Source organism: Eschrichtius robustus, chromosome 11 (genome assembly GCF_028021215.1).
Source record: "Eschrichtius robustus isolate mEscRob2 chromosome 11, mEscRob2.pri, whole genome shotgun sequence".
NCBI lineage: Eukaryota > Metazoa > Chordata > Mammalia > Artiodactyla > Eschrichtiidae > Eschrichtius > Eschrichtius robustus.
The window spans coordinates 11,803,271-11,943,074 of NC_090834.1; the positions used below are offsets into that span (position 1 = coordinate 11,803,271).

The following is a 139,804-nucleotide window of genomic DNA, read 5'->3' on the forward strand; positions in this document are numbered from 1 at the left end:
AGGGGGCTACGTGCAGAAACAGCACAGTCAGCTCTGACAGTCATCATGAAATTGATCATGGGGTGGTCTGATCGCATCATCTTGATTGTTTTAAGTACAGTTAGTCCTTAGTTCCAGGATCGGTTTGTTCCCATTTCTTTGAGGCCAGTTCTTGGAATTGTGGCAGCTTATGTCATGGCTACAGTCTGGTCATCATGTAGTAACTTCTTCCACCTGATGGGGGTTTCAGTATCTATAAGACAGCTCACAGGATGTGGCTCAGAATATTATCTATAGCCCTTGAGGAGGAACCAAAGGTCCTTGACTTTGCTTAATGACTAAAGTATTATGATTTGGTCTCGTTTGACTGTTTTCCTTTGTTTCTGCATTTTCTCACTTCTCTGATTCAACTTATTCTTTGGCTAAAGTTTTTCTGCAGACAAAAGCCCGGCTAAGGACATGGGGGCCAAGGACCGTAGGGTCCTGCTCCGTTTCAAGAGACAGACAAACCCTGAAATAGTAATCGTGGTCATCGCAGGCTGGTGATAAGGTTTTCTTTTTTGTGTTTGTGTTTTCCAAAATGTTTATAATGCCCATGAATAGGAAATATTTTTTATTAAAATTATTATCAGATCTCAAATACTTTGAAACCTGTGTGGTATTATGGTGAACTGGCAAACTTCACCTTATTTACAAGAGTCCCTTTCATCAGCTGGAACCACCTTATTTATGTGCCCTCTTTTCTTCCCAGGGCTGTAATTTTTGTTTTAACTTGAAGAACTGGGGTGGAGAGGAGAAAGAAAAACTTACAAAGCTCCTAGCAATCTAGAGGCTGATTTTCTCCAAGCCAGCAAATCTCTTCAGGGAGGTGAGGAATGATCTTACTGAATGAAGAGGTGATCTAAGGTCAGCATTAAATAGATGTGTTGCTTTTCCCAGAGTTGGCTGAAAATATCAAGTGACTTCCTCTACTGAGAAGTTACAGTTTGATGATTAACAGAATTTCCTCACAGCTTTACAGGCTTCAATTTTTATTCCCCCAAGTGCTGTCCTCATTGCCTTCTCTCCTCTTCAGGGACCAGCTCTTAGAGATCCCAGTCCCCAGGGAGGAATGGCAGAGTCACACTTTCCAAGGCGAGATTGGGTACTAAGGGGAAGCATGGGAGGGGAGGTGGGGGGAGGGAAAAACCACAGTCTCTGACCCTGAGGGGCTTATAATTTATCTGATATGTCTTTTAGTGCTTGAAAATTTCCCTCCTCCCAGCGTCACTCCCACCAACCACCAGTGATTGTAGGATCCTATGGCTATAAATACATAGTCCCTAGAAATACATACTCCCTGAATTTTCTGAAATCATATAAAAGAAAATGTATAACTCTTTTCATCAGACACGAGTTAGAACATGTGTTTCTCTTTTTGCCTTAATTTCCAGGCTTTGTGAATTAAACTCATTGCTTCAGTGCAGTGACTCTCTAATCCCCAGTTCTTTTGCATACTACTCCTGCTGCTGGTGTATAATGTCTTATTTACTTGGTCCATCTTTATGTGGACTTGTATTAATTCACCTCATAAATTATTCTAATCCACCTTAGATGCCCTTTTGTACTAAAGTGTGATATATATACTCATCCATTCATTTATTTATTCTATGGGTTGGGTAAAGGGTAAGCTGCTGTAACAAAAAGTGACACCCCCTTCTTTCTTATATACCCACTCCCAATGTGAGTAGCCCAGGCTGGCAGGTGAGCAGGGGGCTCTGCCCCATGAGTTCTTTTGAAGAGCCAGGTTCCCAAGTCTCGTTGACCTGCCGTATAGTGGGGTGATGTCATTGCGTGATCAAGGGTGAGCCATAATCACGTCTGTATTTCGGCTTGTGGGAAATTGAGAGACAAGAACTTCAGGGCAAACTGCTTATCATTTTTTAAAAATTAATAACTTTATTTTTTTAGAGTTATTTTAGGTTCACAGCAAAATTGATCAGAGTACAGAAAGCTCCCATATCCCCCCTGTCTCCACACATGCACATACTTCCCACTATCAACATCCCTCACCAGATTAATACATTTGTTACAATCTATGTACCTACATGGACACATCATTATCAACCAAAGACCATAGTTTAAGTTAGGGTTCACTCACATTGTTGTGCATTCTATGGGTTTGGACAAATGTGTAATGACATATATCCACCATCGTAGAATCAAACAGAATAGGTGCACTGACCTAATCATCATCTGTGCCCCACCTATTCATTCCTTCCCCCACCCTCTGGCAACCACTGATCTTTTTACTGTCTCCATAGTTTTCCTTTCCTTTCCCAGGACATCAAATAGTTGAAATCTACAGTATGTAGCCTTTCATATTTTTCAGTATTCAGCCTTTTCAGATTGGCTTTTTTCACTTAATAATATGCATTTAGGCTTCCTCCATGTTTTTTCTTGGTTTTTTAGCATTGAGTAATATTCCATTGTCTGACACAACACAGTTATTCCTTTCAACTACTGAAGGACATGGTCATTGATTTCAAGTTTTGGCAATTATTAATAAAGCTGCTATAAACATTAGTGTGCAGGTTTTTGTCTGGACATAGGTTTTTCTATTTTGTTTATCTTCAAAAAAATAGCTCAATTTCATTGATCTTTTCTATTGTCTTCTTAGTCTCTATTTTATTTATTTCCACTCTGATCTTTGTAATTTCCTTCCTTCTAACTTTGGGCTTATTTAGTTCTTCTTTTTCTAGTTCCTTGAGATGTAAAATTAGGTTGTTTATTGGAGATCTTTCTTTTTTCTTAATGTACGCATGTATCTCTATGAACTTCCCTTTTAAAATTGCTTTTGCTGCATCCCATAGGTTTTGGTATGTTGTATTTCTGTTTTCACTTCTCTCAAGATATTTTTTGATTTATCTTTTGATTTCTTCTTTGATCCATTGGTTTTTCAGTAGCATGTTGATTAATATTTGTGAATTTTCCAGTTTTCTTCCTGTCTTTGATGTCTAGTTTAATACCATTGTGGTCAGAAAAGATGCTTGATATAATTTCAGTCTTCTTAAATGTACTAAGACGTGTTTTGTGGCCTCACATATGATCTATCCTGGAGAATGTTTCATGTGCTCTTGAGAAGAATGTGTATTCTGTTGCTATTGGATGGGAAGTTGTGGTTCTCTGTATCTGCCCATTTTTCTCTCTAATTTTAGGGGCAGTGGTTTGCCTTGTGATCTAACTTTTTTGACAGACCTAAGAAAAGTTGTTGATTTTCCAGTTTGTTCAGTTTTTTACTTGTTGGATAGAGTGGTGACTTCCAAGCTCCTTACATGCTGGAGCAGACAGTTGCTTATTTTTTTTTTTTTTTTTAAGTCTTTATTGAATTTGTTACCATATTGCTTCTTCTTCTTTTTTTTTTTTTTTTTAATTTTTTGTTTTTTGGCCAGGAGGCATGTGGGAGCTTAGGTCCCCGACCAGGGATCAAACCCACACTCCCTGCATTGGAGGGTGAAGTCCCAACCACTGGACCACCAGGGAAGTCCCTGCTTATCTTTTAAATTAGAAATAAACTGGAAGTTGTGCTCATCACTTCTGCTTACACCCATGGCCCAGTCACAGAGCCAAATCAGCTGCAAGGGAGACTGGGAAATGTAATCTCCATCACATTCATTTATAAAATATTTTTGGTTGCCTACTATATGCTAGACATTGTTCTAGGCACTGGGGATGCAGCAGTGAACAAAATAGACAAGGTTTTTTTCTGTGTAGGGTAGAGAGGGGTAAACATATGAATGAATGAATGAATGCTAAATAAATAAATTAATTAAATAGATGATTTCTCAGATGCTGATATATGTGACAGAAGGAAACCAAAGGCAGGGCAGGGGGGTAGGGAGTGTGGAGAGTAGAAATTTCCATTTAAAATAGAACAGTTGGGGATGGCTCACTTAAAAGGTGACCTTTCAGCACAGGCCTGATGGAGGTGTGGGAGTGATTCAGGGCTATCCTTGAGGTGAAGAATGTTCCAAGCAGAGGGAGTAGCTGAGTCCAGAGGCTCTGAGCAGGGGTGCGGGGCTGCTGGCATAAGTGAGAAGCAGCAAGAGGGCCATGTGGAGCAGAGTGGATGGTGGGGCTGAGGGTGAGCACTCATAAGAAATGAGGTGAGTCCTTGGTCTACACTGTGAAGATAATGATCAAAATCGTATCAATTTGTTTCGAAAGTAGTTATCGAAGACCTATTTTTCATTCATTTATTTATTCATTAAATAAATGCATTGTGCCTCTCTTACCTGCCAGGCCCTATTATATACATGGGCAGTATAATAATGGGTTAGATAAAGACTTGCTGTAAATCAATAAAGAGGGATAAGGCCTTGCAGTGGTTAAGATTCCACACTCCCAGAAAAGGGAACCCTCTTGCACTGTTGGTGGGAATGTAAATTGATACAGCCACTATGGAGAACAGTATGGAGGTTCCTTAAAAAACTAAAAATAGAACTACAATATGACCCACCAATCCCACTACTGGGCATATACCCTGAGAAAACCATAATTCAGAAAGAGTCATGTACCACAATGTTCATTGCAGCTCTATTTACAATAGCCAGGACACGGAAGCAACCTAAGTGTCCATCGACAGATGAATGGATAAAGAAGATGTGGCACATATATACAATGGAATATTACTCAGCCATAAAAGAAACAACACTGAGTTATTTGTAGTGAGGGGGATGGACCTAGAGTCCGTCATACAGAGTGAAGTAAGTCAAAAAGAGAAAAACAAATACCATAGGCTAACACATATATATGTAATCTAAAAAAAAAATTGGTTCTGATGAACCTAGGGGCAGGACAGGAATAAAGACGCAGACGTAGAGAATGGACTTGAGGACACAGGGAGGGGGAAGGGTAAGCTGGGATGAAGTGAGAGAGTAACATTGACATATATACACTACCAAATGTAAAATAGATAGCTAGTGGGAAGCAGCTGCATAGCACAGGGAGATCAGCTCAGTGCTTTGTGACCACCTAGAGGGGTGGGATAGGGATGGTGGGAGGGAGATGCAAGAGGGAGGGGATATGGGGATATATGTATACATATAGCTGATTCACTTTGTTATACAGCAGAAACTAACATTGTAAAGCACTTATACTCCAATAAAGATGTTAAAAAGAAAAAAGAAAAAAAAAAGACTTCACACTCCCAATGCAGGGGGCCTGGGTTCAATCCCTGGTCAGGGAACTAGATCCCACATGCATGCTGCAACCAAGAGTTCACATGCCACAACTAAGGACCCCACCAGCTACAATTAAGACCCAGTGCAACCAAATAAGTAATATAAATCAGATTCTCTCAGGTGATAAAGTTTATCTTTTAAAACTACAAAAGTTTATCCAGTGTGATGGGTAATCTTATGTGTCAATTTGACTGGGGCATGGGGTGCCCAGATTTCTGGTTAAACGTTATTTCTGGATGTGTCTGTGAGGGTGTTTCTCGGAGACATAAGCATTTGGATCTGATTGAGTAAAGCCAATTGCCCCGCTCAATATGAAATGGCATCCTCCAAGCCCTGAGGCCTGGACACAGCAAAAATGTGGAAGAAGGGAGATTCCCTTTCTTTGCCTGACTGCTTATCTGGAACATCTGTCTTTTCCTGCTCTTGGACTGGGACTTACACTGTGGGCACTCCTAGTTCTCATGCCTTCCAATTTGGGCTAGAATCAAACCACCAGTTTTCCTGGGCCTCCAGCTTGCAGACAATAGATCATGATACTTCTCAGCCTCCAAAACTGTATGAGCTAATTCTTCATAATAAATCTCTTTATATAGATCCTATCTATTCTGTTTTTCTGGAGAACGCTGACTCATAAATCTGGAAATACAAAATCATCTGCAGAGTTCTACAGAATTCTGTAGAAATACAGAATCCCCATTGCGAGCACTTTCTCTAGACTCTTAGTTCCTTGAGGGTGGGAATTGTACCTTTATTGCTAAATTCATTCAACTAAATTTTTTTTTCAAATAAGACACAATTTACTAATGAAAGTAGCAATACAAGAATGCAGTTATTGTTTCTTTAGTGTGTAAGCGATGCCAAGCGCTAGTGAGCTGATGATTGATTTATCTTAACGTATTTAATTATCATACCAACCTGGTAAGGAAGGTAGTATTATCCTTATTTCCAGATTAGAAAACTGGGATTTAGAAAGGACAAGTAATTGGTATAAGGGTACACAGCTAATAAGTGGTAGGTCTAGCATTGGAAACTGAATCTACCTGACTCCAAGTCTTATCTTTTTTGCTACCGATACCCTCAATATACAACATGGAGCTTTTCAAGGTCACTTATCAAATGAAGAGGTTTGTCTAGATGATCTTGGCCCAGTCCGTGGAGCACTTGTTGAGTACTTACTATATACCAGCGCTGAGCCCTAGGAATACAAGGTTGAAAGGCATGATGTTTCCCATAAGGAAAACAGGCAACGTAATAGACATTCCCTGCACTAAGATGAGTGCTCTGAAAGACATGTGAGCCCAGAGGAGATGCGGCACATCCTGGGGATTCACAGAGGGTTTCTGAAGGAGGTCAAATCTGACCTGAGTCTTGGAGGATGAGTATAAGGCGGGCAGGTGAAAAATGGGGACAGTATTCTAGGGAGTCAAAACAGAATGAGAAAAGGCACACAATGTGAGGTGACAGGAAGGGGACACTCCTTCTCCATTCCAGTGGCTTGTTCCCATATGGAGGGCACTCCCCTATCCCTTCCTGCCCACTCTCTCACCCTTTACTTCTCCTCAGGGAGAACTGGAGAGTTCTGAAATTGGAGTGAATGCTGATGAGTAAATCTGAGAAGAACTGACAAAAAAGACTGGAACCTACCAAAAAAGATATTCTACATCCAAAGACATAATGAAGAAACCACGAGACAGTAGAAGGGGTGCACTCACAATACAATCAAATCCCATACCCCCTGGATGGGTGACCCACAAACTGGAGAATAATTGTACCACGGAAGTTCTCCCACAGGAGTGAGAGTTCTGAGCCCCACGTCAGGCTGGGGATCTGGCATCAGGAGGAGGAACCCCCAGAACATTTGGCTCTGAAGGCCAGCGGGGCTTGATTGCAGGAGCTCCACAGGACTGGGGGAAACAGAGACTCCACTCTTGGAGGGTGCACACAAGGTCTCATGTGCACTGGGACCCAGAGCAAAAGCAGTGACTTCATAGGAGCCTGGGCCAGACCTACCTGCTGGTCTTGGAGGGTCTCCTGGGGGGGGGGGCGTGGCAGTGGCTCTCTCTGGGGTCATAAAAGCTGGTGGCAGACATATTGGGGAGTATTCACCTATACCTGGCGGCAGACAAATTGCTTGGGTCATTAGCACCAGACCTGGTCCCACCCAACATCCTGTGAGCTCCAGTGCTGGGACACCTCAGGCCAAACAACCAACAGGGCAGGAACACAGCGCCACCCATCAGCAGGCAGGTTGCCTAAAACTTCCTGAGCCCACAGCCCCTCTACACACCCCCCCTAGACATGGCCCTGCCCACCAGAGGGCCAAAATCCAGCTCCACACACCAGTGGGCAGGCACCGGCCCCTCCTACCAGGAAGCCTTGCACAAGACTCTAGACCAGCCTCACCCACCAGGGGGCAGACACCAGAAGCAAGAAAACTACCATCTTGCAGCCTGGGGAACTGAGTCTGCAAACACAGGTCAGAACCTACCCTGGGACCAACTGGTCCCTGGCCCTTGGGTGACAAGAGGGGCGTGTACTGCTGGGACACATAGGACATCCCCTACAGAGGGCCACTTCTTCAAGGTCAAGAAAAGTAACTAAGCTACTACATACATGAAAGTACAAATAGAAATTTAAACAAAATGAGACAGCAAAGAAGTGTGTTCCAGATGAAGGAACAAGATAAAACCCAGAAGAACATCTAAGTGAAGTGGAGATAGGCAATCTACCCGAGAAAGGTGAGTCCTGAGCTACTTCAGGGGAGAAGATCCAGCACACGTGGGATAGTGTAGGAAGATGAAAGAGTGGGGCAGAAAGCAACCCTTTGGGGGGGTTCAAATATTTAAGAAGTTGGCAGATGAGGAAGACTCTGCGAAATAGGACAAAAAGCAATCATGAGAGATGTAGAAGGAGACTCGTAAGAGATGTCAAAGAAGTAGAGAATTTCAAGAAGAACTGAATGAGAAATAGTGTCAAACACAGTAGAAAGGCCCAAGTAGACTTAGACTGGAGTGTCCAGTGGCTTTGGCAATTTGGAGGTGACGTTCTTGAAAGCAGTTTGAGTTGAGTGGTCTGATCAGAAGCCAGGTGGCAGTGGGTTGAAGATGTGAAGACCCCAATTATTGGGGCTATTTTCAAGATGCTTGGCTGAGAGGTCAAGGGGAGGTCAAGAGAGACTTGCTCCTCAAAAGGTGAATCTTGATGTATTTATAGGCTGAGGGCAATGAGCTAATAGAAAGCAAGAGAGTAGATTTATAGAAGAAAGGGGAGTATGGATGGAACGAGATCTATCTCAGGGTGAAGGAGATCATGAATAAAAAGCTGAGATGGGGGTAGGGAGGAGGGTGTGTGTGTGTGTGCAGAGGGGGGTGGGGATTATCTTGAACAGGAGAAGAGATACCTTCTTCCCTGAGACCTGAAAAAGGGTGAAGCGTGTTTATAAATGAGATAAACGTTGTGTTGATGTTTTGGGTGGAGACTGGAGGAGACGGAGGAAGCAGAAGTTCATGCTGGTGGCCTTCGCTTTCTTGATGAAATAGGAGGCAAGGTCATGTGCTGAGAAAATGTTGGGGCTTGAGAATGGAGTGAAGGTTTGGCATGAACACCAGGCAGAATGGGAGAGGACACAATAACTACGGAAATGGTGACCTACCCTGGAATTGGCGGGGTTAGAGAAGAAAGAGAAGACCAGAGGCTCCTGCAAACTGGGTGAAAATGGAAAGAGCAAGGAACTCAGTGGTCTATGAAATACTAGTGGTGGCAATGAGGGCATGAAAGAGAAGTGGGCATCAGCAGATAGCGGTAGTTTTCAGTTACTCAGTTCTAACACAGTAACTAATATTTGAACAGCTCTCTACATTTCAGGAAATGTTTTTGCAGACCTATTTCATTTGTTTTCACAGCAGCACTATGAGGCATATGTTATTGCTTTCCTATTCTGCAGAAATGTAGAGTCACAGAAATAGTGACTTACTCAAGGTCAGACGAGTAGTAAAGGCAGGACTTGAAACTAGATATTTGGTGTCCAGGCTTCACACAGATAGGATTTGATATTTAAAGACATTGGTGATCCAAGTCAGGGATAAAATATATGCCTTGGGTTGCTTTTTCTAGGAGGAACGGTGAATCTTTTCTCCTCTACTTGTGATCCTAAGAACAGGGCAGCCAAATGGCTCACTATCAAGGTGAGTCTTGGCTTTACCGGGCTAATTGACCCACACAGCCTACCGAGGTCCACGCATGCCTTGTCCTAGTTCACATCTCCGTGCTTCTGTACTTGCTGCCCTTCTGCCTAACATATCCTCCCCGTGGTTGTCTCCTGGCTAACTCCTACATCTTGCAAAACCCCCCAACCACCTTTCTCCCTGAAGGCTGAGCCAAATGCCCTATTTTGTGCACTTAATTGTACCCTGGGCTCTTCCTTTATTCCATCACATTGAAATTGTTGCCTGTACACCTGTCTCCCTCACTAGACTAAGAGCACCTTGAAACCAAGAACTGTGTCTCATGTCTCTTTGCAGCTCCATACAAAGTGCCCAGCACAGCCCTTGGTGCAAATAAGGGTCAGTCACCTGCAAATATGGAAAATATGACCCTTTGGCACAACTCTCAGTGGAAACCAACTAAGAGCATGAGTTAGGCCATCACATGGTCAGTCTGAACACAGCCTCACCCTTCTTTGGCTGAGATGACAAGATGTGACAGAGGTATTGAGGGGCAGATCATTAGCAAGAGATTTCCTTCCTTCCACTGAGACTTGTCTTCCTTTTCTCCTCTAATGGTCTAGCATTTCAACAGATCCAGAAATTGACTACTTTCCCCCACCTCTACTACTACTACTGCTGGTCCCAGCCAACATCATCTCTTGCCTGGATTATTGCAACAGCGTCCTAACTGGTCTCCCTGCTTTACCCTTCACGGGGTGCAGCCCATTTCCAGCACAGCGCCAGAGGGATCCTGTTACCGTGTAGGTCAGGTCATGTCCCTCCTCTGCTCAGCAGCCTCCAGTGGCTCTCAGTTCACCAAACGGGAAAGCCCAAGTCTTTTCAAATTCGTTCAGTGTCCCACGTGATCTGGCCCCTGTGAATGTTTTTCTTTTAAAATTTATTTATTTATTTAGGCTGCACCGGGTCTTCGTTGTGGCACGCGGGATCTTCCTTGTGGCATGTGAGATCCTTTGTTGCAGGCATGCAGGATCTTCGTTGCAGCATGGGGGATATTTTATTTTATTTTATTTTATTTTTGGCTGCGTTGGGTCTTCGTTGCTGCGCATGAGCTTTCTCTAGTTGCAGAAGGGTGGGTGCGTGGGCTTCTTATTGAAGTGGCTTCTCTTGTTGCGGAGCACAGGCTCTAGGCGCACAGCCTTCAGTAGTCATGGCACTTGGGCTCAGTAGCTGTGGCTCACAGGCTCTAGAGCACAGGCTCAGTAGTTGTGGTGCATGGGCTTAGTTGCTCCTCAGCATGCGGGATCTTCCTGGACCAGGGCTTGAACCCGTGTCCCCTGCATTGGCAGGCGGATTCTTAACCACTGTGCCACCAGAGAAGTCCCAGGGGATCTTTTAGTTGCAGCATGTGGGCTTCTTAATTGCAGCATATGGACTTCTTAGTTGCAGCATGTGGGATCTGGTTCCCCGACCAGGGAATCGAATCCTGGCCCGCTGCGTTGGGAGCATGGAGTCTTACCCACTGGACCACCAGGGAAGTCCCTAGCCACTGAACTTTTTGACTCCACCTTCTACTTAGCTACCTTGGTGTCCTCACTGTTTCTTATCCACCAGGTCCACTCACCCCAGGACCTTGCGTTGCCATTCCCTTGCCTGGAGTCCTCCACCAGATTTCATCATCACCCTCTCCTTTCCGCCCTTAGCTCTCTTACTCAGCTACATCCCTCTTCATAAAACTTTTTATAAAGCTTTTATTTTTATTTTTGGCATCACCACGCGGCTTGCAGGATTTTAGCTCCCCGACCAGGGATCGATGCGGCCCCCGGCAGTGGAAGCATGGAGTCCTAACCACTGAACCTCCAGGGAAGTCCCTCCCTGCTTTATTTTTTACTTAGCACTAACACTGACTAGAATAATACGTGTCTTACTTACTGATCTTGTTTATTTTCTGTCTCCCCCAGTAGGATAGTGAATTAGGACCGCTTGGGTCATTTCTGTATCCCCTGTACCCCAAACGGTGTCTGGCACAGAGGAGGCAAGGAATATTTGTTGAATGAATGAGTTCTGATTCAAGGCTGACCTCTTATCTCCTGGTTAAAAATGGATGATTCTCAAATTGTTTCATATGCATTAATTTGGTTTGTTTAACTAGAGTATATTCTTTCCAAAAGTAGAGACCTGGTTTACACTTTATGCCTGTTGATTAATGCAAAGTCATGGCCCTCATAACTCAACTGCATCTGTCCTTTGTCCCATCCTCCCACTCTATGCCTGGGCCCATCCTCCTGCTCTGTGCCTGGATCCATCCTTTCACCCAGCTGAGGCCTGGCTCAGCTCGTCCCTCCCAGACCACTATGCTTTTCTTTTAACTCCCTCTACTCCTCCTGTTGCCTTGTCTCAGGAAAACCTCATCACTCCTGGAGAAAATCTTCCTTTCCATCGCTTCTGCTGATTTAATCTTTGCTTTTTAATCAGATATGAGGAGGTGGGGGTGGGAGTGGGGAAGGTGCTCAGACCATCATACATCATTTTATGGAAGAAAAAGCCTGACATTTTCATTGGCAAATAAATTCTGGAGCTCCGGGACTGGAAAGGACCTAAGAGGTCAGCTCATTCATCTTCACACCTCTGTGTCGTTCTGTATTGAAAAACCATCCCCCAAATGCAACTGTCTAATTTTTCTCTGACTGCACTCTGAGGAAGCTACTTCCCTGACCTCCTTCAATAAGATGTTTTAGTGTCTTAGTGGAAAACATGAAATTATTATTAAAGCACTTGCAGTGCAATAGAGTTATGGAATTGGAGCACAATAAATGTAAATGTACAAATATACACTCAGTTAATGATTCTTTTCTTCTTCCTTTCTTCTATTCCTCTCCCCACCCCACCCAGATGCATTCCATGTTTAATGAATCATCTAAGTCTTCATTATAAAATTTTCAAATCCAAGAGAACCTTTCAGCCTGATGATCCCCCTAAACTTTTTCAAAGACTGTCCCTAAATCATTCCCACCTGAACATAACTACAGTCGACTTAGAGGATAGACATCACAGTCTATGGAGACTGGCTTTGACTCCAGCTCCAAAATGAATCAGCAGTGTGAATTTGGGCACTTGACTTCTTACCATCTTTGTTTCCTCATCTGTAAAACAGGTGTAAAATTGCCAAGGTATGGAAGTGACCTAAGTGTCCATTAATGATAAATGGATAAAAAAAGATGTGAGATTATATATATATATATATATATATATATATATATATATAATGGAATACTACTCAGCCATAAAAAAGAATGAAATTTTGTGATTTGCAACAACATGGATGGACTTGGAGGGCATTATGCTAAGTGAAATAAGTCAGACAGAGAAAGACAAATACTGTATGATATCATTTATATGTGGAACCTTAAAAATACAACGAACTAGTGAATATAACAAAAAAGAAACAGACTCACATATATAGAGAACAAAGTAATGGTTACCAGTGGGGAGAAGGAAAGGGGGAGGGACAATATAGGGTTAGAGGATTAAGAGGTACAAACTATTAGGTATAAAATAAACTACAAAGATATATTGTAAACACAGGGAATATAGTAAATATTTTATAATAACTATAAATGGAGTATAACCTTTAAAAATTGTGACTCACTATATTGTATACCTGTAATTTATATAATATTAGACATTATTCATTTATTTTGGCTGTGCTGGGTCTTAGTGGCGGCATGCGGAATCTTCATTGCCATGTGCGGGATCTTTTAGTTGCAGCATGCCGACTCTTAGTTGCGGCATGCATGCGGGATGTAGTTCCCCGACCTGGGAATCAAACCCCAGCCCCCTGCATTGGGAGCGTGGAGTCTTACCCACTGGACCTCCAGGGAAGTCCCCTGAAACTTAGTATATTAATCCATGAAAATGATAATAATGATAATAGCTAATATTTAATTTGTATTGCTCATTGAATATATGTCAGGCATTAAGAAGTACTTTACGTATGTTAGTTCATTTAATAGTAAATCATGGAGTTGTTGCTTTCGTTATCGTTATGATGATTGTTTTATTTTTATTTTTTATTTATTTATTTATTTATATTTTTTGGCCCCATGGCATGCAGGATCTTAGTTCTCGGACCAGGGATCGAACCCATGCCCCTTGCAGTGGAAGCACGGAGTCCCAACCACTGGACCACCAGGGAAGTCCCACGATGATCGTTTTAAAGACCCATGAAGGAAGGTGACTGGTTTCTTTCTTCTTGAAGGATCTATTATTTGTTGTGAAAGTCAGTGAGATGCTTCTAAGACAGTGCGAGTGGCTGAAGTTCACGCAGCTAAAGAGGAAGGAGAAATGGGCTGAGAGAGGAATGACGGGAGGGGCGGTGAGTGAGTGGGGCCATTCTTGCTGCCTCAGTGCTGGGCCCTGGGTCCCGGCTCAGGCCTGAGCGGAACAGGGCGGTGGCACCGGCTGGGGAGGTGTGGCATGGGAGGCGTGCAACTTTGGGGCAATGTCTCTCAGTTTCTGTGATTTGTGAGAACACATCTCTCCAGAAGTGAAAGTGGGAGAGAGGAGGGGTTGTGGACTTTCAATCTGCAAAAACCCCACAGCAGGTCAAACTGACCCAACCAAGAAGAAGCTTGATGAGAGCCTAACGATGGTGTTAAAAGTCTTGTAAGAGTGCTCCCAAAACGTTTTCATTTAGCTCTCAGACAGTTTTATTTAATTGGAAGAAAAAGAAATGTAGAATGATTGTTTTCAAAAACATTAAAAAAACTGAACAGGAGAAAATTTTGGAGTCACAAGTGTATTGCAATTCATCATAAAACAGAAAGCCTGTTACACATGATAGGTGTCTCTAGCAGCTAAATATCCAGATGATCCCTGACACAGAAGGATCTGAGGCGTAATCATTTCTTATACTAAAAGGTGGAGATGGACCATTTAAAAATAATAATGCAATTCCTGTTACCAGTTCAGGTTCCCCAGCCTGAAACGTCTTTCCATAAATTGTGACGCTCTATTGAAACTTTCAATTTGTTTTAATAACATATTTTTAACTTGGAAATATGTAGGTAGGTGCTTTCTGAGAGCATTTTTTTTTCTTTTTATTGAAGTATAGTTGATTTACAATATTGTGCTAGCTTCAGGTGTACAGCAAAGTGATTTTGTTACACCTATATATGTATATATCTATATTCTTTTAAAAATTCTATTCCATTTTAGTTTATTACAAGATATTAAATATAGTTCCCTGTGTTATACAGTAAATCCTTGTTGTTTATCTATTTTATATATAATATAATAGTGTGTATCTGTTAAAGTTCGCTTTCTGTCAGTCTGTTTCTGTTTTGTAAATAAGTTCATTTGTACTATTTTTTAGACTCCACATATAAGTGATATCATGTAATATTTGTCTTTGTCTGGCTTACTTCACTTAGTATGATCATCTCTAGGTCCATCCATGTTGCTGCAAATGGCGTTATTTCATTCTTTTTTATGGCTCAGTAATATTCCATTGTATATGTATATACCACATCTTTTTATCCATTCCTCTGCAGGTAAACATTTAGGTTGCTTCCATGTCTTGGCTATAGTAAATAGTACCTCTATGAACTTTGGGGGGGCATGTATCTTTTCAAATTAGAGTTTTCAGCTTTTCCAGATATATGCCCAAGAATGGGATTGCTGGGTCATATGGTAGCTCTATTTTTAGTTTTTTAAGCAACCTCCGTACTGTTCTCCATAGTGGCTGCACCAATTTACATTCCCACCAACAGTCCAGGAGGGTTCCCTTTTCTCTACACCCTCTCCAACATTATTTGTAGACTTTTTGATGACGGCCATTCTGACCAAAGTGAGGTGGTATCTCATTATAGTTTTGATTTGCATTTCACTGAGGACATTTTTGAATGGGTTCCTGAAATACTCAGAGAGGCAGCAGGGGGAACAGGATCAGTTCTGAGAAAGTCCCCTCCCACCTCAAGCTCCTGACTCTTTTATACCTTTGGCTCCTAAAGCCACAGCCAGGATTTTCTAACCTTAGACTCTCCCACCTGTTGTTTCCTCTTCCCCATTCTCTTGGTTGTTGGCTTCTTATCCTTTAAGTTCAGGATTAATTATCACCCCTCTATAGGCCTTTACTGACCAGTGTGGAGCCCCTGCTATGACTCCAGCTTACAGTGGGCTGGTTGTTCCATGGCCACATTAGCTTCTTTTATTTGTTCGTTTTCTTGTCAGTGGGATCACCTATGACCCTAAGGCCCACAAGGGCAGGTGGACAGGGTCATCCTGGCGCTAGCATCTAAATATTTATTTATTTCTTTATTTTGGCTGCACCATGTCTTAGTTGCGGCATGCAGGATCTTCCTTGTGCCATGTGCCTTGTGGCACGCGGGATCTTTAGTTGCGGCATGTGGGCTTGTTTAGTTGCGGCATGCAGACCTCTTAGTTGCAGCATGCATGTGGGATCTAGTTCCCCGACCAGGGATTGAACCCAGGCCCTCTGCATTGGGAGCGTGGAGTCTTACCCACTGAACCACCAGGGAAGTCCCCTGGCACTAGCGTCTAGCACAGTTACTCTCACCTAACACGAAGAAGCCCAATAAACATTGGTTACGTGAGAGGAATGAAAGTTACTATTTCCTTTTCATTTATCACACACTCATGGAAAATGTACTAAAGCACGAGTCCTGTCTCAGCTGTGTCGTAAGATCTCTGTAGGAAATTCATGCAGCTTATTTAGCTGAGGCTGGGTGCCATTCGACCTTGGGTTACTCGAGACCCAGAATAAGATTGTCATAATGTATTATTCAGGTTAATACAGTTTGATTTAAGGCTCATCTCCATTTGAGTAGTTGGTGACGGTTCTTCTTACTATTTAAAAGAGAAATGAAAATGCCTTCACCTTGGGCCCCTAGTATCTACAAAAGCAATATCTTATCCAGCATGGGAACCAAAAAACTACAGTCTCTTTCCTTTCCTTACAAAACTGTGAATAGTAAAGGTCAAATCTCAGACTCTTAATAACAGCTGGATTAAAACCCACTGTCTGCTGGATACTGATAATACTACAGTAGTACTTGCCATAATGATTCTCATTTTACTAATGATGAAAATGGGGCCCAGAGAAGTTAAATAACTTTCCCCAGGCTCCAAACTTAGCAAGTGGCAAGAGGCAGGATCCAAAGCCAGGTCTGTTCAATGCCAGAACTCATATACTCAACCCTGCTACAAATGAAGAGTCCAATTGTGAATAGCATTGTCTGAGCCTGCACCACGAAGAACCTGGAATAAGCATCCTAGGAAACAAGAAGAGAAGGAGAGTTTCCCAGGATCCCTTCCTTGGGACACATCATCACAACACATACAAAACAATCTCTAAAATGCAACAAGCAAAGGCAAGCCTGACATTTCCAAATAATTTAATATATGGAGGAGAGAAGAATAAGATGACAGGGGTAGGCAGGGCTGATTGGAAAGCCTTTCAAGAAGATGCATGTAGTTCAGTAGATTTTAACTAGAGAGAGAGGCATGGAGGAAGGAAGCATATGAGCGGGGCTTCCCTGGTGGTCACTCCTGGCCCCTTCAACACCATTAGCTGCATGGCCTTTGGGTTCCGGCTTGAAATAGAGCCAGGAAGGATGAGAAGGATGGCCAAGATATCGCATGTCTTAGCATAGCCACTATTGGCCTAGGAATTTGAGGCACATACAAGTTTCTTTGAGATTCTTGAGGAACCGGGGTGGTGACTTTCAGGAAATGAGTTAATCTTTGTTTCCTCTCTGCTGTTGTGAATAAACAGTGTGACAAACGGACATGGGGCTGACATCAATAGTTCCTGGCACTTTCGCTGGAGTAGGACCCATGAGAGTACGGCTTCCAGTATGGCTGCACCAAATCTGAAGTCATTATAATTTACTTAGAATGGGACAGACAGCTTCTGTGCTCTTGTACAACTGGGTTTCAAGTTAACCTTCCCACCTTGTTATAGAGGACAATTAATATAAGGTTACTTTTTGCAGAGAAGAAGCCCAAGGAGCTCAGATCGGAAGTATCATAATGATTACTTCCTGTAATCATTATGGGGAATCTTCCTGACTATGTACCTGGGTTGAAAATAGAGAAAATTGGGAGTTCCCTGGTGGTGCAATGGTTAAGAATCTGCCTGCCAATACAGGGGACATGGGTTCGAGCCCTGGTCCGGGAAGATCCCACATGCTGCAGAGCAACTAAGCCCATGCGTCACAACTACTGAGCCTGTGCTCTAGAGCCCACGAGCCACAACTACTCAGCCCACATGCCACAACTACTGAAGCCCGTGCGCCTAGAGCCCGTGCTCTGCAACAAGAGAAGCCACCGCAGTGAGAAGCCCGTGCCCCGCAATGAAGAGTAGCCCCCGCTCTCCAGAACTAGAGGAAGCCCACGCGCAGCAACGAAGACCTAACGCAGCCAAAAATTAATTAATTAATTAATTAATTAAAAAAAAAGAAAATAGAGAAAATTATAGGTTGAGTTATAACAAAAGGAACATTGGTTCCTGCTGTTCAGGAGACCTCCTAATGCTCTATAGGTCCTTTCTAGAGGACAAAGCCTTCCTCCTCTCAAAAATGATACCACAAAGAAGATCTCAGCTTCATTTAGGAGGATTAACTCTTTAAAGGTTTGGAACAGTGGATTCTGCGTAATGATAAGACAAGGGAACAAAAAATTTTTGAGGCCTCCCTACAGCCTCTCCCCCCTCCCCCAGGGTGGGCTCCCTGTGGATAAAAGTATGATTCATTTATTCTAATTTCTTCAAACTTCAGTGACTCGTTTGTGTTTATTCTTCTTGGACCATGCTGTGCTATTTAGTATGCATTTAAAGTGCATTTTAGTGGCTATTAAAGGAGGCACAGGGGCTTTCCCGGTGGTGCAGTGGTTAAGAACCCACCTGCCAATGCAGGGGACATGGGTTCAAGCCCTGGTCTAGGAAGATCCCACATGCCGCAGAGCAACTAAGCCCGTGCACCACAACTACTGAGCCCGTGTGCCACAACTACTGAAGCCCATGCGCCTAGAGCCCGTGCTCTGCAACAAGAGAAGCCACTGCAATGAGAAGCCCGCGCACTGCAACGAAGAGTAGCCCCTGCTCGCCGCAACAAGAGAAAAGCTCATGCACAGTAACGAAGACCCAACGCAGCCAAAAAATAAAATAAATAAAAATAAATAAATAAAATAAAATATTTTAAAAAATTTATAAAGGAGGCACTTGCTTATCACCAGCATTTTATACACATATCTAATTAAGTTCAGGTTCTTGTGTTATCATCCAGTTCTATAAAGTTTATCCAGCTATCTGATTTTAATGCAATCCTACTGCAACTAGTGATTATGTATTTGTTCAACTGATCCAAAAAAACACATTAAATACAGACATGTAAGGTGAATTTCTTGAATTCATCTAACCATTAGGTTTGATCATAAAATGTTTATTAGAGTAAGATATACAATTTTAGTTGGACTTCATATTTTTAGGGCACCCGACATCAACTGTTATAAGCAGAATTTCACAATGTTTCTTAGTTTCAAACTCTGTCTTGACTGTGAATTACGTGTGTCTAAATTTGTTTTTAAAAATACAATACTAAATAAATAATACTAAGTTTGTTTTTTAGGAATTCTCTCTCTCTCTCAACATCAAGAATACTTTTTAAAAATGTCCTCTTCAGCTAGGATTTTAAACAACTATGTCAAAAAAGATACTCTTATTCCTTTTTTCCCTCACTGAGCAGATGAATCATCAGACCTGAACACTCTCAAATTCTTGCCATGAAACCCACAAACGTCCCAGGGTCCCTGCCCATTCTGTCCCCTTCCCTCCTGTGACAGCAGAGGGTCCTTCCTCCTCCCATCCTCAGCTACTGCCTTACTCGTCCCCCGAATCTCAGCCTCTCCAGCCTTCTCAATAACCTCCATCTGCTCAGTCTTTCGCTTCCTTTGGTACTTAAATATCCTCCAAATTACTCATACTTATAAAACACCCTCCACCTGACCCAATCCCCTACCATCCACTACGGGCTCTATTTTATCCCCAGATTTGGAACTTTACTTCGTGAAGTGCGTGTCCTCACCAACCATTCGTTTTGTACCCACTGTAGTCGAGCTCCCGCCCCCACCATCCTCCAGAGACTGGCGCCACGAGCTTACCTACGACCTCCCTGTTCTAGATGCTTATCGGGCCTTACTTCGCTTGGCTGCTGGGCAGCATTGTCACCACCGACTGTTCCCTCCTTTTTTTTTGAGTTTTATTTTTTTAACATCTTTATTACAGTATAATTGCTTTACAGTGGTGTGTCAGTTTCTGCTTTATAACAAAGTGAATCAGTTATACATATACATATGTCCCCATATCTCTTCCCTCTTGCATCTCCCTCCCTCTTACCCTCCCTATCCCACCTGTGTAAGTGGCCACAAAGCACCGAGCTGATCTCCCTGTGCTATACGGCTGCTTCCCACTAGCTATCTATTTTACGCTTGGTAGTGTATATATGTCCATGCCACTCTCTCACTTTGTCCCAGCTTACCCTTCCCCCTCCCCGTATCCTCAAGTCCATTCTCTAGTAGGTCTGCATCTTTATTCCCGTCTTGCCCCTAGGTTCTTCTGATGATTTTTTTCTTTCTTTTTTTTTTTTTTTTTTAGATTCCATATATATGTGTTAGCATACGGTATTAGACATTTCTCCAAAGAAGATATACAGATTACCAACAAACACATGATAGCATGCTCAACACTAATCATTATGCTCTCAATTAATCATTAGAGAAATGCTCTCAATTAATTATTAGAGCAATGCAAATCAAAACTACAATGAGATATCATCTCACACCGGTCAGAATGGCCATCATCAAAAAATCTACAAACAATAAATGCTGGAGAGTGTGTGGAGAAAAGGGAACCCTCTTGCACTCTTGGTGGGAATGTAAATTGATACAGCCACTATGGAGAACAGTATAGAGGTTCCTTAAAAAACTAAAAATAGAACTACCATATGACCCAGCAATCCCACTACTGGGCATATACCCTGAGAAAACCATAATTCAAAAAGAGTCATGTACCACAGTGTTCATTGCAGCTCTGTTTACAATAGCCAGGACACGGAAGCAACCTAAGTGTCCATTAACAGATGAATGGATAAAGAAGATGTGGTACATATATACAATGGAATATCACTCAGCCATAAAAAGGAACAAAACTGAGTTATTTGTAGTGAAGTGGAAGGACCTAGAGACTGTCATACAGAGTGAAGTAAGTCAGAATGTTCCCTCCTTTTTGAAGCAGTCTCTTACCTTGGCTCCTACAAAGCAACATTCTCCTGGATAACCTCAGGTCTCTGGCTCTTTCCAAGTTCCTTTATTGGTTGCTCCCCTCCTCCTCCTCCTCCTCCCCCTCCTCCTCCCCCTCCCCCCCTCCTCCCCCTCCTCCTCCCCCTCCTCCTCCCCTCCCCTCCCCCCTCCTCCTCCTCCCCCTCCTTCTCCTCTTTCTCCTCCCCCTCCCCCTCCTCCCCCTCCTTCTCCTCTTTCTCCTCCCCTCCCCCTCCCCTCCCCTCCCCCTCCCCTCCCCTCCCCCTCCCTCTCCTCCTCTTTCTCCTCCTCCTCCCCCTCCTTCTCCTCTTTCTCCTCCCCTCCCCCTCCCCCTCTTTCTCCTCCCCCTCCTTCTCCTCCCCCTCCCCCTCCTTCTCCTCCTTCTCCTCCTCCCCCTCCTCCCCCTCCCCCCTCTTTCTCCTCCCCCTCCTTCTTCTCCTCCTCCCCCTCCTCCTCCCCCTTCTCCTCTTTCCCCTCCTCCGCCCCCTGCTCCCACTCCCGTTCCTGCTTCTGCTTCTGCTTCTTCTTCTGCTTGTCCTTCAAATATCCTTTAGGATCCCGTCCTTGGCCCTTTTCTCACTCAGCACCCACTCTCTGGGCCATCTCTCTCATGGCTTTTATTAACATCTCTATGCTGTTTTCAAATCTATATCCCCCTGTCACTCTTTCATTCACACAGCAGGCAGCATATTTGTCATACACAGATCTTACCCTATCACTTCACTGAATACACTCATCAATGTGTTCCATTGCTTTTAGGATAAAATCAAAACTCTTTGCTGGTCAGAAAAGCCCCCCAGGATTTGGTCTTACCTTATACTCCAGCCTCAGTCTCTTTCCAGTGTCCTCCTGGAATTCTACATTCTGGCTGTGCTAGACCACCTTCACAGTTTCTAATGGTCCATGCTCTTTCAACTCTCAACCTTCCTCCATCCAGTTCTTTCTACCTGGAGCCCTCCTCTAATGGCCCACCCACCTGTCACCTTCAGGTCTCTGGTTAAGTGTGGCATCCTTTTGGGAGACCTATCCTCACCTCCAGGCTAGGTTAGGTCCTGCTGACTTCTGTACCTTTCCTATAAAAATATGCATTATATCTTTATGACGTTCATGTTTAATTGTTCACTGCTCTATCCCACCTCCTAGCCCAATGCCCAATATACATTAGGTGCTCACAACTATGTTCTAGTTGAATGAACAAATTTACCTAAATGATAATAGCATTATCTGAACATATTTGAGACTTTTCACATCCCTTCAGGAAGATGGGCCTTGTGTTCTCCCATCTGCAAATCAACTGTGCTCCTAAGGCAATCTGTTCATGCAAAACAATTAAGCACTTGAATAAAACTGGGGAGGAAAAGGTGGCAACACCAAAGGCAGCTGTGCTACTCTCCTGCTGTAGAAGACTTGGTGAGAGTTTAAGTGAGAAGGTGTCTAACATCTGATTTAAATAACTCCTGGCTTTCTTTCCCTTTAGTCTTGCTGGGTGGTTTGCACATATTCTCTGTAACCTACTTGGAGTATTATGATTAATAGCTGATCATGAAAACATTATCCCTTAAATATTTAAAAAATATTTAAGATACCCTTAAATGTGGTTATATTAACTCTTAGACCTAGATTTTTTCAAAAGAGGGAGAAACCCTGTGATTTCTAATGGAGAAACAGGATTAGATATGCAGACATTAACTTCATAGAAACACTTCTAGGACCACAGTAGTTTCACAGAGTTGAAAAAAAATCTTTTCATATACCTGCTTCTGGGTGAGTGATGGGGTCTTCCTGGGGCCCTGTGGGGATGTTGCTTCTGTCCAGATCTTGCCCTACTGATTTTCAGATTTTACCATTTTGTAAATATATTTGCCTGAATTTTTCCCTTTCTATAGCAGGACCCAAAATACTGGGAAATCTCAATCTAAGATAAACAAAATGTTTCATGAGAATCCAGAGATGACATTTAGTAAACCATCAGAATGGAGAGAGCCACCCTGATCTCCAGCAGCACCAAGAGGGGTACGTAGTCCCACTGGGAAGGGACGTGTGCACAGGTACACGCTGGATTTTTTTTTTTTTTTAATAATTTTTTTAAAAATTTATTTATTTATTTATGGCTGTGTTGGGTCTTCGTTTCTGTGCGAGGGCTTCCTCTAGTTGCGGTGAGCGGGGGCCACTCTTCATCGCGGCGCGCGGGCCTCTCACTATCGCGGCCTCTCTTGTTGCGGAGCACAGGCTCCAGACGCGCAGGCTCAGTAATTGTGGCTCACGGGCCCAGCTGCTCCACGGCATGTGGGATCTTCCCAGACCAGGGCTCGAACCCGTCTCCCCTGCATTGGCAGGCGGATTCTCAACCGCTGCGCCACCAGGGAAGCCCTACACGCTGGATTTTAATTGGAGGGTTTTTTTGGTGTATTTTGTTGTTGATCCTAAAATACATGGCTGGGAATGGGACAGTGGAGCTTTAAATGCAGTTAAACGGAACACAGCAGGGAGGGTGCATCAACACCTGGCTGGTTGAGCAGCAGGATTTTCTAAAGACATGAGGGAGTAGATGACCTTTCAAGAGCCCTCTTGTCCAGAGATTTCATGATTCCATGCACGTCCTCTGTCTAGACACGAAGGGTGGGTGCTCCTGCCTGCTTTGCCTGCTGTAACGTGGGGAGAAGTATAACTGCTCCACCTACAGTCAGATCCCAGCAACTGTTCAGCCTCAGCCAGAAAAAACAACAGAACAAAATAGGGGAGAAAAAACCCACTGGAAAGAACATAATTGCAGAGTCTGTGACAAAGAAAATTCTCCCCAAATTATATTTACATTTAGTCCAGCCTTTCAAAGCAACTGTAACTTTCATATCTGTGTTTTGCACGGTTATCAACATTCATTCATATATTTAATGTCTATTAGGTAAGACCATTTCATGAGAAAAGGAAGAGATTGAAGGTTTGACCCTTCCTTTGACAAGTGAGGAACAAAGACCTGGACTGGTGAGTTAGCTGACCATGGTTATTCAGTGACCCAAGCCCAGACCAAGGTGTTTGACTACCGATAAGACAGAGGTGTGAAGATTTCTCTACTTCTGAGACTGATCCAACCCTGCAGTGCTGTCATCAAACATTATACCTCAAATTCTTTCTCCTTTCGCTCACAGGCCCTGGTCCTCACTCCTATGTATTACAGACAACCTGGATGCACCTTGTCCCTCTTCTGGCCTCCTCACTTCCTTACCTCTGCCCTTATAAACTTCTTCCCAGTTCTGTAAACTTGCCACCTCTTACCAGGCTCAGGTCACACCAAAGACCTGCCCTGAAGGCTCTTCTCCAGACACCACATGGCTTTGCTTGCTCTCTCTCTACATCCAGGTCTCTGCTCAAATGTCATCTCCTCAGAGAGGGCTTCCTCGACCACCTTCTCTAAAACAACACCCCGTGAGTTCTTCATTCACTATTTTTATTAAAAAAACATCAATCAAATATCTTCTGAAACCTTATTTTGAAGTGTAATGCATATACTGAACCACACAGGGACCACAAAGCACTCCTCAACCTTCTGGAACTCCAGTGCCTGCAACCAGACTGTCCCCGACATGGGGTCTTCCCTCCTCGACCCTACCTGACCTGCAGGACTGAATTGCTGAGAAACAGGAGGAGGAAGAGAGAAAACATTTCCTTAACCCTTTGAATCCTCATCCTTCATCCTGACCAAGTTCTAAGGTTGGCCCCATAGACCTTTCTCTATCAAGAAGCACCTAATTTCTTTTTTTTTCTATTCCTCATTTTGTTTTATTTTTTAGTTTTTATTTACTTATTTTTTAATTGAAGTATAGTTGATTTACATTGTGTTAATTTCTGCTGTACAAGAAGGTGATTCAGTTATACATATATATACATTCTTTTTTATATTCTCTTCCATTATGGTTTATCACAGGCTATTGAATATATTTCCCTGTGCTATACAGTAAGACCTTGTTTATCCATTCTATATATACTAGTTTGCATCTGTCAACCCCAAACTCCCAATCCATCCTTCTTCTACCCCGTCCCCCCACTGGCAACCATATGTCTGTTCTCCAAGTCTGTGAGTCTGCCTCTGTTTCATACATAAGTTCATTTGTGTCATATTTTAGATTCCACATATAAGTGACATCACACGGTACTTGTCTTTTTCTCTCTGACTTACTTAATTTAGTATGATCATCTCTAGGTCCATCCAGGTTGCTGCAAATGGCATTATTTCATTCCTTTTTATGGCTGAGTAGTATTCCATTGTGTATATGTACCACATCTTCTTTATCCATTCATCTGTCAATGAACATTTAGGTTGTTTCCATGTCCTGGCTATTGTGAATAGTGCTACTATGGGTACAGGAGAAGAAGCACCTAATTTCTAATTGCTACTCAAGCAGCTGGAAGCTTGGCACCCCTAAGGGGGTGGAAACTTCCCAGGTCAGCTCTTAATCCAGAAGTCTGATGAGCAAATGCCTTAATTTCCTGTAGAATGGGACTTCGAACAATAGAATTTTGTAAGAACTACCCATAACAGCCCAATAAATAAATCAAGGCATTACTTTTCCCACAACTGCAGCACCTCAAAAAAAGTTTACAATTGGAGTTGCCCTACATGATATCATTAGCATAGTTGCTTTAGAGGGAATTTGAACACCCAATTTATGATATTTTGTCTTTCTCTTAACCTTCTCACCAGAGTTATCATTCCAGCCTACAAACTCTCAATGTGACATTGAATAATTTATCTTATCTCTTTGTATTTTTCATATTTCTAGGTGTGGCCTTTTATTTTCCGCTTCGGTAAGTCCCTTTAACATTTCTTGTAGAGCTGGTTTGGTGGTGCTGAACTCTTTTAGCTTTTGCTTATCAGTAAAACTTTTGATCTCTCCTTCAAATCTGATTGAAAGCCTTGCCATGTATTCTTAGTTGTAGCTTTTTCCTTTTTATCACTTTAAATATATCATGCCACTCCCTTGTGGCCTGCACAGTTTCTGCTGAAAAGTCAGCTGATAGCCCTATGGGTGTTCCCTTGTATATAACTCATTGCTTTCCTCTTGCTGCTTTTAATATTCTCTCTTTAGCTTTAATTTTTGCTATTTTAATTACAATGTGTCTTGGTGTGTTCCTCTTGGAGGTGATCTTGTTTGGGTCACTTTGTGCTTCCTGGACCTGGATGTTTCCTTTCCCGGGTGAGGGAAGTCTTCAATATATGTTCTCTGCCCCTTTCTCTCTCTCTTCTCCTTCTGGGACCTCACATAATGTGAATGTTCATACTCTTGATGTTGTCCTAGTCTCTTTAATTAGACTGTCCTCAAGTTTTTTTATTCTTTTTTCTTTTTTATGTTTAGCTTCAGTGATTTTCACTATTCTGTCTTCCAGTTCACTGATCCATTCCTCTGTATCATCTAATCTACTGTTGATTCCTTCTAGTGTATTTTTAATTTCAGTTATTGTATTGTTCAGTTCTGTTTGGGTCTTCTTTATATTTTCTAACTCTTTGTTAAAAACTTCTAACTTCTCATTCTGTTCATGCATTCATCTCCCGATTCTTTGAGCATCTTTTTCATCATTACCTTAAACTCTTTGTCAGGTAGATTGCTTATCTCTACTTCACGTAGTTCTTCTTCTGTGGCTTTATCTTGTTCCTTTGTTTGGAACATATTCATCTGTCATCATATTTTGCCTAATTCACTGTCTTTGTTTCTATGTATGTGGTAGGTGGGTTGCATTTCCCTAGTCTTGGAGAAGTCACCTCTGTAGGAAACGTCCTATGAGGCCCAGCAGTACACTCCCCTCTGGTTACCAGAGCCATATGCTTTAGAGGTGCCATCTATGAGGGCTGCTTGGGTCCTGCTGTTGTGACTGGCTGACTACTATGGCCACAGTGGCAGGTGTTGCTGGCCCCTGGTCTGGTTGGTTTCCAGGCTTTCCCTTGTGTGGAGGCTGCTGGTCTCTGTGGGGTGTGGCCAGATCCTAACCCCAACCCTGCACAGCCAAAGGAGTCCCACTTTTGTTGCTGGTCTGCTGCTGGATGGGCCTGATTCTTAATGTGGCTGGCTGCAGTGCCATGATGGTCCTGGGTCGAGTGTCAGCCCACTGGTGGGTAGGGCCAGAGCCCCATGCTCCTGAGGCTGGTGCCCACCAGGCTGGTGCTCACCTCACTCAGTGGGTGCGGCTAGGTCCAGAGGCTAGTGCTTGCCTACTGATGGGTGGAGTTGGGTCCTGGGGTCTTTGGCTGCTGGGTGGGGGACCCAGAGCTGATGTCCACCCACTGGGGCCCAGGGGGACACAGGGTTAGTGCTGACCCTGTGGTGGGTGGAACCAGATTCCACTGTCTCTGGCTGCAGGGCCCTGGGGGAGTCCCAGGGTTGAAGTTGGCTGCAAGTGGGTGGGGCTAAGACCAGGGAGTCCTGGGGCTAGTGACAGCCCATTAGTGAGTACATTAGGTCCTGACAAAGCTGGCAGAGCCACGGTGGTCCCAGAGCTAGTGTTGGCCTGCTGGTGGTTGGGGCCAGGTCCTGGGCCCCATGGAGCCCTGGGCTGGCTCCCAGGGCAGCTGGCGGCTCAAGGGATTCTAAGGCAGCTGGCCTGCTGGTAGGTGGGGTCGTGTCCCCACCCAGCTAGCTGCCTGGCCTGTGGCATTCCAGAACTGGTGCCAATCTGGCGAAAATTAAATGAGATAATGCATGTAAAGGGCTGTGCACAGGTATTGCACAAAGCAGTTACTCAATCTCATTGAAAATAGAAAATACTTTGAACTGAGTAATAATGAAAACACAACATATCGAAATTTGTGGGATACAGTCACAGCAGTCTTTAGAGGGAATTTTGTGAATTTAAATGTTTATGTTCATAAAGGGTAAAAATGAACCAATGATGTCAGTTTCTACATTAAGAAGTTAGGGATTTTTTTTTTTTTTTAATTCAGACAGAAAGTCACAAAAATTATACTCATCCTCATCAGTTTAAAAAAAAAAAAAATCCCACAAGGACTCAGAGGCAAAGAATATACAAATCAATTTTCACTGCAAAGTAAAGGAGCTGTTACAGTGGAGGATTACTGGACTGAAAGTCAATATTATGACATAGTATGAGTGTGTTTCATGTTTGGTAATTGCAATCATTGTTGCTTTTGTTGTGGTCATCCATGTACAATGCTTGGTGTCAGTCTATTTATCTCTTGTAAAAATAAAATACAGTGTGTGTGTGTGGAAAAAAAAAAAAAGAAGTTAGGGGATGGGACTTCCCTGGCAGTCCAGTGGTTAAGACTTCTCCTTCCAACACGGGGTGTGGGTTCAATCCCTGGCCGGGGAGTTGAGATCCCATATGCCTCGTGGCCAAAAAACCGAAACATAAAACAGAAGCAATATTGTAACAAATTCAATATAGACTTTAAAAATGGTCCACATCAAAAAATCTTAAAAGAAGAAAGAAGCTGGGGGTAAAAAAGAGATAAACTCAAAATAAAGAAAAGGAAATAAAAAGATAGAGGCAGAAATTAATGAAATTGAAGACAAGCAATGGAGAAAAATCAGCGAAGTCAGAAGTTGGTTCTTTAAAGGAGATCGATAAGATTCTTATTCCCTCAGCAATACTGATTAAGACAAATTGTCAATATCAGGAATTAAAAAAGAAACATCACTACCCATCCTATTGGCAATGAAAGGGTAATAGGGGACCGTCACAAACAACGTTTATGGCAATAAATTTGATAAATGAAATGAACAAATTTCTTGAAAAGCAGTGTATCAAAACAGAAGAGGAAGAATGAAAAGCCTATGCCTATTAAGAATTTGAATTTATTATCAAAAATACCCCCCCCCAAATTCCAGTCTTGCATTGGGATAGGCAAAGACTTCTTAGATAGGACATAAAATGTAATATTGTGAAAGACAAAAACTGAAAAATTGGTCTTAATCAAAATTAAATAATTTTCCTTATCAAAACACAATTAAGGAAATGAAAAGGGAAGCCACAGATGGGAATTAACATCATATCTATATATCTATATATCTATATATCTCTGACAAAGGATTTGTGCCAATATATTAAGAATTCTTAAAAATCAATAATACAAACAAAAATAGCTTCGTCCCAGCTTACCCTTCCCACTCCCCCTGTCTTCAAGTCCATTCTCTACATCTGTGTCTTTATTCCTGTCCTGCCCCTAGGTTCATCAGGACCATTTTTTTTTTAGATTCCATATATATGTGTTAGCATACGGTATTTGTTTTTCTCTTTTGGACTTACTTCACTCTGTAAGACAGGCTCTAGGTCCATCCACCTTACTACAAATAACTCAGTTTCGTTTCTTTTTATGCCTGAGTAATATTCCATTGTATATATGTGCCACATCTTCTTTATCCATTCATCTGTTGGTGGACACTTAGGTTGCTTCCATGTCCTGGCTATTGTAAATGGAGCTGCAATGAACATTGTGGTACATGTCTCTTTTTGAATCATGGTTTTCTCTGGGTATATGCCCAGTAGTGGTATTGCTGGGTCATATGGTAGTTCTTTTTTTAGTTTTTTAAGGAACCTCCATACCGTTCTCCATAGCGACTGTACCAATTTACATTCCCACCAACACTCCAGGAGGGTTACCTTTTCTCCATACCCTCTCCAGCATTTATTGCTTGGAGATTTTTTGATGATGGCCATTCTGACCAGTGTGAGGTGATATCTCATTGTGGTTTTGATTTGCATTTCTCTAAAGATTAGTGATGTTGAGCATCATTTCATGTGTTTGTTGGCAATCTGTATATCTTCTTTGGAGAAATGTCTATTTAGGTCTTCTGCCCATTTTTGGACTGGATTGTTTGTTTTTTTGATATTGAGCTGCATGAGCTGCTTATAAATTTTGGAGATTAATCCTTTGTCAGTTTCTTCATTTGCAAATATTTTCTCCCATTCTGAGGGCTGTCTTTTCGTCTTGTTTATGGTTTCCTTTGTTGTGCAAAATCTTTTAAGTTTCATTAGGTCCCATTTGTTTATTTTTGTTTTTATTTCCATTTCTCTAGGAGGTAGGTCAAAAAGGATCTTGCTGTGATTTATGTCATAGAGTGTTCTGCCTATTTTTTCCTCTAAGAGTTTTATAGTGTCTGGCCTTACATTTAGGTCTTTAATCCATTTTGAGTTTATTTTTTTGTATGGTGTTAGGGAGTATTCCAATTTCATTCTTTTACATGTAGCTGTCCAGTTTTCCCAGCACCACTTATTGAAGGGGCTGTCTTTTCTCCATTGTATATTCTTGTCTACTTTATCAAAGATAAGGTGACCATATGTGCATGGGTTTATCTCTGGGCTTTCTATCCTGTTCCATTAATCTATCTTTCTGTTTTTGTGCCAGTACCATATTGTCTTGATTACTGTAGCTTCGTAGTATAGTCTGAAGTCAGGGAACTTGATTCCTCCAGCTCCGTTTTTCTTTCTCAAGATTGCTTTGGCTATTCAGGGTCTTCTGTGTTTCCATACAAATTGTGAAATTTTTTGTTCTAGTTCTGTGAAAAATGCCATTGGTAGTTTGATAGGGATTGCACTGAATCTGTAGATTGCTTTGGGCAGTATAGTCATTTTCACAATGTTGATTGTTCCAAACCAAGAACATAGTATATCTCTCCATCTGTTTGTATGATCTTTAATTTCTTTCATCAGTGTCTTATAGTTTTCTGCATACAGGTCTTTTGTCTCCTTAAGTAGGTTTATTCCTAGGTATTTTATTCTTTTTGTTGCAATGGTAAATGGAAGTGTTTCCTTAATTTTTCTTTGAGATTTTTCATCATTAGTGTATAGGAAAGCAAGAGATTTCTGTGCATAAATTTTGTATCCTGCTACTTTACCAAATTCATTGATTAGCTCAAGTAGTTTTCTGGTAGCATCTTTAGGATTCTCTATGTATAGTATCATGTCATCTGCAAACAGTGACAGTTTTACTTCTTTTCTTATTTGGATTCCTTTTATTTTTCTTCTCTGATTGCTGTGGCTAAAACTTCCAGTGGTGAGAGTGGGCAACCTTGTCTTGTACCTGATCTTAGAGGAAATGGTTTCAGTTTTTCAGCTTTGAGAATGATGTTTGCTGTGGGTTTGTCTTATATGGCCTTTATTACGTTGAGGTAGGTTCCCTCTATGCCTACTTTCTGGAGAGTTTTTTTTATCATAAATGGGTGTTGAATTTTGTCAAAAGCTTTTTCTGCATCTACTGAGATTATCATACAGTTTTTATCCTTCAATTTGTTAATATGGGGTAGCACACTGATTGATTTGCATATATTGAAGAATCCTTACATTCCTGGGATAAACCCCACTTGATCATGGTGTACAATCCTCTTAATGTGCTGTTGGATTCTGTTTGCAAGTATTTCGTTGAGGATTTTTGCATCTATGTTCATCAGTGATATTGGCCTGTAGATTTCTTTTTTTGTGACCTCTTTGTCTGGTTTTGGTATGAGGGTGATGGTGGCCTCGTAGAATGAGTTTGGGAGTGTTCCTCCCTCTGCTACATTTTGGAAGAGTTTGAGAAGGGTAGGTGTTAGCTCTTCTCTACTTGTTTGATAGAATTTGCCTGTGAAGCCATCTGGTCCTGGGCTTTTGTTTGTTGGAAGATTTTTAATCACAGTTTCAATTTCAATGCTTGTGATTGGTCTGTTCATATTTCTATTTTTTCCTGATATCTAGTCTCATAGCATTGTGGTCAGAAAAGATACTTGATATTTCAATTTTCTTAAATTTACCGAGGCTTGATTTGTGACCCAAGATATGATCTATCCTGGAGCATGTTCCCTGAGCACTTGAGAAGGAAGTGTATTCTGCTGTTTTGGGACAGAATGTCCTATAAATATCAATTAAGTCCATCTTATCTAATGTGTCATTTAAAGCTTGTGTTTCCTTATTTATTTTCATTTTGGATGATCTGTCCATTGGTGAAAGTGGGGTGTTAAAGTCCCCTACTATGATTGTGTTACTGTCGATTTCCCCTTTTATGGCTGTTAGCATTTGCCTCATATATTGAGGTGCTCCTATGCTGGATGCATAGATATTTAAAATTGTTATATCTTCTTCTTGGATTGATCCCTTGATCATTATGTAGTGTCCTTCTTTGTCACTTGTAATAGTCTTTATTTTAAAGTCTGTTTTGTCTGATATGAGAATTGCTACTCCAGCTTTCTTTTGATTTCCACTTGCATGGAATATCTTTTTCCATCCCCGCACTTTGTCTGTATGCGTCCCTAGGTCTGAAGTGGGTCTCTTGTAGACAGCATATATATGGGTCTTGTTTTTGTATCCATTCAGCCAGTCTATGTCTTTTGGTTGGAGCACTTAATCCATTTACATTTAAGAGAGTTATCGATATGTAGGTTCCTATGACCATTTTCTTAATTGTTCTGTGTTTGTTATTGTAGGTCGTTTCCTTCTCTTGTGTTTCCCGCCTAGAGAAGTTCCTTTAGCATTTGTTGTAAAGCTGGTTTGGTGGTGCTGAATTCTCTTAGCTTTTGCTTGTCTGTAAAGGTTTTAATTTCTCCGTCAAATCTGAATGAGATCCTTGCTGGGGAGAGTAGTCTTGGTTGTAGGTTTTTCCTTTTCATCACTTTAAATATGTCCTGCCACCATCTTCTGGCTTGCAGAGTTTCTGCTGAAAGATCAGCTGTTAACCTTATGGGGATTCCCTTGTATGTTATTTGTTGCTTTCCCCTTGCTGCTTTTAATAATTTTTTCTTTGTATTTAATTTTTGATAGTTTGATATGTGTCTTGGCATGTTTCTCCTTGGATTTATGCTGTATGGAACTCTCTGTGCTTCCTGGACTTGATTGACTATTTCCTTTCCCATGTCAGGGAAGTTTTCAACTATAGTCTCTTCAAATATTTTCTCAGACACTTTCTTTTTTTCTTCTTCTCTGGGACCCCTATAATTTGAATGTTGGTGCGTTTAATGTTGTCCCAGAGGTCTCTGAGACTGTCCTCAATTCTTTTCATTCTTTTTTCTTTATTCTGCTGTGTGGCAGTTATTTCCACTATTATATCTTTCAGATCACTTATCCTTTCTTCTGCCTCAGTTATTCTGCTATTGATTCCTTCTAGAAAAATTTTAATTTCACTTATTGTGTTGTTCATCACTGTTTGCTCTTTAGTTCTTCTAGGTCCTTGTTAAACGTTTCTTGTATTTTCTGTATTCTATTTCCAAGATTTTGGATCATCTTTACTAACATTATTCTGAATTCTTTTTCAGGTAGACTGCTTATTACCTCTTCATTTGTTTAGTCTGGTGGGTTTTTACCTTGCTCATTCATCTACTGCATATTTCTCTGTCTTCTCATTTTGTTTAACTTACTGTGTTTGGGGTCACCTTTTCGCAGGCTGCAAGTTCGTAGTTCCCATTGTTTTTGGTGTCTGCCCCCAGTGGTTGAGGTTGGTTCAGTGGCTTGTGTAGGCTTTCTGGTGGAGGGTACTGGTGCTTGTGTTCTGCTGGGTGAGACTGGACCTTGTCTTTCTGGTTGGCAGGGCCACGTCCAGTGGTGTGTTTTGGGGTGTTTGTGAACTTAGTATGATTTTAGGCAGCCTCTCTGCTAATGGGTGCAGTTGTGTTCCTGCCTTGCTAGCTGTTTGGCATGGGGCGTCCAGCACTGGAGCTTGCTGGCCATCGGGTGGAGGTGAGTCTTAGTTTTGAGACGGAGATCTCTGGGAGAGCTCTTGTTGATTGATATTACGTGGGGCTGGGGGGTCTCTGGTGGTCCAATGTCCTGGACTCGGCTCTCCCACCTCGGAGGCTCAGGCCTGACACCGGGCCAGAGCACCAAGACCCTGTCAGCCACACAGCTCAGAAGAAAAATAATAATAAAATAAAGTAAATAAAATAAAATATTTTTTAAATTAAAGAAGAGAGCAGCCAAACCGATAAACAAATCCACCAATGCTAACAAGCATTAAAAACAAAGATAAACATAAAAATCAGAAACAAATTAGTTGCAGACAGCAAACCCCAAGTCTACAGTTGCTCCCAAAACCCACTGCCTCAAATTTGGGAACATTCGTTGTCTATTCAGGTATTCCACAGATGCAGGGTTTATCTAGTTGATTGTGGGGATGTAATCCACTGCTACTGTGGCTGCTGGGAGAAATTTCCCTTTCTCTTCTTTGTTCACACAGCTCCTGGGGTTTAGCTTTTGTTTTGGCCCCACCTCTGCGTGTAGGTCACCTCCAGGCATCTGTTCCCTGCCCAGACAGGAGGGGGTTAAAGCAGTGGCTGATCAGGGGGCTCTTGCCCTCTCAGGCCAGAGAGAGGGAGGGGTACAGTAGTCATAATTGGAACGCAGCGCAAGCCTGCAGTGGCAGAGGCCAGCGTGACTGTGCAACAGCCTGAGGCGCGCCGTGTGTTCTCCTGGGGAAGTTGTCCCTGGATCTTGGGACCCTGGCAGTGGCATGCTTCACAGGCTCCTGGGGGGGCGTGTGCGTCTGTGTGTGTGTGTGTAGTGACCTGTACTTGCACACAGCATTCTTTGTGGCAGCAGCAGCAGCATTAGTGGTTCATGCCTGTCTCTGGGGTCTGAGCTGATAGCCATGGCTCACACCCCTCTCTGGAGCTTGCTTAGGCAGTGCTCTGCCTTCTGTGGGCACACAGTGCAGGAACCCCCTCTCCTCACGCACCCCGGAACAATGGTCTCTTGCCTCTTCAGCAGGTCCAGACTTTTTCCCAGACTCCCTCCCGGGTAGCTGTGGTACACTAGCCCCCTTCAGGCTGTCTTCACACAGCCAACCCCAGTCCTTTCCCTGGGATCTGACCTCCAAAGCCTGAGCCTCAGCTCCCAGCCCCCACCTGCCCCGGTGGGTGAGCAGACAAGCCTCTTGGGCTGGTGAGTGCTGGTCAGCACTGATCCTCTGTGTGGGCATCTCTCTGCTTTGCCCTCTGCACCCCTGTTGCTGCGCTCTCCTCTGTGGCTCTGAAGCTTCCCCCCCTCGCCTCCCCCCATCTCTGCCAGTGAAGGGGCTTCCTAGTGTGTGGAAAATTTTCCTCCTTCACAGTTCCCTCCCAGAGGTGCAGGTCCCATCCCTATTCTTTTGTCTGTTTTTTTTTCTTTTGCCCTACTCAGGTATGTGGGGATTTTCTTGCCTTCTGGGAAGTCTGAGGTCTTCTGCCAGCATTCAGCAGGTGTTCTGTAGGAGTTGTTCCACATGTAGATGTAGTTTTGATGCATTTGTGGGGAGGAAGATGATCTCCATGTCTTACTCCTCCGCCATCTTGAAGGTCCCAAGTCTTTGGGTTTTTCAAATGTGCTCTGTACTGCCTCCATCCATTTCCCAATTCCTACCATAACAGTGGAAAATGTAATCTTGATTTTCTCTTTCTATAACTATAGGAGGTCTGAATGTCGAGGGGGATCGTCTTTCACTTGATATTCCCGTGGGAAGGAATTTAGGTCCTCACTTCCATAAGCGCTGTGAATTCCTCTAATGGAGAACAGGACGATGTGGTGGTACCAAAAAGATGGTCAGACTACTTAACATAATACTGCTTAATAAGATTAGCACTTAAAAAAGGAGGGAGGACAGAGACTAGTTTGATTACTACTAAGACCTCTGAGGAAGCTTCCCTCACCCCAATTATATCCTTTCTTTTCTATTAGCTACACAGTATTAAGAATCTAAGGAAACTTTAACACTCATAATCGACGTTATGGAATTAAGAGCACTAAGACATCCAGTGCATGGGTAACTTGAAATACTTTTGAGCTCATTCATCCCTTCAATACCTTTACTGGGACCCTCAAAAAGAGGGAAATAAATTATACAGTAATGGCAAAATGGCTAGCTGGTCAAGCAACTGGTTACCCTGTCCTCCCAGGGACATAGTTGGACACATTTCCCAGAATCTATTCCAGTTAGATAGGCCATACAACTAAGTTTTGTCCAAAGGAACATGGGCGAGGGATATGTACAACTATCCTGGCCTGACCCATACAAATTTTCCACATGCACCTTCCCCTCTTCCCCTACAGGCTCCTTCAACAGAGAAGATGCTGTAAACTGCGAGAACGGCAGAGCTCTCAGGTGGAAGGAGCTTGGGTCTCAGATGACTGTGGAAAACTGTCGACTGACCTGAAACATCCACACTGGACTTTACATGAGAGAGAAATAACCTCGGAAAAGTTACACAACTGGGTCCCATTGCCCTTATGTCAAGGACTTTCAACAATGCCTGATCAAGAGTAAAAGCTCAATAAATATTAGCTTTCATTTTTATGGGAAACAAAGTTTACTTCTTCTTAATTTCCTTCTTTCTCTTGGGCAGAGTGGAGCACAGGGACCACGGGGGATTAGTGAAAAGCACTTAGCTGCACTGAACCAGTTACAAAATACTAACTGGTATACTGGTATGTTTAAGTAAAGCACTTAAACACTGTAACAGGAACTCAAACAGAAACAACATTTTCTTCTGGATTCCAAGCATTAACTTTTATGACTGGTCTCTTGCTAAAACACTCAAATCTAATAAAAGATGTGAAATATAAAAAGACAGTGATACTCCCTTCTCTCTTTCTCCCCTTGATATCAAACATTTGGAGATATTCTAAAAGTTTTGACAACCCACATCATTTCTGTGGTTTCAGATTGACATAAAATTTGTAAAGAATACTTTGTGCTATTACATTATTTAACTGATACACTTTAATAATAGTCATAATCAACTTTTATTGATTTTACATAAACAGCTTAGAGAATGCTTTTGGAAACCATGTTTTCCCAACATATTTATGTTACAACACATGACATTTCTTTATGAAAGTATTTGTTAAATCTTTTTGCAGAGGGAGTGGGGAAAAATGAAGAAAGAGGAGGGGAAATAAGATTTCAAAACTAATCTTCAGTGATAGGCCTAAATATTTGGCAATTATTTCCTTTTATAGAAAATCACAGGATTGTAACTTTGAAACATACCAAAAGTGCAGTGCATCAATTTAATTAAAAAACCAGTGGTGTCTAATATATTATTTGGGCATCAAATTTCCCTTTCTAAATATAATCAGGGTCATATAATTTTACACTTATTAAATAATGGTTGAAAACAATAACCATCAAAATCTTTAAATAATCCCAGATCTGTATTAAATCATGGTAGTATGAATATTTTCTAAAATTCCAATTTATTTGTTCATCAGTAAAACGCAACAGTTGACAATGTCTCCAGAGAATAAGTTTTCTATGTGTAGGAAGACAATAATCTTATAACACCTGCTATTAATCAGGTCACTGAGCTACTAATACATTATATCACGATTTTTTTTCACACTGATTTTTCCACTTCCACAAAGTACAAGTAGATGTTACCATACCAATTCTGAGTACTTAATCATTCCTGAAACAAGGAACCATCTTCATATTAGTACTTCTTTGTTATGGTGTTTAGTCTTGATATCATTAAGCACAATGAATTTTACTTAATGAATATGGATGAATTAAGGCAAAAGGACATAACCTAGTCCCCTCAATAATTTATCCACTACCTTTTAAAAAACTGTTGTTGAGGCTATACAAATTACAGATCTACTGGCTGGAAAGACACAACTTCTCCCTTAGACCAACATTCAGTATTTTGAGCACGAGGTTAAAGTCATGGTGCTCAAGGCATGTTCCCTTGTTCTACCATTATGGTCGTTCCTCACCTGTACCCATAATACTGATTTTCACTTGCTATGCGTCCTGGCTGTAGATTATTTTCCTTGGTTAAAAATATTTAATAATTGGGCAATAATCTACTCAGCCTTTGTAAAGTCTCCATTGAATAATTTTTCATTGTTACAACCACTTACTGTATGGCTGTTGCGCTTTTCTTCTGTCATCTTCTTCACATAATTAAGTGGTCCGTTCCCTTCAAAGGAGGAGGGATTTTTGAATGAGCCTCCAATTCTATCCCACAATGTGAAATACTGTCCATAGTTATAGTCAAAGAGCATGTGGTGGTCTGTATGATGAGCTGAGCCATTAATAAATGGCCTGAAGATATGAGGAACACGAAAATCACCATCATGAATAGAAATTGTCCAGATATTGACCAGGACGTACAAACCTAAATAAACTACCTTGTGTAATGGGAAGATAAATGGGTATATGTGGTAAGGTAGACCCTGAAGGAAACCATCCAGAGGATGAAAAGCATGACTTGCAAATGGAGTTGGAATCTTCCAGATATGATGAGGTTTGTGTAAGTGCTACAGAAGAAAAGAAGACCACATTAATGCCACAGGCTTTACCCAGTGCAACAACTGACTTAGCTTTTCATGCTCATGGTGTGAGAAATGACCTAACTAAAAAAATCCCTTTGAATTTAGCCAATTACTTTATAAAAACCCCTCCCCTTCTTTACCCCAAGACAGTAAGATTTTAACACAGCCCCTCCAGACCCATAAAGAAGGATACAAACAAAATGTACCTTGTACCTGTCATGACTAAGGCTACTTAGGTATTTAATAAGTTAGAAGAAATTCTTGAAAACAGAGACAGGATTTATAATTATACATTGCTGAAATGTGTATTTTCTCTCTTCCCCTACAAATGACTCTACCTTATTACCTTATATACAAGTCTATGATGAAGGCCTCTGTGAATCCAGTAGATCAGCATGTCAGTGAAAAAGAGAAAGGACAGTACACTAGCAATTAACCGAAACCAGCCTACAAGAGACAACAGGATATGGCAGAATCAAGATTCAGCTCCAAGGATCAGAGTTTACTTTTGACATGTCCATCTAAGAAGACAAAATTTGATCCTAGACCTAAACCCTGTTAACTATCTGCTTTGGTTAATTCAGTTCATCATAACCTCCATCTCCCTTGACTCTCTGGGATCTGCTCATTTCCCTCTCATAAAAACTTGAAGCATCCCACCTACAATATTTCTTCATTAAACTATGAGGATATTTATGAAACAGAAAGAGTAAACCCCTATGGCATCTTTATCATTTAAATGCTGGAGAATAATGTTATTTATTTTTTCTTCATATTAATCTTCATAAAACATATCTTTACATATTACCTCCCCTGCTTAGAATTTTATTTTCCCTTGAAATACTGTAAGCCTAGCATTTACTCCATAACCCAACCCCTTCTGATCTTTCCAACCTCATATGCTCGTGTACTAACCAGGCTGGTTCACTCAATATCCTCCCAACATCTTCAAAGTCTTACCTCTGTACTTTTACTCAAACTATCTAGAATGCCCTCTCTCCTTTTATTTTTATTCATATTTTGATCCACTTTCCAACGCTGAGCCAATTCAGCACCCTGGTGTGTAATTTTTGTTCCCTCCTTTAAATAGCTAACCTCTTACTTAGAGAGCAGGGGTGCTGACACCAGCAAGCTTGGATTCCAGTCCCAGATCCACCACTTATTTGTTAAGTGAGCTTGGCAAGTTACTGAAATTCTCTGTACACTTAATTTACTCACCTATAAAAGGAGCATCGTAATAGTGCCTACCTCATAGAATTAATAGAATAAAACGGATTGGTAACACGTGAAAAGCTTAGAACTGAAGCTGGTACATATCAACAATAAATGTTAACTATGATTCTTACTTTCTAATACTAGATACTAGAAATGTATCTTGATGAAATAATTCCAGAATTTCACAAAATTTTAGTTTAGTCACTGTAGTACTGTTTATAATAGAAAACCAAGAACAATCTAAAGGTCTAAAAATTATGGATCATTTAAATAAACTATGGATAGCTATACAATGCAATAGTATAAACATATACTGTATAATGTCAATATTTATTGACATGAAAATATGGGCATAAACACTGCTAAGAGAAAAAAATCAGAGTTCAAACCAGTATGCATAGTAAGGGTTTCAATTTTGTAATGTAAATAACGAAGTATTACAGGCATAGAAAAGTGAAAGAATATACATCAAAAGAGTTACAGTTTCCAGGTAGCAGAATGATGGATTTATTTTTAAAAAATCGGTGTTTTCTGATTTTTTATAAATATCATGTACTACTTGAGCTTTTTTGTCAGATGTTTGAATTCAATAAAGATAATAGGAAACAAATTCAAGGCTCTAGCTCTGATCATGCCAATCTTCCCCTGGGCACAATTTCATCTACAACAAAGACTTTAAAGAAGCAGATTTGGTTCTTTAGAGAAACCCATCTGTTCCCGACATTTACACTATATACTCACCGTATGGAAACTCCTCTATGCTGTCATATAGTTTGCTGTAACCTCTCACCTCTAGCAGGAACACTGAGACCGTGGGGATGCTTATCCATGGCACTGACTGGACAGAATGCATAATCTCTCGATAGACTTGGTTCTGAAAATGAAGTTTCCAATACTTACAAACCATAAAATCTATGGTAAACAAAACTAGCATAAAATTGTTCTGGATTGGATTTTTAAAATCTCTTTTATATGAAGGAGCTTACCTCCAAATTGCTTCTACTGAAGTGTTACTATGTGGGCGTGGGTGGGTAAGAAAAACATTTCTTTTGTATGAAGCAAATGCAACAAATATTTTGAATTCTGAAACTTTTTTTCCTTCCCACAAAATCTCTATTCCAAAGTTCTATTTAGAGAATAATCATTTCTTTCATAATTAACTTTCACACCCAACCCTCTCTATTTTTTTTCAGTCCTTGTAGTGACTGACAAATACAAATAACTGAAATAGAAAAGTGATTGTACACAAGTCTGAATCTACTGAGTTTGGATTATCTGGTCAAAAAATATATACATAGTAAAAGCAAATTTCAGTTTGTGAAAGTCAAATATCAAAACAATTACACAAATGTATACATTTATTTACTCATCACTATCAGCAAAGAAATTCTTGTCTATGTATCTAGCAAGACCAGGCTTACAATTAAAAAAAAAAAAAAGTAGGGGCTTCCCTGGTGGCACAGTGGTTAAGAATCCGCCTGCCAATGCAGGGGACACGGGTTAGAGCCCTGGTCCGGGAAGATCCCACACGCCGCAGAGCAACTAAGCCCGTGCGCCACAACTACTGAGCCTGAGCTCTAGAGCCCGCAAGCCACAACTACTGAGCCCGTGTGCCACAACTACTGAAGCCCACGTGCCTAGAGCCCGTGCTCTGCAACAAGAGAAGCCACCACAATGCGAAGCCAGCGCACCACAACTAACAGCAGCCCCCGCTCGCCGCAACTAGAGAAAGCCCGCGCGCAGCAACGAAGACCCAATGCAGCCAAAAATAAATAAATTAAAAAAAAAACCCTCAAAAAAAACTTAAAAAAAAAAAGTACAGCTTACTTATCCGTTTAAATTAAAGAAAAGAGAGAGGGGATTAGCCTTTCCAAAAATATATAACCCATCGGGGGCTGTTTTCAGAAACTCTAAAAAGATTAAAACCAGTTTAATCTGAAAATCTCACAAATACACAGTTATTTTTACTGTAATAATTAAAAAATAGGTAAGAAAATCACTTACCTTTAAAAATTGTGGGTGTTTCATTAATGAATGATCATAGACAAAATAATAACTCAGCGTTGCGAATAAGAAATAAAGGATATAAGCACCGAGATTCGTTATAATCAGGAGACTGACAGCTTGTCGGAAGATGCTGTCCTCTGGCCATGTGGCTGGATATATGTATGGTGTAAAAAAATAATAATCTGCAGCATTGAGTACAAGATCCATCTTAGCCCCTAAAGGATAAACATGTACAACAATTATTTACCCATGTTGACATTTCTCAAAGCAAAAAATTTTCAGAAAAACTATATATGAAGTTCCTGCTTTCATAAGTATATGTAGTACAAGTCTGCTGCTACCAGAATTCACTAAATGCCATCTCTAGAGCCAGAAGGATCTTCAATGTCATCTCTAGTTCAGTCTCTTGATATAATACATAGCGACACTGAAGTTCAGTTAGAGAAACTGAGGCCCAGGAAGTATCTTCTCCAAGGACAAGCTGAAAGGTGGCATAAGTCCAGATCTAATTGCACCTTAGTGTCTCTTCCACCATGTCCTATTGCCATAGGACATGGCAAGAGTAAACATGGCAAATAGTAAAGATGTGGAACACAGGGCACTAGGTACTCAGGCAAATGGTTTACTCCTTCAGCCGCAAGTTTCAGCAGCATCTTTCTCCTAAAAGGACTCATATTTCAGAGATTTTTGCTTCAACGCTGAGACTTAAGATGAATTCCCTAAAACGTATCTATTCTGTGACTGTAACCAAAGAAGTCAGGGGCTATCTATTCTCGTGACTAACCCTAACTCTCAATGACAGAACAAAGGGAGATGTATTCTTGGCAGTGACAACTAGAATACATTTATTCCTCACCTCCCCCTCCTCCCCACCCCAGTCAGGGGCTGGCAAACTGTGGCCCACGGGCCGAACCCAGGGCCTGTTTCTGTAAAGAAGCTTTGTTGGAACACAGCTATGTCCAGATGTGTCTATGTTGTCTATGGCTGCTTCTCTGTACTACAAAGTCAAGGCTGAGTCACAGCAATAGACAGCATGGCTCACAAAGCCTAAAACGTTTATTATCTAGCCCTTTAAAAGGAAAGTTTGCCAACTCCTGTTCCAGATGCCTAAACTCTGAAAAACTTTATTCATGATCCTGAATCTAGTTCAACAACTTCATGGTCAGCTTCTGTGAGCTGACCACTGACTCTATCATTTATGATCTACTTCCTCCTTCTTCACTGCACTGTTTGTAGTGGGAAATGTGTCCTGTATTCCAAACACCTCTCATCTATAATTAAAACTTTTGAACAACAACAATAACAAAAAACCAGTCTGAAAATTGCCACTGGGTTTTTAGTCTCTTAAAATCAAATTCGAGAAGCTCTTTATTAATTAGGGTGTTTAGCCCCTTGTTTGTGATATGAGTTGCAAGCATTTTTTCTCACATTGACATGGAAAGAAATTTTTAATCAACTAATGCAGATATTGACATACATCCTTCATCGTATATTGCTAATTCACTCAAACAACAATTAAGTATCAAGCACCGCACTAGGTGATGAGCATACAAAGATTAAAAAGATATAGTCTAAATCCACCTTCAAGGTAAGGCAACTACAGAAATCAATAGTTACATCAATATGACAAGTGCTATAATAAAGGTATATATATGCAAATTGTGTAAAATCAGAAAAGACAACACAACTACCTCAGCTTACAACAGAAGGCTGTATAGTGAAGAATTTTGATTTGGGCTTTGAAGGACATTACCAGAAAAAAAATAAGGTTAGGAATAGCTATTTCAAGTAGAAATAACAACTGCAAAGGCACGGAAAGGTCATGGTCCATTCATGGTTCAGGGGATGTGGCCCATTTGGAATATATCGTACTGATGGGAAGCAGGGAGTCTAGGTTGCTCCTGAGGTAGACTAACCTAGAGAAGATGACCGCCTGACCTCAGGCAGTAGCTGTGAGAATGGACACATTCATCAGAGACTTAGCAAGTAAGATAACCCATGGGACTTGATAACTGATTAGATACTGGAGTGTGTGAAAGAAGAAAAAATCTAGTGGGAATTTGGTACTAGCAGATGCAAACTATTATATATAGAATGGATAAACAACAAGCTCCTACTGTATAGCACAGGGAACTATATTCAATATCCTGTAATAAACCATAATGGAAAAGAATATGAAAAAGAATATACATATGTATAACTAAATCACTTTGCTGTACACCAGAAACTAACAAAACATTGTAAATCAACTATACTTCAATTAAAAAAAAAAAAGAAAGAAATCTATGTTGATTGTGAGATTTTACCTTGCCTGAATGGATGGTGATGCTATGATAATCAAAACAGGGAATACTGTGGCGCTAGCAGACTTGGGTGCAACAGGGACTTTGGGGGTGCGAGGAATGATGGGTTCAGTTTGGGTCTTTTTAAAAAAAATTTAATTAATTAATTTATTTATTTTGGCTGAGTTGGGTCTTTGTTGCTGCGTGCGGGCTTTCTTTAGTTGCGGCGACAAGGGGCTACTCTTCATTGCGGTGCACGGGCTTCTCATTGCGGTGGCTTCTCCTGTTGTGGAGCAGGGGCTATAGGTGCGTGGGCTTCAACAGCTGTGGCACGTGGGCTCAGTAGTTGTGGTGCACGGGCTTAGTTGCTCCGCGGCCTGTGGGATCTTCCCTGACCAGAGCTCAAACCCATGTCCCATGCATTGGCAGGCGGATTCTTAACCACTGTGCCACCAGGTAAGTCCCTAGTTTGGGTCTTAAGTCTAATTGCTGTGGCTCATCTGGGCTCCTAGGCAAAAGCAGTAGACTACATGCAAATATGAATCTGAAGTTCAAAAGGGAGCCTAGTAGTATCGCAACAGTTGAAGCCATAAAGGATGGAGCAGCAGGTCAAGTACGTAAAGTAATACCAGAAACATAAACAATGAAGAAGAACCCAACAATTCAAAAGAATATTGTTATACCACTAAAGGTTGGTAAGAGTTGGTGAACTAGTCTTGCATGTTACCTATAGTGCCAACAGCCATAATTCCATATAGTATTTGGGACAGCACCGTGTAGCCAAAAGTAACTCAAACATTAACCATGAATCTTCTTTATTCAACCTTTAATATCCGGTGTAAGTGAAAACTTTAATAAGATCTCAGTCCTTAATCATAAAAAAACTCTTTAATTTCGCTTTTGACTGAAGACCATGCGAGTTGTATTGATTTGCATATGCCCTGTACATAACTGCTGTGACAGTAAACCAGAACCTAGAAGGGAGGAGGGAATGAACCTCTGTCCATCTGGAGGCAGTTGAAATACTGTGAGATGAAACCTGTTTTTAAGTGTTTTCAGATTTTGGTTTCAATTAATTCTATTTGTGGGATGTAGTAATTAGGTATTCACAAATATATTGCTGTAATTTCTGACATCTAACATAAAAAAAGTTTGCAATCACTAACAATTATGATCGCAAAACTGCAATTCAATTTTGAAGTTTATATTCAAACCCACATCTGTGAAATGGAGAAAGCATATCTACTTTATAGAATTGTTTTAAGATTTAGAGACGAAGTACATAGTGGTGTGGTACTATCTGACACGGGGAAGCTCATCGACAAATAGGAGCTATTACTACTACTGTTACAGGAACCAAAGCTGGGCCAAAATCACTTTAACCTATAGTAGAAAAAGATGTCATTTGATGTTTTAAAGGAATAAGTTCATTTCTAATATCAATATTTACTGTATATGAGGTACTGTAAATATTAACTCATTTAACCCTCTCAAGATATACCCTAAAAGTCAGGTACTAGTATTATTCTTGTCTTATAAGAAAGCTGGACACAGAAAATTCCCAGAGTCATCAAGTAAACAAATGCTGGAGAAGGGATTCAGTCACTCCCTGGCTGGTTGCAAAATCCACAGACTTGAACCAAGTTCTACTGCTTCTTCATTAGTATCTCTTCAGCTCCTTAAATTTTTAAATTCTCAATGACTCTACAAGCTCACATACTTTTGCACAGAATTTTTTTTTAATTTTTAATTTTTTGGCTGCGTTGGGTCTTCGTTGCTGCGCGTGGGCTTTCTCTGGTTGTGGCGAGCGGGGGCTACTCTTTGTTGCAGTGCTCGGGCTATGCATTGTGGTGGCTTCTCTTGTTGTGGTTGTGGTGCACGGGCTCTAGGTGCACGGGCTTCAGTAGTTGCAGCATGTGGGCTCAGTAGTTGCGGCACACAGGCCCTAGAGCGTGCAGGCTTCAGTAGTTGAGGCACGTGGGCTCAGTAGTTGTGGCTCGTGGGCTCTAGAGCACAGGCTCAGTAGTTGTGGCACATGGGCTTAGTTGCTCCACGGCATGTGGGATCTTCTGGGACCAGGGCTCGAACCTGTGTCCCCTGCATTGGCAGGCGGATTCTCAACCACTGCGCCACCAGGGAAGCCCATTTTGCATATAATTTTAAGGGGTTTATATCCACTAAAGTCAGGGGCTCTACAGACCCTAAGTTAAGTATCCCTAACAAATAGAAACTTACATTATTTTACTTTGGCTGAAACAAAGAAACCTTTTCTTAAAACATAGTTATCAACAAAATACAATTAGGCTTAAAATGACTTGAGTCATTCTGCTTTACTTTAAAAGTATAGATAACATACTGTTAGTATAATAGCTAACATTTATTGACAACCAGGTATTACTTAAAAGGCACTTTTTATGTATCACCTCGCTTGATTCTCACAACTCTATGAGGTAGATACTTCTATAACCCCCATTTTAAAGATAGGGAAAATGAAGGCAGGAATATTTAAATAAGTTGTTAACTAATGTAACAGTAACAAATAACAAGTAACAGCTGGGATGTATATTCCAGAGCCTGTTCTCCTAGCTACTACATTGTAATATCTAGGTATAGGCATGCAGATGCGGAATTCTGATTATCCCATGTTCATTATATTACATAATGAATGGGAAAGCACTCTGTAAATGAGCAAGGGTCATGTATTTATTTTTAGGTGCCTATCATTAGAAACTTAAAAAGAAAAAAATCAATGGTGATATAAAGACAGGTAACCTACAGGTAGTTATAAAGTTCTATCACCTACAGGTGATATAAAGACAGGTGGTTTGGCTACCACAAACTTTCCAGTTTGGAAACTATCTCCTATACCACCTCCAAATTTGCTCTGCTGTTACACAGGGATGCTAGCAGACATGATTCTTCCTATTAGGATGCTAAACTAATAGATTATTTCCCTTCCCTTCTTGTCTTCTCAAACCGTGGCTTGTCCCTCCATCCTAATTACACTGCTGTAACTGGGGCTTGCTTCAACCTAATTCCTTTGCTGCTTGAAAGAAAAAAAAAAATCCCCCCAAGAACAGAGGGAAATCCGTCGCAAAATGCTTTATTAGTGTTCCGTGGACAAACTTGCCTTGGATAAGAGATCCCCAAGAGCCAACATCAAACATTTCATTTTTTTCAGGCCCATGCACATGTCTGTTTCTTTCACCTCTCCCTGTGCCCTGACATACCCCGCCTCTGTCCGGGCAGAGGCCCCTAATCTGGAGGTCTCTGGCGGCAACCAGCCTCCCGCCAGTCCCGGCCAGCGCGCGTGCCCTGCCCCCCGCACGCTCCCCATCACAGCCGCCGCCTAGCCAATTGTTTTCAGGACACCCGGCTACCTGGCCGTCTCTGCTAACGGTCAGCGCAGGAGTCCTCAGGTCAAGTGTCGCAGACAGAACCCCAGAGTCTGCCTAGTGCCTTACATCTAGGAGGCAGTCAACGAACGCCTGCGGGAAGCTGAAGAAGGGGGCAGACGCACTCTCAACTTCCCCACCTGCGTCTTGCCTTAGTCTCTCCACCCCCTTTTCCTCCTCTTCTGTCGCTTCCAGCTCAGGTGTATTCCCTCCTTTCCCCGCCCCCCTGTCATCCCTACCTAGAGAGGGTCCGCCGCCGGCTGCTGACTCGATTCCTGCGGGGCCCCGGCTGCTCCAGCTACTGGACCGCGTCTGTCAGCAAGCAGGCAAGGTCTGGAAGGGCGTAGCCTGACCCCACGCTCGGGGCGACCGGCGCCGCCAACCAATCAGAGGCCGGCGGCATAAGCCGATATGACGGCAGATCGCGTGACTTGGCCGCGAGGGGCTCTCGGCGGTCACGTGGGCGCCGCGCGCTCCAACACGCCCCCTTCGTTCCCAGGGACTGAAGCGAGGAGAGGACCTGATTTAGGTACTAAGGTGGTGCAGGGTGGAGTTTCAGGTTGTATTTGTTTCTTTGCTTTTTCACTGGCGCTTGTGTGTGTAGCTCAAAGTCTTGTACGGAGCAGGTTTACGTTATTTATGCAAACAATCCTTGCTCTGCCTTGAGGGAACTAGATGATACTTCTTTTGAAATGCATGTTAGAAGCATTTTCTACTTAAGAGAAGGAGGCGCCAATACTTGTTAGACAACTTGGTAATACGTATTTCTCAACCCCAGCCTGCTCTTTTCTATAACACTGAATGGCTAGAATTTGGCTGAACCAGTTTAGGTAGGTGTTGAAATGCCAGAAACCTTTTCGCAGTACAGATAAAGCAGATCTATGCAGACTAAACGGGAGTATCTGTAGATTCCTAGAGGTTTGCTTTTGCGCGCGTGTGTGGTTTTTATTTTTGTCGTTGTTAGCTTTTCTAAATATGAATTGCAGTGGTCACACTTGTAAATAAACCTTTCTGGAAGCCTCAGAGGAGTGGTTCTCAAAGTCCAACCAGCAGTGTCCAACAAATTTAGAGTTTCCTGGAAACACAAGTTCTTGGGAGCCGCCTCAGACCTGCTAGATTAGAAGCTCTGGGAGGACCCCAGGAAGCTGGGTTTAACAAACCCTGGATTGATTCCCATGTTTGATAAAGTTTGGGAACCACTGTTCTAGTGAATTTGACCATCAGAAGAAAATCCGAAGAAAGTCCTTTGATTTTGTTCCCTCTAGAGTGATAGATAGAAGAAAATACCGGAAAGTGAGAGATGACTAACTTTAGAGAAGAATATTTGTTTCCTTATAGGATCATCAGAAGTGCTGCAGTGTAAGAGGAGAAATTATTAGACTCTAATCATGAAAACCTTTTATATGAGTATTGTTTTAAATATCTGTGGCTTGCCTCCTACTTTCTTTTTTTAAATTAACATATATTAGTTTCAGATGTACAATATAATGGCTTGATATTTGTATATATTGTAAAATTACCTCCTACTTTCTAATTCACATTTCTTCACTTTTGTTTCCTTTGTTATTGTTCTTATTGCATCCTTTAATTTTTGAGATTAAGATTTTTACGTTCATTTCTGGGGAAAATTAAAATGTGGTTTAAAGGTGTTTACCTAGTACAAAGTTTCCAGATTTGTGATTGATGTAGGGTAAAGCTCGCCTGCGTGGTTGGTTAGTCTACAAGTATATTTATCCCCTTTACTTGAATTAACTTCAGATTAAAAAAAATAACAGACTTCTCTTGAAAGATTGGGAAATTATGTTACAAAAATTGATAGATTTATGAAAGGTTGGGAAATTAAATTACATAAATTGATAAAATTTGAGTCTGCCAAGAAAAATAATTGTTGTTTCTATGAAAACTAAGAAGAATTCTTCAGAAAGACCAGATAAGGATGAATGCTCATAAAATACACATTGAATTGGGTGTGGGTCAGGTGGTTATAAAAGTCTAGAGAAATTTTAAAGATATGTGCATTTTGTTGTATATTTATTTCCTTCTCAATTTTAGAAATGTCTTCATCACATTATCCAGGCATGTTTAAATTTTACATTAAGTATTTATCTCCCCCTCCTCAGTAAAATACTTGTTGGTTTTCTGATCGTACTACTGCTATTTCCTTTACTAATAGTTAAGGTAAACATTCCAGAGTGGTTTTTTGATGAAGTATTTAAAAATTATCTCCCATGTAAGGGATTGAGAGGTATAAATTATTATGTATAAAATAAGCTACAAGGATATATTGTACAATGCAGGGAATATAGCCAATATTTATAATAACGATAAATGAAGTATTACCTTTAAAAATCACGAATCACAATATTGTACACCTATAACATATAATATTGTACATCAACTGTACTTCAATTAAAAAAATAAATAAATACATTATATGCATAGAATCACATTAATTATAAGTAACCCAGAACTGTTGATGAGAAATTAATACTAAAATTAACTAAATTTAGACCTTAAAAAAATTATCTCCCATAATAGGAATTCTAGTGCCTCATAATTTTTAACATCAGATACACAGAACATATATCTTCTGTGTATCTGAAATATCTCATCATATTAGGAAGACATTTCTTGTACGTTTTTTTCCCCTCTGACTTCTGTTGTCCACAGTGGAGAGCATGCCTCAATTTCGTTTTTTTACTGAAATGGTTTTGCCTAATTAGAAACAAACTAGAGAGTTACTTATTGAGTCAATCTTTTTCTCAGGTGTTGTCTTCTCAGATTTTTATTGTCAAAAGCATTTCTTGCATGCCTGCTAAGAAAAGACCTTTGTACTCAATGCTCTGTGAAGTACTACTGCAGAGCATATTGAAAGCTCTGGAATGCTTAGGATAATATGTACCATGGCTTCTCATATTTCTGCACTGTGGTATCCCTTATGCCCAAGAAGGAGGTGTAAAGGAAGAAGAACAGCGGCAGCAACAACAATTACAGTAATATTAGCAGCGGTAAGCATATGTATAGAATTGTTTAGTACAAAAACACGGATAGAATGATTGGTAAAGAAGTAAAGTCAGTGACGTTAAGTTTACTTTTGGTTGTGCAAGCTTAGTTTTGATAAGATTTAATCATCCTAATCTAAGAGGAAAAGGAACCATTATTCCCCTGAGAGCCTCCCAATGATGATATTTTTTTCCTAGACCTTCTAGTGTTGTGATGTCAAATATGGTAGAGGCTAGCTATGTGTGCTTAAATTTAAATAAGTTAAAAAATAACAAATTCAGTTCCTCAGTTGCACTAGGCAGATTTCGAGGGCTCACTGGCCACTTGTGGCTCTTGGCTATCATACTGGATCCTGTAGGGATCGAACATTTCCATCATCATTGAAAATTCTGTTGGGCAGCACTGTTTATCTTCCATGTCTCTACTTTACCTTTCTTTTGTGTGTGTGTGTGTGATAGTTATAATGACTACTTTAATATTCTTGTTTGCTAATTCTAACCCTTGTGTCAATTCTTTTTTTTTTAATTGTGATGCAGTTGATTTATAATATTATAGTGGTTTACATCAGCACTGCTGGTGTAGTGGTAACATGCAAGAGCCCCAATATTATTATATTAGCTTCAGGTATACAACATGACGATTCAAAATTTTTATAGATTATACCCCATTTAAAGTTATGAGAAATATTGGCTATATTACCTGTGCTGTACAATATATCCCTGTAGCTTCTTTATTTTGTACATAGTAGTTTGTACCTCTTAATTCCATACCGCTATCTTGCCCCTCTTTTTTCTCCCCATTGGTAACCTCTAGTTTGTTCCCTATAACAGTCTGTTTCTTTTTTGTGATATCCACTAGTTTGTTTTATTTTTTAGATTCCATATATAAGTGATAACATACAATATTTGTCTTTTTCTGACTTATTTCATTAAGCATAATACCCTTCAGGTCCATCCATGTTGTTGCAAATGGGAAAATTTCTTTTTTTTTATGGCTGAGTAGTATTCCATTGTGTGTGTGTGTGCGTGTGTGTGTGTGTGTGTGTGTATCATCTTTATCCATTCATCTGTTGATGGACACTTAGATTGCTTTCATATCTTGGCTGTTGTAAATAATGCTGCTGTGAACATTGGGATACATGTATTTTTTCTAATTAGTGTTTTTGTTTTCTTCAGATTTATGCCCAGGACTAGAATTGCTGGATGGTATGGTGGTTCTATTATTAGTTTTTTGAGGAACCTCCATACTGGTTTCCAAGTGGCTGCACCAATTTACATTCCCGCCAGCAGTGCACAAGTGTTCCCTTTCTCTACCTCCTTGCCAACATTTGTTATTTGTGGTCTTTTTGATGATAGCCATTCTGACAGGTGTGAGGTGATATCTCACTGTGGTTTTGATTTGCATTTCTCTGATGATTAGCAACGTTAAGCATCTTTTCATGTGCCTGTTGGCCATCTGTATGCCTTTTTGGGAAAAATGTCTATACAGGGTCTTCTGTTCTTTTTTTAACCAGGTTGTTTGTTTTTTGATATTGAGTTGTTTGAGCTGTATGTATATTTTGGATATTAACCCCTTATTGGTTGTATCATTTGCAGATATTTTCTCCCGTTCAGGAGGTTTTCTTTTCATTTTGTTGATGGTTTCCTTTGCTGTGCAAAATCTTTTAAGTTTAATTAGGTCCCGTTTGTTTATTTCTACTTTTGTCTCCTTTGCCTTAGGAGACAGATCCAAAAAAATATTGCTACGATTTATGTCAAAGAGTGTTCTAACAATGTTTTCTTCTAGGAGTTTTATGGTTTCTGGTCTTACATTTAGGGATTTAATCCATTTTGAGTTTATTTTTGTATATAGTGTTAGAGAATGCTCTAATTTCATTCTTTTACATGTAGCTGTCCAGTTTTCCCAGCACCACTTATTGAAGAGGCTGTCTTTCCTCCATTGTATGTTCTTTCCTCCTTTGTCATATATTAATTGACCACTGGTGTGTGGGTTTATTTCTGGGCTCTCTATTCTGTTCCATTGATCTATGTGTCTGTTTTTGTGCCAGTATTATATGGTTTTGATTACTGTAGCTTTGTGGTATAGCCTGAAGTCAAGGAGCATGATACCTCCAGCTCTGTTCTTTTTTCTCAAGATTGTTTTGGCTATTTGGGGTCTTTTGTGTTTCTACACGAATTTTAAAATTATTTGTTCTAGTTCTTTGAAAAATGCCGTTAGTATTTTGATAGAGGTTGCATTGAATTTGTAGACTACCTTGAGTAGTATTATTAATACTGCAATATTAATTCTTCTAATCCATGAACACAGTATATCTTTCCATCTGTTTGTGTCATCTTCAGTTTCTTTCATCAGCATCGTATAGTTTGCCAAGCACAGGTCTTTTACCTCATTAGTTAGATTTATTCCTAGATGTTTTATTCTTTTTGATGTGGTTGTAAATGGGATTGTTTCCTTAATTTCTTTTTCTGATAGTTTGTTGTTAGTGTATAGAGATGCAACAGATTTTTGTATATTAATTTTGTATTCTGCAACTGTACCGAATTCACTGATGAGCAGACTAGAGAATTGTTTAAAAGCCTTCAAATCTAGTAGTAGTCTGCATTCAATCTGCTTTGCAAGAGTCTTTATTTGTCTCCACTTTGAACAAAATGAAACTGGAAATCCAATGCAAAGCACTACAGGTACAGTCTATACAAGAAAAACTACTCAGAACTCCAGTCAGAAGAACCATACTCAAAAGAAAGGCTTTAATGACTGGGGAATAAATATTTAGGTTAAAAATAAAATTCTTAAGGTATACATATTGATAATATAGGCTAGGCTTCATGTGACAGACATCCAAAATATTAGCGATTTACTCCAGAGAAAAGTTTATTTTCCTTTCACATAAAGGTGTAAATTAGCATAGTTATCTATGGTAGCAAATAAACCCTCAAATTGTAATGATTGAGACACAATGGAAATTTATTTTTCACTCACGTAACAGGTCAAATGGATGATCCTGGTCAGTGGGTAGCCCTCCTCCACATGGTGATTCAGGAATCTAGGCTTTTCCATCTTGTAGCTCTGTCATTATCATAACTATGCATATTAAATAGAGAAATAGGAAAGAGGGTATGAAACATGCATAGCTTTTCAAAGACCCAGTCTAAAAACTCCACGTGTTACCTCTCACATTCTGTTGGCTACAGCTCAGTCACATGACCACATCTAACTATTAGGGAGGCTGAGAAATGTAGTCTTTATTCTGGTAGTGTATTTGTTCAGCTAAAGTCAGAGTTTCCATTTCTGTAATAGTTATCTATTACTTTGTAATAAATTACCCCAAAACATAAGGGCATGGAACAATAACCGTTTGCTTCACAATTTCTGTGGGTCGAGAATCTGGTTGCAGCCTAGCTGGAGCCTCTGGCTCTGGATCTCTCAGAGGTTACAGTCAAGGTATCAGCCAGGGCTGCAGTCATCTCAAGGCTGTGTTTGGGGAGAATCCCTTCCAAACTCACTCAGTTGACTGTCAGCAACCTCAAAAGTTCTGCTTCTAAGCTCACCCACACCGCCATTGGCAGCTGCTAGGTTCTCATTGGCTATTGTCAGAGAGATTGGTTTCTTGCCATGTGGGTGGTGAGAGATGCTCTTTGTTCTTCTTTCTTTACAAAAGAAACGAAAGGCTCAAGGTTGAGTCACTTGCCCTAAAATTGCAAACGAAGAAGGAGTTGCTGTTGCAGCCCTTCCCAGGAGTGGAATTTTAAACCAATCAGTCTGGAATTTCCTGGTCAACACTGGTGAGCTAATCTGCCTGAGACCGCCCCCTCCTTCCTTCCCCTAAGGGAAGGTCACCTTGCCTGAAAAACCCACTCTTTTAACTTCCTTGTCCCACCCTCTTTCTGCCTATAAAAACCTTCCATTTTGGTTTTTTGTTCTTGTTGTTTTTTTACACTCTAGTGTTTATATTATGTTATGGCAGTTACACTTGAATTTCAAAAATTTAAAACATAAAAAGTGGTTAGGGACTGCCGGCTTAAAAAAAATGCACAACGTGAGAGTTGTGAGTTAAGTTTTATTTGGGGCAAAATGAGGACTATAGCCCGGGAGATAGCATCTCAGATAGCTCTGAGAAACTGCTCCAAAGAGGTAGGGGGGAAGGTCAGTGTACATGTGATTTTGGTCAATCAGGAGTACATGCAAACAAGCACATATTTTTTTGCAAAAAGTTTCTGCTAGTCTTGTGAAGGTACTGCTAGTCATGAGGAGCAGACATGACCATGAAGGATTTCAGTGCTTTTCTAGATATGAGGAGGTATAAGAATTGGGCTCATAAAATCGTCTCCTGAAAATATCTGTCTGAAGATCTGTTCTGCCAGTTTTTCCCAGAGCACGGAATGCCTCATTTCTGCTCTCCACCCTGAGCTCCTTTCGGGGGGGTATTGAAAGTCAGCCGCTGCAGCAGCACATGATTTAATCCTTGTAGAGGTAGATGGCACCTGCCAATTTGTATTTGACAGGACTAACATTTGTATCAACAGTTGATAAATGTGTAAGATTGTTTATTATACAGCAGGGTACAATGGTAGTGCTAATGCCAACAGGGCACTATGGAAATTAGTCTAAAAATTATCATTTATCTTTATACAAGCAACAACACTTGCTGCTGTTTTAGAATTTTGGGATATAGTCTGCTTCTAATGCTAAGCAGTCCTTGAACATTTTTAATGTTATACAGTGTTATAGTAATTAGTTTGGCAAATGTTTCAAAATAAAGTAGAAATATATTCATAACATGACAGAAATGCACATCCTGTTTTGTTTTCAATAAGAACCATAATAGGTACAGGTCAGAACTCTTCCCTATGTGAAATAATTTACACATGGATGAGTGCTATAATATCACCATCTAAAATAATCACTAAATAGGGGCTTCCCAGGTGGTGCAGTGGTTAAGAATCCGCCTGCCAATGCAGGGTACATGGGTTTGATCCCTGGCCTGGGAAGATCCCACATGCTGCAGAGCAACTAAGCCCCTGCACCACAACTACTGAGCCTGTGCTCTAGAGCCCATGAGCCACAACTGCTGAGCCTGTGCGCCTAGAGCCCGTGCTCTGCAACAAGAGAAGCCACTGCAAGAAGCCCGTGCACCACAACGAAGAGTAGTCCCCCCTCGCCACAACTAGAGAAAGCCCGTGCACAGCAACGAAGACCCAACACAGCCAAAAATAAAAACAAATAAATAAATTTATATTTTAAAAAACTTATTAAAAAAATAAAATAATCACTAAACACAATTCTTCTTCAGAAATAAGCAAAGGAAAAACCTTCCATTTTGTACAACTCCTGTGAGTATCTCTCAGCTGGCCAGATGAGATGCTGCCCAAATTCGTGAATTGTTTAATAAGCCAATTGGATCTTCAAATGTACCAGGTTGAATTGTGTTTTTTAACAAGGTAGTAGTTGAAGAAGCAGTATCCATAAAGAACCCTGTGAATTACAGGGAATGGAAGAAATGCTGCTTCAGAACCAGGGGATAAAATGAGGCTGTTGCGAAGGAAGAGATCTTCCTCTATCCTTCTAGGTTCCTTTGGCTGGTCTAAGAATTAAAGTGACATGAAACAGATTAACAGGGAAAAATCAAACAGAAGTTTAATAACATGTACACATGGGAGAGACCCAGGAAATCTGAATAACTCACCAAAATGGCCAAAGTCCTCACCTTAAATACCATCCTCAGCCAAAGACAAAAGATGTTAGAGGTAGTGGTTTTAGGACTGCAAAGGAGAGGAAGGCAATTCACATGGACATGGAAAAGCAAATGTTAGGTAAACAAACGCCTGCTAGGCCATGCCACAGCAGAACATAACATCACACCCATAAGTTCCCAGAAATAACTAAGGGAGACTTTGGGTGAGACCTACGGTCAAGGAGCAAATAATCTGTGACATTTGAACTATTCATGTTGAGGTGTTGGCATTCATAACCGTGGACTGGTGGGGCCTGAGGAAATTTGAATTGTAAATACAAAATTTGACTGAATAGAATTGGAGCACAGAGAGAATATTGACTTTGTCTAAGGAACTCAAAGCAGCTTCACAGCTCAAGTTAAGACTTTAAGGAGAAATGGGAGTCACCCGTGTCAGGTGATAGATGTGACTAGAAGGTCAGAGGAGCTGCCTCTGCAATGGGTGACAAATCAAAGCATGTAGCATGTTCTGGGATGAGAAAATGGGACTATAATGTGGCTAAAGCTGAGCATCGTTTTATAAACGAGACAGAAGGAGGATGGGCTGCGTGCGTTGAGTTCTGTTTGTTGGAATTCTTTGAGGTCTGAGATGAATTTCTCCATGGGGGAATTTAATTTGCTTCTGTCAGGCTTCTGGGGATTCTGCTAATCCAAGATCACTCTAATTTCAACTCTCATTTTGAAGTGTTTAATACCACCAAGATGACAAGGATTTGGCCTGAGAGCTGGCTTTCAGTTCTAAATTCTCACCAGTGATTCCCTCCCTTTGCTGCACTCATGTTGTGAGTGTGTTTCTTTCCTTTGGAGTCCCCTGGGGCTGGAGGTGAGGGGTGGGAGGTGGGGAGTGATAGTTTCATGAAAAAGTTTACCCAGATACCTAGGTCACCAAATAATCAGAAACAGAATGAAAGTCATCTTTCTGATGAAAGAGGCTGGCATTTTATTTACCGGCATTTTTCTCTACTGAGAAAACTATTTCCAAAATCTTTGCTTTAGAAAATGTTGGGTAAAGGAAAGAACATGGAATGGCTGGTCCAAATGTCAGAGAGCTGGGTTTTTTTTCCCCAAACATCTTTTATTTACTCACCGCTTTGCTTGTCACCGATGGACTTTAAATGCCAGAGCTAATTTTTAGTCTGGTCCCTAGTTCAGTGACATAGAACTTCAGCTGCCTCCTATGTAAAAATAGAACACTAATGCATACTGTATTCATTTTCAACAGCTGCCCTAACAAAGTACCACGCATTAGGTGGCTTAAAACAATAGAAATGTATTGTCTGACAGTTCTGGAGGCTAGAAGTCCACAATCAAGGTGCTGGCAGGGCCATGCTCCCTCTGAAACCTTTAGGGAAGAGCCTTCCATGCCTCTTCCTAGCTTCGGGTGGTGGCCATCAATCCTGGGTGTTGCTTGCCTTGCAGTTAGCTCACTCCACCGTCTGCCTCTGGTATTACATGGTGTTCTCTCTTGTGTCTGCTCCAATTCCCCCTTTCTTATTAAGGACATCAGTCATATGGAATTAAGCACCCACCCTACTCCAGCATGACCTCATTTTATCAATAGTTAACATTTATCTACAACAACCCTATTTCCAAATAAGGTCACATTCTGAAATACTAGGAGTTAGGACTCCACCTATCTTTTTTTGGAACTCAATTCAACTCCTAACACACGCCTTTTAGGTCACTCCCTTCTGTCTTCCTCAATACACACCATGCATATCTTATATGCCTCAGTTATAGCACTTGTCATTGTTTAAAATAAACTATTATTGACATATAGCATACATACAGATGAAAACATACAAACTACAAATGTACATCTTGAGGAACGATCACAAAATTAACACACACATGTTACCATCACCCAGATAAAAAAGAGGACATTACCAGCACCCCAGAACCCTCCTCATGCCCCCTCCGAGTTACATTCCTTCCTAACCAAAGGTAGTCACCATCCTGATTTCTAATATTATAGATTTGTTTTGCCTGTTTTTGAAGTTTACATGATTAGAATAATTCTGTTCCTATTCTTCTGTCTTTTGTGTCGTTTATTTGATAGTATGTTTGTGGGTTAATGCAAATTGTCAGTGTAGCAATCCTTTATTTTCTTTTCTGCATAGTAGTCCATTGTATGACTATATGATATTATCCATTACACCGTTGATAAACATTCAGGTTGTTTTCAGTTTGCACTCTTACAAATAGTGTTGTCAAGGACTTTCTTACATACATCTTTGATACATGTAAGTATGCATTTCTGTTTTGTATATCTGTAGGAGTAAATAGCTGGATCTTAGATTTTACATATGTTTAGCTTGAGTACATTACTGTCAAACAAGTTTTCAATGTTTGTAGCAATTTACATTTCCTCTAGAGGTATACATTTGTCTATCCTCGTGCCAACAACAGTAGCATATAAAAGTTTCAGTTGCTCCAGATTCTTTTGCAGTACCCAATATGGGATACTATCAGTTTGTTAAATTATAACTATTCTTTGGGTATGTAATGGTATTTTACACAGATACTGGTTTTAATTTAAACTGCCTCATTGACTAATGTTTTCATGTTTATTGGCCATTTGAATATCTACTTTTTTGATGTGCCTCTTCTGACATTTCACCCCTATATTTACCTACCGAATTGTCTACATTAAAAAAATTACTTTGTAGCCAATCTTTATATATTCTGGATATATACTTTTTCAATTATATGTATTGCAGGTATCTTCTCCCAAACTGTAGCTTGAATTTTGTTTGTCTTAATGACATCTTTTGATACACATCTTTTGTTCGATTTATTCCTAGGTATTTGATTTTTATGCTATTTCAAATGATATGTTGCTCAGTTTTTTTTTCTTTTTTTAAAATTGAAGTATAGTTGATTTACAATGTTGTGTTAGTTTCTGGTGTACAGCAAAGTGATTCAGTTATATATATATATATATATATATATATATATATATATATATATATATATATATATATATTCTTTTTCATATTCTTTTCCATATTCTTTTCCACTGTAGTTTATTACAGGATATTGAGTATAGTTCCCTGTGCTATACAATAGGACCTTGCCGTTTATCCATTCTATATATAATAGTTTGCATCTGCTAGTCCCAAACTCCCAATCCAACCCTCCCACCACTACTTGGCAACAACAAGTCTGTTCTCTATGTCTGTAAGTCTGTTTCTGTTTCATACATAAGTTCATTTGTGTCATATTTTAGATTCCACATATAAGTGATATCATATGGTATTTGTCTTTCTCTTTCTGACTTACTTTGCTTAGTATGATAATCTCTAGGTCCATCCATGTAGCTGCAAATGGCGTTATTTCATTCTTTTTTATAGCTGAGTAATATTCCACTGTATATATATATACAACATCTTCTTTATCCACTCATCTGTCGATGGACATTTAGGTTGTTTCCATGTCTTGGCTATTGTAAATAGTGCTACTATGAACATAGGGGTGCATGTATCTTTTCAAATTAGAGTTTTGTCCTGTTGTATGTCCAGGAGTGGGATTGCTGGATCATATGGCAACTCTATTTTTAGTTTTTTGAGGATGATTCTCAGTTCTAATGTAGTTCTAATGTCAAATTATCAATCTTTCTTTTATATTTGGTGTTCTTTGGATTCTATTTAAGAAATCTTTGCTTACCCCAAAGTCACGAAGACATTCTAAATTATCTTCTGAAAACATTGTCTTAGTTTTTGCATTTAGATCTACAATCCACCTGAAATTAATTTTTGTGTACGCTATGATATAAGGATCAAGACTCATCCCCCACCCACCCCAACCCATGACTATCCAATTAACCCAACACCATTTACTGAAAAAAAATAAAGTCTATTATTCATCACTCTGTAGTGCCATCTTTGTCAACACTCCAAGTATCCATATATATAAGGTCTGTTTCTAGAATCTGTTTGATTGCTTTTTCTAACTATTCTTGCACTAATACCACATTGTCTTCATTCCTGAAGGTTTATGATAAGACTTGATATCCAGTAGTATAAACCCTCTAACTTTGTTCTCTTTAAAGATCATCTTGGCTGTTCTGGCCTTTTTGCATTTTCATGTAAATTTTATTATCTGACTGTCAATATTATTATTATTATTTTATTATTATTTATTTTTTTGGCTGCACCATGTGGCCTGTGGGATCTTAGTTCCCTGACCAGGGATCAAACCCAGGCCATGGCAGTGAAAACGCTGAGTCCTAACCACTGGTCCACCAGGGAATTCCCCAGATTGTCAATTTTTAACAAAAAAGTCCTCTGGCATTTTGATCGTGATTGCCTTGGGTCTATAGATTGTTATGGGATGCCTTGATTCTTTCACAACATTGAGTCTTTCAACTCATGAACATGGTATGACCTTCCATTTTTTTAAAGGTGTCCTTTAATTTCTTTCAATAATGTTAAATAATTTTTTTGTAGAAATCTTGCAGCTTTCATTAGGTTCCTTCCTAGATGATTGATGCCTTTGAAGCTATTTAAATTTTTTTGCTTTTTTAAAAAACTTCTTTTAAGAGCAGTTTTAGATTCACAGCAAAATTAGGAGAAAGATACAGATATTTCTCTTACGCACCCTGCCCCTAAGTATGCGTAGCCTCCTGCATTACCAACATCCTCCACGAGAGTGGTATATTTGTTACAACTGATGGACCTACATATCATAATCACCCGAAGTCCATAGTTTACACTAGGGTTCACTCTTGGTGTTGTACATTCTATGGCTTTGGACAAATGTATAATGACATGTATCCATCATCTTAGTATCATACAGAGTATTTTCACTGTCCCCCCCCCCCCGCCCCCCGCAAATCCTCTGTGCTCACCTATGCATCCCTCTCCACTGTATTCCCCCCCTGCCCCCCACGACCCCTGGCAACCACTGATTTTTTTTTTTTTTACTGTCTTCATATTATTTCCTTTTCCAGAATATCATATTATCATACAGTTAGATCCCATCTCAGATTGACTTCTTTCACTTAATAATATGCATTTAAAGTTCCCCCATGTCTTTTCATGGCTTGATAGCTCATTTCTTTTTAGTGCTAAATAATATTCCACTGTCTGTATGTACCACAGTTTACCCGTTCACCTACTGAAGATAGATATCTTGGTTGCTTCCACATTTTGTCAGTTATGAATAAAACTGCTGTAAACATCTGTGTGCAGATTTTTGTATGGATATAAGTTTTCAACTCCTTTGGATAAATACCAAGGGCAAATTGTATTACTGTATTTAAATTTTTTTATTTTATACAATTTATTATTGTATACTGATCTCGTATCCAGCAATCTTGCTAAATCTGTTCATTAGTTCTAATAGTTTTCTAGAGACCTGTTGGCTTTCCATATGTGATCTTGTCATATATGAATAATGATATATTTCCAATCCACTTATTTTTTTGTCTTTCCTTATTACATTGGCTGGGGGCCTCTGGTACAATATTAAATAGAATTGTTGATAGTGAATATCTCTGTCTTGTTCCTGTTCTCAAGAATTAAGCTTCCAGTCTTTTGCTTCAAATGCCATGTTTGCTATAATTTTTTATTGACACCTATGATCAGATTAGGGAAGTTGCTTTCTATTCCTGATTTGCTAAGATATTTTATTATGAAATAATTTTGAAAATTTTATCAGATCCTCTTTTTGTATCTATTGAGACAACCACATGATTTTTCACCTTTGTTCTGTTGATGTAGTGAATTTCCATTGACTGCATTAAAGTATTAAATCACCTTTGCATTCTTGAAGTAAACATAACTGGGCCTTGATGTAGTCTTTTATATCTGGCCAAGATAATCTTTGCTAATATTTGTTTAGGGTTTTTTTGTCTATGTGTTTGGGTGAGATTAGCTTGTAATTTTCCTTTCTTAGAATATTTCTGACAGATTTGAGTATGAAGCTTATGCTGGCCTCAAAATAGTTGAAAAATATTATTTATTTTACTAGTCTTTGAAGAGTTTGTGTAAGATTGGTATTATTTCTTTCCTTAAATAGCTTGAAGACTTCACTAGCTAATCAATGTGTGTCTGGAAGATTTTTTTGTTAACTTTTTATTTTGGAATGATTTTAGACTTACAAAAAATTTGTAAAAACAGTGCAGATAGTTCCTGTATACCAATAGTTCTTAACTGGGGGTGATTTTGCCCCTCCAGAGGACATTTGCGAATATATGAAGACATTTTACTTTGTCACAATTTGGGAGCGGAGAGAGGTAGTGCTAATGGCATCTGATGGGTAGAGGCCAGGGGCCAGAGGTGCTGCTAAACCTCCTACAGTACACAAGACTGGCCCTCATGACAAAGAACTATTCAGCCCACTATGCCAGTAGTGCTGATATTGAGAAACCTTGAATGAGGTCATTCATCTCAGCTCTTCAGACTCATATTTCAGGTATAAGAACTAGAAAACAAGCTTGTATTAGAAAAATTGAACTGAAAATTAAATTATTTTAGTCAGATATTATGATCGTTATGTATGTATATATATCATGGATGTTTTATTGCATATATATGTCCCAGTTCATTCACGAAAACACAAACCATTCTAGATATTTAAATAGTAAGAGCTTTAGTACAGTGAATTGATGCTTATAAAATCATCGAAGCGGGAGGGGAAGTGAGAGTCAAGGGAGAGCTGGTGCTGCCTTTCAGACACTCAGAAAGTAGAGAATCATGATAACAGTTGCCAGTGATCTCAGCTGCCCATAACACTGAATTGGGTGATTTGCAGAAGTTCATCCAAAAGCTGTTGCAAGCTTCGCATCTGCCTTTTGCCAGTACATCTACCTTCTTGAGAGGAGAAATGATAGTTTGTACTTCTCGTCCATCTTCCTAATTGCCTATAAATTGGAAGCTTATTGGCAAGGAATTCTTGGCAATGTCATTATCCTTCCAGCCCCTTAAAGAGGAAAGGATAGAAAGGGGTGAGGATAGTGCTGAGTTAACAGCAGACAGTATGGCACCGTCCAACCATTGGGTTACTCAACATTCTTACAACCCCTCCTGTCCATATTTATCTTCCATACAAAAGTAATAACAAAGCATCCCATTTCTGCCTAATATGATGCAGTTATCACTTCTTCAAACAAAAACATCCACCCTCTTCCCCCAAAAGTGAAGACTCAGCGTTCCATGAGTCACTAGCTATATCTGGGTAATAATCATTCTTTTCTAATACAATCACAATCATACTTTGATATGTAACTGCAAATTAAAATTTTAATATTCACCATTATGACTTATATAGAAGAGTAGTAAAAGGGAGAGAGAGAGAAAAAATTATACTCTGGCTATGGGAGAAACAGTATTATAGATTGTTGCTGGTTTAGAGCATATACCATATTTTGTATGAGGGCATGTCAGCCCCTCATGATGTTGTCACTGAACCTGAACTGAGTTGGATTTATTCAGCTATAATTGAATCTTCCACAGGCCATTCTACTGTTCTGTACTGCCAGCTGCTTTGTGTTGATGGGATACATGGTAAAATAAGCGAATCCTGTGGGTACGATCACTTCTTTTACTGTAAAATGAAATCCATTGTCAGAAGCTGTGTTGCGTGAGATACCATGATGGTAAATTGTCGTTTGGAAGTTTGTGCGTGGTGTTGCTAGCAGAAGAGCTATGGCCAGGGAAAGCTTACATCTATCCAGTATAAGTATCTATTCCAGTGAAAACAAATTGCTGCCCTTCCCATGATGATTTCTAAGGAAATCAACCTGTTACCCTGTGGATAACTGTTCCCTCAAAGGAATTGTGCCATGTTAGGAACTCAGCATTTATTTCTGTTAACAGTTGGGCCTTCCCACTGGCTTAGATAGATGAACCTTAGTGAGGAACACGCATGTCGGTGATCCCAGCAAAACCTCGGTGTGTGCTGTCCGCCCACTTTACTTGAACTTGCGGGGCAAATACTTGAATGGCCATGGAAAGAGGCTGCTAATGACCTACAGAACAGGACATCTTGATCACCTAATTATTGAAAGCTGCCTCAGCAATGAATGATCTATGAATTCACTTGAGACTCAAATGTCCTTGTACACTGTGTCCATTGTGAGAAGTTGATCCCTAGACCTCCTTGTCACCAGCTTTCCAATCTTGTTCCCTCTAAGTGCCTGACAATGTGGCCAAAGCGTTAGCCCCTGCCCACGAATCTAAATAGGTCTGTATAGATCTGGCGATCTCTCTTTCTGGGCAAACTGAACAACTAGATGCACTGCTTATATGAGATGAATGCTCCCAGTGGGAGTGTCCCTTTTCCTCATTGTCATTCAGGGCTACCCTGAGTGCAGCTATTAACTCTACAGCTGTCCACTTCTGGCTGATAGCAATTTATTGTGTATCATCATCTGCAAACTAGTTCTGCATTTTTCCTTCCTCAACTAACTGGTGATAGGGATGAGTTAAAGGAGAGCTGACAATTCATCAGCAGTAGGTGCCACTCCTAGCTGCTCAAGCTAAACATTGAAAACAGAAGCTCTGATATATTTACCCTTATCAATAAATTCCTACCTGGTCTAGTGCTCTTAAAATTCAGTCTCAGCTTTTTGTTCATATAAATTGGCAGAATACTGCAATCCTTTTGATGACCTTCCTGGGTCAGTCCTTGTACACATCCCCATAGAGCAAGGATTAGCAAACTCTGGCTTGTGAGATGACAACCTGTTTTTGTCAATAAAGTTTTATCAGAATACTGTGATGCCCATTTTTTAAGGTATTGTTTATATCTGCTTTTGGAACAACAGTGTTGAATAGTTGTAACGGAGATTCTATGGCCTGCAAACTTAAAATATTTTCTATGCAGCTCTTTAAAGAAAAAAATGCCAATCCCTGCCCTAGATTACAATAGAATATAACTCTAGTTTTATATCTAGAAGCAATGAGAGATGGTGGAGGTGCATTTGAGGAGAATCAGGATCTGCTTTAAGGGAAAAAATTGTGGGGTCTTTAAGCCTGGGAGGAAGGAAGTGCTAATTTCACTGGAACAGAAGAATGCAGATGTTCAAGTTTCTCAGTTCATTGGAATGCACACATAAATATCATCATTTCAGTATTCAAGATCTCATTCTTTTTCATTTAACATCCAAAGTTTTACATAAGAGACTTGACAAGGAAGTGACCCCTGTTTATATCGTAATTCTGCAATCCTCAGTATAATAATTTAAATGTGCTTTAGGGTTTTTGTTTTTGTTTTTTTGGACATATCAACCCCTGAGACTACAAAAGATAAGAGACTTTTTCAAGGGATTCCTAGAAGTTCTATGGTTCTCTCTTGGTACTTTGACCCAAGATTTTAAAGCCCTGATCTTGTCATTTTACTTCTTTTTTTAAAAATTATTGTTTATTTAGGTAACGTTGGCTTATAACATTATATGTTTCATGTGTACAACATTATATTTCTACTTCTGTGTACCCTACAGCGTGCTCACCACCAAAAATTTAGTTTTCATCCATCACCATACAGTTGATCCCCTTTGCCCATTTTGCCCCGTCCTCTCTGGTGACCACTACTCTGTTGTCTGTATCTATGTATTTGTTTTTGTTTGGTTTAGTTTGTTAATTTATTTTGGTTTTTTTTCTTTGTTTTTTAGATTCTACATATAAGAGAAATCATACGGTATTTGTCTTTCTCTGTCTGACTTATTTCTCTTAGCATAATACCTTGAGGTTCATCTTTGTTGTCCAAATGGTAAGGTTTCATCTTTTTTTATGGCTGAGTAGCATTCCATTGTACATATATACCACATCTTTTTTTATCTATTCATCCACTGATGGGCCCTTAGGTTTTTTCCATATTTTGGCTCTTGTTAATAATGCTGTGGTGAACATAGGGGTGCATGTATCTTTTCTAATTAGTGTTTTCATATTCTTTGGATAAATACCCATAAATGGGATAGCTGGATCATACAGTAGTTAGTTCCATTTTTAATTTTTTGAGGAACCTCCATACTGTTCTCCATAGTGGCTGCACCAATTTACATTCCCACCAACAGTGTAGGAGGGTTCCCTTTTCTCCACATCCTTGTCACCATTTGTTATTTCTTGCCTTTTTGATAATAGCCATTCTAACGTGTGAAGTTATATCTCATTGTGGTTTTAATTTGCATTTCCCTCATAATTAGTGATGTTGAACACCTTTTCATGTGCCTGTTGACCATCTGTATGTCTTTTTTGGGAAAATGTCTCTTCAACTCCTCTGCCCATTTTTAAATCAGGTTGTATTTTTTAAGTTGTTGTTGAGTTGTATAAGTTCTTTACATATTTTGGATATTAACCCCTTATTGGATATATCATTTGCAAATATTTTCTCCTATTCAGTAGGTTGTCTTTTCATTTTGCTAATGGTTTTCTTTGCTGTACAGGAGAGTTTTAGTTTGATGTAATCCCATTTAGTTTAATGTTTATTTTTGGGTTTGTTTCTCTTGCCTGAGGAGACATATCCAAAAAAAATGTTTCTAAGACTGATGTCAAGAGCATACTGCCTATGTTTTCTCTAGAAGTTTTATGGTTTCAGGTCTTACATTTATGTCTTTAATCCATTTAAAATTTATTTTTGTATATGGTGTGTGAAAGTAGTCCAGTTAGATTTTTTTTGCATGTGGCTGTTCAGTTTTCCCAATACTATTTATTGAAGAGGCTGTCTTTTCCCCATTGTATGATGCCTCCTTTGTCATAGATTAATTGCTCATATAAGTGTGGGTTCACTTCTGGGCTCTCTTACTCTGTTCCATTGATTTATGTGTCTGTTTTTGTGCCAACACCATACTGTTTTGATTACTGTGGCTTTTTAGTATAGTTTGACATCAGGGAGCATGATACTTTTCCAGCTGTTTTCTTCCTTCTCAAGATTATTTGGGGTCTTTTGTGTTTCCATACAAATTTTAGAATTATTTGTTCTAGTTCTGTGAAAAATGCCATTGGTATTTTGATAGGGATTACACTGAATCTGTACATTGCCTTAGGGAATATGGTCATTTTACCGACATTAATTCTTCCAATCTATGAGCACGGTATATCTTTCCATCTATTTGTGTCATCTACAGTTTCTTTCATGAATGTCTTATAGTTTTCCAAGTACAGGTCTTTTACCACCTTGGTTAGATTTATTCCTAGGTACTCTATCCTTTTTGATGCAATGTAAATGAGTTTAAAAAAAAAAATTATCTTCCTTATAGTTTGTTGTTAGTGTATAGAAATGCAACAGATTTCTGTTTGTTAATTTTGTATCCTGCAACTTTGCTGAGTTTATTTATTATTTTTAATAGATTTTTTTGAGGCATCTTTAGGATTTTCATGTATAGTATCCTGTCATCTGCAAACAGTGATGGTTTTACTTCTTCCTTTCCAATTTTATGTCTCTAATTTCTTCTCCTTTTCTGGTTGATAAGTCTAGGACTTCCAATACCATGTTGGAACAAAAGTGGTGTGAGTGGGCATCCTTGTCTTGTTCCTGATCTTAGAGGAAATGCTTTTAGCTTTTGACAGTTGAATATGATATCAGCTGTGGCCTTGTCATATATGGCCTTTACTGTGAGGTTTGTTCCCTCTATACCCACTTTGTTGAGAGGTTTTATCAATATAATAAATGGACATTGAATTTTGTCAAAAGCTTTTTCTATTGAGATGATCATATGATTTATATTTTTCAATTTGTTAATGTGGTGTATCACATTGATTGATTTGCAAATATTGAACCATACTTGCACCCCTGGGTTAAATCCCAGTTGATCATGGTGGATGACCCTTTTAATGTATTGTTGAATTTGGTTTGCTAATATTTTGTTGAGGATTTGTGCACCTGTGTTCATCGGTGATATTGGCCTGAAATTTTCTTCTTTTGTGGTACTTTTGTCTGGTTTTGGTATACAGGTGAGGCTGGCTTTATTGTGTTGTGTCAATTTCTCCCTTTATGTTTGTTAATACTTGCTGTATGTATTTAGGTGATCCTAGGTTGGGTGCATATATATTTACAATTGTTATATATTCTTGTTGGATTGATCCCTTTAGCATTATGTAATGTCTTTGTCACTTATTATAGTCTTTGTTTGAAAGTCTATTTTGTCTAAGTATTGCTACCCCAGCTTTCATTTTGTTTCCAGTTGCATGGATACCTTTTTCCATCCCCCCCACTTTCAGTATGTGTGTTTCTGTACATCTCAAGCAAGTTTCTTGTAGGCAGCATATATATGGGTGTTGTTTTTGTATCCATTCAGTCACTCTGTGTTTTGATTGGAGCATTTGGTCCATTTACATTTAAAGTAATTATTGATATGTATGTACTTATTACCATTTTATTACTTGTTTTCTGTTTATTTTGTATTCCTTTTTTCTTCTTATGTTCTTTTCCCTTGTGATCTGATGACTGTCTTTAGTGTTATGTTTGGATTCCTCTTTCTTTTTTTGTGTGTCTCTGTTATATGTTGTTGGTTTGTGGTTACCATGTGGTTTATGTACAAGAAATTTTTTTAAATTGATCTCTTAAATTCAAATGCATTAAAAAAAACCCTGCATGTTTACTCTCCCCCCCAAGTTTAATGTTTTTGACTTCATGTTTTACATCTTTTTGTTTTGTGTATATCTTAACTACTTATTGTGGCTGTAGATGATTTTACTACTTTTGTCTTTTAATCTTTATTTTAACCTTTAAGCTTTAAAAGTGGCTCATCTATTACATTTACCATATATTTGCCTTTACCAATGAGATTTTTCCTTTTGTAATTTTCATATTTCTAGTTGTAGTCTTTTCTTGTCCACTTAGAGAAGTCCCTTTAACATTTCTTGTAAAGCCAATTTAGTCCTGCTGGACTCTCAGTTTTTGCTTGCCTGTAAAACTCTATCTCTTCTTCATCTGAATGATAGCCTTGCCAAGTATTCTTGGCTGTAGGTTTTTTCCTTTCATCACTCTAATTATATCATGTCACTCACTTCTGACCTGCACAGTTTCTACTGAAACTTTCTACTGAAAGTCAGTGACAGTCTTATGGGAATTCACTTTTATGTAACTGGTTGCTTTTCCTTTACTGCTTTTAAGATTCTCTTTTGATCTTTAAGTTTTACCATTTTAATTACAGTGTGTCTTTGTGCATTCCTTTTGGGATTGATCTTGTTTGGAATTCTTTGTGCTTCCTGGACCTGGATGCCTGTTTCCATTCCCAGGATAGGAGAGTTTTCAGCTTTTATCTTTTCAAATAAATTCTCTGCCCCTTTCTCTCTCTCTTTGGCTTCTGGGACTCCTGTAATATGAATGTTAGTATGCTTGATGGTGTCATAGAAATCTCTTAAGCTATTCTCATTTAGAACAATATCTTCTTCTTTTTTCTGCTTTGCTTGGGTAATTTCGACTACTCTGTCTTCCAGTTCACTGATTTGTTCCCCTGTATCATCTAATCTGTTGATTCCTTCTAGTGTAATTTTTAGTCATTGTACTCTTCAGCTCTGTTTGGTTCTTCTTGTTTATATTTTCTAAGTCTTTGTAAAACTTCTCACTGTGTACATCTTTTCTTCTCCCAGGTTTGTTGAGCATCTTTATGATTATTATCTTGAACTGTTTATTGGGTAGATTGCTTATCTTCACTTTGCTTAGTTCTTCTGGGATTTTATCTGGTTCGTTTGTTTGCAACATATTCCTGTGTTGCCTCATTTTACCTAATTCTCTGTGTTTATTTGTAGGTATTGCATAGGTTGGTTACATTTCCTGATCTTGGAGAAGTGGGTTTATGCAGGAGATGTCCTATGGGGTCCAGCAGCACACACCCTTCTGGTCCCTTGAGCTATGTGCTCTAGGAGTGCCCCCTATGTGGGCTGCATGTGCCCTTCTGATGTGGTGGAGCCAACTATTATGGACACACTGGTAAGTGAGGCAGGTCCCTGGCCCAGTTGGCTGCCAAGCCCTGCCTGGTTTGGAGCCTGCCAGCTGCGGGTGGATGGGGCCAGGTCTTGGGGTGGCTGGTTGTGCAGCCTGGGGGTGTCCCAGTACTGGTGCCGACTGGCTGGTGGGCAGGGAATCCCCTGGCACTAAGGCTAGAGGGAGGACTCCAAAATGGCACTTGCCAGCACCAACGTCCTTGTGGTAGAGTGACCTCCCCAAAATGGCTGCTGCCAGCAACTGTGTCCCCACGGGGAGTCCCAGTTGCCTCCTATTTCTCCAGGAAGCTCTCCAAGATCAGCAAGTGGGTCTGACCTAGGCGTCTTTCAAATAACTGCCTCCGTACTGGGTCTCGGAGCATATGAGTTTTTGCATGAGCCTTTTAAGAGTGGAGTCTCTGTTTCTTACAGCTCTCCAACTCTCCCACATGCAAGCCTTCAAAGCTAGATGTTCTGGGGGCTCCTCTTCCTGATGAAGGACCTCAACGTGTCCTGGATATTCAACTTCTGCAGTTACAGTCACTCCAGGTGCTACCAGTCTGCCAACACACTGCTACCTCATGACAAGTTGAGGATCTTGGGCGTGAGGGGCAGGCTGTCTACCCCCAGCCCCTGGCCACTGCACCTAGTCCCCACTCATCACCCACTGACCCACTCATTGCTCTGAAGCTGGTCCAGGCCTTTCTGCCCTGTTTTAAATGAATTGAATATTCTTTGGAATTCCATTTTACCTTCTCTAGCTATTCCTATTTGAAGAATTTTTTAGTGGTGTTTTAAAGATTACAATATACATCTTTGACTTATCATAGTTTATTTTTAAATAGTATTATACTTCTTTGTGAGCAGTATAAGAACCTTACAACAATATGGTTCTATTTCTCTCCTCTTCCTTTGTGCTCTGTCATGTGTTTTACCTCTACATACGCTATAAACACCGCAAAACATTGTTATTGTTTTTGCTTTAAGTAGCCCATAGTCTTTTAAAGCAGTTTAGATATAAGTGTATGTCTATCTCTTAAACATAATGAAATCGGTCTTTTTTTTATTTACCCACATACTTTTCTTGTGTTCTTCATTCCTTCCTTCAGCTCTAAATTTCCATTTGGCATCATTTCTCTTTAGCCTGAGTAACTCTTTTAGCATTTCTTGTAGTGCAGCTCTTCTGGAGATGAAATAGCTTCACTTTTGTCAATCTGAAAAGTCTTTATTTTACGTTTGCTTTTGCAGGATATATTTTGCTGTATGTAGAATTCTAGGTTGTCTTTTTTTTCTTCAAGTGCTTAAAAGTTGTCTTTTCATTGTCTCTGGCCCACCTTGTTTCTAATAAGAAGTCAGCAATCATTCTTACTGTTGTTTCCTTGTATGTAATATATAATGGCTGCTATTGAGATTTCCTCTTTATCATGGTTTTCAGCAGTTTGAGTCTGATGTGCCTAGGTGTGTGGTGTTCTATGTGTGTGTGTGTGTGTGTGTGTGTGCGCGCGTGCACGCACACACATGCTCAGAGTTTGCTAATCGAAATCTTTAAAAAATTTTGGAAAATTCTTAGCCATTATCTCTTCAATGGTTTCTTCGGCCCCATTCTCTCTCCTTTTCCTGTCATACTCTAATTATTACATCTATGTGTCCCATAGATCTCAGATACTTTATTGTATTTTCTCTCATTTTTATTTTTTCATTTCAGTTTATATAATTTCTACTGTCTTTAACTTTATAGATCTTTTTCTTCCTTTGTGTCCAGGCTGCTTCTAATCCCATCAAATAAATTCTTCACTTATAATAGCATATTTTTCATTTCTAGCACTTCCATGTGATCCATTTTTATCATTTCCATCTCTCTGCTGACATTCCCCATATGTTTGTGAATGTTCTCCAGCTTTTCTAGTAGGTCCTCTAACACATTTTTGTAGTTATTTTAAAGTCCCTCTCTCATAATTCCAATATCTGATTCATCTCCCAGTCTGCTTCTTTCCTCCCATGATCATGGGGTCCATTTCCTTGCTTCTTTGTGTGTCTCATAGTCTTAAATGTACATTGGACATAGTGTATAAAAGAGCATTAGTGGCTGAAGTAAATAATATTTCCTCCAGAAAATCGCTCATCCCTTATTCTGTCAGGATGCTAAGAATCCCTAGCCCTGTAGAAGCACCAAATAAATACCAGTAAGACATCAGATGTTTCTTTGTTAATTTACAGCTTTCTGAACCATGAGTGATTTCTCTCTCTGCTTAACAGTCTGAATTCTAGCTTTTCAAGTCACTGGAAATATCTCTTTGTCCTTCAGTTCCATCCCTACCTTTATGTACCTAAGGAGGTCTCTCTATGCTCTACTGTCCTGCTTTCAGTCTGGCAGTTACTGCTCTGCACTCAGTAAAAGCCCAAGTGCTGCAGAGAGATTTCTCATCTCTTCTTTCTGCCTTGCTACTTCTCTGCAATGGGCCATTGTCTCAACTCGGAAAAGGTCTGAGCACCTTATATGGGATCTCTCTAAGCTCTTTTGCTCTCCTTTCAGCCTTCAGCATACTATCTATGTGCCCTTGATGAAGGCCTGTGGGAAATAGTTGGCAGGTAGGTGCATACTCTTTCTGTGGTTGGGGTTCCTTGGGATTCTAATGCATCATGGTAGCTCACATGCGGTCTTTACAAATTCATTAAAATATGGCTGGTTTCTCTTTATCACCTACTATGATGTATTCTGTCCTCTTTCAGTTGCTCTGCTAGAATGAAAACACCTATAGGTCTCTACTCTTAAAGAAAGGCCTCTTTACTTTCTAGATTTTCATTTGGTTAGATTTCGTTCTATCCTCAGATCTCTGGTGGGTTTAAAAAATTGTGATTTTGTAGCTTATCTGGTTTGTTGTTATTGTTAGGGTACCCTTGTGACTTGAACTGAGAAGGCCTCAGCTTTTAACGGCCTCTAATGAATAGGAGACAAAGTCTGGATCCAAAGAATGGTGGGAAGTAGAATCCAAGATTCTAGCATAAGCCAGAATGGTAAGAAGGGTTGATGTGGAAAATAATGTTTCAAAGGGAGGTTTGTCTGTTTGTGTGTGGCTCTAGGATAAGCAGGAAAGAAAGAAAGAAAGAAAGAAAGAAAGAAAGAAAGAAAGAAAGAAAGAAAGAAAGAAAGAAAGAAAGAAAGAAAGAAAGAAAGAAAGAAAGAAAGAAAGAAAGAAAGAAAGAAAGGAAGGAAGAAAGAAAGAAAGAAAGAAAGAAAGAAAGGAAGGGAGAGAGAGAGAGAGGGGGGGAGGGAGGGAGGGAGGGAGGGAGAAAGAAAGAAAGAAGGAAAGGAGGAAAGGAAGGAAGAAAGAAAGAAAGGAAGAAAGGAGGGAGGGAGGAAAGAAAGAAAGAAAGAAAAGAAAGAAAGAAAGAAAGAGAAAGAAAGAAAAGAAAAGAAAAGAAAGAAAAAGAAAGAAAGGGAAAGGAGGGAGGGAGGGAGGAAAGAGGGAGGGAGGGAGAGAGGGAGGGAGAGAGGGAGAGAGAGAGAGAGAGGGAGAGAGAGAAAGAAAGAAAGGAAAGAAAGAAAGAAAGAGAAAGAAAAAGAAAGAAAGGAGGGAAGGAAGGAAGAAGAGAAGGAAGGAAGGAAAGAGGGAGGGAGGGAGGAAGGAAGGAAGAAAGAAAGAAAGAAGAAAAGAAAAGAAAGCTCACACTAGTGCTGATTTGGGGACATAATTCATGCTACCTACATGGTCTGAATACCAGATGCCTGGCACTAGTGGGTCAACTCTTCCCTGTGTAATTCATGTGAAACATTGATTTCAGCTCTTCCTATGCCTAGGATAGTCATGACCTATGGTCCTGAAGTACACAGCAGTTCCAAATCATTCGATGCTGGACATCCTAACTGATGTTTTTGCCATTCATGCATCAACTGGGCCCTCTCATCATTTTACTAAGGAAGGGACTCAAGTGTGTCAGTACAGGAGAGAAAGTAAAGAAGATCTGCACACCATGGTTCCTTAAGATTGAGGGCAGGCTGCACACTGATATAAGCTACCCTGCCAGTTTCATGGGTGTCATCAACATTGACAAGAGTGGTGGGAATTTCCGTCTGATCTGTGACCCAAGTTGTTCATCAAATTGTGCCTGAGGAGGCCAAGTATAAGTTCTGTGAAGTGAGGAAGATCTTTGTGGACACCATCCAGATGGACATCTTCTGGATTGATTTGGACTTTGGCCAAATCAATTAGCCATTTCATCAAGTTCTGCTAACCCATGTACATTGATGGAAAGTGCTAACCTGGGACAGATTGATGGTATCACCAACACACACACACATACACACACACACACACACACAGAAAGAGAGAGAACCTGACTCTTGACCTGAGTCATGTGTAGGAAGCCAATGGCAATAGCTTTGCCACCAGGCTTTCTCAGCATATTCATCATTGGAGACAACAGCAAACAATGGATTTCCCTGCACCAAAGAAAGAGTACTTGCCTCAGTATTGCTGAAGACAGAGACAAAGTCTATTAGCCAAACAGAGCAATGGGTGAGATGATTTCCAGAGGAGAGAAGTAGAGAGCTTCTTTGGCTAATTAAAGATGTATTAGCATGGAGGAGAAAACAAAAAGAAAACATTATTTTCAGAGAATTACCACCAAAGGAACATGCACTCACAATTAAAAAAAAAATTACTGAAACACATGAAGAAACAAGCCCAAATAAACAAAAGTCAGCAGAAAAAAATATAAGAAACTAAAGTGTCAGACTCCCAAGATTGATATTGGAATTATTAGACTACACAGCAACAACGTTTAATCTATCTAAATTTTAGCTGCATGAATGAAAATGAGAATCTTAAAATCATAGCACTGAATGAAAATAAAAGCAAGTCCCAAATCAGTAAAATGGGTAAATGAATTTTAATCCATTTATACCACACAATATCATAGAGCAGTTTTAAAAAATGCACTAGAAATATGCATATCAAGATGGGGGAATCTCAGAAATAGAAAGATGAGTGAGAAAAATGTTAAAAAATACATATGAGTTCTTTATATAAGTTTCAAGACCTGTAAAAATTAGATATTATATTATTTAGGGATACATAATAAAACTTTTTTAAAGTAGCTAGTAATTTATAATTCAGAATGCTGGTTTCCTATGGATGAAAAGGGGAGGGAAAAGCTCAGAGAGGGGGCATGGTGGGCTTAAAAGATTTGGGTTGTGTTTTATTTCTTAAACCAGGAGGTTTAACATAGAGGTATTTGTTTTTAGTAACATCACTTAAGTATATGAGTACAGTTTATTCATTATTTTGTATGAATGAATTGTTTATATTTTTAAAAACTCAAATAAATCTTGTGTTAAGGTCAGTGGCCTAAATCCTTGCTAGGAAGATCTCACTGAATTAAAAAACCATTCTCTTTCTTGGAAGACAAAATATCAAATAGGTCCATCTAGTGGTGAATTAGAGAATCTCAAATACAGGGATACTCCAGTTGAAGGAATACACTGGGATGTAAGGCGTTTACTCAAAAATAGCCCATTCAGTGAACATTGGGGTGCATGTATCTTTTTTTTTTGGCCACACCGCGCGGCATGCGGGAACTTAGTTCTCCGACCAGGGATCAAACCTGCACCCCCTGCGTTGGAAGCACGGAATCTTAACCACTGGACCGCCAGGGAAGTCCCTGTATCTTTTCGAATTAACGGTTTTCCCCAGATATTAAAAAAAAAAAAAATAGCCCATTCAAAAACCACGTATACAAATAGAAAAAAAATCTTGATTGATTGAGTGAAGAACTCTTTGTCTCCAGACGCATGGTAAAATTCTTTGGTTTGTCTCTAACTGGTTGAAAGACTAAAACTCAACCTCAGGTAATTTGTGAGACCCCAGCCTCCTTTATCTGCATCACTTTTGCCCCTTGTTGGCAGGTTTCCCCCCTCACTTCAGGTGCTGCGGTGCTTTCCTCCAGACCTCCTGTTAGTTACTGCATCTTCCCTGCCTGAGCATTGGATGACTCTTTCCTACCCCATTCTTCATCTGAGCTCAGTGCTGCTCTCACCTCTGCTTTGGAGTCATGGGGTGTACTCAGGCAGCTATTCAAGATTTAGGTCCCTCTATATGTACGAACATATCGTTAAATGAAATTGGGCAGGGGACAGAACTGCACGTAGCATGTGTTCCCATTCATATTTTTTAAAAGAATGTATATGTTGTCACGTATATAGATTATCTGGGGAAGGACACACAAGAAACTGATAAACCTTTAGGGAAGGGCACTCTGGGGAAATTAAGTGAGAAAGAAACTTACATTTGATTTTTTTACCATTTATTGATGCTGATTGAGTTTTGTTACAATGTGCATGTATGACTTAATACAAATTTTAAAGAGAAAATAGTGTGTTCTATATATGTAGATGCTATCACACTGATAAATAAGCTTCCTACAGATAAAGAGCATTGATGCTTTCTAATGGGTGTTATGTCTTAGTGGTTATACATCAACGCTGTGGTATAAGGCAGCCTTAGATTGTCAGTGGAATGGTCTTGCCTGGATTGAAAGAATCTCTCTTGCATGTCTTTGGATATATTCATTGCCCTTAATACTTAGCTGCACCTTTAGCTTTAAATGATTTATCTGACAACTGACATGTTTTTCCAATTAGGTTGAAAAAAATCAGTTTACGCTTTTTATTGATGTTGGAGCCTTGATACTTTATAAATTGCCTGAAATCTAACAGCGATTTCTGACCCGCACTTGACCTTTGCACGATCTACTTTGGACTCTAATTGGAAGAAACACTACAATTCCTTTTGTAAAGCAAACTCCCAAATGAACATGCAATCAAGTGTCACTTCAGCAAAAGCATGAGTGTTTTCTGAGCAGATCTTTTGTAGTGGGTGGCATGCTTGTTTCCTCAACATTCCGTCTCCCTTCCCATTGTGTGGCAGCAATGAGCTCTGAGGAAGTGAGCTGAGCTCCATTGGTGGCCTCTGGTCAGGAAGCCAGGGATTACTTCGAGGACCTAGCCTTACCGTTGTGTGGGGGGATGTAAACTGGCCCCCAAAGGCTGAAGATAAAGACTTTCCATTTGTTGTCTTAGGGAGAGGCAATTTCTCTCATCTGCTGGATGTAAATAAAGAAGTCAGCGGGCCTTACTGTAACCAGCAGCTGTCCTACAACCCAGAGGGGAACCAGTCACCAGTCGTAGAATGATACAAACCCTGTGGTTACAGAGCAAAGAGATAGAAAGAACCTATGTTCTTGATGACACAAGTGAGTTGCTCAAACAACCAACCCTGCAGGCTGCCCCATCTCTGGACTTTGTGTAAATGCCAGCTGGTCAGTTTTTGAGTGTTTGAGTCAAATGCGCTTGGTTGGTTTTTCTATTTCTTCCAACTGGAAGCATCGTGGAGCATATTTCAATAGAACAGTAAGAAAAACCCTCAATATATAAATTACACAATGTCTAGGCTAGATCTTGAATACCCTTCTCTGGATGAATTTCTTGAATATTTTAATTATAGAAGTGTAAATATATTTTAGAGTATGGATATTCATAAGAAGGATTGGATTTTACATTCTCGTATTAGTATGGTAGAGGGTCTTTATCTGTTCAGGCTGCTAGAACAGAATACCATAGACTGTGTGGCTTAAGCAACAAACATGTATTTCTCATGGTTCTGGAGGCTGGAAGTCCAACTTGTCATCATGGTCAAGTTCTTGGTGAGAGCCTTCTTCCTGGTTTACAATGGCCACCTTTTTGCTGTATCCTCTCATGGCAGAGAGAGAGAGATAATCTCTCTCATGTTTCTTTTTATAAGAGCACTAATCTCATTCATGAGAGCTCCATCCTCATGACCTAATTACTTCCCAAAGGTCCTACCTCCAAATATCATCACAGTGGGGATTAGGGCTTCAACATATGAATTTGGAAAAGACAAACTTTCAGTGCATAGAATGGAGTATAACATGAATAGTATTAAACACTAATCTAGATAAATCTTCTATTGTTAGAGACAGAGAAAGAACCCTAGATTAACCATTAAGCAAAATAAGCACATGTTCAGGTGTTTTAGTTCATTTGTGCTGTTATGACAAAAATACCATAAACTGGTTGGCTTATAAACAGCAAACATTTATTTCTCACAGTTCTGGAGGCTGGGAATTCCAGGATCAAGGCTCCGGCAGATTCACTGTCTGGTGAGACAGACATGGAAGACATTCACTTCCTGGTTTGTAGATGGCCATCTTCTTTTGCTGTATCCTCACACAGAGAAAGAGGTAAGAGATCTCTCTGGGGCCTTTTATATAAGGACACTAATTCCATTCATGAGGGCTCCACCCTCATGATGTAATCACCTCCCCCCAAATCACTCCTTTTAATATCATCACATTAGGGTTTAACATATGAATTTGGGGGAGGGCACAAATATCCAGTCTATAGCATTAGGGCACTAGAGAAAGAGGGGCATCACAGGGCTCTTTCAAATTTTAATAAAATCAATCTTATATCAGGTTTCATTATGTCCTGATCCTTAATTTAGAAACTAACACTGTGACTCAGAAGCTACATATAAGTTCGTTGGCTTTTTACTTATGTATCTATCTACTCTGCTGATTGTAGATTGTAAACTCCTAATTCAATTCCTTTTGTGGTTTTAGATACATTGAAATTTTCCATTTTTCCTTAAGTCAGTTTTAGTCAGTAACATTTGTGTTTGCAGGAAATTGTCTATGTTTTCTAACTTATCGGCAGAAAGTTGTCCACAATATTGTTTTATTTTAAAAATCCCTGGTGCACTTGTTATATCCTTTTTTATTCCAACAATTTTCTACTTTCTCCCTGACTTTTTCTTTATCAGTCATGATGTCAGGGTTATTTTCTCTCACTTTACTAGTCTTACTAAGCAACCATCTTTTTTTTTTTTTTTTAATTTATAAATTTATTTATTTATTTTTAGCTGCATTTGGTCTTCGTTGCTGCGTGCGGGCTTTCTCTAGCTGTGTTGAGCTGGGGCTACTCTTCGTTGTTGTGCACGGGCTTCTCATTGAGGTGGCTTCTCTTGTTGCAGAGCACAGGCTCTAGGCACGCAGGCTTCAGTAGTTGTGGGACACAGGCTCAGTAGTTGTGGCTCGCAGGCTGTAGAACGCAGGCTCAGTAGTTGTGGTGCATGGGCTTCGTTGCTCCGTGGCACGTGGGATCTTCCCGGACCAGGGCTCAAACCCGTGTACCCTGCATTGGGAGGCGGATTCTTAACCACTGTGCCACCAGGGAAGTCCCGCTAAGCAACCATCTTGATGATGGTAAATAATCAAAAAAAAAAAAAAGAAGAGAAAAGAAAGTAAGGAAAAGGGACTATTCATTCCATACATTAGAATGCATTTTAAATCTGGCACTGATATAAAAACAGAAATTTCAAATAGTATGGCAAAGTGGAAAATCTATAAATATATGAAATTACACATAAAAATTTAATATATAATGAGTATCATAAATGAGATTAATATATGTGTATATGTATTTGTGTGTGTATAAGTATATGCATATAATATATACACTTTGTAAATCTCATCAGTATAGTACATGAACAGTCCAATTACACAGAAGGAAAATCAACTAATAAACATTTTTAAATCTAATATTGGTAATCATAGTAACACAAGTCTAAACAGCAATAAAATACCACTTACATCTATAAATAAGAAAAAAGTAAAAAAAGCAAGTGTAATATTTATTTAGGTGTGTCTCCAAGATAATTTTTAAGCTCAACATTTTTAAGAATTATTCTTTAATTCATTTTGAATCCCTATTTGACAATATGCATTAAAAATCCATAGAAATTCATATCCTTTGTTCTAATGAAGCATATCATAAGGATTTATCTTAAAATAATTCAAAAGATAAGACTATATTCATGATGATGTTTACTACAGTGTCAAATTATAAAGTTGACATTGGAAAAAACTTAACTTGTTCAACAATAAATGCAGTGATTAGGAAAAGCCTCATCTATAAACTGGGTTAAGCATGATGTGCTTCTTAAAAATTAAAAAAGTAAAGCTTGGTGTGTGTGTATCACCATTTATTGAGCACTGGCTATGAAGCAGATACTTTATATATATTTATTTCCAAAGCTCATATTCACTCTGCAGGTTAAGTACTTTTCATTCTCAGTTTAAAGAATCTGGGTCCAGTTGCTCTGTGATATTAAGTCACTTATTCAAGGCAGCATAGCTAGTGAGTGATGGAGCTGGGCCTTGATCCCATGCCAGTACAGTGCCTGCCACACCCAGGGCCTGGTCAAAGGGGACAGGCCCGGCTCACAATTCCTGCTGAGGGAACAGCCTTTGGTAGCACATTCTGTACTATGTGATTTCTGCATCTTTACCCCACCCACCCCTCCTACCACCACCGAGGCTGGGGCCTCACCTAAGGGCAGCCAATCCAGAGTCAGGCTAGTAGCTCATGATATGGTCTGTCATGGAATGCTCTGCTAGAAAGGAGATGAATTATCTAAATTCTCACTCTTATTGGTTTAATTTTAGAAATAGGGAGCAAATCAGGCAGTTGTTGGGAAAAGAGGCTGGGAGAATGTGAGACAAGCCAGAGGGCTTTTAATAATACTCTCAAGAGCACTGCTAACTAGGTGAGACAGAACTAGACTGCTAGGTCACCCATGCCAGAAAGACTGAGGTGGGTTCAACTCAGGCAGAAAAAAAGGTAATCAAAATATGAAGTAAAGGGAAATAGTTGTCGACCACACTAAATTCTGCAAACAGTGCCTGTATCTGCATAATCATATTCATTACATACTCTAGTCCCTTCATGATCTTGTCACTTCTGCAGGCTCATCTCTTAACTCCAGCTGAGCCAAACAATTCATGTGTCTACGGGTATACTGTGCTGGTGATCAATGTTGCCTTTCAGCTCCAAATTCACCCTTTCGCCTGAATGAATAAGTACATCGTGCTGTCCCCTCCCTGGAAAGTATTTTCACTTGTCTAGCTTATTCCCTTGCATCCTACAAGACTTGGCTCAAGAGAAAGTACCTCTAAGGAGCTTCCCATGATCTTCTCCATCAAACGGAATCCACATAAGCACGATTCCATGGAGACCCTCTTGGCTATATAACAGCTTCACATCAGGAGAAGTTAATCTGAGTAATGATCAGATATAAAATGAGCAGAAAACAGAAGAGAGGAGTAGGTAGCAGATGTTACAAGGACTGACCCAGGAACCAACCTAATACCAATCCCTAAATATGCTAGAGGAAAGTGCTCCCTCAAGAAAGGGAGGCATTAGCAGGTGCAAACTAGTATATATAGAACGGATAAACAACAAGGTCCTACTGTATATACAGCACAGGGAACTATACTCAGTATCCTGGGATAAACCGTAATGGAAAAGAATATAAAAAAGAATGTATGTATATGTAAAACTGAATCACTTTGCTGTACAGCAGAAATTAACACAACATTGGAAATTGACCATACTTCAATTTAAAAAATAAATTAAAAAAAAAAAAGGGACTTCCTTGGTGGCTCAGTGGTTAAGAATCCGCCTGCCAATGCAGGGGACACGGGTTCGAGCCCTGGTCCAGGAAGATCCCAGGTGCCGCAGAGCAACTAAGCCCGTGCGCCACAACTACTGAGCCTGTGCTGTAGAGCCCGCAAGCCACAACTGTTGAGCCCAAGTGCCACAACTACTGAGGCCCATGCGCCTAGAGCCTGTGCTCTGCAACGAGAGAAGCCACCGCAATGAGAAGCCTGTGCACCGCAGCGAAGAGTAGCCCCCGCTCGCCGCAACTAGAGAAAGCCCACACACAGCAATGAAGACCCAACAACAGCCAAAAACAAACAAACAAACAAATAAATAAATAAACAAATAAATTAAAAAGGGAGGCAGACACTTGGGTTAGAATCATTCACATATCCTTATCTTACCTCCTGACTTAAAGTAGATATATTTTAAGATATCTACATACATACATGTATATGTGTATATATATTATTATATTTATATATATATGTATATATAATTGAAAGTTTGAAATCAACAGACTTTTTATCCATTTGTAACTGGGACAAAACTGATATGGTTCTAAATTAATGAGAATGACACACTATAATAGCAATTTGTGTTACAAACTGTTCTGAGGCAACCATCTGTACTACACAAATAAATTTGCCTCTGAGACTGCAAGGCAACACTTTCCCAGAGTCTTACAGAGAATCCAGATGCAAATTTTCCTGGCTCACTGCCTTTGCTTTATCCATTTGGCTAACCAGTTCGTGAGCAAATTTATATGTAAAATTTTAAAAGCTGGCTCAGGCCTCTAGAGTGAGGTGCAAAAATAATAACAGCAGTTTGTATTTATGTAAGTAGAATATTTATCCTAAGTGATCAGATCATATCAAAATTTTCTCTCATTCATTTACAGCCATTTATTCAAAGCAGAGAAAGTATAAATAAATATTTCAGAAGTATGATTTGGTGAGAAGTATACCCAGCAGTCTACATTGGTTTAAACCAGACATGGGTGTTGTGATTTGTATGTCCCTTAGGGAATGTTTCTTTAAATTCAGAAATGTTGCTTTTTACCAACTGATTGAGATCCCATAAAGTTGTGTTTCTTCATCTGCTGTGCCTAAGATCTACAAAACACTGAGCTCAGAACTAGAAATAAACAAAACCGTAAGACTCAAACTTTGTAATCCAAGAAATTTACAGCTTAATTATTCTCCCCCCACCCAGCTTTATTGAGATATAATTGACATATAATATGGTATAAGTTGAAGGTGCACAATGCAATGATTTAATACATGTATATATTGCAAAATGTTTACCACAGTAAGGTTAGTTAGCACACCCTTCACCTCACATAATTACCATTGTTGTTATTGTGAGAACATTTAAAATCTAACCTTATAGCAACTTTCAAGTATACAATACAATGTTGTTAACTATAGTCACCATACTGTACATTAGCCCCCCCCAAACTTATTCCTCTTATAATTTGAAGTTTGTACCCTTTGGCCAACGTCTCCTCTTCCCCCATCCCCAGCCCCTGGTAAGCATACTTCTACTCTTTGCTTCTATGAGTTCAGCTTTTTTAGAGTTTACTATAAGTGAGATCATATAGCATTTGTCTTTCTCTGTCTACTTATTCTATTTAGCATAATGCCCTCAAAGTCCATTTATGTTGTCAAGAATGGCAAGAGTTCCATTTTTTTAAAAGCTGAATAAACACTCCACTGTGTATATCTATATCTATTTATATCTAAATCTAGATTCATCCATTTATAGACACGTAGGTTGTTTCCATGTCTTGGCTATTGTGAATAATGCTGCGGTAACACAGAATAGTGATTTCATTTCCTTTGGATTTATATGCAGAAGTGGAATTGCTGGATCGTATGGTAGTTGTATTTTTAATTTTTTGAGGAAACTCCATACTGCTTTCCACAGTGGTTGCACCAATTTACATTACATCAACAATGCACAAGTGTTCCCTTTTCTTCACATCCTTGCCAACACATGTTATCTCTTATCTTTTTTTTTATTTGCTTTTGTTTTTAAAATTTTATTTATTTATTTATTTATTTTTGGCTGTGTTGGCTCTTCGTTTCTGTGGGAGGGCTTTCTCTAGTTGGGCCACTCTTCATCGTGGTGCGCGGGCCTCTCACTATCGCGGCCTCTCTTGTTGCGGAGCACAGGCTCCAGATGCGCAAGCTCAATAATTGTGGCTCACGGGCCTAGTTGCTCCGCGGCATGTGGGATCTTCCCAGACCAGGGCTTGAACCCGTGTCCCTTGCATTGGCAGGCAGATTCTCAACCACTGCGCCACCAGGGAAGCCCTTATCTTTTTTGATAATGACCATTTTAACAGGTGTGAGGTGATATCTCACTGTGGTTTGGATTTGCATTTCTCTGATGATTAGTGATGTTGAGCACATTTTCATGTGCCTGTTGGTCGTTTGTATGTCTTATTTGGAAAAATATCTAATTCAGGCCCATTGCTCATTTTTTAATAGGATTATTTGTGAGTTTTTAATTTTGCTATTGAGTTATATGAGCTCCTTTTATATTTTAGATATTAACTTCCTGTCAGAGAGATGGTTTGCAAATATTTTCTCCTATTCCATAGGTTGCCTTTCATCTTGTTCATTGTTTCTTTTGCTGTGCAGAAGCTTTTTACTTTGATGTACTCCCACTTACTGATTATTTTCCTTTGCTGCTTGTGTTTTTAGTGTCATATCAAAAAAGCCTTGCTAAGACCAGTATCAAGGAGATTTTTATCTATGGTTTATTCTAGGAATTTTATGGTTTCAGGTATTACATTTAAGCTCTTAATCCATTTCGAGATAATTTTTGTGAGTGGTATTAGATAGGGGATCAATTTTCATTCATTTGCATGTGATTATCCAGTTTTCCCATCACCATTTATTGAAGAGATTGTCCTTTACCCATTGAGTATTCTTGGATCCCTTGTCAAATATTGGATGACAGTGTATGTGTGTATTTATTTCTGGGCTCTCTGTTCTATTCCATTGGTCTTTGTGTCTTTTTTTATGCCTGTATCATGAAGTAATTGCCTTGAAATCAAGAAGTGTGATGTCTTCACCTTTGTTCTTTCTCAAGATTGCTTTGTCTATTGGGGGTCTTTTGTAGTTACATATGAATTTTAGGGTTGTTTTTTCTATTTCTGTAAAAAATACAACTTTGATGGAGTTTGCAGTCTGTCCTTAGATGGCTTTGGGTAGTATAAACATTTTAACAATGTCAACTCTCCCAGTTCATGAGCATGAAATATCTTTACATTTATTTATGTCATCTTCAATGTCTTTCATCAATGTCTTACAGTTTTCACTTCCTGGTTAAATTTATTCCTAAGTAGTTTATTCTTTTTGATACTATTGTAAATGGGATTGTTTTATTTCTTTTTCAGATAGTTATTGTTAGTGTACAGAAATGCAGCTGATTTTTGTATATTGATTTTGCATCCTGTAACTTTACTGGACTCATTTGGTTCTAATTTTTTTTTGTCTGCACCATGCAGCTTGCAGGATCTTAGTTCCCTGACCAGGGATTGAACCTGGGCCCCTGCAGTGAAAGCACTGAGTCCTAACCACTGGATTGCCAGGGAATTCCCTCTAATGGTTTTTTGATGGTGTCTTTAGGATTTTCTATATACAAGATTATGTCATCAGCAAACCAAGACAATTTTACTTCTTCTTTTCTTATTTGGATGCCTTTTATTTCTTCTACTTGTCTAATTGCTCTGGCTAGGACTTCTAGTACCATGCTAAATAGGAACAGTAATAGTGGGCACCCTTGTCTTGTTCCTGATCTTAGAGGGAAGCTTTCTACCTTTCACTGTTGAGTATGATGTTAGCTGTGGACTTGCCATATATTGCCTTTATTATGTTTAGGTATGTTCCTTCTGTACCCACTTTGTTGAGAGTTTTTGTCATGAAACTATGTTGACTTTTGTCGAATGCTTTTTCTGCATCTATTGAGATGATCATGTGATTCACATTATTAATTTGCATGTGTTGAACCATCCTTGCATCCCAGAGATAAACCTCACTTGCTCATGATGTATGATCCTTTTAATGTGCTACTGAATTTGGTTTGCTAGTATTTTGTTGAGATTTTTCGCCTCTATATGTATCAGGGATATTGACCTGTTGATATTGATCAGGGTTTTCTTTTCTTGTAGTGATATTATCTGGCTTTGGAATCAGAGTAATGCTGGCCTTATAAAATGAGTTTGGGAGTGTTCCCACCTCTTTAACTTTTTGGAAGAGTTTGAGAGGGATTGATATTAATTCCTCTTTAAATGTTTGGTAGGATTAATCCATGAAACCATCTTGTTATGGGCTTTTCTATGTTGGGAGGTTTTTGTTTAGCGATTCACTCTCCTTATTCATTATTGGTCTGTTCAGTTTTCCTGTTTTTTTCCTGAGTCAGTTTTGGTAGGTTGTAAGTTCTAGGAATTAATCCATTTTTTCTAGGTTTGTCCAATTTGTTGGCATATAATTGTTCGTAGTTGTCTTTTATAATCCTTTGGGTTTCTATGTATTGGTTGTAATGTCCCCTCTTTCATTTATAATATTATTTATTTGAGCCCTCTCTTTTTTTTCTTAGTAAGTCTAGTTGAAGTTTTCAATTTTATTTAACTTTTCATAAAACCATTTTGTTCCATTCTCTATTTCTGCTCAGATCTTTGTTATTTCCTTATTTTCTGTTAACACTGGACTCGGCTTAGTTTGTTCTTTTTCTAGTTCCTTGAGATGTAAAGTTAGGTAGTTTATTTGAGATCTTTCTTTTTTCTTAATATACACATTTATTGCTATAAACTTCCCACCTGAACAATTTTTGCTGTATCTCATATGTTTTGGTATGTTGTTTCCATTTTCATTTGTTTGAAGATATTGTTTTATTTCCCTTTTGATTTCTTCTTTGACCCATTAGTTGTTCAGGAGTGAACAACCACATTTTTATGGATTGTCAAGTTTTTCTCTTTTTATTGATTTCTAATTTCATACCATTGTGGTTGGAAAAGGTACTTGGTATGATTTCAGTCTTTTTAAAATTGCTAAGTCTTGTTTTGTAGCCTAACATACAATCTATCCTAGAGAATGTGCCATGTGCACTTAAGAATGTGTCTTCTGCTGCTTTTGGATGGAATACTCTATATATTTCTGCTAGATCCACTTGGTCTAAAATATAGTTCAAGTCCAGTGTTTCTGTATCAATTTTCTGTCTTGATGATCTATCCTTTGCTGAAAACTGGATATTTAATTTCCCTACCATAATTGTATTGTTGTCTATTTCTCCCTTGTATCTGTTGGTGTATGCTTAATATATTTAGGAGCACCAATGTTGCATACCTGTATATTTATAATTGTTATATCCTCTTGATACATTGACCTCTTTATCATTTTATAATGACCTTCTTTGTCTCTTAATACAGTTTTTGACTTTAAGTCTATTTTGTCTGATGTAAGTATAGCTACCCCTGCTCTCTTTTGGTTTCCATTTACATCAAATATCTTTTTTCATTCCTTCACTTTGACCCTGAGTGTGTCCTTAAAGTCAAAGTGAGTCTCTGGTAGACAGCATGTAGTTGAGTCTTGTTTTTTTATCCATTCAGTCACTCTATATACTTTGGTTGGACAATTTAATCCATTTACATTTAAATTAATCATTGGTCAATAAGGACTTATTAATGTCATCTTGTTAATTGTTTTCTGGCTGTTTTATAGTTCTTTTGTTCCTTTCTTCATCTCTTGCTGTTTTCCTTTGTGCATTGAGTATTTTCAGTAGTGGTGTACTTTGATTTCCTGCTTTTTAGTTTGTCTTTACCTATTATAGATTTGGTTTTGTGGCTACCCTTATGCTTACATGAAACTTTTTTTTTTAATTTAAAAAAATTTATTTATTTATTTATTTATTTGGCTGCACTGGGTCTTTAGTTGGGGCATGCAGGATCTTCATTGCAGGGGATGGGATCTTCATTGCAGCTTGCAGGATCTTTTTAGTTGTGGCATGTGGAATCTTTAGTTGTGGCATGCGGGCTCTTAGTTGCAGCATGCAGGATCTAGTTCCCTGACCAGGGGTCGAACCTGGGCCCCCTGCATTGGTAGCATGGAATCTTAACTGCTGGACCACCAGGGAAGTCCCTAAATGAAACTTCTTATAGACAGGTTTAAGAGTCTATGTTAAGTGATAACAACTTAATTTCAATTGCATGTAAAAACTCTACCCTTTTATTCCCTCCTCCACATCTTATTATTTTTATGTCACAATTTACGTGTTCTTATGCTGTGTATCCATTAACAGATTATTGTAGCTATAGCTATTTTTAATACTTCTGCCCTTTTACCTTTATGCTGGAGTTTAATATTAGCACCCACCATGTTACAGTATTGGAGTATTCTGAATTTGATTATATATTTTTCTAGTGTGTTTTGTATTTTCATATATATTTTCATGTTACTAATTAACATTCTTCCATTTCATGAAGTTCTTGAAGAACTCCTTTCCACGTTTCTTGTAAGGAAGGCGTAGTTACGGTGAACTCCCTCAGCTTTTGTGTGTCTAAGAGTCTTTATCTTTCCTTTATTTCTGAAGGATGACTTTGCTGGGTAGTGTATTCTTGGCTGGCAGGTTTTTTTCTTTCAGCACTTTGAATGTATCATCCCACTCTTTTGTGGCCTATAAAGTTTTTGCTGAGAAAGCAGCTGATAGCTTTATGGGGATTTCCTTGTAAGTGACAAGCTTCTGTTCTCTTGCTGCTCTCCAGATTCTCTCTTTGTCTTTGATTTTAGACAGCATTATTATAATATATCTTGGGGAAATCATTTGGGGTTGAAATTTTGGGGTGACCAGTTAGCTTCATGAACTTGGATGTCTAATTCCCTCCTGTTTTGGGAAGTTCTCAGCCATTATTCTTTAAGTAAGTTTTCTTTTTTTTTTTTTTTTCCTTGTTCTCTCAGTTTATTTTATTTTTCTTTGAATTTTATTTATTTATTTATTTTATACATCAGGTTCTTATTACTTATCTATTTTATACATATTAGTGTATATATGCCAATCCCAGTCTCCCAATTCAGAAAATATGGAACGCTTCACAAATTTACGTGTCATCCTTGCGCAGGGGCCATGCTAATCTTCTCTGTATGGTTCCAATTTTAGTATATGTGCTGCCAAAGCGAGCACAAGTAAGTTTTCTTTCCCTTTCTCCCTCTCTTCCCCTTCGGGGACTCTAATAATGCATCAATTGTTTCTTTTAAGGATGCCCCGTAAGTTCTGTAGGCTTCATTTCATTCCTTTTAATTTGTTTTCTTTTTGTTCCTCTGACTGGATAATTTCAAATGATCTGTCTTTGAATTATTGATTGATGCTTTCTTCTGCTTATCCAGTCTGCTATTGAACTTCTCTGTTGAATTCTTCAGGTCAGTCATTGTATTCTTCATCTCCAAAATTTCTGTTTAGTTCTTTCTTGTGTTTTCTCTTTGTTGAACTTCTCATTTTGTTTCATATTGTTTTCCTGATTTTCTTAAATTGTTCATCTGTGTTCTCTTGTGGCTCTCTGAGCATCTCGAGAACAATTATTTTGAATTCTTTATCAGGCATTCATGTATCTTCATTTTCTTGAGGTTACTGGAAGTTTACTGTGTTCCTTCAGTGGTGTCATGGTTCCCTGATTCTTTGTGATCTCTCTAGCCTTGTATGTGAAGAAACAGTCCTTTTCAGATTTTATGGACTGACCTTGGTAAGGAAGGACCTCTACAGCATGCTGGAGCATGTTGTGACTCTAGGTCTACACATGTGGGAACTTGTGATGGTCCACGTCGGGGGGTTATGATGTCTCATCAGCTTGGGCTGCTAGGGTCCATGACATCAACAACTGCGTGGTCCTAGACAAGGACTGCAAGGGTCTGCAGTGGCTGCAAGGCCTGTTAGAGTCCTCATTGGTGCCTCCAGTTCCAGTGGCTAGGGACCAGGGCAGGCAGTGGTGGTGGCCAGAGCTGGTGATATGCAGACACTTGTCTGTGGGGGCTGGGTACAGATGCCTTGTAGTGGCACGGGCCAGGTACAGAAAAGCACATAGTGGTGGTGGTCAGGGTCAGCAGCAAGGTGCCAGGGCCAACTGTGGGTGCATTGGCAGCTGCAGGGGCCCTGGCCATCAGTGTCCACTCTGTGGCTACAGGGTCTCCCTATGGGCACAGCATAGCTGTGGAGGCCAGCAATAGGAGTTGGCCTGGGGACAGGCAAGTGCATAGGTGGAAGGTCTAGCTGCAGGTGAGTTGAGCAGGACAGGCCAGTGTCAGGAGACAGGGCTGGTTCCAGGCCCACAAGCCACTGTAGGGCCCCTGGCTATTGGCATTCACTCCTGTGCCTGCAGGATCTCCTCAAGGGTGTGCACATAGCAGTGGAGACTAGTGATGGAAGTCAGGCCAAGCGTGTGCAGGTGCACAGCTGGAGGGGCTAGCTAGCCCCAGATGTGCACAGAGTGTGTGGAGGGGTCCGCTGCCTGGGTCTAGGCTGGCATCTTGTATTCATATAGCCACAGAGGCTGGGCCTGGCTGCCCGGCTTTGGGGGTGAGGGAAGTTGAGGATGGATGCTCAGGTGGCTGGCATCTGTGATCAGGAAAACCTTTGGAGGAAGTCTCAATGGTGGACTCTGTAGGGGGTCCATGCTGGCTCTGCTGGGCATTGGTTCCTTCAGTGGCAAAAGCTGCTGGTGTCCTCTGCAGAGCAGGTCACTGGGAACCACGGTCGCTCCGCTATGTGGCTAATACTGGTAGCCCTGCTTTTCTTCCTTGTCCCTAGCTATCTCTATATGTCTCAGCTTTTTCAGTTTCTGGGTGGGGTGAGACCAAAGTGAGTCCCTTGTGTGGTGCCCTAAGCAGCTGATAAAGCTCTCACTCTCCCTTTCCCAGCGAGGGGAGCTCTTCAAGCTGGGGAGCTCCCTCCTGGTGCTGAGCAGGGTTCGCCTGGGGGCTGGGATGATGCAGGCAACATGATTCTGTTCTTCCTTCCTTTTTTGTGTGGTTATTCTCAGGTGTTTTGTTCTACTGTGTTGCTGAAGTTTCTTAAGTGGACTCTGAACTCTCTCAGAGCCATTTTTGTTTGTGGATAGCTGTCTAATTGTTGGTCTTTGTCGGGGGCTGGAGGGTGGTGTCTCCTACTCTGCCACGATGGTCATGTCACTCAGCATAATCTTTCTTAACGGTAATTTTGCACCGCTTCTAAAAATAAGACACATACTCTAGCATGCTTTTAAAAATATCTTATTACAGATTTAATACAGACTGATTGTAAGAAATTTAAAACTACAGAAAAGTAAAAAGAAGAAAATGAAGCCATCTGCAATCTTAATACTCAAAAATAACTACTGTTAACCAGTCGGTACACTTTCCTTTTAGTCTTTTTTAAATGCTCATATTAAAATATAAATTTTACGTAGTTCATACAGATCTTAATTTTCAAATGAAACAATGTGAATTTTCTGAAGTGGCAAAATGTTCTTCACAAACTTTATTTTAAAGACTGCAAACTTATTTATTATATACGACCATTAAATATTATTTTTTACACACATCTGATTACGTCAATTCCCCATTGCTCTCAGGTTTAAGTACAAACTTGGCATGGCCTACGAGACTGTTCTTAAACTTTCCCTTCCCTTGTCTCATGCTTCTTTTTCCTCCTTTATGTTCTAGACTGAGGGCATACTCAGTCAGTTTCCATGTATCATATTCTCTCTCACTTCCAGGACTCTGTCCATGCTGATCATTCTAACACATTATTATTCTTTTTCCTCTCCATCACTTACTTCTACCCACTTGTGCTCCCACTCATGTTTTCTAATTAACACCTACTAATCTCTGATGGAAGGAGAAGGTATAGACAGAAGAAAAGAGGGAAGCCTCTGATCAAGCCCTTAGAACAGAATAGAGTTCATAAGTAGACCCATGCATGTATCGTCAACTGATTTTGATTAGAGAGAGAAGGTAATTAAATGAAGAAACGACAGTCTTTTCAACAAACGGTACTAGAACAGCACGGTATTTTTATAGAAAGGAAGAATTTCAACCTTTACCTCACACCATACATAAAAATTAACTCAAAATAAATCATGGACCAAAATGTAAACATTTAAACTACAAAACTTCTAGCTAAAAACAGAATATAATCTTTGAGATTTTGGAGTCAGCAAATAATTCTTAGATAGGACACAAAAGCATGAGTCATAAGAGAAAAAAATTCGTAAAATGAACTTCACTGAAATTAAAATCTGCTCTCTTGAGCACCATTTAAAAAATGAAAGACAAGCCGTAAAGTGGGGAAAAAATTTTACAATACATGTAAGTGACCCGGGCCTTATCTAGAATATAGAGAACTCTTGTATCTCAGTAATAAGAAAACAGCCCATAAAAAATAAGCAAAAGATTTAAACAAACACTTTACAAAAAATATATGCAAATGGCCCATGAACACATGAGATGTTAAACATCGTTAGTCATCAGGGAAATGAAAATTATAACCACAATGAGATATCACAAAACATCTATTAGAATGACTAAAAAAGATGGGCAATGACGAGTGTGGTGAGGTGTGGAGTGACTAGAACTCTGATGACTGGTGAGGAGAATGTAAGATGGTACAACCACTTTGGAAACAACTTGGCATTTCTCATACATTTAAAGATCCACTTTATGACCCAGCAGTTCAATCCGAAGTATTTATCCAAGTGAAATGAAAATATATGTCCACACAAAGACTGGTACATGAATGTGCATAGCAGTTTTCTTTGTAGAAACCCCAAACTGGAAGCATCCCAAATGTCTATCAACAGGCAGATGGCTTCCATACCGCTCACTAATAAAAAGGAATGAACCACTGATAGATGAAATAACATAGATAAATCTCAGAAGCATGCTGAGCAAAATAAGTCAGAAAAAAAGAAAATATAATATACAATCCCATTAATATAAAACTCTAGGAAAAATTTAAAGTATAATAACAGAAAGTGTATCAGTGGTTGTCTAGGATCAGGGTGGTTGTGGGGATTGATTGGAAGGGGCATAAGGGTACCTTTGGGGGTGAGGGACATGTTCTATATCTTACTTGTGGTAGTGGTTGCTACAGAGATGTATATATTTGTCAGAATTCATTAAACTGTACACTTAAGATGTGTACCTTTTATTATCTGTAAATTATACATCAATAAATTTGATTTTTAAAAAGTGTGTCCATTGCTATTGAGAAGTTTGGTAAGTCAAGGACAGAGAAGGGACTATTGCAAATGGCAATATTAAAAGTCATGGGTGACTTAATTAAGAATAGTTTCAATGAAGGGATGAAGACCAAAACCTGACTGAAGCAGGTTGAAGAGAGAATGGTGGTTGAGACAGTGGAAATACAGCTGTACATAATTCTTTCAAGGATTTTTGCTATGAACGGAAGCAGAGAAATTGGGTGGTACTTGAGAGGCATGTGGGAGTCAAGGGAAAGATTGGGGCAGAAAGTCAAGGGAAAGTTATTAAGGCGTAACTGTATGCCGATGGGAATGATCCAGTAAAGAGAGTGAGATTGATGATGCAGGAGAAAAAGAAAGTATTGCCGGAGAAAGTTGTTGAGAAGGCGAGAGCATGTGGGATATTAAGCACAAGAGAAGATACTTACCTCTCATAGGAGCTGGTGTGCACTGTCCACTGTAACAGGAGAGAAGGCAGGTTAAGTGGGTACAGATGCATGGAGATTGGTAGATTTGCTGGTGGGAGAGTGAAGGATTGCTCATCTGATGGCTGGTTTTTCTCAGTGAATTAAGAATGAGTGGGGTAGAAGGTGGAGGCTTAAGGAGGGAGATTAAGGTCCGAAACAGTCTCTGGAGAGAGAGAGAGAATTCACTAGAAAATATAGCACAACTGGTTGAGATGACTGCCCACTGGAGAATTTTTAATCATTCATTCAAAGGGAAACCAATGAGCAAATGTGTGTGGCTTTCTCTAGCAGTGCTCAGCTTATGGGCTGCAGGCATGTAGAACACAGAATCTTGCACTGAACTAAGGTTGACACTTTGCAGGTGATTATGCAGAAAAAGCTGGGCAGAGGTTCTAGTGTGGTTGCAAGGGAGTGGTTATATAGTGGACCATAGAATCTAAGGTAGGTAACAAGGGAATGATGGCAAGAAGGGTGTGATGGATGGAGAAGTGGTCAGATCAATAGCTTGCAGGCTCTGCCGGGATCAGAGAATTGCTAGAATGGGAGTAAATGAGCTGAAAGGCTAAGAGATGGTAGTCCAGGAGTGTGAAGCTTGAAATCAAGCTTTGAGATTGGGTTCAATTCTTTAGATGATGAGGGTTAAGGTATGACAATGGAAATGATGGCTGAGGGGGAGGTGGAAGTCAGAGACCTGACAAGTCCAAGGCATTTGAAATCAGTAAGCATGATGACAGGAGTAGAGATAGAAAGGAGGGCAAGTGAGCCAGGACTAGAGGTACGAGTAAATGAGAGTGAGTGACCAAGTAGGACTCAGTAGGTGACAACCACACGGAAGGGGAGCAGTTGTGAAGTCTGATGGCTGGCTTGTCTTTATTCTGAACCGCTAAATACTAATTTCCCCCTTTATATAGTTTTGAAGGTGGAGAGAAGGAAGGAAAACAAAATAGATTGTATACACATTCTTAAAGTGTTGAATTTTCCTCTCTATTTTATTGATTTCAAGTCTACCTTGAATCACCTAATCATGTTTTGCTGGATGAGTAAAGTTTGAGAGCTCTCTGCTGATGGGATTAAAAGTGTTTGGAAGGATTTTCTTGATGATAACCTGATGCAAACAGCCATTTACAGCACTGTGAATGCAATTGCTACTGAAGGGATTAAATAACAGCTGAACCTTATTAACTATGTTATATGTGGCCCAAAGATCCAACTTTTTTTTTAATTAATTAATTTATTTTTAGCTGCGTTGGGTCTTCTTTGCTGCGCAAGGGCTTTCTCTAGTTGCGGTGAGCAGGGGCTACTCTTTGTTGCGGTGAGCGGGCTTCTCTTTTTGGTGGCTTCTCTTGTTGCTGAGCACGGGGTCTAGGTGCGCGGGCTTCAGTAGTTATGGCATGCGGGCTCAGTAGTTGTGGCTCACGGGCTCTAGAGCGCAGGCTCAGTAGTTGTGGTACATGGGCTTAGTTGCTCCGTGGCGTGTGGCATCTTCCTGGACCAGGGATGGAACCTATGTCCCCTGCATCGGCAGGCGGATTCTCAACCACTGCCCCACCAGGGAAGCCTGATCCAACTATTTTTATTCAGAGTTATGCCAAGACCCCATTTACTGTGTGGGGCAGACACTCGTGCCCAGCACCCTCATTTCTACTTGTGGTATCACTCAAATTTAAAAAATCTATTATTAATAAATATATTAAAAACAATTACCTACCGTGTTGAATACCTACCATGTGCCAGACACTTGGCTAGCTATAATATTAATATCAATATTAACATTAATTGAATCTTATTATGTTCCAGGCATTTATGCTTTGACTGTGTAATCTAATTTACTCTTCACAGTAGCCAGATAAAGGGTTAAAGCTAAGATGAAGAGATTATGGTTCAAAAATTCTTGCCTAAGATCTCATAGTTATTAAAACTGAATACAAGTGGGGTTCAAAAGTCTGAAGTTGACTCTGAGGTTTCTGCATGAACACTATGTCCTATTTGCCCTACAACGATCCTTACTACATGCAGAGGTGAATGGTCCCCATGAATGGTATCACCCAGTGGAGGGAGGTAGACCTCTCAACAAATAGGTACAAGACCACAGTGGGTGCTAGGAGGAGGGCTCGAATTATGTAATAAGTGGTGAGCTCAAGAGCCATATCAAAGGAAAAATTTTCAGCATTTAGCAGATTGACTAGTTGCCTGGCTACAGTAACAGCCTCCTAGGTGGTGGGCTCCTGTCACCAGGCCTTTCCTTCCATACCATTCTGAATATCACTGCTAGAGGTCATCTTCCTAAAACACCTGTGCACTTGCTCAGTTTTTCCTGTGTCGTTGTATCCAAACATCTGCACTTAGCTTTTAATTCCCATGCTTTTTTTTTTTTTTCCTTTTTTTTCTGGGTGGTGGGAAAACAGGTGATTTTAATTTTCTTTTTTTAAACATCTTTATTGGAATATAATTGCTTTACAATGTTATGTTAGTTTCTGCTGTTATAACAAAGTGAATTAGCTATAGGTATACATATATCCCTGTATACAAAAATAAACTCAAAATGGATTAAAGACCTAAATGTAAGGCCAGACACTATAAAACTCTTAGAGGAAAACATAGGCAGAACATTCGATGACATAAATCACAGCAAGACCCTTTTTTGACCCACCTCCTAGAGAAATGGAAATAAAAACAAAAATAAACAAATGGGACCTAATGAAAAGCTTTTGCACAGCAAAGGAAACCATAAACAAGACGAAAAGACAACCCTCAGAATGGGAGAAAATATTTGCAAATGAAGCAACTGACAAAGGATTAATCTCCCATGCTTTTTAATGAAGTTATTTCTAAGAACTCTAAGAACTCCAGCAGGAGTAAACATGTGTGGGGATTTCTGTCCCAGACTCCCTCTGTCCCAATTCCTCTGAGGAATTGCCCTCTTTGCTGAGCCCATACCCACCTCTCCCCATGGTCCCCGCCTCCATGGCAGGAAACAGGCCACCAGCATTTGACAAGTATGCCTTTCCTACAGGAGAGGCCGAACTCTTTCTCAGTTCAGTTTCAATGCTAAAACCCTAGGTTGGGACTTTTCATTCGAGTTGGGTAGAGACCCCTGAAAAAATGAATCACAGCCAACAGCAGGCGGTAAGAGGGTGGGAGGGTGCGGGCACATCCTCCTCTGTATCCACAATACAAGGAGCATTGTGTCCAAACATGGAGAGAGAGAAAGCAAGAGAATGCTAGAGCAAGCATGGTTTCTTTGTTAAGTATGTTAACATTTGGGGAATCTGGGAAGAGGCATAAGATTTATCTTCTAAGATATCGGAAAATTCTTTGAACTATTTTTAAACCTTTCTATAAGTCTGAAATTAGTCCAAAACAAATGTTTAGCAAATTTTGTGATATGTGTGGGTTTTTTTTTTTTTTTAACCAGAATAAAAATGTAAAATAAAATAAAATACAAGTGGTATCTGGGAGGGGACGGTCAGCTTCAGTTTCCATGGTGCGTGTCACTCCCACTGCCCTGCACTTGATTTTGCACAGGTACCTTGACGAGCTAGCCTCGCGAAGGTGTTTCAAGGGATGTGCAGTTAGAATGACCTGACTGGGGAGGATATTGAGCACAGGGTCTAGGGATTTTGATGTTATTTTATATCAGCAAACAGGTCATTGGTGGTTTTGAACAGTGCAGCAATATTATTTTGAAAGAGAACTCTACGTGGAGGACAATTTGGAAGTGGAGTGACCTCAGGGAGACTTAACTAAGAACAATGGAAAAGGAAAGGAGAAATGTGAGCTAAATTTTAAAGGAAGAATTGACAAATTTGGCTACTGCTGGTGATACCATTGATGGAAATGGGGGACACTGGATATGTTTGAAGATACGTAAACATAGAGAGCTACAGAGCATTATAAATAGTGCCAGAGAAAAAGTAGAGGGACTTCCCTGGTGGTCCAGTGCTTAAGACTCCACACTTCCACTGCAGGGGGCACGGGTTCAATCCTTGGTCGGGGAACTAAGATCTCTGCATGCTGCGTGGCGCAGCCAAAAAAAAAAATAAGAAAAAACAAATAAATCTAAACTGAGCAAAAGAAAAAAAAAAAGGAGAATCACCTTATGAAAAAAAGGCATGGATAAAATCATAAGATGGGTAAATATTTATGTAATGGGGGGGATTTCTAAATATGACATCAAACAGAAACCTTGGACTATAAATTTTTTAAAAATTTATTTATTTATTTGGCTGCACCGGGTCTTAGTTGCAGTACGCAGGATCTTTTAGTTGCAGCATGCAGAATCTAGTTCCCTGACCAGGGATTGAACCCGGGCCCCCTGCATTGGGAGCATGGAGTCTTAACCACTGGACCACCAGGAAAGTCCCAAACTGTAAAATTTTAAATTGTATAGATTTTTTAAACCCCCCCACACAAATTAAAAAGTAAATGAATGACCTGAGAATAAACTTTGCAATGTACATTTATATATCTATTTAAGATATATTCTCAATATCAGTAAATCCATAGTAAAAGACAAGCTCCCAATTATGAAATTGGTTAAAGGCAGCCAATTTACAAAAGAAAACACACATATGGCTGAAGGAAGGAAGGAAGGGAGGGAGGGAGGGAGAAAAGAAGGTAGTTCAGTCATTAACAGTCAGATAATTAAATTAGAAAAGCTACTGTGTTCCACCCATCAAATTGCAAAGATTCAAAAATGATAGTAAGCTGGGGAGTTTGGGAAGTTATGCGAAGAAACAGGCAGTCACATACGTGATTGGTGGGTGCAGAAGTCTTTCTGGAAGAAATATACATACCTATTGTCCAGCACTTTCCTTTCTAGAAATTAATCCAGAGTAAGTAATCATAAGTGTATACAGTAACTTATCTACAAGAATATTCATTAAAAGTGTTTAAAATAATAAAATTTATTGCAAATGAAGCAACTGACAAAGGATTAATCTCCAAAATTTACAAGCAGCTCATGCAGCTCAATATCAAAAAAACAAACAACCCAATCCAAAAATGGGCAGAAGACCTAAATAGACATTTCTCCAAAGAAGATATACAGATTGCCAACAAACACATGAAAGAAGGCTCAACATCATTAATCATTAGAGAAATGCAAATCAAAACTACAATGAGGTATCATCTCACACCGGTCAGAATGGCCATCATCAAAAAATCTACAAACAATAAATGCTGGAGAGGGTGTGGAGAAAAGGGAACCCTCTTGCACTGTTGGTGGGAATGTAAATTGATACAGCCACTATGGAGAACAGTATGGAGGTTCCTTAAAAAACTAAAAATAGAACTACCATACGACCCAGCAATCCCACTACCAGGCATATACCCTGAGAAAACCATAATTCAAAAAAAGTCATGTACCAAAATGTTCATTGCAGCTCTATTTACAGTAGCCAGGACACGGAAGCAACCTAAGTGTCCACCAACAGATGAATGGATAAAGAAGATGTGGCACATATATACAATGGAATATTACTCAGGCATAAAAAGAAACGAAATTGAGTTATTTGTAGTGAGGTGGATGGACCTAGAGTCTGTCATACAGAGTGAAGTAAGTCAGAAAGAGAAAAACAAATACCATATGCTAACACATATATATGGAATCTAAAAAAAAAAAAAAAGGTCACGAAGAACCTAGGGGCAAGACGGGAATAAAGATGCAGACCTACTAGAGAATGGACTTGAGGATACGGGGAGGGGGAAGGGTAAGCTGGGACAAAGTAAGAGAGTGGCATGGACATATATACACTACCAAACGTAAAATAGATAGCTAGTGGGAAGCAGCCTCATAGCACAGGGAGATCAGCTCGGTGCTTTGTGACCACCTAGAGGGGTGGGATAGGGAGGGTGGGAGGGAGGGAGACGCAAGAGGGAAGAGATATGGGGACATATGTATAACTGATTCACTTTGTTATAAAGCAGAAGCTAACACACCATTGTAAAGCAATTATACTCCAATAAAGATGTTAAAAAAATAAATAAATAAAATAAAATAATAAAATTTAAAACAACCTAAATGTATAAATTAGGGGATTACTTAGATAACTTATGGTAATAAAATGCTCAGTAGCCATTATAAATGTTATTATAGATGTATGTCATAAGGATGAAGAGTTATTCAGTAAAAAGAAAAAGAGAAGAACAAAAATCATGTATATTATAATATCATTCTTGTTAAAAAATTCAAAGATAAAAATCTGGAAGTACATGTATCAAAATAATATTAATAAAGTTGTTTGTGAAGGCCAGGTATGGAAATTATTTCTTTCCTTCATGTTTTCTTACTGTATTTTCTAATGTTCGTACAAATAGTTTTATTACTTTTATAATCTTTTTAAATATACTTTTTTAGTTTAGCAATCTTAGATTTATAGGAAAGTTGAAAAGATAATAGATCCCTACATCCTTTGCCCAATTTCATCTATTGTTGTTGCTTTATTGAGATATAATTCACACACCATACAAGTCACCTATTTAAAGTATACAATTCAGTAGTTCTTAATATATTCACAGAGTTGTACAATCATCACCATACTCAATTTTAGAACATTTTCGTCACTTCAAAATTAAATCTTATACCCATTGGCAGTCCCCATTTTCCCTCAGCATAGACAACCAATACTCTACTTTTTGTCTCTATAGATTTGACTATTCTGAACATTTCACATTAAAGAAGTTATACAGTATGTAGCCTTTTGTGACTGATGATGTTTTCAAGGTATGTCCATGTTGCAGCATGTTTAAGGACTTCATTCCTTTTGATTGCTGAATAATATTCCATTGTAGGGAGATACCATAATTATTTTTCTATTCATCAGTGGAAGGACACTTGGGTTGTTTCCACTTTTTGGCTATTATGAATAATACTGCTATGAACATTAGTGTACAAGTTTTTGTGTGGACATGTGTTTTCAGTTCTTTTGGATGTATACCTAGGAGCAGAATTGCTGGGTCCTATGGTAACTCTATGTTTAACGTTTTGAGGAACTGCCAGAATGTTTTCCAAAGGCACTACACCATTTTACCTCCCCACAGCGGTGTATGACGTTTCCAATTTCTTTCTTTTTTTTTTTTTTTTTTGTAACAAATTCAATAAAGACTGCTTTATTGCTGCACGACAGTCATGAAACTCAGCTGCACAGGGACCTTACCACACCACGCAGAGGCTGGTTCACGGGACCTTGTGATCCTGTTAATGGGCCTCTCTGTTGTAATTAACACAGGCCGCAGGGACCAAAAGTTCCCCTCGGCCCTTCTGAAAATGTTCGGGAATGGTAGTGCAGGAAGGTAATACACACTTTCTGCATTTCTGCCCTGCAGTGCAGCAGTTGTTGCTGTTGGGAGTCACTGTGCTAATTCTCTTAGGTCACTTTTCCCTTTAGTTGTTCTGACTACCTCCAAGCGCTCCATGGCTGCACGCTTGTCTCACTGGAAAATGCACAGCCCCAATTCTGTGCAGGGACGACGCAAAGCAGAGTGTGATGCATCTCTCTGGAGCATCAAATTTATTAACTAGAATTGGAAGAACCAAGGAGTTCTTGGAACAAGAACTATCCCCCTCCCCCACCAACACGGAAGACAGAAGAGTAGGGGAGGGGAGACGTGCCCCAGGAATGACAGTCCAGTCTCTCAAGTTTCACCCAGGTGGGGGTTGAGGGGCAGACCTGCAGCCACGGTGGCCTCGCTTTCGGTCGCCCGGGCTGCTCCGGACCATCCTCTGAGCTGGCCAGGGTCTTGGATACGATGCTTCTGAAGGCCGTGCAGAGAACACACTCCTCTTCCCCTGCACCGAGCCCCAGGGAGCGCGGCGGCCTTACCTTCCTGCCTCGGTCATCCATGGGGTTCACATGGGCTCACTTTATTATGACGCCTCATGCTGGGCAGCTTGCAACAAAGATGTTTCAAAATAAAGTTCCAGATTCTCCCAGCCACCCCTTGCTTTTTCTGGCTCTGGCCAGAGACAGTGGATGAGGACACACTCTCAGGCTGCCCAGCGTGGGAGGACCTTCCAGTGTTGGACACACCCAGGGGGCAGCTGCTTCCCTCTGGGGCTCCAATCCTGCTGCTGCTGGAGGTGGATGTCCCAGTGCCACACTGGGGGGCTGGGCTGGGGGTGGCAGTCCTCGCCTCCAGGCTGGGTGGGGGACAGGCAGACTCACCGGTCTTCTGCCCTGCCTGCTGGTCTTCCTGCAGCTGCACATTTTTTCTGTGGTAGAGCCACCTGGTTTGCAGGGAGGACACCACAGGGCTTGGAGAAGGCTCAAGTTCACTGCCACAGAGGTCCCCGCAAGAGAAGGGCTTCAGAGTTATGATGGAGACCTCCACCTTGGGTTTCTTGGAGCTCACACTGCCTGTCCCAGTGTCCTGGATCTGGTCGCAAGTCAAGCCCGGAGTCTTCACCATTGTCACCTCCAGGTCCTCTTCACAGGGTGGCTGGAGTGGCTCCTTCTGGCCCATGTTGACCCATGGATGCCTCATGAGGTCAGGTAAGGTGCCTCTGTCACTGGGGTTGAGGGCAATCATTTTTTGTAACAGATCCCTTATCTTCAAAGACAGATAAGGTGGGATGGGGTATTGCCCTTGTAGGATTTGCTTCCGCAGCTCCTGGAAGTCTTTTCCCACAAAGGGCTGGGACCCAGTTACCATGGTGTACAGCACTACTCCCAAGCTCCACACGTCCACCGCAGGGCCGCTGTAGCTCTGCCCCAGGAAGAGTTCCGGGGCAGCATAAGGGCGTGTGCCGCAGATCGTGTCCAGTTGGACAATGTCATCACACTTGTTGCTGAGGCCAAAGTCTGTAAGTTTGATATTCATGTTGGAATCAAAGAGGAGGCTCAGTGGCTTCAGGTCCCGGTGCACGATGCCCCTCTGGTGGCAGTGCTGCAGGGCGGAGACCAGCTGCTGGAACGCGCCTCGGGCCTGCGCCTCTGTCATACGGCCATGGGTCTTCAAATAGCGGGACATGTCCCCCCCACTGAGGTACTCCATCACCACGAAAAATGTCTCCTCTGTGTCAATCACCCCCAGCAGTTTTACAATATTGAGGTGATTCAGAGCCTTCAGACTGCACACTTCCCGGAAAAGTGCCTGGACACTTGAGAAGCTCTGATGCCTTTTCTTTATGACCTTCACAGCCACCTGTGTCCCAGTCAGAATGTGCCGGGCCAACTTCACTTTACCGAAGGTGCCTTCACCAATGGTGTGGAGGATCTCGAAGTCATCAATATGAGCCTTCTTGCCAGCAGATTTGGCTGTGAGGCCCTGCATCCTGGTGATCTGCTAACTACACTGACTGACAGCACTACCGAGCAACGCTAACTACGCTAACTAACAATGCTAACTGTACTAACAGGGCTAAGTATGCTGTCTCTACTAACAACGCTAACTACGCTAACTGTACCAACAGCTCTAACTAGTACTAACTACACTAACTATGCTAATCAAGTATTAACTATACCAACAATACTCACTATGCTAACTGTAGAAAGAACAATGACACAAATAAAAAAGAGTAGAGAAAAGAGAAACGAAAATCAACAAAATGGCAGAACCAAGGAAAACACAAGCTAACTGTAGGTCCAAGGCCGTCAGGTCACCAAAAGCAGCTTCCTGGGCTCTAAGGACCAAAAACCTGGGCCCACCTTTCTCTTTCATAGGGCTTTGTGAAGTACATCACAATGGTGCACTCTGAGGTCAGAGCAAGAAATGGACCATCACCGCTGGGGATACACCACAGTGGTTTTCTCACTTTTTGAGTTCAAGGCCCCTTTACACTTAGGAAAAAGGATCCCAAAGAAATTTTTCTTTATGTGTGTTATTAGATATTGGTATTCACTTTGTTATAAATAAAAATCTGCAGGATACTTCAGTGGCCTTTTTATTTCTAGTTTGAAAATGTGTAATAATTTTAGAGACCTCATAATGTCTACACTTGAAATGTTCAATTCCTTTTCCTTAAATTCTGGTCTCAAAATAACGTTACAACTTAACTGACTTCACGATACTATACAAAATGTTCTGTTGCATAAGACATGATACGGTACATTATGAAAGTCTATGAAGCTGAGAGAAGGTTTGCCAGGAAGGTCATTGAGCAGATTTCTCATCAGGAGCCTCGGAGGCCAGATGGCATGACTCAATGTACTTGAAGTGTTGAAGGAAAGAAACCGTCAACCAAGAATCCTATATCTAGCAAAACTTTCCTTCCAAAATGAGGGAGAAATCAAGACGTTCCCAGTTAATCAAGAGTTGAGAGAGTTCTTAACCACCAGACCCGCCTGCCACAGGGAGTTCTTCAGGTTGCAGTCAAGGACCCTGGACAGTAGCTCAAAGCCTTATGAAGAAATAAAGACCCCTGGTAAAAGTAGACAGACGGGCGACGAGAAAAGCTAGTACTGTTGTAACTTTGGTTTGTAGCTCCACTTTTTGTCTTCTATTTGATTTAAGAGACTAATATATAATAAAACACACACATACAAATCAAAAAAAAAAAAAGATCACCTCTTCACCTAGAAAAGTTACTTCACCCCCACTTTAGCCTAACTTTGGGAATTCCCATCAACAACATTCTTCTTTCCACTGTAGGAAGCAACGCTGCCAGAAGCTATGGCAAGCAGAGCCTCTTCTAAAATGCCTTTGATGACTGCAGCAACATGGATGCAACTAGAGATTATTAAGTGAAGTAAGTCAGAAAGAGAAAGACAAATACCATGTGATACCACTTACATGTGGAATCTAAAGTATGGCACAAATGAACCTATCTATGAAACAGCAACAGACTCACAGACATAGAGAACAGACTTGTGGTTGCCAAGGAGGAGGGGGGTGGGAGAGGGAAGGGCTGGGAGTGTGGCATTAGCAGATGTAAACTATTATATATAGGAGGGATAAACAACAAGGTCCTACTCTACAGCACAGGGAACTAGAGTCAATACCCCGTGATAAACTGTAATGGAAAAGAATATAAAAAAAGAATGTCTATATGTGTATAACTGAGTCACTTTGCCATACAGCAGATTGGCACAAGATTGTAAATCAACTATACGTCAATAAAAACAATAAAATAAAAGAAAAAATGCCTCTGATGACGTACACAGCCCCTGCTCCTGCTGACTACCTCTCTGCAGCACCCAACACTGTGAAACCCCGCCCCCAGCTGAGGTCACTCCAGTCCTGTGTCTCCTTCCTTTGTCCTCTGTCTCCCACCAGTGTTTCTCTAACAGAAACACAAAGAACTGCTGTGTTTTCACTCAGTCTCACTGCTCACGTTCCCACGCTTGATTTGGGCATCAGACCTGCAAGAGTTCAAAACTTACTGGGTGGTAGAACTGCCATTTCTCTGCCTGTCTCTCAATATAAAGAACTTCTCTGAAATTCTGAATTCACTGGTCTGGTCATCCATTCACCAGCAAGTATCTAGGTACTGGGGTTAAGAGCTAGGAATGAGATACAGTTGTTAGTAAAGAAACAACAAACCCCAAATGGAGTCACTTGTGCTAAGTCCCACGTCAGCAAACCAAGACTTAATAGCTAACCTAATTGCAGTTTCAGCCTCTCTCAGGAATGGGACCTTTCACCAATAGATCTGGAATTACCTGGTCAGCACTAGAGGGGTGACCCCCCACCTTCCCCCAAAAGGAAGGTGACCCTGCCTGAAACAATCCACTCTTAGCTAGAAACTTCCCTTTTCTGCCCCCTCCTGCCTGTAAAGTTCTTGCATTTTTTACAGCTCCGCAGAGCTCCTTTCTACTTGCTCAATGGGATGCTGCCCGATTCATAAATCATTGAATAAAGCCAATTCGATCTTCAAATTTACTCAGTTAGAATTTTATGTTTTTAATACAGTGATGAGCAAAACAAATAAAAAGAGAGGCATCAAACTCTTCAGAGAGTGTATCCCATTATCCCTCACACTCTTGGAAGCCTGGGTCAGCAGAAATGGAGGAGAGCCAGTGACAAGAAAAAGCCTCTTGAAAACCAAATCAGAGGTCCTGAAATACTACAGACTTACTTGTACAAGTGGGTGGGAACAAGCAGAGAGTAGCAGTTGTTTATTACTGTACACTGTAATCGAGGGAAACATTTGGAGTTCAAGAATAGAGATTTAAAGATGAGATGCTAAAATTCATAACAACTTGTCCAAAACAGGCCAGAAAACCTTAAGTTTTCGCCTTGTTTAAAAGAAGTCCTAAGTAAAGGGAAAACCAAATATTATGAAAAATTTTGGAGACATCTCACACACCAACCTTCCCTTTATTTGAATTACTTCATTATCATTACTTTAGAGTTATGTACACTCATAAAAGTTCATTTATTCTGAGTTGAGAAGTCCATTTTATCATCATGTGTATTGTGCTTACATTTTAAAATCAGAAACAACTTCCCCAAGATAAAACTGATTCTTCATCTCTTTTGGTTTTACTATTCCAAAATAGATTAGGTGACTTGGGGTATTATTTTCACCCTATGTTGATTTGCCTACCTTGTAAAGGAGCAAGGAACTTTTCCTTCAACCCTTATTTTCCTAGTGATTTGTTTAAAATGAAAGGTAAATATGTGTTTGTGGGCATATAAGTGTGTGTGTGTACAATCATTTTTATATAGAGATTTATTATCTCTCAATTTATTTTGTACAAGAGGTTTGTCTCAGAAAATCAGTGTCTTCTTTTTTTTTTTTTTTTTTTCACGATTCATATCTTTAATACTCTCTGAGAGGCAAGTGAAAAGCAACAATGGATTTTTAAAAGGACCATGTCTGACACATATCTGACAACACTGAGAGTGGGGGAGGAGGGAAGTTAACCAGCTAGCACAGTGCCTTGCATGTAGTAAGCACTGCAACATTTGTTAAATTGCAATGACTTGAAGTTGAAGATCATGATATATATATATATATATATATTTTAGATTTTTAGAAATTTCATGTAATGTCTGAAACATTTATATTAACATATTTCCATAAAAATAACCCAATGAAAGTTTAGTATTAGTTGTTTTGTTTGTTTGTTTTTTTATACTGCAGGTTCTTATTAGGCATCAATTTTATACACATCAGTGTATACATGTCAATCCCAATCGCCCAATTCAGCACACCACCATCCCCACCCCACCGCAGTTTTCCCCCCTTGGTGTCCATATGTCCATTCTCTACATCTGTGTCTCAACTTCTGCCCTGCAAACCGGCTCATCTGTACCATTTTCCTAGGTTCCACATACATGCATTAATATACGATATTTGTTTTCCTCTTTCTGACTTACTTCACTCTGTATGACAGTCTCTAGATCCATCCACTTCTCAACAAATGACTCAATTTCGTTCCTTTTTATGGCTGAGGAATATTCCATTGTATATATGTACCACTTCTTCTTTATCCATTCGTCTGTTGATGGGCATTTAGGTTGCTTCCATGACCTGGCTATTGTAAATAGTGCTGCAATGAACATTCGGGTGCATGTGTCTTTTTGAATTACGGTTTTCTCTGGGTATATGCCCAGTAGTGGGATTGCAGGGTCATATGGTAATTCTATTTTTAGTTTTTTAAGGAACCTCCATATTGTTCTCCATAGTGGCTGTATCAATTTACATTCCCACCAACAGTGCAAGAGGGTTCCCTTTTCTCCACATCCTCTCCAGCATTTGTTGTTTGTAGATTTTCTGATGATGCCCATTCTAACAGGAGTGAGGTGATAGATACCTCATTGTAGTTTTGATTTGCATTTCTCTAATAATTAGTGATGTTGAGCATCTTTTCATGTGCTTCGTGGCCGTCTGTATGTCTTCTTTGGAGAAATGTCTATTTAGGTCTTCTGCCCATTTTTGGATTGGGGTGTTTGTTTCTTTAATATTGAGCTGAATGAGCTGTTTATATATTTTGGAGATTAATCCTTTGTCCGTTGATTCGTTTGCAAATATTTTCTCCCATTCTGAGGGTTGTCTTTTCGTCTTGTTTATGGTTTCCTTTGCTGTGCAAAAGCTTTGAAGTTTCATTAGGTCCCATTTCTTTATTTTTGTTTTTATTTCCATTACTCTAGGAGGTGGATCAAAAAAGATCTTGCTGTGATTTATGTCAAAGAGTGTTCTTCCTATGTTTTCCTCTAAGAGTTTTATAGTGTCCAGTCTTACATTTAGGTCTCTAATCCATTTTGAGTTTATTTTTGTGTATGGTGTTAGGGAGTATTCTAATTTCATTCTTTTACATGTAGCTGTCCAGTTTTCCCAGCACCACTTATTGAAGAGACTGTCTTTTCTCCATTGTATATCTTTGCCTCCTTTGTCATAGATTAGTTGACCATAGGTGCATGGGTTAATCTCTGGGCTTTCTATCTTGTTCCATTGATCTATGTTTCTGTTTTTGTGCCAGTACCATATTGTCTTGATTACTGTAGCTTTGTAGTAGAGTCTGAAGTCAGGGAGTCTGATTCCTCCAGCTCCATTTTTTTCCCTCAAGACTGCTTTGGCTATTCGGGGTCTTTTGTGTCTCCATACAAATTTTAAGATGATTTGTTCTAGCTCCGTAAAAAATGCCATTGGTAATTTGATAGGGATTGCATTGAATCTGTAGATTGCTTTGGGTAGTATACTCATTTTCACAATGTTGATTCTTCCAATCCAAGAACATGGTATATCTCTCCATCTGTTGGTATCATCTTTAATTTCTTTCATCAGTGTCTTATAGTTTTCTGCATACAGGTCTTTTGTCTCCCTAGGTAGGTTTATTCCTAGGTATGTTATTCTTTTTGTTGCAGTGGTAAATGGGAGTGTTTCCATAATTTCTCTTTCAGATTTTTCATCATTAGTGTATAGGAATGCAAGAGATTTCTGTGCATTAATTTTGTATCCTGCAACTTTACCATATTCATTAATTAGCTCTAGCAGTTTTCTGGTGGCAGTTTTAGGATTCTGTATGTATAGTATCATGTCATCCGCAAACAGTGACAGTTTTACTTCTTCTTTTCCAATTTGTATTCCTTTTATTTCTTTTTCTTCTCTGATTGCCGTGGCTAGGACTTCCAGAACTATGTTGAATAATAGTGGTGAGAGTGGACATCCTTGTCTCGTTCCTGATCTTAGAGGAAATGCTTTCAGTTTTTCACCATTGAGAATGATGTTTGCTGTGGGTTTGTCATATATGGCCTTTATTATGTTGAGGTAGGTTCCCTCTATGCCCACTTTCTGGAGAGTTTTTATCAGAAATGGGTGTTGAATTTTGTCAAAAGCTTTTTCTGCATCTATTGAGATGATCATATGGTTTTTCTTCTTCAATTTGTTAATATGGTGTATCACATTGATTGATTTGCGTATATTGAAGAATCCTTGCATCCCTGGGATAAATCCCACTTGATCGTGGTGTCTGATCCTTTTAATGTGTTGTTGGATTCTGTTTGCTAGTATTTTGTTGAGGATTTTTGCATCTATATTCATCAGTGATATTGGTCTGTAATTTTCTTTTTTGTAGTGTCTTTGTCTGGTTTTGGTATCAGGGTGATGGTGGCCTCATAGAATGAGTTTGGGAGTGTTCCTTCCTCTGCAATTTTTTGGAAGAGTTTGAGAAGGATAGGTGTTAGCTCTTCTCTAAATGTTTGATAGAATTCACCTGTGAAGCCATCTGGTCCTGGACTTTTGTTTGTTGGAAGATTTTTAATCACAGTTTCAATTTCATTACTTGTGATTGGTCTGTTCATATTTTCTGTTTCTTCCTGGTTCAGTCTTGGAAGGTTATACCTTTCTAAAAATTTGTCCGTTTCTTCCAGGTTGTCCATTTTATTGGCATAAAGTTGCTTGTAGTAGTCTCTTAGGATGCTTTGTATTTCTGCGGTGTCTGTTGTAACTTCTCCTTTTTCATTTCTGATTTTATTGATTTGAGTCCTCTCCCTCTTTTTCTTGATGAGTCTGGCTAATGGCTTATCAATTTTGTTTATCTTCTCAAAGAACCAACTTTTAGTTTTATTGATCTTTGCTATTGTTTTCTTTGTTTCTATTTCATTTATTTCTGCTCTGATCTTTATGATTTCTTTCCTTCTGCTAACTTTGGGTTTTGTTTGTTCTTCTTTCTCTAGTTTCTTTAGGTGTAAGGTTAGATTGTTTACTTGAGATTTTTCTTGTTTCTTGAGGTAGGCTTGTATAGCTATAAACTTCCCTCTTAGAACTGCTTTCGCTGCATCCCATAGGTTTTGGGTTGTCGTGTTTTCATTGTCATTTGTCTCTAGGTATTTTTTTATTTCCTCTTTGATTTCTTGAGTGATCTCTTGGTTATTTAGTAACGTATTGTTTAGCCTCCATGTGTTTGTCTTTTTTACGTTTTTTTCCCTGTAATTCATTTCTAATCTCATAGCGTTGTGGTCAGAAAAGATGGTTGATATGATTTCAATTTTCTTAAATTTACTGAGGCTTGATTTGTGACCCAAGATGTGATCTGTCCTGGAGAATGTTCCATGCGCACTTGAGAAGAACGTGTAATCTGCTGTTTTTGGATGGAATGTCCTATATATATCAATTAAATCTATCTGGTCTATTGTGTCATTTAAAGCTTCTGTTTCCTTATTTATTTTCATTTTGGATGATCTGTCCATTGGTGTAAGTGAGGTGTTAAAGTCCCCCACTATGATTGTGTTACTGTCAATTTCCTCTTTTATAGCTGTTAGCAGTTGCCTTATGTATTGAGGTGCTCCCATGTTGGGTGCATATATATTTATAATTGTTATATCTTCTCCTTGGATTGATCCCTTGATCATTATGTAGTGTCCTTCCTTGTCTCTTGTAACATTCTTTATTTTAAAGTCTATTTTATCTGATATGAGTATAGCTACTCCAGCTTTCTTTTGATTTCCATTTGCATGGAATATCTTTTTCCATCCCCTCACTTTCAGTCTGTATGTGTCCCTAGGTCTAAAGTGGGTCTCTTGTAGACAGCATATATATGGGTCTTGTTTTTGTATCCATTCAGCCAGTCTATGTCTTTTGGTTGGGGCATTTAATCCATTCACGTTTAAGGTAATTATCGATATGTATGTTCCTATGACCATTTTCTTAATTGTTTTGGGTTTGTTTTTGTAGGTCCTTTTCTTCTCTTGTGTTTCCCACTTAGAGAAGTTCCTTTAGCATTTGTTGTAGAGCTGGTTTGGTGGTGCTGAATTCTCTTAGCTTTTGCTTGTCTCTAAAGCTTTTGATTTCTCCATCAAATCTAAATGAGATCCTTGCCGGGTAGAGTAATCTTGGTTGTAGGTTCTTCCCTTTCATCACTTTAAATATATCATGCCACTCCCTTCTGGCTTGCAGAGTTTCTGCTGAGAAATCAGCTGTTAACCTTATGGGAGTTCCCTTGTATGTTATTTGTCGTTTTTCCCTTGCTGCTTTCAATAATTTTTCTTTGTCTTTAATTTTTGCCACTTTGATTACTATGTGTCTCGGCGTGTTTCTCCTTGGGTTTATTCTGTATGGGACTCTCTGCGCTTCCTGGACTTGGGTGGCTATTGCCTTTCCCATGTTAGGGAAGTTTTCGACTATAATCTCTTCAAATATTTTCTCTGGTCCTTTCTCTCTCTCTTCACCTTCTGGGACCCCTATAATGCGAATGTTGTTGCGTTTAATGTTGTCCCAGAGGTCTCTTAGGCTGTCTTCATTTCTTTTCATTCTTTTTTCTTTAGTCTGTTCCGCAGCAGTGAATTCCACCATTCTGTCTTCCAGGTCACTTATCCGTTCTTCTGCCTCAGTTATTCTGCTATTGATTCCTTCTAGTGTAGTTTTCATTTTAGTTATTGTATTTTTCATCTCCGTTTGTTTGTTCTTTAATTCTTCTAGGTCTTTGTTAATCATTTCTTGCATCTTCTCAATCTTTGCCTCCATTCTTATTCCGAGGTCCTGGATCATCTTCACTATCATTATTCTGAATTCTTTTTCTGCAAGGTTGCCTATCTCCACTTCATTTAGTTGTTTTTCTGGGGTTTTTTCTTGTTCCTTCATCTGGTACATAGCCCTCTGCCTTTTCATCTTGTCTATCTTTCTGTAACTGTGGTTTTTGGTCCACAGGCTGCAGGATTGTAGTTTTTCTTGCTTCTGCTGTCTGTCCTCTGGCGGTTGAGGCTATCTAAGAGGCTTGATGGGAGGCTCTGGTGGTGGGTAGAGCTGACTGTTGCTGCAGCGGTCAGAGTTCAGTAAAACTTTAATCCACTTGACTGTTGATGGGTGGGGCTGGGTTCCCTCCCTGTTGGTTGTTTTGCCTGAGGCAACCCAACACTGGAGCCTACCTGGGCTCTTTGGTGGGGTTAATGGCAGACTCTGAGAGGGCTCACGCCAAGGAGCACTTCCCAGAACCTCCGCTGCCAGAGTCCTTGTCCCCACAGTGAAACAGAGCACTCCCCGCCTCTGCAGGAGACCCCCCAACACCAGCAGTTGGGTCTGGTTCAGTCTCCCCCAGGGTCACTGCTCCTTCCCCTGGGTCCCGATGGGCACACTACTTTGTGTGTGCCCTCCAAGACTGGGGTCTCTGTTTCCCCCAGTCATGTCGAAGTCCTGCAATCAATTCCCACTAGGCTTCAAAGTCTGATTCTCTAGGAATTCCTCCTCCTGTTGCCGGACCCCCAGGTTGGGAAGCCTGACGTGGGGCTCAGAACCTTCACTCCAGTGGGTGGACTTCTGTGGTATAAGTGTTCGCCAGTCTGTGAGTCACTCACCCAGCAGTTATGGGATTAGATTTTACTCTGATTGCGCCCCTCCTACCGTCTCACTGTGGCTTCTCCTCTGTCCTTGGACGTGGGGTATCCTCCTTGGTGAAGTCCAGGGTCTTCCTGTCAATGATTGTCCAGCAGCCAGTTGTGATTCTGGTGCTCTCGCAAGAGGGAGAGAGAGCACGTCCTTCTACTCCACCATCTTGGTTAATCCCCCCGTTTCCAATTTCTTAATATCCTTGGCAATACTTGTTATATTGTCTTTGTTATTCTAGCCATCTTAGTGGAAAAGTGAAATGTTATCTCATCGTGGTTTGAATTTGCATTTTCCTAAGGACTCATGATGCTGAGCATCTTTTCAGGACCTTATTGGTCATTCGTATGTCTTCTTTGGAGAACTATCTATTCAGATAATTTGCCCATTTTAAAATCAGATTATTTGGTTTTTTATTGTTGAGTTACTAGCGTTCATTATATATTCTAGACACAAGTCTTTTATCAGATATATGATTTGCAAATACCTTCTCCTGTTCTGTGGGTTGTCTTTTCACTTTTTTGATGGTGCCCTTTCAGCAAAAAAGTTTTTAATTTTGATTAAGTCACATTTATCTATTTTTTGCTTTTGGTGTCATATCTACGGAACCATTGCCTAACCCAAAGGAATAATTATCTAAGAGTTTACTCAAGAAATGTAACTGTTAGCCTTTACATTTAGGTCTATGACTCATTTTGAATTAATCTTTGTGTATAGTGTGAGGGAGAGGTTCAAATTCATTCTTTTGCATGTGGATATCCAGTTGTCCCAGAACCATTTGTTGAAAAGACTATTCTTTCCCCATTGACTTGTCTTGATCCCCTTGTCAAAAATCAATAAACTATGAATGTATGGGTTTATTTCTGGACTCTCAACTCTATCCCATTGATCTAAGTAGGCATATGCCAGTACCACACAGTCTTAGTTACTGTAACTTTGTATTAAGTTTTAAAGTTGGAGAGTGTGAATCATTCAAGTTTGTTATTTTTTTTTCAAGATTGTTTTGGCAATCTAGGTCCCTTGTGTATTCTTATGTACTGTAGGGTCAGCTTCCCAATTTCTAGGGGAAAAAAAGGTAGCTGGAATTTTGATAAAGATTGCATTTTGACTCTGTGAATCAGTTTGGAGAGTCCTTCCATCTGTAATGGGTTGAATGGTGGCCCCAAAAGGATAGGTTACGTCCTAAACTCTGGAACCTGTGAATGTGGATTTTTCTGAAAAGTGACTCTTTATAGATGTAATTAAGTTAAGGGCTTCAAAATAAGATCATCTTGGATTTACAGCTAAATCCAATGACAGTTGTTCTTATAAGATAAAGGTAGAGGGAGATTTTAAGACTCAAGACACACAGGGGAGAAGACCATGTGAAGATGGAGGCAGAGATTGGAGTCATATAACCAACCCCAAACCAAAAAATGCCTGGAGCCACCAGAAGCTGGAACAGGCAAGGAAAGATTCAGAGGGAGCATATCCTTGAGGACACCTTGAGTTCAGACTTCTGACCTCCACAGCTGTGGGAGAGAATAGATTTCTATTGTTTTAGGCTACCCACTTTGTGGTAATTTGTTACAGTAGCTGTAAGAAACTAATACATAATCAAACAGCATGAAATCTTCCAACTCATGAATATGGTATGTGTTTCCACTTATTTAGGCCTTCTTTAATTTCTTTCAATGATGTTTTACAGTTTTCAATACACCCGTCTTTCACTTCTTCTGTTAAATTTATTCCTAAGGATTTTGTTCTTATCGATGCTATTATAAATAGACTTTAAATTTTTAAATTCTTGGATTGTATAGAAATACAGTTGTTTCTTGTGTCTACAACTTTGTTGAACCTGATTATTAGCTCTGATAGGTTTTTTGCATATGTGGATTTCTTGAGGTTTTATAAAAATAACACCATGACATCTGCAAATAGAAATACTTTTGCTTCTTCCTTTCTTAGCTAGATGCCTTCCTTTTTTTCTTGCCATTTTGCCCTGGCTTGAACCTCCAGTACAATGTAAAATGGACGTGGTGAGAGCATGTGCACAGCATTATGCAACTACGTGGCCCTCTAGATTCCCAGAAATATGGCAGATAATTGCAAAGCCCCACATAAATATCTTATTCCTCAACTTTTTATTTTACCCCCAGTTTTTTTGTTATCCTATTGTGTTTTGAATGAACACCAGCTCCTTTTTGCTACCTTCAGTGGTTGCCAGGCTGCTGGTTTTAACTGTGATTGTGGGCTGTTGGTTTTCAGGGTTATCGTAGAGTGAGAAAGGGATGGAAATAGGGCAAGTTGAATGGCACAAGGCTCATTGTTCTTATCAAGATTCAGCCTTTTTTCTTGAAAAAATGTTCCCTGATTGCTTATAGCCTTTGATTAATTTCCAGAGTTCTGAAAAGTTGATCATGACAATTTTCGCCAGTGTTCCCATTTCTTTTATAGAGTAGAGAATTTTTGGAGGTCATTTTCATTAATATCACCCTTATAGTCTTCTTAAGCTTAGATTTTAAAACTGAAAATATATTGTCAAATGTGTTTTAAGTACTGAGAAAGAGGTCTGTATACAAAGTACTGAGAAAGAGTACACTGTATACAAAGAATGTTGATGTAGATCTTCCAATAGCCAAATATTTTATTGTGCAATGAGATGTTGAAGAAAAGGCAATGAGAGTATGATGAGTTTGATTTGCATCCTGATTCTGTAAGTGATCTATATGGCTAGGTGCTGTTTGTAAATATCAGCTTGAGGAGAGGTTTATTCATGTATTAAATGAATTAAATCTAGAAGTAAATAATCCATGTTCCTCAAGATTTATTAATAAAACATCGGGAATGTTATTAGGAATTAAGGTGGCCTGGATGGCTATGTTAAAGATGACTGGGGAATATTTTTCTCTGGAAAATTCAGCTCCCAACTCCCCTAAGCATTTGAAGCCCATCTCTCACTTCTTAATTTTTGCCTTTTCTTCTTTTCCAACAAATGACTCTGCAACTTATACAACAAAATCTCCCAAACATTTTTGTCTCTTTGCAAGAATATGAGCTTTCAGTCATTTTAGAATCTTAAAAAGGTGTACTAGGTCACAGCATCCTCTGGCTGGTAGATAATTAAAATCAGCACACAACTGCAATGTATACCCTCTAAAGCAACTGTCAGTTCTCAGCCTTTTTGCTGCCATGACATGCTTGATAAACAATTCTCTTATGCGGGAAACACTCTCAAGGGCACATTCGTATTTGGACAGACATCTCCCAAATTTGGAAGTCATGCACTGTGGTAATTTGTAATCATCAGAAGAGTTAACAGTTAACAGGTAGCTCTTTGTGATCTATTGCGGGAGATAAACTTGGGCTGTGCGGCAGGACATTCTCAGCATTCTCGCTATAATGCCACTCCCTTGTCTCCCAGAATTCATATATATATATACATATATACAGATATATGTATATATGAATATATACACACATACATACATAAAGTAAATCTTTTGGAAATTTCAGCACTTTAACTAAAACAATTTAACATATTGCTTTTGGTTCAGAGTCTGTGCAGCCAGATTGTGTAGGATAGAATCTGACTTCACTGTGTACTAGCTGTGTGATGCTCTGGCAAGTTACTTGACCTCTGTCCTTCAGCATTCTCATCTATCAAGTGGACAAAATAGTGCCTATGTCATAAGGCCATTGTGAAGACACCTGAGATCACGTATGTAAAGAACCAATTCTGCTTCTCATAGTGAACACTCTTGTTTGGAACAGATCACTGTGACTCACCTTGCACTTGATTGCTTGAAAAGATTAAGAGTTACCTAATAAAACTACTTGAGTTTGGTTGAGTAAGTTTTCCCACCCATTCAGAACACTGTGTCAGTAATCTTGAAACCTTTTTGGTTTCAGAGATTGAATCCTTTATTCACGTGAAATCATATGGAGAACCCCAATGTGGGAAACAGAAACAGATGCTCTATTTGTAGTGGAGGGTGGGAGGTCTGCAGTCCCATCTATTCTGCAGTGGCACTTGTAGAGTTGTAAGGAATTCTAGGGATCCAAGGAAGACAGTTTGAAAGCCTGTAGTCTGTTTGGTTATGCTCTTGCAGTATCAACATTCTCTTTCTTGGCAACCTGTGAGCGTGTAAAATTAAGTCTAATGTCCAACCTAGCTTGTTATGTCTTGGGAAAAATCAACATGTAGCCTAGAATGTGACCCTGTTGCATTATGCAAGGCTGTGAGCTCAATTAGCAATTTCATCAATGTATGTGTTTAGGAAATTATCTGCCTTGGGAGTGCAGTACACCATTTGGAAAGTAAAACCTTATAGGGTAGTGGCTTTCAAACTTTAAAAAATGTTAGTATCACCTGGAGGGCTTGTTAAACCACAGATTGCTGGGCCCTACCACCAGTTTCTGATTTGGTAGGTCTCGGATGGGATTTGAAAATGTGCTTTTCTTTTTTTTTTTTAAACAATTTTATTGAGATATAATTCATGTACCATATTATGAATCCACTTCAAGTGTACAGTTCAGTGGTTTTTAGTATATTCACAGAGTTGTGCAACCATCACCACAATCAATTTTAGAATCAATTTTCATCACCCCAAAAAGAAACCCTGTACCCTTTAGCAGTCACTTGCAGTTTCCTCCCAACCCCAGCCCTAGGCAACCACCAATTTGCTTTCTGTTTCTAGAGATTTGCCTATTGGGGACATTTCATATAATATATGGTCTCTTTTTTAAAAATTTATTTTATTAAAGTATAGTTGATTTACAATGTTGTGTTCATTTCTACTGTACAGCAAAGTGATTCAGTTATATATATATACATATATATATATGTGTGTGTGTATATATATATATATATATATATATATATATATTCTTTTTCATATTCTTTTCCATTACGGTTTATCACAGGATAGTTCCCTGTGCTATACAGTAGGACCTTGTTGTTTAGCCATTCTATATATAACAGCTTGCATCTGTTAATCCCAAACTCCCAATGCAACCCTCTCCCACCCCCCTCCCCCTTGGCAACCACCAGTCTATTCTCTATGTCCCTAATCATGTTTCTGTTTCATTTGTGTCATATTTTAGATTCCACATATAAGTGATATCATATGATATTTGTCTTTTTCTTTCTGACTTACTTCACTTAGTACGATAATCTCTAGGTCCACGTCCATCCATGTTGCTGCAAATGGCATTATTTCATTCTTTTTCATGGCTGAGTAGTATTCCATTATATATATATATATATATATATATATATGAGACACATCTTTTTTTTTTTTTAAAGATGAGTTTTTAGTATTCACTACCTTTATTTTTTATTTTGTATTTTTTTTAATTTATTTTTTTTTTAATTTATTTATGTCTGTGTTGGGTCTTCGTTTCTGTGCGGGGGCTTTCTCTAGTTGTGGCAAGCGGGGGCCACTCTTCATCGCGGTGCGCGGGCCTCTCACCGTCGCGGCCTCTCTCGGTGCGGAGCACAGGCTCCAGACGCGCAGGCCCAGCAGTTGTGGCTCACGGGCCCAGTCGCTCCGCGGCACGTGGGATCCTCCCAGACCAGGGCTCGAACCCGTGTCCCCTGCATTGGCAGGCGGATTCTCAACCACTGCGCCGCCAGGGAAGCCCAGACACATCTTCTTTATCCATTCCTCTGTTGATGGACTTTTAGGTTGCTTCCATGTCTTGGCTATTGTCAATAGTGCTGCAATGAAAATGGAGGTGCAGATATCTTTTTGAATTATAGTTTCCTCTGAGTATATGCCCAGGAGTGGGACTGCTGGATCAGAACGTCCTTACTGTTCTCCATAGTGGCTGCACCAACCTACATCCCTACAAACAGTGTAGGAGGGGTCCCTTGAAAATATGCATCCCTAACAAGTTCTGGGTGATGCTGCCGCTGCTGGTCTGGGACCACTTGGAAAACCATTATTATTAAAGATGAGAGTAAGTGGAGTGGTTGGTTAGTCCATAACACCAGGGACTTACTTTTGATAAAACAATCTATATTAATCTGCAATCTTGTGAAATTTTGAGATTTAATTTAACAGTTATTTATTGAATTCCTACTACGGACCAAAAAACACTGTGCCAAATACTGAGAGTAAAATAGATTAACTATACTGTATCTTCTTGAGAAGGATTGTATTTTAGTGTGGGACAGACCAGTAAATGGGCAATTACAATATGGTGTGCTAAGTACGAGGTGCTAGGGAGCATCTACGTGGGCACCTTCCGCATCTTTGGGCTCAAAGACTTTCTCAAGAAGATGATACCTAGTCTTAAAATAAAAAAGCACACTCTCACTTAGAAGACAACCTGAGGAATATTTGGTAGGTTTTAGGTTGTATTTGGTGGTGGTGAACTTTTATATATCAGAGTAATCTTGTCATTGAGTCTAAAATTCAGTTCTTTTTATATTTACTATTCCAAGAGCTAAGATAAGTTTCTGGCAAGGCATGGAAGCATGACCCTTCGTACGAGCAGATGTGGAAAGGGGAATTCTTGTTTTCTATGCTTGAGCAGCAGGAACAGTAATAAGAGAAGTTCCTGTAAGTGGTTTTCATTTCTCTTTCTTTTAAAGTGTAATTAGAATGACTGGTCTATCGTGTAGGTTATAATATTTGCTGGTAAACAACTTATTGATAGGTTTCTTCTGAAACACTTGATAGGAGTGATTAAAATGCATGAGACTGTGTTTTCTGGAATGAATCATTCAAGCATCATTTTGCAATGGTGGACACTGAATTAGGAAAGTGAGAGCCTGCATTACTCAAATATACTTATACGTATTTTATATGGGATATTTTTCTGTGAGAGATTTTTTTCCATACCGCATAAACATTTGCTAACATCAATAATTTAAATTATTTTATATAACATTCATTTTGAAGAATGAGATATTGAAAAATAAAAGCCATTTCTTGACCAGTGCCTCATGGCCCTTGGTGTGTCATGTCCTTGGCTTCCTCATACCCTTTCTCAATTTTTAATTTAGATGGAAAAAAGAATGGAGGGTGGGAGATTTGGGAACTGTAGTGCAGAAGGGAATTATAACGGCCAGTGTGTACTGAGGATGTATATTATAGGACTTATTCTCAGCTCAAATATGTGTAAAAGTGATTGTTCTCTTTCTGCTTGGCAACAAAGCCTAGCTGACCTCCAGATGTCTACCAGGCAATATCTATCAATAGTTCTGTAGGGAGCAAGCACTTTTGCAAAGCAAAGACAAAAGAGATGTAGTCTAATCATTTGTCAATATAGATCAATGTTTTTTAATCTTTTTGATACCAAGCCCTCCTATGATAAATATGAAAATCTCTCCCCCTTCCCAGAGATTTTGATGTGCATTCCTCTTGAGAATCATTGCATCCTTTGCAAATTTCCACCAGCCGAGATGTCAATCTTTTGTGTGGTTTGTATTATAAAAGAAACAGATATTTTTGTTGTTTTCCAAATATGTAAGTATAATATAATTTTAAACATGCCTTTTTATTATACAAACATATTGTTTCCCCTTAAAGACTGATATGTCCCCATGGGGGATGATGTCCTGCTCTTACCACCCATGGATGAGAATTACAGCTCCAAATGAGTGGTCTCCAAATATACACAGGGGGTGGGTGGGAAGAAAACATGAAAACTGTATTTATATTAATATTTCTAGCTAACAAGAGAAACAAACTAAACCTTAATAATAATTAATAAATTTGTTAACACTGATGCCCTCACTTGATTTGTAAGTCAGTTACCTGAGTATTCTGAGGAAAGAGTGGGACCTTCACAATGTGGACGGCTTAACAGTGGTACTTTCATTCGTTACCTTTCATCATTTGTGACTTAGGCAGTTTACAGTAACTTTTTTTTTTTTTTTTTTTTTTTAATTTATTTATGGCTGTGTTAGGTCTTCATTTCTGTGCGAGGGCTTTCTCTAGTTGTGGCAAGCGGGGGCCACTCTTCATCACGGTGCGCGAGCCTCTCACTATCGCGGCCTCTCTTGTTGCGGAGCACAGGCTCCAGTCGCGCAGGCTCAGTAATTGCAGCTCACGGGCCCAGCCGCTCCGCGGCATGTGGGATCCTCCCAGACCAGGGCTCGAACCCGTGTCCCCTGCATTGGCAGGCGGACTCTCAACCACTGCGCCACCAGGGAAGCCCCTACACTAACTTTTAAGTGTTATGGTTTCCAACTGAACATGGCTAAAAAGACTCCTACAAAGAAATCATAGATAAAATACAGTAACGACATTTTAAGCATAAGCACACACAATAATTAGATAAAAATCAAGCATCTATAATATGAAAACAACTGTACAATTTTAAGTGAGTTTTGGAGTCATGCAGTATTATGTACAGCTTATAAAATTTCACTAAACTTAATACTAAATGTTGCAGTACAAATTAGAAAATATTTTAAAGGAGTAACAATAAAAATACATATCAAAAATTTTGATCAAGCTAAAGTAGTTCTTAGAAAGAAATTTATAACCTCAAATGCTTATGTTAGAAAAAAAGAATTATACAAAATTACTTAGCTAATTCTACATTTTGAGGAGTTAAAGAAATAGCAAAATTAGCTCAAAGAAAGAATGTAATAAAAACAAAGGCAGAAACTAATAAAATAGAACACATAAATACAAGTAGGAAAGATGAACAAAACCAAAGGTTGATTGTTTGAAACACGAATTGACAAATCTTTGCCAAGATTGATTAACAAAAAAAGAGAAAAGGCCCAAAAGATCAATGTCAGGAATGAAAAAAAGGGGAGAGGGGATTACTGGAGATGTTACAGACATTAAAAAGATATAATCAACTTAATGCCAATAACATTTAAAATTTAAATAGAATGGAAAACTCCCTAGAAAAATATAACTGCTAAGATTCAGTTTTATTAAAAATATTAATAAATATTTTATTTATTTTATAAATATTTTATAATTTATAATGATTATAATAATTAATATTAAAATATTTTGTTAAAAACAAAACTGACTCAAAGAAATAGAGAACCACAGTAGTTGGGGATTAAGGGAATGGAGTCAGTGGTTAAATATTGTTCCACAAAGAAAACTCTAGGGCTACATGGTTCTTATAAAACATCAAAAGAGAAAGCAATTCCAGTCTTCCAATAACAATTGCAAAGAATTTTTAAAAATAAGAAATATTCTGGAACGAATTGTATGACTATAGCATAATTTTGGTATAAAATTCCAATGAGGACAGCATAAGAAAATAAAAACTATAGGCCCATATAAACTAATTATTAGCAATCCAACAATGCTCCAAAGGTTGATATTTCACAAGCAAGTTGTATTTCTCCTAGGAATGCAAGGTTGGCATCATATTAGAAAATCAATTAAGCAGTTCACCACATTCATAAGTTAAAGGAGAAAAATCATATGATCAACTCTATAGATGCTGGGAAAGCATTTGAGAAAATTCAGCATCCAGTCATAGTGAAAACTATTAACAAAGTAAAAATATAAGGGAACTTGCATAAACTTATAAGGGCGTTCACAAAAAGTTTGAAAGCAAAGATAATACTTAGTGGAGACACACTGAAAATTTTCATTTGTGATCAGGAATCAGACAAAAGCAGCTGCCATCACTCATATTGAAGAGCATCCCTGATATCCTACCAACACAGTAAAAAAAAAAGTAAAAGGTATAAGAATGGCAATGGAAAAGACAGAATAATTATTTTCAGATTATATGTTGTATATATGGAACACCCAAAGACTCTACAGATAAAATATCACAGTTATTTAGGGAGCTTGTAGAAATTGGTAGATAGAAACTCAATATATAAAAGGCAGTTGTTTTTCAACACATCAGCAGCAGTTAGATAATGTATTCAGAAACAAATACCATTTACATAACAACAATAACCAAATACCTAGGAATTTTTAAAGAGATATATGAAACCTTGGGAAGAAAAAAATTGCAAATATTTGGAAAATTATTAAAAATCTAAATAAATAGAGAATCACAGGTAGGAAATCTCAATGTTATAAAGATGTCAGTTCTCAAATGGATTTTTGGATTCAGTGCAATTCCAGTCAAAACCCCAACAGGTTTTTTTGTGTTGTTTTACTTTGGGAAATTTATAACTTTTGTTTATGTGAATTTATATGGAAGAGCACATTATATATGCTGAAATTTATATAGAAGAGTAAATGCCTAAGAATACCCAAGTCATTCTTTTTTGTTTGTTTGTTTTTTTAACATCTTTATTGGAGTATAATTGCTTTACAATGGTGTATTATTTTCTGCTTTATAACAAATTGAATCAGCTATACATATACATATATCCCCATATCTCCTCCCTTTTGCGTCTCCCTCCCACCCTCCCTATCCCACCCGTCTAAGTGGTAACAAAGCATCGAGCTGATCTCCCTGTGCTATGCAGCTGCTTCCCACTAGCTATCTATTTTACACTTGGTAGTATATATAAGTCCATGCCACTCTCTCACTTCGTCTCAGCTTACCCTTCCCCCTCCCTATGTCCTCAAGTCCATTCTCAACGTCTGCGTCTTTATTCCTGTCCTGCCCCTAGGTTCTTCATAACCTTTTTTTTTAGATTCCATATATATGTGTTAGCATACGGTATTTGTTTTTCTCTTTCTGACTTACTTCACTCTGTATGACAGACTCTAGGTCCATCCACCTCACTACAAATAACTCAATTTCGTTTCTTTTTATGGCTGAGTAATATTCCATTGTATATATGTGCCATATCTTCTTTATCCATTCATATGTCGATGGACACTTAGGTTGCTTCCATGTCCCAGTTACTGTAAATAGAGCTGCAATGAACACTGTGGTACATGACTCTTTTTGAATTATAGTTTTCTCAGGGTATATGCCCAGGAGTGCGAATGCTGGGTTGAATGGTAGTTCTATTTTTAGTTTTTCAAAGAACCTCCATATTGTTCTCCATAGTGGCTATATCAATATACATTCCCACCAAGAGTGCAAGAGGGTTCCCTTTTCTCCACACCCTCCCTCTCCAGCATTTATTGTTTATAGATTTTTTGATGATGGCCATTCTGACTGGTGTGAGGTGATACCTCATTGTAGTTTTGATTTGCATTTCTCTAACAATTAGTGATGTTGAGCATCCTTTCATGTGTTTGTTGGCAATCTGTATATCTTCTTCAGAGAAATGTCTATTTAGGTCTTCTGCCCATTTTGGATTGGGTTGTTTGTTTTTTTGATATTAAGCTGCATGAGCTGTTTGTAAATTTTGGAGATTAATCCTTTGTCAGTTGCTTCATTTGCAAATATTTTCTCCCATTCTGAGGGTTGTCTTTTCATCTTGTTTATGGTTTCCTTTGCTGTGCAAAATTACATTTCATTAGGTCCCATTTGTTTATTTTTATTTTTATTTCCATTTCTCTAGGAGGTGGGTCAAAAAGGATCTTGCTCTGATTTACGTCATAGAGTGTTCCGCCTATGTTTTCCTCTAAGAGTTTTATGGTGTCTGGGCTTACATTTAGGTCTTTAATCCATTTTGAGTTTATTTTTGTGTATGGTGTTAGGGAGTGTTCTAATTTCATTCTTTTACATGTAGCTGTCCAGTTTTCCCAGCACCACTTATTGAAGAGGCTGTCTTTTCTCCATTGTATATTCTTGCCTCCTTTATCAAAAATAAGGTGACCATTTGTGCGTGGGTTTAACTCTGGGCTTTCTATCCTGTTCCATTGATCTTTATTTCTATATTTGTGCCAGTACCATACTGTCTTGATTACTGTAGCTTTGTAGTATAGTCTGAAGTCAGGGAGCCTGATTCCTCCAGCTCTGCTTTCTTTCTCAAGATTGCTTTGGCTATTCAGGGTCTTTTGTGTTTCCATACAAATTGTGACATTTTTTGTTCTAGTTCTGTGAAAAATGCCATTGGTGGTTTGATTGGGATTGCACTGAATCTGTAGATTGCTTTGGGTAGTATAGTCATTTTCACAATGTTGATTCTTCCAATCCAAGAACATGGTATATCTCCATCTGTTTGTATCATCTTTAATTTCTTTCATCAGTGTCTTACAGTTTTCTGCATACAGGTCTTTTGTCTCCTTAGGTAGGTTTATTCCTAGGTATTCTATTCTTTTTGTTGCAGTGGTAAATGGGAGCATTTCCTTAATCTCTCTTTCAGATTTTTCATCATCAGTGTATAGGAATGCAAGGGATTCCTGTGCATTAATTTTGTATCCTGCTACTTTACCAAATTCACTGATTAGCTCTAGTAGTTTCTGGTAGCATCTTTAGGATTCTCTGTGTAAAGCATCATGTCATCTGCAAACAGTGACAGCTTTACTTCTTCTCTTCTGATTTGGATTCCTTTTATTTCTTTTTCTTCTTTGATTGCTGTGGCTAAAACTTCCAAAACTATGTTGAATAACAGTGGTGAGAGTGGGCAACCTTGTCTTGTTCCTGATCTTAGTGGAAATGGTTGCAGTTTTTCACCATTGAGAATGATGTTGGCTATGGGTTTGTCATATATGGCCTTTATTATGTTGAGCTAAGTTCCCTCTATGCCTACTTTCTGGAGGGTTTTTATCATAAATGGGTGTTGAATTTTGTCAAAAGCTTTTTCTGCATCTATTGACATGATTATATGGTTTTTCTCCTTCAGTTTGTTAGTATGGTGTATCACATTGATTGATTTGCGTATATTGAAGAATCCTTGCATTCCTGGGATAAACCCCACTTGATCATGGTGTATGATCCTTTAATGTGCTATTGGATTCTATTTGCTAGTATTTTGTTGAGGATTTTTGCATCTATGTTCATTAGTGATATTGGCCTGTAGTTTGCTTTTTTTGTGACATCTTTGTCTGGTTTTGGAATCAGGGTGATGGTGGCCTCGTAGAATGAGTTTGGGAGTGTTCCTCCCTCTGCTACATTTTGGAAGAGTTTGAGAAGGATGGGTGTTAGCTCTTCTCTAAATGTTTGATAGAATTTGCCTGTGAAGCCATCTGCTCCTGGGATTTGGTTTGTTGGAAGATTTTTAATCACAGTCTCAATTTCAGTGCTTGTGATTGGTCTGTTTATATTTTCTATTTCTTCCTGGTTTAGTCTTGGAAGGTTGTGCTTTTCTAAGAATTTGTCCATTTGTTCCAGGTTTTCCATTTTATTGGCATATAGTTGCTTGTAGTAATCTCTCATGATCCTTTGTATTTTTGCAGTGTCAGTTGTTACTTCTCCTTTTTGATTTCTGATTCCATTGATTTGAGTCTTCTCCCTTTTTTTCTTGATGAGTCTGGCTAATGGTTTATCAATTTAGTTTATCTTCTCAAAGAACCAGCTTTTAGTTTTATTGATCTTTGCTATTGTTTCCTTCATTTCTTTTTCATTTATTTCTGATCTTTATGATTTCTTTCCTTCTGCTAACTTTGGGGTTTTTTGTTCTTCTTTCTCTAATTGCTTTAGGTGTAAGGTTAGATTGTTTATTTGAGATTTTTCTTGTTTTTTGAGGTAGGATTGTATTGCTGTGAACTTCCCTCTTAGAACTGCTTTTGCTGCATCCCATAGGTTTTGGGTCATCGTGCTTTCATTGTCATTTGTTTCTAGGTATTTTTAAATTTCTTCTTTGATTTCTTCAGTGATCTCTTGGTTATTAAGTAGTGTATTGTTTAGCCTCCATGTGTTTGTATTTTTTACAGATTTTTTTCCTTTAATTGACATCTAGTCTCATAGCATTGTGGTCAGAAAAGACACCTGATATGATTTCAATTTTCTTAAATTTACCAAGGCTTGATTTATGACCCAAGATATTATCTATCCTGGAGAATGTTCCGTGAGCACTTGAGAAGAAAGTGTATTCTGTTGTTTTTGGATGGAATGTCCTATAAATATCAATTAAGTCCATCTTGTTTAATGTATCATTTAAAGCTTGTGTTTCCTTATTTATTTTCATTTTGGATGATCTGTCTATTGGTGAAAGTGGGGTGTTAAAGTCCCCTACTATGACTGTGTTACTGTGGATTTCCCCTTTTATGTCTGTTAGCATTTGCCTTTTGTATTGAGGTGCTCCTATGTTGGGTGCATAAATATTTACACTTGTTATATCTTCTTCTTGGATTGATCCTTTGATCATTATGTAGTGTCCTTCTTTGTCTCTTGTAATAGTCTTTACTTTAAAGTCTGTCTTGTTTGATATGAGAATTGCTACTCCAGCTTTCTTTTGATTTCCATTTGCATGGAATATCTTTTTCCATCCCCTCACTTTCAGTCTGTTTGTGTCCCTAAGTCTGAAGTGGGTCTCTTGTAGACAGCCTATATATGGGTCTTGTTTTTGTATCCATTCAGCCAGTCTGTGTCTTTTGGTGGGAGCATTTAGTCCATTTGTATTTAAGGTAGTTATCGACATGTGTGTTCCTATTACCATTTTCTTAATTGTTTTGGGTTTGTTATTGTAGGTCTTTTCCTTCTCTTGTGTTTCCTGCCTAGAGAAGTTCCTTTAGCATTTGTTGTAAAGCTGGTTTGGTGGTGCTGAATTCTCTTAGCTTTTCCTTGTCTGTAAAGGTTTTAATTTCCCTGTCAAATCTGAATGAGATCCTTGCTGGGTAGAGTAGTCTTGGTTGTAGGTTTTTCCCTTTCATCACTTTAAATATGTCCTGTCACTCCCTTCTGGCTTGCAGAGTTTCTGCTGAAAGATCAGCTATTAACCTTATGGGGATTCCCTTGTATGTTATTTGTTGTTTTTCCCTTGCTGCTTTTAATATTTGTTCTTTGTATTTAATTTTTGATAGTTTGATTAATATGTGTCTTGGCATGTTTCTCCTTGGATTTATCCTGTATGGGACTCTCTGTGCTTCCTGGACTTGATTAACTATTTCCTTTCCTATATTGGGGAAGTTTTCACCTATAATGTCTTCAAATATTTTCTCAGTCCCTTTCTTTCTCTCTTCTTCCTCTGGGACCCCTATAATTCGAATGTTGGTGCATTTAATGTTGTCCCAGGCGTCTCTGAGACTGTCCTCAATTCTTTTCATTCTTTTTTCTTTATTCTGCTCTGCAGTAGTTATTTCCACTATTTTATCTTCCAGGTCACTTATCCGTTCTTCTGCCTCAGTCATTCTGCTATTGTTTCCTTCTAGAGAATTTTTAATTTAATTTATTGTGTTGTTCATCATTGTTTGTTTGCTCTTTATTTCTTCTCGGTCCTTGTTAAATGTTTCTTGTATTTTCTGCATTCTATTTCCAAGATTTTGGATCATCTTTACTATCAGTACTCTGAATTCTTTTTCAGGTAGACTGCCTATTTCCTCTTCATTTGTTTGGTCTGATGGGTTTTTACCTTGCTCCTTCATCTGCTGTTTGTTTCTCTGTCTTCTCATTTTGCTTAACTTCCTGTGTTTGGGTTCTCCTTTTCGCAGGCTGCAGGTTCCTAGTTCCCGTTGTTTTTGGTGTCTGCCCCCATTAGGTAAGGTTGGTTCAGTGGGCTGTGTAGGCTTCCTGGTGGAGGGGACTGGTGCCTGTGTTCTGGTGGATGAGGCTGGATTTTGTCTTTCTGGTGGGCAGGACCGCATCTGATGGTGTGTTTTGGGGTGTCTGTGACCTTATTATGATTTTAGGCAGCTTCTCTGCTAATGGGTGTGGTTGTGCTCCTGTCTTGCTAGTTGTTTGGCATGGGGTGTCCAGCACTGTAGCTTGCTGGTCATTGAGTGGAGCTGGGTCTTAGTGTTGAGATGGAGATCTCTGGGAGCGCTTTCACCACTTGATATTATGTGGAGCCAGGAGGTCTCTGGTGGACCAATGTCCTGAACTCGGCTCTCCCACCTCAGAGGCACAGGCCTGACACCTGGCTGGAGCACAAAGACCCTGTCAGCCACACGGCTCAGAAGAAAAGGGAGAAAAAAAGAAAGAAAGCAAGAAAGCAAGCAAGCAAGCAAGAACGAAAGAAAGGAAGGAAGGAAGAAAGAAAATAAAATAAAGTCATTAAAATAAAAAATAATTATTAAAAATTAAAAAATTAAAAAGTAATAAAAATAGAAAAATGGACAGACAGAACCGTAGGACAAATGGTAAAAGCAAAGCTATACAGAGAAAATCACACAAAGAAGCATACGCATACACACTCATGGAAAGAGAAAAAGGAAAAAAATATATAATTTCTCCCAAAGTCCATCACCTTTATTTTGGGATGATTCATTGTCTATTCAGGTATTCCACAGACGCAGGGTACATCAAGTTGATTGTGGAGATTTAATCGCTGCTCCTGAGGCTGCTGGGAGAGATTTCCCTTTCTCTTCTTTGTTCGCACAGCTGCTGGGGTTCAGCTTTGGATTTGGCCCCGCCTCTGCGTGTAGGTTGCCTGAGGGCATCTGTTCTTTGCTCAGACAGGACGGGGTTAAAGGAGCAGCTGCTTCGGGGGCTCTGGCTCACTCAGGCGGGGGGGGAGGGAGCGGTACGGAGGAGGCGGGGCGAGCCTGCGGCGTCAGAGGCGTCGTGACGTTGCACCAGCCCGAGGCGCGCCGTGCGTTCTCCCGGGGAAGTTGTCCCCGGATCACGGGAGCCCAGCAGTGGCGAGCTGCACAGGCTCCCAGGAGGGGCGGTGTGGAGAGTGACCTGGGCTCGCACACAGGCTTCTTGGTGGGGGCAGCAGCAGCCTTTAGCATCTCATGCCTGTCTGTGGAGCTCATTTAGGCGGTGCTCTGAATCCCCTCTCCTCGCACACCCTGAAACAATGGTCTCTTGCCTCTTCGGCAGGTCCAGACCTTTTCCTGGACACCCTCCCGGCTAGCCGTGGCGCACTAGCCCCTTCAGGCTGTGTTCACGCCGCCAACCCCAGTCCTCTCCCTGCAATCCGACCACAGCCCGAGCCTCAGCTCCCAGCCCCGCCCGCCCCGGCGGGTGAGCAGACAAGCCTCTCGGGCTGGTGAGTGCTGCTCGGCGCCGAGCCTCCGTGCAGGAATCTCTCCGCTTTGCCCTCCGCACCACTGTGGCTGTGCTCTCCTCCGCGGCTCCGAAGCTTCCCCCCTCTGCCACCCGCAGTCTCCGCCCGCGAAGGGGCTTCCTAGTGCGTGGAAACCTTTCCTCCTTCACAGCTCCCTCCCACTGGCGCAGGTCCTGTCCCTATTCTTTTGTCTCTGTTTTTCCTTTTTTCTTTTGCCCTACCCAGGTACGTGGGGAGTTTATTGCCTTTTGGGAGGTCTGACGTCTTCTGCCAGTGTTCAGTAGGTGTTCTGTAGGAGTTGTTCCACATGTAGATGTATTTCTCATGTATTTGTGGGGAGGAAGGTGATCTCCACGTCTTACTCCTCTGCCATCTTGAAGGTCTCCAGCCAAGTCATTCTTGATAGAAAGAACAGAATCGAAGGATGTGTCCTTCTAGGTATCAAGATTTATTATAAAGCTGTAAGTTATCAAGATAGTGTGGTTTTAGGTCAGGGATAAATAGATAGGCCAGTGGATAAAATAGAGAACTCAGAAATAATCCATGCACACAAAGTAGGCTTTGGGAAACAATGGAGAAAGGATAACTCTACAAATGGTGCTTGGGCTATTTGTTACCAAATGAAAAGAAAAAGTGTATTCCAATCTCATACAAAAATCAATCCTAGTAGATTAAAGACTTAAATATAAAACTTGAAATTTTAAAACTTTGGGGAGAAGTGCTTTATGAACTTGAGGTAAGAAAGGATTTTTAAAAACACACACAGGCAGATGCCACTAATTATTGATTGATAAATCAACTATATTAAAATTAAGAATGTGTATTCCTTACAAAAACAGTAGAGTAAAAACATCACAAATTGGGAGAAGATATTTTCAACATATGTAATCATAAAGGTTAGAGTCCAGAATATAAAAGAATTCTACGAATCAATAAGAATGACAATTTATCAGAAAAATTGAGCAAAAGGCATAAACAGATGGCACAGAAGAAACAAAAATGACTCATAAATCCATGTAAAGATACTTAACCTTAATAGTAATCTAGACAACTTAAACAAGAAATACGATATACTGTTTCACACTCAACAGATTGGCAAAAATAAAAAAAGATTTACAAAACCAGGTTTGGTCAAGGAAGCCAAGCAATGTCAACTCTCATGCATGAGGTTCAGAGAACAAATGGATACAATCCCTTTGGGAAACTGTTAGCATTACTTTGTAAAGTTGAACATCCCCTGTGACCCAGCAAATTCACTCCTGGATATATACCTTGGGAAGGAAAAATGTGCGTGGTAGCACTGTTGATAACAACAGTAAAAGAAACATGATGCAGTTCAAATGTCCTTCTATAATAGAATAGTAAATAAATTGTGGGTTATTCCTATAATGGAGTACTACAGTTGGCCCTCCATATCCTTGGCTTCTACATTTGCAGATACAATCAATCACCAATTGAAAATATTTTGGGGAAAAAAAATTCCAGAAAGGTCCAAAAGGCAACACTTGAATTTGCTGTGGACTGGCGATCATTTACACAACATTTACATTGTATTCACAACTATTTACCTAGCATTTACATTGTATTGGGTATTATAAGTAATCTAGAGGTGATTTAAAGTATGCGGAAGGACGTGTGTAGGCTTTATGCAAATACTGTGCCATTTTATATAAGGGACTTGAGCATCTGTGGATTTTGGTATCTGAGGGGGGCCCTGGAACCAATCCCCCAAGGATATCAAGGACGACTGTATACAAAAGTAAAAATGAATGAACTAGAGCTACACACGTTAGCATGGATGAATCTCAAAAATGATGGTGTTGAGTGAAAAAAGCAAGTCAGTAAATACATACAGTGTGATCCATTTTATATACAATTTGAACAAAGGAAAGGGAAGTCATTTATTGTTTGAGGTTACATATATAGGCGGTAAAATTAAAAGGAGAAAATATGAATGATTTAAAAGATAATGATTACCTTGAGGAGGGTTACGTGCATAGATTTGATTGGGGAGAGTCATACAGGGAGGTTTCAAGGTATGTATTGGTAATATTCTATTTTGTGACCTATGTGGTTGGTACGTGGGTGTTCAGCTTATTATGATTGTTTATCTTTATACACTCTCTTGTATATATATAACCTACTTCACAACAAAAATTTTAATTGAACATTTACAATTCTGCAAAGTGAACATTTGGACATTTTCTTCCATTATTTACAAACATGTGTCTCAAAGCCTTTTAATAAATTAGAAATCACATTCATAAGTAAAAATAACACTGACACTAGAAAACCCAATTAATTTGCTGCTATGTGCCTGATGATTATAGAATTCTGGCTAAGTATCGAAAATTTTCAAGAATAATGAAGCTTATTCTGTACTTTGCTCCTACTAAGATATCCCTACATAATAATTACTTAAAGCCTCATCTTGAAAAAATATGCTTTATAATATACATAATATATTAGTAAACTAGTACCGATATCTAACTTGTACATAAACATAAATATTATGTTGGAGCATGCTCAAAAATTTTCTTACTGAGTGGGCAATCAAAACATTTGAAGACCACTGCTCAAGAAACCGTTTGGCAGCCCCTCTGTAACCAAGGGTGCCTAAGAGTCACCTGAGCACATGTTTAAAATGCTGTCTCCTGGACATACCCCCAGGATTCTGTTAAGTTAGTATGGAGAGGGCCCCAGAACATGCATTTTTAATACACACTCCAGGCTGTTCTGATATAAGTAGTTCCCCTGCCGCAATTTTGCTCTAAGTTTAGACAACAATCAAGCCACATCTTTAGAGAGCTGTGTCCCCAGACTGTGCAGAATGGCTTTGACTGAATTGAACTTTGGCATGATGCCATTGAGGGGCTCTGGCAGAAGGAAATGGCCTTTTAAAATTCATGCCAGCAACTGGGATGAAGCTATAATTGATGATATAATGTATGGAGAGGGCAGATCATAAAGCCCAGCACAGAGTACATACTCAATAAATGGTCACTTCTTATGTTATAATTCTGTCTTATGTGTTAATTCTCCTTATGAGAGCACTTAGGAGCAAGTTCTTTCTGCTCTAAGTATAGGGAATAATTATGCTATTCTTTATAATACAGCAATTTGATGGTCTCCTTCTTAGTTCAATTTATTTTGATACTGGGTTTAAATGGCTGTCATAGTGACAAAAGATACCTCCCACGAATATGTAGATCCCAACAGAAGTCTAGTAGTTGGACTTACTAAATGATTATACCTATTTACTTATCCTAAGTAGTCTGTTTTTATACTATAGACACTCCATCGAGTGACTTTGCATTGTTTCCTAGGCAGCTTAGAACCAAATTAGTGGCTCTTCCTTAGCATCTATGTAGAATTTCATGACATGCAAAAAAACGTATAATTTTTTATACTATTTTAGGTTCTTACCCCTTTTTCTCACCTACTTCTAAATAATGCATTTGGGGGTTATTTCTATATTCCTGTATTGCCTTAAAGAGTTGTTGGAGTAGAGCCAGAGGAAGGGAAAGAAGAAGGTGTGAGTGAGTAGGAACATGGATGAGAAGAGGAAGAAAAGTGAGCAGCTAGAAGGGACCAAAGCGTCTAGGTCAGTTCAAGCTCATTCATGCCCTGGGGCAATTATTAGAATTAGGGTTCAAGTAGCCAGTTCATATTCCATGGATATTTCTCTTTCTCTTTCATGGATATTTACCCACTAGTTCTATATTTATCCACTAGTTCTATATATATCCACTAGTTCTATAATACTAACAAATTAATAAGCTCTTTTATAGAGAATTACCTGTTATTTTTGCTTATAGACTGGTCTCCATTGCATCGTATAAGGCAGTGGTCCCCAACCTTTTAGGCATCAGGGACCGGTTTCGTGGAAGACAATTTTTCCACGGACAGAGGGATGGGCGGGCAGGGGGGATGTTTCAGGCGGTAATGAGAGCGACGAGGAGCGATGGGTAGCAGCAGATGAAGCTTTGCTCGCTCTCCTGCCGCTCACCTCCCGCTGTGCGGCCGGGTTCCTAACAGGCCGCCGACCCGTACTGGTCCGTGGCCCGGGGGATGCGGACACCTGGTAAGGTTTGAGATGCATCTTTTTAATTAATTGGGGGAAATTTCCAAGTGTTCAATTTGGAGGATGATAGAGGAGCAGTCCTTCTTCAATTTCTCTTGGATTCTTAGAAAATTTATTTTAATCTTTAAATTTTCATTGGTTGAATTTTCATAGGCTAATGGAATTGTTATCAGTCTAACTAACCTCAGTAGGACTTTGTGAGGATCACTATTTTGAAAAGAAGTTTCTATTTTTAAGTGCTAGTTAAGAGCAATTTTTCATCTTATATTTCTACCTGCTGATAACATTTTGGAAAAATATCCAAGTGCAATAATAATGGGTCTGAAATGAGTATGTTTACATAATTTTTAATAAATGAAAACTGCTCATTTTCTTTTCATTAATGCTTCGCTGTTTTTAATAGCTTTTAATGTCTCATACCTTTTTGGAAAGCCTGCATGCTCGATAATTTTCCCTTTTAGACAGTACTTCAGCATTCAGAAACACCAGCAAGCTTTTTGGAGAACATTCCAATAAGAGGTATCTATATGAATGCTTTTACAGTAAGTGGGCTAGTATTCTTAAGAGGTTAATAACTTTGCTGATTTGGTCCCTCTGCAGGTTAAAATTAATTGGGAAAAAGAAGCCACTCAAACACTTTACAGGACAGACAAAGGGTATTAGGGAATGGTAAACAAATAAAACAGGTTTTAAAGTAATTCATGGTATACTCTCTCACTGACACTGAAAAGCAGTGTTTTACTACGAGAAGAAATTTATTCTTATACGTTTTTAATGATTTGTAATGTCAATAAGGAAAGAGAAATAGTAAAAGGCAGTTAAATTGGCATTCTTAGAAACACGGTCCTCTGCTAACTTCTCTTCCATGCAGTACAACGACAAAGATGGCATTGAGATAATGAAGACTGAAAAAAAAAAAAAGCCTGCTGTATACTTATTATATACAGAGCCCCATGCTAAGTGGCTTAGATTTGTCATTTCACTAAGTACTTCGAAAAAGCATAGAGAATAAGTAGTATTATTCCTATTTTATAGATTTGGTAGGTTCTCAGAAAGATTAAATAACTTGCCTGATATCTTGTTACACTCAACACGATTGGCCACTCTATCCTGCTTGAAATACTCTCTTTCTTTGGTATCAGTCACACTTCCTCTTGAGTTTTGCTTGGCTTTTCCTGGCTATTCCTCAGTTTCCTTTGGTCACTCCTCCCTCTCTTCCTAACCTCTAAATTTTGATCCTGCAGATTCTCAGGCCCCCTGAAAGTGGGGCCCCTTCTCTCTCTCTCTAATTCTGTCCTCCGCTTAAATGCCATCTAAATGTATAGGATTCCTATATATGGCTTATCACCACCCCAGACTAGTCTGACAAGCTCCTGTCATATATCTTCCTGCCTACTTGACACCTCTGCTTGGATCTCTTACAGACATTGCATGCTCAACGTGTACCAAACTGAACAGTTGATTTCCTCCCTGACACTATTTCTCACTCTTTTTCTATCTCAGTAAATGACATCATCATCCATCCTGCTGTACAAATCAGAAACAGTTTTGATTTCTATCTTTGCCTATCTTCAAATCCCATGTATGACTTAGTCTCATAGCTTCTTCCTTCAAAATATAGCTCGAAGTCATCTATTTCTTCCTAAGTCCCTGGGCTTTTGCCAACCACCCAGCCTTGTACAAGTCACTTGTTTTTCCTGCTTCCTCTCTACAAATCCATTCTCCATATAGCGTTTAGAGTTATTTTTTAATGTAAATTGGTAGGAATAAATAGGCAGAGCACAGAGGGTTTTCAGGGCAATGAAAGTATTCTGTATGATACTCTAATGGTGGGTACATGTCATCATACTTTTGCCAAAACCCATAGAGCGTACATCACCAAGAGTGAACCCTTGTGTAAACTATGGGCTCTGGGTGATGATGTGTCAATGCAGGTTCATTGATTGTAACAAATGCACGGCTCAGTGTAAGATGTTGATGGTGGGGGAAGCTATGCAGGTGTGTGGGCAGGGGATATTTGGGAAATCTGTGTAGCTTCTGCTCAATTTTGCTGTGAACCAAAAACTGCCCTAAAAAATAAAGTATTTCTTAAAAAGTAAATTAGATGATACCACTCTCCTACTAACAATCTTCTAGTGGCTTACAATTGCCCTTGACATAGAATTTAGATTTTTTATGGCTGAAAAGGCCCCTGCCTACCTCTCCAGCCATAGCATGTGGCAACCCACACCAGCTGTCCTTTTCCCTGCAAATGCCATTCTGAAGCCTCAGGGACTTGCCCTTGCTCTGGCCCCTGTCTGAACCCCCTCCTTCTTGCTTGCTTGGTTCCTTCTTTTCCCTTAAATCTCAGCTGAAATGATACCACTCAGAAGGCCTACTTGACCACTGTAACTAAATGAATTTTCTACCCCCATTTCCCCCCATAGTATCCTATTTGCTTTTCTCATAGGACTTTTCTCCTTTGGAAATTACATCTTTATCAGTTTTCATTTACTGCTGTAGACCAATACCTGGTACAAGGGAAGCAATCAATAAATATTTGAAAAATGAATGAATGAATGAATGAAATGTATCTGGCTAGTAAGTGGTGAAACTAGGACTCAAACCCAGAATCTGTCTGACTCCAGAATCTGTGTTCTGAACTCTTATGCTAGGAGTAAAATCAATTCGTGTTCAGTGGAATTTTAGAGTAAAATTAATTTTAGCATAAAAAATCTAAAATTCTTTTAAAATGTGATAATCCACATGATAACCCTCCAAGGACAACAGAGTACTTGACTGACCTCTCTCTTAGTGATGCTGGATAACATAAAGTATCCAGCAGTATACAGTATGACAGTATGGATAACCTGTCATATTTGGCATTTTATTTGCTAAGATGCCCAGACAAGATCCCTTGCAATAATTCTTTCAACTTTGTCAAATATTCTGGGAAATCAAATAAAATGACTTTGGGCAAGTTAACTTCTTTAGACCAGCATCTATAAAATAGGAAAATAATGATTTCATAGGATTATTTAGGAGGAATAAAGGAAATAGATGAAAAGTCCTCACCACAGGGTTGGAATACGGTAAGTAAATAATAACTGTGGTTCTTTAAAAAAAGTCTTAATTCTTCGGTTGATTTAAAAACTCTAATCTTCAGGGTTAACTAAACAGGGTTCCTTTTTAAACTATTTCTCAATTCTGACATGATTTGGATGAGCTGGATTGACATGCCAAGTCATCAAAGACTAATGATAGCTGGAAAAAATAAGCAGGAGAGTTGCCTCTTCAAGGGGACCCGAGAAATCCACAGGAAGCTTCTAAATCTCGACGAACTGACTTCTAAATTTCCATTGAGTTTACACTTTATTGCAAAGGACAGCTACAGTCCTGATTTGAAGTCGGTGCCATTCTTGGAATTTGTGTCTGGTTCATGAGCTTACATTTCCGACAAAGCTTTGAGGAATATACAAGAAAAAGGGAGCAACATATATGTTTTTCCAAATTACTTTTAAAGAGAAGTTTGATTCCGTTCATTGATTCTGCCTAAAACAACAACAACAAAGTAAAACAAACACACACTGATATTTAGGGATAGGAATTTTTCTTTTCTTTCCTTTTTTTTTTTTTTTTTTTTTGCCTCAGGGGACTTTGCTTTCCAGTATTTGCCAAGTGCTCTATTTCACATGGTGTAATGAGAGTCTTGGGTCCCATTTTTTTTTTTTTTGAGATCAGTTTGAGAGGACCATATTTCTTTCATAAGAAAAAATCTCAGAATTTCTTTTCTGTCTCTCAGGTTTTGGATGTTATCGTGACAAAACTAGACAAGCTGGCAGAGGGAACCATGGAAATTTTTGAGAATCTGAAAACATAACAAATGGAGTTGAATGGATTTTGAACAATAGATTCCTCATCTAACTCAGGAGAAATTAAATAGAACTTTTGCTAAATATTTAACATTTTAGAGAAGAAAAACTCAGAGCTAAATACTTCAAATTTTAAGACTCATCATAATGTGAGTCTTTTCTTACAACTCATCCTGGAGTCTTACATTTACACACACACACACACACACACCCCTGTAGAAGTAAATGGAACCTTAGCTGTCCTTGATGACTGGGACTTAGGTAAAAGAGAATGGCCAAGGAAACAGTTTTACAACATCCTAGGGGGAGATTGTTGGTATTTCTTATGTATCTTATGAACTGGACTTAATATTTATTTACTTGTTGTGCAATGTAATCAGTTTAGTGTTGTTTTAAAATATGCATTTGTTCAGAAGGTAATTGTATCAAGACACTTTGTTCTTTCCTTTATATGGCTTAGTGTCTACAAGGAATATTTTATTAAATTCAAACTTTCTTCCTCAGGGTAATCCAGTCTTTACATTTCATTTCTTGGATCTGGATTCCATTAGATTTTCACTCACTGAATTAAATCTGAGGGAGTCACGGTTCTCCTTCTTAGAGTATTTCCAAACATCTCAGAAAGAGAATTAAGATAATTTTCTCCTACCTTTTAACGAAATCTGCTTAGGAGTTTTAGCAAGAGAGAACTTTCCTTTTCTTGTCATTTTTAGAAGGGGAAGTTAGTTACCTTTGACGGCATCTGGTCAACCTGGCTCTCTCGAGGTCCCATGAGAAGTAAGGGCCAACCCCGATCCGTCTGCGTTCTCTCTACTGTCCTCAGCTGCACTTTCTTACATGTTGGAGTGAAATCTTCTTGTCCTACCTTCACAAAACTGAAAGGTTATTCCACTCTCATTTTTCCAACCTATGAACATTTACATTCTTCTGGTGAGAAGGAAAAACCCAGAATAGGATTGGGATAAATAATGTAGGAATTTGTGAAAATGCTTGCATTTTCAGTTGTTGATAAAAATAAAGCTGCCATAGAAGCATGCATTGTCAGTGATCACTTCATGTTTTGGAAGTGGCATTTAAAGAACCCACTTCTAAGATTAGACTAAAAGATGAGGCATTGTGTTGTTTCTGTAATATTCAAGCACCTCAGAATGACACTTTTTGGTAGAAGACTTAGAAATACACCCATACATTCCACAACATTTTATTATGGAAAATTTCAACCACCATCCAATTTTAAGTTCTATAGTTTCAAGCTGCCAACACAGTATGGAAAACTCGAAGGCAGAGGAAATATAAAGAGTTCATACTGCTGTAGCTGTGAGGTCTCCTGGCTTCTAGGAGTCACGGGTGCCTCTTTGGGGGTCTACCCAGGAAAGTTGACTTTTGATGAATTTGTGTTTCTAGAGTATAATACCTGGGAACACAACAAAGTCCTCATTTGTTGTGACTGTCGTAAACTGCTCTTCCTAAAATTAAAAGTATTTAGAGTTGTGTGTGGAGATGTGTTTCCCTAGGATTTAGGCAACCTGTGCTTTCAGGGCAATTTGCCTAAATAGTGTGCATTTAAACTGATTGCAGTCATTCGCTAAATTGTTCACTATGGTCCAAGGTGGTGGTGGGTTTTTAAGATAAATGTGGTAAGATTTCTCTCCCTCTGTTGACCTAGTTCTTGATTTCCACTTAAAGTTAACTAGTGAAAGTAATTGTTTATGAAAAGGGCCAAAAGGGCAAAAGTACAACTAATAAATGTTAACACATGGGAGATGTGAATACAATCTACAGGGGCCAAGCATCTCTAGACTCTGCTAATCTGGAATTAATATTTAGAATATTTCCACTCCTGTCTTGGAGGTTCAAAGTAAGCATTTAGAATCTGTGGCTTTTTTAGAGAGAGAAAAAAAAAAAAGTGTTCTGTGCTATCCATAGTTCTCACTTTATGCCTTTAATATTCTGCTACAACACCTAGACACTTTCACATTTTATGTTCATTTATCATTCATCATTTTCGCTTGTCGAACTAGTTTGCCAAATTGCTTTCTGATCAGGACTCTTCAAGAGAGCAGAATTCCTCTTTTGCAGGGATGCAGATATTTCTTAACAGCGTTCTGCAGTCGTGAATTCAGAGACTCATGGAGAACATCATTGAATATCCACTTGTAACTCCTTGATTTGAATGATCCACGTAGATATTTAAACTACATTCAAGGACTAGGACGGCTGGTTGCATTGAGAATGTTTGTGGCAGGTAAGAGGAAAGTACAGGAGCCACGCATTTTTGTCTTTGATTAACATATAATTAATAGCATATTTCTATGTGAACAGAGTGTTTAAATCAGAAAAATTTTGTGAGTTCTAGATAGAGCCAATGCAAAGATTTTCAAGACCTAAAGAACAATAAGTAAATATGTGATCCTTTTCAGTAAAATCATATATTTTTGCCCAACTAAAAATAGGGTAATATCAGTGGATCATTGTACCCTAAACTATCCCCCAAAGAAATTCAGGAGTTAGTGGGGGCAATCAAGAATGGTATGTCATGGTTTGTTTGTTCTTAAAAGGCACAAAAGGCTGAAAAGACTGCTATCATTCTCATATGTCTCATAAGAAGCTGGAAATTACTCAATAAACCTATAAGCACAAGCACACATACATGAGTGGGTTTGCATTTTTCCTTAGCTAGTACTTTAAACCGTTATAACTTCAACCTAAAACTTTCCCTCTGATTTCTCTGTCAAAATGCAGCATGATTTAGGACTGAATAATAGTAAATACGGGTAGGAAAGCATTTGTTATGAAAGATGCTCGATGAGCATAAGGTATTGTTATTTCATCTGATGAGAGAATGTCTAAGTCTCAAAACTATTTCATCATCAGTATTTTATGCGAATGAATGGAACAGCAGCTAAGCCAGAGGCCACATGCAAACAAACACACTGCAAAATGTACAATGAACACTCTTCCTCCATTTGTTTCCTTAGCAAATAGAATCTGATTACCGAGTTATTCATGGAACGATGAGTCTTTGTGTTTTATTTCTGTCTATAGACAGAGATCTGTCCCTCTGCCACGGAGACGTTGTCTTATACGAGAGTCATATTTCAGCAAACGTAATGAAACCATCACAAACAGAGTCTTCCGTTAGTCAGACCAGAGTTACGGTTGTTGTGCTTTAGATTCATAAGAAAGTATTTCACGTTCTGCTGGGGGAAAAGAAAGACCGCTAAATATTTCATGGCTTTTCTTGATCACATTGTTTATTTCTCAGCATTTTAAAGAGATACTTAATTTTTCTCGACAGCTATTTTTGTCAACACGTTAGAGAGATAGATATTAAGGGCAAAATTTGCATGGGATACCAAGAGCTGGTATTTTCCTGGAATGATACTTACTGGGTGCATAAGAATAAATCTCACACTGTTCTCCAGAAATGTCCTTGGCATTTGATGTGTTCTCTAAAGCTATATTCTGGTAATGTTCCACGTCTAAGGTTTCGAGGAGGGGGAGAAATCATATTTTGATTGGTGTCGTTCAATATACGTTTGGGTTTCATGCAAAAATAAAACGCGGACACTAGAGGGTGCTGTTTGATTTTCTTTTTCACTGAGTCGTGCTGCAGATTCCCGTGAATCAGGGCCCTGAAA

The 139,804-nt window shown here is 39.4% G+C and overlaps 2 protein-coding genes and 1 non-coding gene across 3 annotated transcripts; 1 reads left to right on the forward strand and 2 right to left on the reverse strand.

The window, feature by feature from the left end:
- Positions 1-36,407: 36,407 nt before the first annotated feature.
- SC5D (sterol-C5-desaturase) lies at positions 36,408-47,143 on the reverse strand. Its single transcript, XM_068556189.1, has 5 exons — positions 47,054-47,143; positions 41,135-41,352; positions 39,872-40,004; positions 38,262-38,362; positions 36,408-37,900 (listed from the first exon to the last, which is right to left on the reverse strand). Exons 2-5 carry the CDS (start codon positions 41,342-41,344, stop codon positions 37,445-37,447), a joined length of 900 nt encoding a protein of 299 aa, XP_068412290.1. The 5' UTR covers positions 41,345-41,352; positions 47,054-47,143; the 3' UTR covers positions 36,408-37,444.
- An 82-nt stretch (positions 47,144-47,225) lies between these two features.
- LOC137772126 (uncharacterized) lies at positions 47,226-102,132 on the forward strand. The gene is made up of 4 exons (XM_068556038.1): positions 47,226-47,343; positions 77,544-77,675; positions 100,859-101,129; positions 101,778-102,132. The coding sequence occupies exons 1-4, from the start codon at positions 47,226-47,228 to the stop codon at positions 101,959-101,961; spliced, it is 705 nt and encodes a 234-aa protein (XP_068412139.1). The 3' UTR covers positions 101,962-102,132.
- Positions 88,016-88,122, reverse strand: LOC137772758 (U6 spliceosomal RNA). Its single transcript, XR_011075561.1, has one exon. It is a non-coding gene; the product is annotated as a U6 spliceosomal RNA (small nuclear RNA).
- Positions 102,133-139,804: the final 37,672 nt, after the last annotated feature.

Coding starts and splice junctions, on each gene's coding strand:
- SC5D (XM_068556189.1), bottom strand. CDS start 41,344: ATGGATCTTGTACTCAATGCTGCAGATTATTATTTTTTTACACCATAC. Junction 40,005..41,134: donor AACACCCACAATTTTTAAAG/GTAAGTGATTTT, acceptor CTTCATTTTCAG/AACCAAGTCTATCGAGAGAT. Junction 37,901..38,261: donor ATCATAGACTTGTATATAAG/GTAATAAGGTAG, acceptor TTTCTTCTGTAG/CACTTACACAAACCTCATCA.
- LOC137772126 (XM_068556038.1), top strand. CDS start 47,226: ATGACGGCAGATCGCGTGACTTGGCCGCGAGGGGCTCTCGGCGGTCAC. Junction 47,344..77,543: donor GAGGAGAGGACCTGATTTAG/GTACTAAGGTGG, acceptor TATTTCTCACAG/TTCTGGAGGCTGGGAATTCC. Junction 101,130..101,777: donor TGGATGCCTCATGAGGTCAG/GTAAGGTGCCTC, acceptor TGACCTTCACAG/CCACCTGTGTCCCAGTCAGA.